This window comes from Bos indicus, chromosome 15 (assembly GCF_029378745.1).
Source record: "Bos indicus isolate NIAB-ARS_2022 breed Sahiwal x Tharparkar chromosome 15, NIAB-ARS_B.indTharparkar_mat_pri_1.0, whole genome shotgun sequence".
Classification (NCBI taxonomy): domain Eukaryota; kingdom Metazoa; phylum Chordata; class Mammalia; order Artiodactyla; family Bovidae; genus Bos; species Bos indicus.
Genome location: NC_091774.1, coordinates 15,759,324 through 15,903,502, shown reverse-complemented (window position 1 = coordinate 15,903,502; position 144,179 = coordinate 15,759,324). Strand labels below are relative to the sequence as shown.

The 144,179-nt window shown below is 42.5% G+C and overlaps 3 protein-coding genes and 1 pseudogene across 5 annotated transcripts; 3 read left to right on the top strand and 1 right to left on the bottom strand.

Moving 5' to 3' along the window:
* Window positions 1-64,073: 64,073 nt before the first annotated feature.
* CWC15 (CWC15 spliceosome associated protein homolog) lies at window positions 64,074-73,084 on the bottom strand. 3 transcript variants are annotated; one of them, XM_019975538.2, is made up of 7 exons: window positions 72,949-73,084; window positions 71,496-71,634; window positions 70,778-70,890; window positions 70,091-70,179; window positions 68,569-68,682; window positions 65,567-65,685; window positions 64,074-64,535 (listed from the first exon to the last, which is right to left on the bottom strand). In XM_019975538.2, exons 2-7 carry the CDS (start codon window positions 71,624-71,626, stop codon window positions 64,406-64,408), a joined length of 696 nt encoding a protein of 231 aa, XP_019831097.1. In that variant the 5' UTR covers window positions 71,627-71,634; window positions 72,949-73,084; the 3' UTR covers window positions 64,074-64,405. The 3 variants fall into 3 exon arrangements, with proteins under 3 accessions (XP_019831097.1, XP_019831099.1, XP_019831098.1); XM_019975540.2 differs by having other exon boundaries at window positions 72,924-73,043; XM_019975539.2 differs by lacking the exon at window positions 72,949-73,084 and adding an exon at window positions 72,421-72,598.
* Window positions 73,085-73,499: 415 nt separating this feature from the next.
* Window positions 73,500-104,989, top strand: LOC109569819 (lysine-specific demethylase 4D-like). The gene is made up of 4 exons (XM_070803351.1): window positions 73,500-73,517; window positions 75,096-75,189; window positions 101,209-103,067; window positions 103,785-104,989. The coding sequence occupies exon 3, from the start codon at window positions 101,545-101,547 to the stop codon at window positions 103,045-103,047; it is 1,503 nt and encodes a 500-aa protein (XP_070659452.1). The 5' UTR covers window positions 73,500-73,517; window positions 75,096-75,189; window positions 101,209-101,544; the 3' UTR covers window positions 103,048-103,067; window positions 103,785-104,989.
* LOC109568776 (lysine-specific demethylase 4D-like) lies at window positions 75,091-113,163 on the top strand. Its single transcript, XM_070803352.1, has 3 exons — window positions 75,091-75,189; window positions 109,613-109,730; window positions 111,164-113,163. The coding sequence occupies exon 3, from the start codon at window positions 111,459-111,461 to the stop codon at window positions 112,740-112,742; it is 1,284 nt and encodes a 427-aa protein (XP_070659453.1). The 5' UTR covers window positions 75,091-75,189; window positions 109,613-109,730; window positions 111,164-111,458; the 3' UTR covers window positions 112,743-113,163.
* Window positions 105,075-106,210, top strand: LOC109569211 (FUN14 domain-containing protein 1-like; annotated as a pseudogene).
* Window positions 113,164-144,179: the final 31,016 nt, after the last annotated feature.

Below are 144,179 nucleotides of genomic sequence, written 5' to 3'. Positions count from 1 at the left end.
AAGCATCAATTCTTCGGTGCTCAGCCTTCTTCACAGTCCAACTCTCACATCCACACATGACCACAGGAAAAACCATAGCCTTGACTAGACGGACCTTTGTTGGCAAAGTAATGTCTCTGCCTTTGAATATGCTATCTAGGTTTGCTTCTTGTAATAAGATGGAAATACTCAAAATCAGAGGCTGGGGCCTTGTCCCAGGAGGACGCAGCCTCCCCACCAGCCACAGGGGGATAATGGAATCCTTTTAACTCCTCACGTGTTTTCTTTTCACTTGGGAAGATGGCTGGGCTAGTAATTGAGGTTTGCCATCAGTTTCCTCTGCTCCTACTGTCTCAGTGACCAATTCCTCCCCTAAATCCTACCCCACTCATTGCTTTTCTATTCTTTCTCCTATTCAATCTATTTTCAGAAAATGATTGGTAAGCCTCAATGATTCTCAATGGACATGAGTTTGAGCAAACTCTGGGAGATGGTGAAGGACAGGAAAGCCTGGTGTGCTGAAGTTCATGGGGTCACAAAGAGTCGGGCGTGACTTAGCGACTGAACAACAACAATGATTCTTTGAAAAAGTGAAGTGAAGTTGCTCAGTCCTGTCTGACTCTTTGCGACCCCATGGACTGTAGCCTACCAGGCTCCTCCATCCACGGGATTTTCCAAGCAAGAGTACTGGAGTGGGTTGCCATTTCCTTCTCCAGGGGAATCTTCCCAACCCAGGGGTCGAACCCGGGTACCCAGGTCTCCCGCATGGCGGGCAGACACTTTACCCTCTAAGCTACCAGGGAAGTTGCCTCTAAATAACTTCAGACCAAAAAGAAAAAACACCTGAATCTAATCAATGCATTTGGATCTCAGGAAAAGATATTTGGGAGCCAGTTCCTACATATGACATGGAAATATCACCAAGAAGTTGACCATCTGTTCTACTTTTGAAAAGTCTAGAATAAAGGAGATGACCCGGTGTCAAAATTTGCTGCTCTGAACCCCTCTAGTGGTTCACCATGGAAATGGCCACCATTCTCCTAGGATGGGGACTTGAAAGTTCTGCTAGTCCAGTGCTGGCTTCCAGCACCTGCCTCACTCTTTAAACAGTCATAGCAATGAGGTGAGACATTATTTGGGATTTCTGGTCATCTTTTGATGTCTAGAGAGCAAGAACCTCACTCCCTCAGATTGTTCAAGAGACCAGGTCTCTAGGCCAAGCTCAGTCTTTAGCAGGGGCAACTCTAGTCTCAGTTTAGCCTCAGTTTTCTTATCTGTGAAATGAGATTAATGACATCTGGTGTCTGCCTCTCATAAAATTGTTGTGAGGATCAAAAGAGACAGTAAAGGAAAAAGGAGGTGAAAACTGCATCCATAAATAAATGTTAAGGTAGTTCTGTATGCTGTCTAGCCACATGCAACTATTTAAACTTAAATTGATTAAAATTAAATAAAAATTCAGTGCTTTAGCCACACTGGCTACATCTCAAGTGATCCGTAGCTACGTGTGGCTAGTGGCTACCGTATTACAGAACACAGATCTAGAACATTTCTATCATCACAAAAAGTTCTGTGGGACAGTCCTGCAGCCTAGAGAACTGAAGGACAAACTTCATATTCCCCACTTCTGCTCGGCCCTTGAAGGAGAAAGTTTTCATACAGCAGTCAAGTCTAGGAAGACACCGGGATCACAGTCACCCTGGGGAATACAGTTCACTTTGGCATGGACTCGTTCGTTTTGTGTGTGCATGTGTCCCATAAGATACACAGTGCACACACAGAGAGAAGCTGCATGTCTCGGCCAAGCACTGTACTAAGCTCATCGTCCTACCAGGAGGAGGGCCTGGGTTGTGCAAATATGTTTCTGCATCAGGGTCTCTGGATAAGAGGCTGTGAACAGTGCAAGGAAGTTTTATTCGCATGTCAACCTCCTGCCTCACAAACACACAACTGAAGTGGCTCCTGTTGCCTCTGGGAAGATTTTCCTGCCCTCTCCACACTCAGTCTGAGTCCTCCTGTTTCCTGCCACATTCCCCTGTTCTTCCCTTTTCATTGCACTTATCAAATTGTGTTGGAGCTTGCTGGTTTGTTTTCTGTTAAAATGTAAGTGCTCTGAGGTAGAAGCCAGATTTGTCTCATACTCTCTTGCATCTTCAGCCTCTCATACAGTGCTTGGACCGTACATAGTAGATGCTCAGAACTATTAATTAATGAGTGGTATTTATGGATGGGCGGATTTCCTGCATTCCCCCGCATAAAGCCCTCAGTTACGGCTGCTGGAGATTCTCTTCATGCTGGGACACCAAATGCTTTTTAGGGCGAGGGCTAAAAAGGCATCACAAGCTGAGTGGGAAAAAGCACAACTTGATTTCTGTTTCTGGCAGTTCGGTTGACAAAAACAGAGTCCTGGATGAAATTTTTAAATTGTATTAAAAAAAAAAACATTGCTAACTCACACAAAAACTTGTACACAAATGTTTATAACTGCATTACTCATGGTAGCTCAAAGTGGAAATGACCCACATGTCTCACATTCGACAGTGAACAAAATTTAGTTTGTCTCTACAGCAATGTTATTCAGTAATTAAAATGAATGAAGTATTAATATAAGGATGGTGAAACTTGACAGCAATATGCTCAGCAAAGGAAACTGGTCATAAATGCCATATTTTTGCATGATTTCATTTGTATAAAATATTCAGAATAGGTAAATCTATAGGGACAAAAAGTAGGGCACTCGTTGCCTCGGGCTGGCAGAAAGGAAGAGTTACCGCTAATGGGCACAGGGCTTCTCTTTGGGATGACAGAAATGCTCTAAAATTAGAATGCAATGATTGCACAACTCTGTGAATATACTGAAAACCTGGTTTCTCTGATGAATTCTATCAAAAGCTTAAAAAAGTAATTAATGCCAATTTTCCACAAACTCTTTCCATCACCCCCCCCCCCAAAAAAATAGAACAGGAGGGAACACTTTCCAACTCATTCCATGAGGCCAATATTATTCTGATACCACAACCAGACAATGACATTACAAAAAAGAAAACTACAGACTAATATTCACTGTGAATATAGAGCCAAAATCCTCAACAAAATAATAAAAAGCTAATCCCAGCAACATATAAAAGGGATTATATATCATAACTAATTTATCCCAGGATGTAGTGAAGTGAAAGTCACTCACTTGTATCTGACTCTTTGCAACCCTATGGACTGTAGTCTGCCTCTTTCCATGGAATTCTCCAAGCAAGTATATGGGAGTGTTTAGCCATTCCCTTCTCCAGGATATAAGGTTGGTTAAAGCAATTAGTGTAATAAACCATATTAATAGAATAAAAGACAAAAAAAATAATCATCTTAATATATGGAGAAAAAGCATTTGACACAATGCAACACTCTTTCATGATAAAAACACACAATAAAATAGGAATAGAAAAGAAACTTTCTCAACCTGATAAGGGCAATTACCAAAAACCCACAGCTAACATCATACTTAATGGTGAAAGATTAAATACTTTTCCTTCAAGTTCAGGAACAAAACAAGGATGTCTGCTCTCATCTCATCACTTCTATTTAATGTTGTATGGGAAGTTCTAGCCAGGGCAATCAGACAAGAAAAAGAAATAAAAGGCATCCAGGTTGAAAAGGAAAAAGTAAAACTATTTTTATTCACAGATAACATAATCATGTATATTGAACATCCTGAAGAGTTCACAGTAATAGCAGGAAAAAGAAAAAAAATTAGAACCAATAAATAAGTTTACTAATATGCAGGATAGAAAATAAACATATGAAAAATCAGTCATATTTCTATACACTAGCAATGAATAGTCTGAAAGTGAAATTAACAATGCAATTCCATTTATAATAGCATCCAAAAGATGAAAATATTTTGGAATACATATAACAAGATTATTATAAGATTTGTACACTGAAAACTATAAAACAGTCCTGAAAAAAATGAAAGCAAACCTATGGAAAAACATGCATGTTCAGGGAGCAGAATATTTAATCTTGTTAGGATGGCAATTGTTCCCCCAAATACTTACAGATTCAATATAATCCTTATCAAAATCCCAGCTTCTGTGGTTTTTTTTTTTTTTTTTTGCAGACATAGGCATAAAATTCACATAGAATGCAAAAGATGTAGAATATATCTAAAAAACTTGAAAAGAACAAATTGGGAGGACTCACACTTCTCAGTTTCAAAACTTAGTCAAAACTGAGTTTCAAAACTTAGTCAAAACTGAGTTTCAAAACTCAAAGCTACACTTATCAAGACAGTATAGAACTGACATAAATTTAGATGTGTGGATCCATGGAATGGAATTGAGAGCCTAGCAATAAACCCTTACATTTATGATCTCTTGTCCTCAGTTCTTGAAATGAGAGCCTTAAAGGCTAAATGGGTGTCTTGTTATTTGTTAATAACAAGCCACTTTCCACCATAACTTGGTTTATGTTAATAAGGTGAGTTTTGGAAAGCAGGAAGGATGGAGACTGGTGGCCAAGGGAACCAACCCTGAATAGAAGTTTCCAACTTTCAGTCCTAATCCTGAGCACTCCAAGGGAGGGAGAGGGACTAGAGGTTAAAGCGATCACCAGCAGTCAGTGATTTAATCAATCCTGCCTGTGTAAGGAAACATCCATAAAGACCCAAAAGGAGGAGGTGCAGAGAGGTTCCAGACTGGGGGAACAGGACCCTTCCTATGCCCCATGCCAGGCTCCAAACTCCATGAAGATAGAAGCTCCTTTGTTCAGGACTTCACCCTATGTATCTTTTAATCTGGCTATTGATTTGTATCCTTTAATATCCTTTGAGATAAATTGGTAATATAGTAAGTAAACTGATTTCCTGAGTTCTAAGAACTTCTCTAGGCTTCCCAGCTGATGCTAGTGGTAAAGAATTTGAATGCTAATGCACGAGACATAAGAGACGCAGGTTCGATCCCTGGGTCAGGAAGATCCCTTGCAGGAGGAAATGGCAACCCACTCTGGTATTCTTGCCCATGAACAAGGAGATTGGTGGGCTACAGACCTTGAGGTCACTGAGAGTCAGACATAATTGAAGCAAACACGCATGCATGAACTGCTCTACCCAACTAGTAGAACTCAAAAAGAGAGTTGTGTCAACTTCCAGTTTATAGCCAGTTGATCAGAAGCATAGATAACAATCTGGACTTGTGACTGGCATCTAAAGTTCATACTGGCAGATTAAACAAGCCTATGAAAGCTCCAGTCTGTAGTCGGTTGCTTTGGGCTTGACATGGGCGCCTTCAGTAGGTGGAGAGTGGGTGGCAGTCTCGTAGGAGATGCAGCCTTTAGACTGGAATCTGAAAGTGTCAGAATTGGGTTAAATTGTAGGACACCCAGCTGGTGTTTGGAGAATTGCTTGGTGGTGTATGAAAACCACCCTCACCGCCATCCCTCTGCCCTTCCACCCCCATGCTGGAACTGGTCCCAGAACTTTTCATACATTTAGCATATTTCAGAAAGTCAGTTACAAGGCAGGCTCTGGGCCTGTATAAACCGGGTCTTTGCCGACACAGCAGAACATAAGCCCAGTGAAGCGGCTGTCCCTCTGCCCTCAGGGGCCTCCTCTTGCCCTGAGAGCCGCCACGGTCAGTCCCTATGACAGGCACCGTCTTGGTGAGGCGATGTCATTTGTGGCTCAGGTGACGGGTTATGGAGTCAAAGAGCCCTGGATTCAAACCTTGGTTTGGATGTTCCCACAAACTTTGGGCATCTTCATCTCTCAGTTTCAGCTTCTGCATCTGGTTGGGGATAACATTTGTCTCCCAGGTTTGCTGCTGGCAACCTGCAGCCTGTTTACGCAGATAACCAACATCGAGCTCACAGCACAAGCCTGGTGCGTATGAAGCAGTCAGCACACACCAGATATTCTTATTACTCATTTTGTTCTGTGGAGACTCAGCTCACCTGCTTGTAGGGCACAGGAAGGACAGAAGAGGGTTTTTTTTCCCTCTGTGTCCTGATGACCATACAGCTACTTAGAAAGAGAATCCAGGCAGCCTCTTTCTGACTGCAGATTCCTTATGAAAAATGGGTCTAAAATGGGCCCCAGAGAGCCCTGTCAATGTTAAGGAAGACTTAGCATAGCTGCACCGCTCCTCAGGCCCTCCACATCCCAGAGGAGGTCAGTTACCATTCACTGCTCAGCCTTTATGAGTATTTTTAAAACTTTTCTTTGAACCTACCTATAGGATGGTGTCTTCAAATGTCTTGCCCAGGTGACAAAGTTCTTTATTAATAGATCCAAAGGATAGCTATGTCCATTGCATAACTCATCTTTCATGGTTCTCTTAATAATCCACCTATTTTTAAAAAACGGTGCTTCTTCTCTAAAGTTTCTCATGACTCTGAAATGTTGATGCTTTCATTTCATTAACATTAATGGCTTCCTAGACCAAATGGTGCAAAATATCAAAAAAAGTGGGGAAGTCATATATGCATTCCATGAACAGTCAGATTGTCATGCTGATTTCCAATTCTCTCTTCTCTGGGGTTTCTGTGAGTTGACTGAAGGTCAGTTAAGTACTGAGAATTGTATTAGGTCTGGAGTGCAGCAAGGTGAGCCTGGAAGATGGAACTTCTGATCCAGCGGGGGGCTAAAGACTCTTACATGGACAATCATGATGCAGGGGGGTGGTGACCTGAAAGAATGGGATGAGTGTGGGTGTTGTTGGATGAGCTAGAAGAGGCATTTACCCAGAGTCGGAATCAGCAGAGGTGTGGGCTAGGGGCAGGATGGTAGGCTGGATTCTTGGGAAGAGAATGCTGAAATGGAGTTTGGGGTGTGGGATGTTGCATGGGGTGAACTCCTGGGAAAGGAAGGTGAGGAGGCAGGATGGGGCCAGGGAAGGAACTGAACTACGGTGGTGTCGCCCCAGCAAGCTGCGGCTGGCTGGGTGGGGGGCTCCGGAGAGCAGGCAGCCTGTCACGGGGTCCCTGGTGGGGCTGACACTGCCCCGCGGGAGCCCCGCACAGCGTTTGGATGTGGAGGCCTGCGGCCGGCAGCCGGGGCTGCTCGCTCACGCGTCCCTCATGAGAGGAGCCTCCCCGAAGGCGGATCCGGGTCTGCCGGCCTCGTGGCTGCCTGGGAGGAGGCTTCCTGAAACAGGTGACATCCAAACCAAGACGTGAAGGACAAACACGAGGTACAGATGTGAACTGGGCGAGGGGTGGGAGCAGGTGGAGGGAATGGCATATGTGGCCAGGAGGGCGGGAGCGGGCCAAGCCGGGCCAGGTGGGGCGGGAGGGGCGGCGTGCCGACAGGAGACAGCAAAGTGCGCAGGGCCTCGAGGGCCCCTCCCTGGGGTCTGGACTGCATCCTAAGGGCCGTGGAGGTGCGCTTACAGGGGAGTTGGCCCTGACCTCTGTTCCCGAGGGTGGGCTGGCAGATGGGGGTGCGTGGGGCTCGAGGCGTGAGGCATGAGCTCCTGCTGCGAGAGGGAGGGGCTCCAGGGAAGGCCCCTGGAGAAGGGCGCTCCTGAGAAGGATGGCTCACTCCAGCCGGTGCGTGGACCGGCCCGTGGCTCCCTCTGAGGAGGAGACAGAGGCCTCCCGAGCCTTAGGAAGGCCTGGCACCTTCCACCATTGCAGTTTTGAGAGCGGTCCAGCTACTCCACGTGGCTCCACTCACAGCCTGTATCCTCATCAATTTCCCCTTTCTCATATCCTGGTGGGCTGCCGTCTATGGGGTCGCACAGAGTCGGACAGGACTGAAGCGACTTAGCAGCAGCAGCAGCAGCATATCATTTTGCAGCAAATTCCAAGCATTATGTAATTTAATCTCTAAAAGATAAGGATATTTAAAAAAAGAAAACCATGGAAAACAGAATGGAGGTTCATCAAAAAGTTAAAAATAGAGTTGCCATATGATCCAGAAATCCCACTCCTGGGATTATACCCAAGCAAAACTATGATTGGAAAAGATAGATGCACCCCTGTGTTCATAGCAGCACTATTTACAAGACATGGAAGCAACCTAAATATCCATCAACAGAGGAATGGATAAAGAAGATGTGGTGCAGATTAAAATGGAATATCACTTGGCCATAAAAAATGAAATACTGCCATTCGCAGTAACATGGATGGACCTAGAGGTTATCATACTAAGCGAAGCAAAGTGAAGTCGCTCAGTCATGTCCGACTCTTTGCAATTCCATGACCATGGGATTCTCCAGGCAAGAATACTGGAGTGGGTTGCCATTTCCTTCTCCAAAGCGAAGTGAGTCATAAAGAGAAAGATAAATACTATATGATATCTCTTATATGTGGAACCTAAAATCCAACATAAATGAACATATGTAAGAAACAAACAAACTCACAGAGAACACGCGGTTGCCAAAGAGAAGGGCAGTGGGGGAGGGAAGGATTGGGAGCTTGGGATTAACAGAAGCAAACTATTATATATAGGATGGATAAACAAGATCCTACTGTATAACACAAGGAACTACATTCAATATCCTGTGTTAAAGATCATAGTGGAAAAGAATATGAAAAAGAATATTTATGTATAACTGATACATATGTATATATATATTTCTTGCTGTATAGCAGAAATTAATACAACATTGTAAATCAACTATACTTTAATAAAAATTTCAAAAGAATAAAAAAATAAACCACAGTACTAATGTAACCTGAAGAAACTTCAAGGTTTCTTGATATCAAATGAAATATCAAACTTTGATTTGTCTCAGAATGTAATAGATGTTAATTTTCTACCATTGGTGTAAATCAGGACCCAAGCAAGGTCTACTCACTGTGTTTGGGTGGTATGTTTTTAAGTCTCTTTTAATCTACACGTTTCTCTGCCATCACTCCTCCCCTTCACAAAAGCCACCCTCACCCCCATATGTGAACCGTGAACTTCCAGATGTTTAAGCTGGTTTTAGAAAAGGCAGAGGAACCAGAGATCAAATTGCCAACATCCGCTGGATCGTAGAAAAAGCAAGAGAGTTCCAGAAAAACATCTATTTCTGCTTTATTGACTATGCCAAAGCCTTTGACTGTGTGGATCACAATAAACTGTGGAAAATTCTGAAAGAGATGGGAATACCAGACCACCTGACCTGCCTCTTGAGAAACCTATATGCAGGTCAAGAAGCAGCAGTTAGAACTGGACATGGAACAACAGACTGGTTCCAAATAGGAAAAGGAGTACGTCAAGGCTGTATATTGCCACTCTGTTTATTTAACTACTATGCAGAGTACATCATGAGAAACGCTGGGCTGGAAGAAGCACAAGCTGGAATCAAGATTGCTGGGAGAAATATCAATAACCTCAGATATGCAGATGACACCACCCTAATGGCAGAAAGTGAAGAGGAACTAAAGAGCCTCTTGATGAAAGTGAAAGAGGAGAGTGAAAAGTTGGTGTAAAACTCAACATTCAGAAAATGAAGATCATGGCATCTGGTCCCATCACTTCATGGGAAATAGATGGGGAAACAATGTACAGTGACAGACTTTATTTTTTTAGGCTCCAAAATCACTGCATATGGTGAATGCAGCCATGAAATTAAAAGATGCTTCCTTCTTGGAAGAAAATCTATGACCAACCTCGACAGCCTGTTTAAAAGCAGAGACATTACTTTGCTGACAAAGGTCCATCTAGTCAAGGCTATGGTTTTTCCAGTAGTCATGTCTGGATGTGAGAGTTGGACCATAAAGAAAGCTGAGTGCCGAAGAATTGATGCTTTTGAACTGTGGTGTTGGAGAAGACTCTTGAGAGTCCCTTGGACTGCAAGGAGATCCAAACAGTCCATTCTAAAGATCAGTCCTGTGTGTTCATTGGAAGGACTGATGTTGAAGCTGAAACTCCAGTACTTTGGCCACCTCATGCGAAGAGTTGACTCATTGGAAAAGACTCTGATGCTGGGAGGGATTGGGGGCAAGAGGAGAAGGGGATGACAGAGGATGAGATGGCTGGATGGCATCACTGACTCGATGGACGTGAGTCTGAGTGAACTCGGGGAGTTGGTGATGGACAGGGAGGCCTGGCGTGCTGCGATTCATGGGGTCGCAAAGAGTCGTACACGACTGAGTGACTGAACTGAACTGATGATATATATGTGTGTGTGTGTATATATATATATATATATATACACACATACATACACACAGCACATCTTCTTTATCCATTCCTTCTTCAGTGGACAGTTAGGTTGCTTCCATGTTCTGGCTATGGTTAATAGTGCCACAATGAACATGGGGTACATGGATCTTTTTGAATTATGGTTTCTCCAGTATTTTTAATTTTTCTAAGAAACTCTCATACTGTTCTCCATAGTGATGGTGCCAATTTACATTTCCACCAGCAGTGTAAGAGGGTTCCCTTTTCTTCACACCCTCTCCAGCATTTATTGTTTGTAGATTTTTTGATGATGCCCATTCTGACTTGTGTGAGGTGATCTCATTGTAGTTTTAATTTGCATTTCTCTATTAATTAGCAATGTTGAACGTCTCTTCATGGGCCTATTCTGCCCTATTCTTGCCCCCTCTAGCATACTCTGAGCAGCTGTTTCCTTGTAACAGAGTGCTTCTTACTAAAATGTTGAAAAGTGTTGCATTTGTTACTGATTAGAGTTCACTTTTCATGGAAAATATGATCTATGTTCTAAGGAGATTTACTTCTTTCTACTCCCTTTGCATAAAGCTCTTGATTTCTGCTCACGGTAGGATAATGGCTCCCTCTTAATGTGTGATTGTTCTCTTTGCTTTGGGTCAGGGAGTATAACTGTTCTAGACCAGATGAGCTTTGAGCCTAAACCAGATTCCCTCTGTGGGGAACCTGGCCAGGCCTGGGCCCTGGTGGAGCTTTGTTGGGCAACCTTTCCACATGCAGCAGCCCCAGGCTGGTGCCATGTAACCATTCCTCTTCAGCTGACATTAATGATAAGGATAATTGTTGTTCAGAAACACTGGAAGGACTGCCATGCAGTGAGGAACGTCTACTCACCCTGGGCCACTCCAGAGGCAGTGGCCCAAGCATGGCCTAACAAAGAAACAGTCTTGGCTATGCTATGCCCTAAGGAGGAGTTTTTAGATAACCAGAACACCCCGAAAGAGAAGGGGCTCTCCATCAGGAGAGGTGCTCCCAGGGGCCACCTGTCAGGATGCCTGGATACATGACTCTGCCCTGGGTGGGGGTGGCTTGGAGGACTTGAAAGTGAGGCCCTGACCATCTCTAAGGTTCCTGGGTTTCTACCGTGCTTGTTTATGACTGAAATCCCATTTGTGGGGGAAGTTAACTGGCTCCTGAGACGATCACACCCACGACCTCAAGCTCATTTATGTCTTTCATGTCATCCTCAGAATTGGCCGTCCCTGATCCTTTCTTCCCAGAGCCTCACTTCCTGGTCAGAGAGGTAGCACGCAGGAAATTTAGTCTAAGGGAGCACAGAGAAGGACAAGGAATACACATTAATAATCCAGCCCCTACTGACAGTGTACAAAGTGCTTTCAGACACATTGATTCACTGCATCCTTATTACAAACCCCGTGAAGTTGAGTGAGCAGGAATCACTATTCCCACATTACAGAGAAGGAAACTCAAATGGAGCAATGACTTGTCGAGTGTCACTTAGGTTGTACTTGGCAGGACCAAGCTTCCTTCTGCAAGTAAAAAGATGAGACAGAGCACAGCCCATGCTGGTCAAAGGTTGAAGTGTAGAGGTGATGCTCCCTGAGTGTCTGCTAGGAGCTGGGTGCTGTGAGAGAGGGTGAGTGCAGACACGAATAGGATTTTCTCCACTGGGAAATGCTGACGATCAAATAAATGCTCTTGCAATGAGAGGCACACATGTTCCCTTCGGCATCCTTGAATCTTAGAGCTAGAAAAGCATTTTGTCCAGCCCATCCACCTCGCCAATGTGAAGCACACTAAGCTTGATTTCACAATGTTTGATTTATGTGGTTCATAGCTGTATGTTCTCAAGAACTTGTTTCACTGTTTTTCTTTTCCCAAGATTGCTTAAAAACTAATGTGCCAAGCATTCTGCTAAGCACTTTACTCATTTTAGTAGAATTTGTCATTGATAATTATAAACAGAAGTTAATATTGAGAGGCTGAATAAACAAATGGGCAATCACTTGACCCTATATGAAGATAGAACTCTACAGCAACCAGCCCCAGAGGCCAAACCACAACCCCAGTAGCAAAAGAGCCCCAAATAGTTAGAACTTAGGACTGACAGCTTCCATAATTGTTGCCTCCACCTCCAACTCTGATCCAATCAGAGAAAGGCAAATGTTCCTCCCTAACCAATCACAGAAGAGGGTCTACTTCCTTAGCCCGCCTCCAGCTTCCCAGTGCCAACAGCCTCCAGTCAGGGCTCACCTGAAGTCTTCTCTTCTACCCGTGACAGACCTTCTAACTCCCCTGCCTGCATTTGATTTTTTACCAAGCCCAACTGATGGTGGCTGGCCCTTGTTATAGAAAACTCTGAACAATGGCCTCTGTATGTTCCAATCTGAGTGGTCTTTATTTCCACAGTATTTAGTATATACTAATATTATTTCCATTATATTTTTTTTTTAAAAAACCTGAGGCACAGTCCATCCATATCCCTTCAGGCATTTGAGTGCAGGTCTGAAAGAGTCTAAGGCTCACACTCTGAACCCCTTTATCTCATAGACCTTCACTGACCCCTGGACTTCTGCTTAACCTGGGTCTCCTCTTCCTCTTGGCCACTCCAGGGTCTCATCTTTCTCCTTTAGTCCTCTGGCCACCTTCTCTGCTCCCCACACTCTTTGCCCCTAAACAAGGTAGACACTGTGGAGTCTCAGTGGACCCCAGCATGGTGCAATAACAGGAATAATGAACTCTTAACTCTTCATCTGGGCTAGTCACTGTTTCACATGTTCTGAGTATAACACGGTTATGGCAACCCACTCCAGTGTTCTTGCCTGGAGAAGCCCAAGGACGGCAGAGCCTGGTGGGCTGCCATCTATGGGGTCGCACAGAGTCGGACACGACTGAAGCGACTTAGCAGAAGCAGCAGCTCTTAATCTGGGCTAGTCACTGTTTCATATGTTCTGAGTATAACACAGTTACTCTTCACAACAACTCTGTGGTATATGCACCAATGTCCCCATTTTATAGATAAGGAAATGGAGGTGTAGAAGAGTTAAGTAACTTACGTGACATCACCCTGCTAGTAAGTGGCTGAGCTGAGAAGTCAGACCCAGGTGGTCTGAATCCCAGGCCTAATCCCACATTATACACTATGCTAGACATTAGAAGGAGCAAAGACAGGGAAGGTACAAAGATGCCAGAATCTCTCCAACTCTTACAGGCAGTACAGGTTGTCTTCTTCCTGCATAAATCCTTCTGCCCCCAGGACCAGTCCCATCTTACCATCTTCTTTTCACCTGGGGGAAGCCATTTCCTTGGGCTCCATCCCAACAACCTGCCTGGTGGCTCAGATGGTAAAGAATCTGTCTGCAATGCAGGAGACCCGGGTTCAGTCCCTGGGTTGGGAAGATCCCCTGGAGAAGGGAATGGCTTCCCACTACAGTATTCTTACCTAGAAAATTCCATGGACAGAGGAGCCTGGTGGGCTACAGTTCATGGGGTCAAAAAGAGTTACTAACACTTTCACTTTCATATCCCAACAGAGAGGTGGTCTCTTAAGGTATTTCCTCACCCAGCCAGTACCCAAAAGGGAAAAAAGCTCTACAGAGCTCTCTTTAAAAAAAAAAGTTACTCTGGCCCCTCGATCAGGAAGGCAAGGAGAGAGGCATCTGAACTGAACGCTCTGAGCCATAAAGAAAGGGTGATGGAGCTGAGGGGGGAGCAGTAGGGGAAAAGATACTGCCCTAGTTGGTGGCAAGGTCATCTCTACATCGGTCAGCTCTGTATTTCATACAGGAGAGTGAGGGCAGAAGGACAAGCTCTCTGGAGAGTCCTAGAAACCTGGAGAAGTCTGGTTCAGTTGTATCCTGGGTGCTGACTTCTGCTCCCACCCCCAGCCCCAGAAGGAATAAATATGTTCAGTTTTGAAGGCCTGGTAGACGTGAAAGGTGGCATTAAAGAAGGGAAGGAGAGAATGTATGGGGCATTTAAAATTTTTCCCAATGATAAGAATCACTGGAATTGTTGTTTAGTAACCAGATTACTAGACATCTCTTCTGGAAATTCTAATTCAATAGCTCTGTATTGGGCCCCTGAAAATTGTTTTCAAAGATTTTCCAGGTGATCTTTATCTTCAGGAGAGTTTGGGACTCCTGGGAAAAGCCATTGACTTTTTAAAGTTGTTGGGAGTGGGGAGCTAGTTAGATCTGCAATTCAGTGGACTGGAATTACTTGGAAGAACCGAAAGGTCCACAGAAATCTGTGGAAAGGCTGTTGTAATAATCGAGGTGACATGTTGTGGTCACTTGTTCCTACGTAGTAATGATGGAGATGGAAGGAAAACTCGGTGATAGACATGGGGCTGGAGGAGGAGGACTGTGTTGGAGAGGACAGCTGAATCTGGCTTGTGCAGCCAGACAGCTGGCAGGGCCATTGGCCAACACAGTGACAGTGCAAAAAAGCAAAGATCACGTGTTCATGTTGAACTGAGTTTGAAACGCCACTGAAATGGCGTTTAAGATATCAAGGAAGCAATCGAATGAATTCATCTGGAAGTCAGAGGAGATACCTGCACTAGAGAAGTAAATATCCCGGTCATAGGTCTGTAGGTGGGAATTAAACCTGCAAATATGTTTGAGGTTGTCGGGGGAGATCACACAGAGTCAGTACTGAGAGGACTTATGCTGAAGCCTTGAGGAGCTCCATGGGAGGATAGGATGAGGAAGGTCAGCCTTCAGTGGAGACAGAGAAGGGAAAACCAAAAAGATCAGAGGAAAACCAGAAGAGAGTGGTGTTCCAGGAACAAAGCTGGATCTTTTAGAGGGACCCCTGTGGCCCCTGTATCATAGGGTGATGAGTCAGGCAGATGGGGCAGGTGTGCTTTTTTTTATTCTGAATAATTTTTTTTCCTGATGATCTTTAGCCACACCAAAAAAAAAAAAAAAAAAAAGCCTGAAACCTGAGCACTTCTTTCTGTCTCACTGTTTAACTGATGTAACTGAGGTTTGCTGCCTGTAGGAATAAGAGACTCCTAGCAATCAAACTGTTTCAGTGAGCCTCTCAAAAGAATTTTTGATCTTATGTTTCTCTGTTTCTTTCGAATGCAATTTTGCTACACTGAACCCATTTAAATATAGTTATATCTTCAGAACATTAGGACCAGGGAGTCAGGTCAGGTTCTTTTTGTTTTAAACCTTGAATAACTTATTACTCCACATGAAACAGTAGCAATTCTGCTTTTATGAGTCTTCCCAGTTTTCAAGCCTCATTTGAAATCTTCATGCAGCGAAGATAAAACAGTTAAATTGAAAAGAGGGGACAAAGCTACATTTTATTGAAAGGAACAAGTGTGGTGTTTTGGTTTTTTTGGCTTCAGCTACTGCATTAAGAATAGTTTTGATGCCCACGAAAGAAAAAAGGCTCTTGGAAAATGGGGCAGTGGCAACTTCTCCCACTGGCGCTGCAGCAGACACTTTGGGTGAGCATATTTGTAGGCATTTAGTAAGAGGCGGTTTTCAGAAGCATTATTCATGCATTCCATAAATGTTTATGGAGCATTTACTTTGATCCAAGCATGGGACAAGGCACTAGGATGGTTACAGCCATCTCCAACTTTCCCTTTTAACGTGTGACTCTGCACAGTTGCAAAGAGGAATAACAAGAACCAGAACAGTTGAAGTCTGGGCAGCTGACAGCATCGGCAATTGCAAAGACAGCGACTCTGTGAGTGTCCCGAGCCTAAAACTTCTACGGCAGCAGATCCACCATGACTCAAGGAAGTCATCCCTGCAGTGTCCCTGAATAGAGTCTGGATGATGAGGGTGATCCAGAAACAGACAATGGAGGGAGGGAGTGCAGATCCAGACATGCACAACCTGGTCACTTGCCCCACCAATAGTAGGAAGTCCTGTTTTTAAGGTACCTATTAGTGCCTGCTGTGGCCCAGGTACTTTGCTAAACATCAGAAATGCCAAAGTCATCAAGAAAGTCATAGACCCTACTTTCATAGAGCAGAGGCTCTCAACGTGGGGCGATTTCCCTCCCACCCAGGGGATATTTGGCAATGTCTGCAGACATTTTTGGAGAAGGCAATGGCACCCCACTCCAGTACTCTTGCCTGGAAAATCCCATGAACAGAGGAGCCTGGTGGGCTGCAGTCCATGGGGTCACTAAGAGTGACTGAGTGACTTCACTTTCACTTTTCACTTTCATTCATTGGAGAAAGAAACGGCAACCCACTCCAGTGTTCTTGCCTGGAGAATCCCAGGGACGGGGGAGCCTGGTGGGCTGCCATCTATGGGATCACACAGAGTCGGACACGACTGAAGTGACTTAGCAGCAGCAGCAGACATTTTTTATTATCATGATTTGGGAGGGGGTTGCTATCAACATCCTACAATACATAGGGAGCACCCATAGCAAAGAATTATCAGGCTAAAAATATCAACAGTGCTGAGGTTGAGAAGACTTGTCGTTAAGTATAAAGTCTATGATCATCAAACAAGTAAAGTGTAATTAGTGTCAAGGTAGAGGAAGCTCAAGATATTGCAAGAATCTGTACTATGAGGACTTAACCTAGAGAGCAGGGCAGGTCTCTGAGAACTGGGGATGTTTAAACTAAATCCCCAAGAATGAGCCCCAAGAATGAGTAGGACATTGCAACACAAGGGAGTAGGGATGGGAGACCCAGGAAATGGGGAAGAGTATATACAAAGACCTGGAGGAGAAATAGATCTCTCAAGGAATTGAGAGATGTAGTACGGCTGGAGTAGTCTGAAAAAGGAAGTCAAAAAGATGAGTCACAGAAGTTTTTACAAGGCCCCCTATTGATACGTGTGTGTGTGCGCTAAGTCACTTCAGTCATGTCCAACTCTTTGCAACCATATGGACTGGAGCTTGCCAGGCTCCTCTGTCCATGGGGTTCTCCAGGCAAGAAGACTGGAGTGGGTTGCCATGCTCTCCTCCAGGGGATCCTCCCAACCTAGGGATTGAACCTGTGTCTCTTGCAGCTCCGGCCTTGCAGGTGGATTCTTTACCTTTATCACTGAGCCACTGGAGAAGCCCCCTATTGATACCCACTAGGTGTCTACCAGGCTCTGTGCCTTGTTACCATGCTGGCAAGTCCTACCTGAACCCACTAGCTTTTAGTCTTGAGAAGTGAAGGATTTGGGCTTTTATCCTAAGGGCAGCCATGTAACAGCTTTATTCAGGAGGTGATAGAGTATGACTGGCGTTGTGGAAAGCACGCAGAGGCTGGATTTGAGAGCAGAAAGAGAGGAGGCAGGAGGACCAGTAGAGGTTGTTATGGTAACCCAGATGGCAGATAGTGATGGCCTGAACCAGGAGAGACCTGTGCATGTGGAAGAAAGAGAGAGTCCAGAGATACGAAGTAGATACATATATGTGCATAAACAGTTTCAAATCACATTAAAATACAAGAATGTAACTCTACTCATCGACTGGATTTGCTGATGAGTACTGACCACAGTTACCTCCTTACTTGTTCTGTTTTCCTTCTCCAATTGTTTGCATGAGCTAGGAAAGTTATAATACTTGACACTCCTGACCATGGCTGATGTTCTCAAAAACCTGAAGTTCATGTTTCCCTTCCCCGCCTCCTCCCTGTCCAATCCCCACGATTATGTGGAAAAGAAGGGTGGGCCCTGTGCTGTGGTGCTTCTCAACGCTGCCTGCTTCTCTTGAGGGCCAGGCCCCTGTCTCTACTCTTTGGTGTCCTTCTTTCCCTGATCCTATATACCTTACCCATTCCAAGGGGCCTGCCCTGTTTTCAGATGCCTGGCACACGGAGGTTTGGAGAATCTGTTCATTCACTGATGGGCCCTTGTTTTCTGGCCCTTTTCCTTTGGTGACAATGGTTGCTGCCCTTATTGATCAGTCCTTCAAGATTTCCCTAATTCTGCTGTAGCAAATGACCACAAGCTTAGTGGCTTAAATCATCACACATTCATCCTCTTATCGTTCTGGAGGTTGGAAGTCTAAAATCAAGGCGTTGAAAGAGCTGCCTCCTTCTGGAGACTCTAGCAAAGAGTCTGTTTTTCTTGCCTTTTCCAGTTTCTAGATGTTGTTTGCATACCTTGGCTTGTGGTCCCTGCTTCTGTTGTCATATTTCTGTATTTTCCTCCACTTCCACTGTCACATCAGCTTCTCTGACTCTTATCCTCCTGTGAAAGCGAAAGTGTAAGTCTTCAGTTGTGTCCAGCTCTTTGCAACCCCATGGACTGTAGCCCGCCAGGCTCCTCTGTCCATGGGATTCTCCAGGCAAGAATATTGGAGTGGGTTGCCACTCCCTTCTCCAGGGGACCTTCCTGACCCAAGGGTCAGAGCCAGGGTCTACCTGCATTCATCTTCTCTAACGCATATCCTCCTAATTCCTCTTAAAATGATCCTGTAACTCTACTGGGTCACCAGGACAGTGATAATCTCTCCTATTTTAAGATTCTGAACTTCTATCTGTTTAGTGCTTTTTGTGAAGGTAATATATGAATAAATTCCAGGGATTAGGACGTGGACATACTTAGGGGGTCATCACTCAGCCTCCTACAGGTCTCTCATAGCTGCTGCATCCTTGCTCATTACTGTGAAGAGTACCCATCTTCCTTGCTGGAGGGTAAGCCCCATTGGTTCTTCTGAAAAAAGCCATTGCCTGTCCCCCTTCCATAATCACTCCAAGCATGTTCTTTTGGTTCCCACCAACAGGCTCAGCTATTTTCAAAAGGATGTTCTGAGTCAGGGTGACTAAATTAGGGACTTCCAGGCTCAGATCCACATTTGTCCCCAGTACTTTATGCCTAGATGAGATGCAGACTCACCTTTCCCTTCATTTATTCCAGCATTAAGGAAGAAGTTAAAACAAGGCAAACAAACAAAAACCCCTTCTGCTTACAACGATCTGTTATGCTTCTTTTAGGATGCTGTCATTGTCATGGTGACCAGAAGCTAGAGATTCTCTCACCTCTTTCCCATTTCCCACCCCTCTGTACCCACCCTTCAGCAAATCTCCGTTGCATTCATCTATGGATATTTCAGGGCCATTCTTCTACCTAAAAAAAAAAAGTCCTCTTTCTGCTTTCTGCAAGTGGGCATCTCTGTGACCAGTGAATCCAGCCCTGGGATATATAAGGCATTAATTGGCACCTCTTGACCTGCTTCCTCCAGGCAAATGGAGGAGGGACAGCTGATGTACTTCCAATGAATAAATAATAAGCATTCTGCTGCCAGCACTCTGCGTGCTGTGAATGTCAATGCCTGCAACAGAGAAAGATATGGGGAGGGACTGAGGGAGGAAAGAGCTGGTCCAGGGCCCGGAAAGAGCAAGGGCCACTGAGTGTACTTGTCAGAACCCCCTCTTCCACACTGCTGTCCACAGTGACACATCAATTCCTGTAGTTACACACCCCATCCCCCCCGACCACTGTGGTCCAAGGTCCATCAAGGCCCAGGAGGCTGGACTGGAGGAACTAAGGTATAAGCTTTAGGATAAAAAGATGTGATGCTGTTTCCAGCTGTGTGACTCAGGCAGGGCAAGCTGCCAAGCACAGCTTCCCCATCTGCACACTGTGCTCAGGACCTCTGCCCCGCCTGCTCTGAGATCCCTGTGGTGAGGGTCACTTCAGACCCCTGATGTGAAGGTGCTTTCTGGACGTGGTGGGGGGCTGCCACACGGTGATGATGGCAGTGGTGGTGACAGTGCCCTAACACTGGAATCAGACAATGTATCGACTTTTCAGATTGGTTTCTGTCACTTAGCACTTAAGGTTCCTCCATGGATTTTCATGGCTTGATAACACATTTCTTTTTATTGGCTGTGTTATATTCCATTATATGGATATGCCACACTATTCACCTATTGAAGGACATCTTGGTTGCTTCCAAGTTTAAAGCTGCTATAAATATTCATGTGCAGTTCTTGTGTGGACATAAGTTTTCAACTCACTTGGATAAATATTTGAGCCTGATGATTTCTGGATCATATGAGGCACTTATGTTTAGCTTTGTAAGAAACTGCCAAATTGTCTTCCAAAATGGCTGAACCATTTTGCATTTCCATCAGCAATGAAGGAAAGTTTCTGTTGTACCCACATTCTTACAAGCATCTGCTGTTGCCATTGCTTTGGATTTAAGCCATTCTAATAGGTCTGCAGTAGTATCTTGTTTTAATTTGCAATCCACTGACAACATATAATGTTGAGCAGTTATTCATGTTTATTTGCCGTATGTATGTCTTCACTGGCAAGCTGTCCACTTAAAATTTTGGACCATTTTAAAATTAAGTTGTTTTCTCATTGTTAAGTTTTAAGAGTTCTTTGTGTATTTTGTTGACAGTCCTTTATCAGATATGTGTTTTGCTGAGATTTTCTCTCCGTCTGTGCTTGTCTTTTCATTCCCTCAATCGGGTCATTTTTCATTCCCTTGATAGTGTCATTTGCAGAGAAGTTTTTAAAAATTTAATGAAGTCCAGCTTACCAGGTTTTTCTTTCATGGATTGTGCATTTGGTGTTGCATCCAAAAAGCTATTGCCAGATGCAAGATCATTTAGATTTTCTCTTATATCATCTTCTAGAGGTTTTATAGTTCTGTGTTTTATAAGTGTTTTATAAGTCTATGGTCTGTTTTGAGTTAATTTTTAGCATATTGAAAAGCAGAGACATTACTTTGCCAACAAAGGTCCAGCTAGTCAAGGCTATGGTTTTTCCTGTGGTCATGTATGGATGTGAGAGTTGGACTGTGAAGAAAGCTGAGCGCCGAAGAATTGATGCTTTTGAACTGTGGTGTTGGAGAAGACTCTCGAGAGTCCCTTGGACTGCAAGGAGATCCAACCAGTCTATTCTAAAGGAGATCAGCCCTGGGTGTTCATTGGAAGGAATGATGCTAAAGCTGAAACTCCAATAGTTTGGCCACCTCATGCGAAGAGTTGACTCATTGGAAAAGACTCTGATGCTGGGAGGAATTGGGGGCAGGAGGAGAAGGGGACGACAGAGGATGAGATGGCTGGATGGCATCACTAACTCGATGGACGTGAGTTTGAGTGAACTATGGGAGTTGGCGATGGACAGGGAGGCCTGGTGTGCTGCGATTCATGGGGTCACAAAGAGTCGGACACGACTGAGCGACTGAACTGAACTGAACTGAACTGAAAAGTCTATGTATCACTGTTTTGCATGTGGATATCTAGTTTGTCCACTATCGTTTGATCAAAAGACTATCTTTCCCCCATTGAGGTTGCTTTGCTCTTTATTCGACAGCAGTTGACTATATTTGTGTGGTCTTTATCTGGACTCTGTTCCATTCCGTTGATCTATTTGTCTGTTCTTTCACCAATACTGCACTGTCTTGATTACTGTAGCTGAGCCTTAAAATCAAGTAGTATCAGTCCTCCTGTTTTGTTCTTCCTCAGTGCTGTGTTAGTTATTCTCAATGTTTAGCCTGTTAGTAATAACTTTAGAATTGTTCACCGAAGGCTTCCCTGGTGGCTCAGTAGTACAGAATCCACTTGCTAATGCAGGAGTCCTGAGTATGATCCCTGGGTTGGGAAGATCTCCTGGAGAAGGGAGTGGCTACCCACTCCAGTATTCCTGCCTGGAGACTCCCTTGGACAGAGGAGCCTGGCGGTCTGCAGTCCATGGGGTCCCAAAAGAGTTGGACAAGACTGAGCCACTAAACAACAAACCACAAATAACTTGCTGAGATTCTGATTTCAATTCCACTGAACCTATAGATTAAGCTGGGAAGAACTGACATTGTAACATATTTGAGTCTTCCTATTCATAAATATGGAATATGTGTCCATTTATTTAGTTCTTTTACTTCTATCATCAGTGTTTCATAGTCTTCCTTGTATAGACCTTATAGAAATTTTGTTTATCACTAAGTATTTCTATTTTGAGGAACCTAATGTAAATGGCGTTGTGTTTTTTATTTTAAATTCCAATTGTTCACTAGCAGGTATATAGGAAAGCAGTTAACTTTATGTCCTGCATGCTTGCTATAGTCATTTTATTAGTTTTAGGAGTGTTTTGGTTGATTCCAGGACTTCCAGGATGATGTTGAAAGAAGTGGTGGGAGGGCGCAACCTTGTCCTGTTCTTGGTCGTGGAGAGAAAGCATCTAGTTTCTCACCATCAGGTATGATATTAGCTATAGATTTTTGGTGTGTGCGTGCTCAGTCATGCCTGACTTTGTGACTCCATGGACTGTAGCCTGTCAGCCTCCTCTATCCATGGAATTCTCCAGGCAAGACTAGTGGATCAGCTTGCCATTCCCTTCTCCAGAGCATCTTCCTAACCCAGGGATCAAACCTGCATCTCCTGCATTGGCAGGCAGATTCTTTGCCAACTGAGAAGCCCAAATTTTGGTAGATATTCTTTTTATTAAATTTTAAAAATAGAATTGTTGATTTACAATATAGCAGATATTCCTTGTCAAGTTGAAGAGGCTTCCCTCTATACCTACTCTTCTGAAACTTTTTATCATGAATGAGTATCGGATTTTGCCAAATGCTTTTCCTGCTTATACTGATATGATTATATTAGTTGATTTTAAAATGTTCAACCAGTTTTTTAATACATTGTTTGATTTGATCGGCTAATATTTTGTTGAGGATTTTTGCAACTATATTCATTTTTTAAAAGATCCCCAGGTGAGCCCTATAGAGTTTGGTTGAGAGCTACTGACATAGAGAAATACTCAATCATGTATTCTGAGAGGTAAGTCCTGGGATATTCATTGTAGCAAATCTTGGAAAACATATAAATGTCCACTAATAAAGAACTAGCTAAATCAAGTGTGGTACACTTATATTGCAAAATACCGGCAGTTAAAACAAAATGGATAGATTAATACATACCGAATTGTTAAGATGTCTGGAATATATTTTTACTTATTTATTTTTATAAATTTATTTATTTTTAAGTTACTTTTGGCTATGCACGGGCTTTCTCTAGTTGTTGGGATCAGGGACTACTCTCTGGTTGCATGGTGAGTGGGCTCCTCATTGCAGTGGCTTCTCTTGTTGCAGAGCATGGGCTCTAGAGTGAAGGCTCAGTAGCTGTGGCGCGGTGCCCATGGTTAGTTGCTCCATGGCACATGGAACCTTCCTGGACCAGGGATTGAACTAGTGTCCCCTGCATTGGCAGGCAGATTCTTAACCACTGGACCATGAGGGAAGCCCTGGAATATGTTTTTAAATGAATATATATATATATATATGTTGTAAAATAATTGCTGGTAAAATCTTATTTTTATTTACCTTCTCAAAATTGTATATTTCTCCATGTTTGCAGATATGTAAGGGCATTGAAAAAGGCCTGAAAGGATGCATTAATACATTGATTATTCTTGGAAGAGCAGAGAGATTGACCTGGGGTCAAGGAGGACTCTCATGATTTTTATTGCTCATGATCTTTATTGCTTAGAATGTTTACAATGGCAACATATTAGTACAGTATTTGTGCACTAACACTTGTTTTAAAATTAAAACAGCATTTACTAAGTCCCAGGCACTATGAAAAGTTTTGAAAAGTCCAAAATGAATAGATGGTCCCTGTTCTAAAGGGCTTGTAATCTGATGGGGGTGGGGGGGTGGAATAGACCTGTTAAAAAAAAGGACACTAAAATATTATTCATACTGTGGTGGAAATCTGTACACATCACAGTAGGAGCTCAAAGGAGGAAGATTAATGCCACCTTTGGAAGGATGGTTGGGATAAAGAAAGGCATCAAGGAGGTAGCAACACTTGAGCTTTGTCTTAAAAGATGAGTCATGTTAAATTAATTAACCCTTGAGGCTATAGACTAAAGTGGCTCTAATGTCATGGTCACCTACATAAGCAAGCCAAAATCTAAGCTTGCAGAGGCTTCAAGGTTACAAAATCAAAACCCAAGGACCGCTAATCAGAGATAACTGGGCTTTATGCTATAACTAATCAATGATGTTCTTGCTGGACTTCTCGGGTGGTCCCTTGGTTAGGAATCTGCCTGCCAGTGCAGAAGACGTGGGTTCCCTCCAGGAAGACTCCACACGCTGTGGAGCAACTAAGCCATTGGGCCCCGACTACTGAGTCTGTGGTCTGCAGCCCTTGAACCACAACTATCAAACTGAGCCCACACGCCTAGAGCCCAGCCTCAGCAGCAAGAGAAGCCTATGCACTGCAACTAGGAAAAGCCTGCAGGCAGCACAGAAGACCCAGTGCAGCCAAAAATAAGTAAATAAAATAAAAGGAATTTTTTTTAAATGTCCTTGTTTTGCTTCCACCTTTTCTCTGTAAAAGTCTCTACCCTGCTGTTGTTGGAGCACTCCTAACCACTGCTGGTTTGGTGCTGCCAGACTCAAATCAATAAATGTTCAAATAAACCCTTCTGATGTTTTAATATGCCTCAGTTTATCTTTTAACAGTCAGGAGTTGACAGGCCCTTGGCATGTGGTCCAGGGAACAGTGGGGAACCCTGGGAGCCAGGCTGGAGGGGAGCTGCAGACTGAGGGGACCTTGACACAAAGACGAGGAGGCATGTTTGGGGTGTCTGGGGATTTTGTGGCTGTGCCAGATATTCAAAACAGGGAAGACAGAGGGTAAGACTGAAGAGGTACAATAAATCCCCTACATATGAATGAGTTCCTCATCAAGAACACCCATGTAAGTCCAGTTTGTTCATAAAGCCAACGAAGTTAGGGGCTTCCCAGAAGGCACGGTAAAGAATCCGCCTGCCAATGCAGAAGATGCAAGAGATGTCATGGGAAAATGTCCTGGAGTAGGAAAGGGCAACCCACTCCTCTGTTCTTGCCTGAACACACACACACACACACTCACACACCCCGACAAAGTTAGCCTAGATACTCCACTAACTCAGCTATGTAGTACTGCATTGTAACAGGTTTATAATTCTTTTCACATGAATAATAGACTGAAAAAAAAAAAAACCATTTTTAATCTTATAGTACAGGACCTTGAAAAGTAGCACAGCACAACAGCTGGCATCCAGGGGCTGGCATAGAGTGAACAATCTAGAGTTACACCCTAGAGGAGGGAGGAGGGGTGGGAGGTGGTAGAGCCAAAGGATCTTCAGCAAAAGGAGATGGAGGAAAAGCTATAGTTTCACTCACGCCTGACGTTGATGCCACAGCTGGAGTCGATTCTATCTACCCTCTTAAATAAAGGATCCAGTGATGTCTGGGCGGTGGCTCCTTTATTTCTCATCATAGATGACACGGTTGCACTGGACTGCATTCTGGATGGCTGCTGCAACCTTCATGTACAGCTCTACATTCCGGTCCTGTGTCTCCAAAGCTAACAGTGCCTCCTCAAACAGAACTGACTTCCATGACTGAAACTGTGAGCACGTGTTCTCAAAGTCTGCAACTTGGATTCACAGGTAAGGGACTTACTGCGTAGGGACCTATGTTCAACATCCTGCGGTGAAGCGCAATGGAAAAGAATATGAAAGAGAATGGATATATACATACATCTAATCACTGTGCTGTACAGCAGAAAGGGACACAACATTGTAAATCAACTATAACGCAATTAGGAAAATGACTGAAGAGGTAAGCACAGGGCTTGGAGCGCGGAGCATGCGCCTTCACGGTCAGCGAGTTACCCTCCACGCCACGTGCAGAGCTGGGTTTGCACATCCGTGAAATGAACACGCAGAAGGTGCCTCGGGAGAAAGCAGTGGCTATAACTGTGACTTGTGTTCTAAATCCAGCCCCTCCACTTCAGAGCTGTGGGATCGTTCTCAAATGACACTCAACCCTCCGTCTCCTCATTTCTCAAACGGAAACTGGCATATCTCCCGTCTACGGCCTTTGTGTATAACATATGACATAAGATAAAGGGAGCACGGTGGAATGATACAGGGGAAGATCATTGGCAAAGAGAGTCCCTCTCTCCCCTCTCCCACGCCCCCTCCCCGCAGGCCGGCACTCCTCACACAGACCCTCCAGCTTCCTCCCCACACTCAGGCTAGGATGGAGGGGCAGAGGAAAGCCCCTGCCCCCGCAGGAGGAAGTGGAAATTCAGTGTGGGAAACAGCCTCCAGAGTAGCAAGGGTCTCCGGATCCGAGGATGAGAAACTGGTGGCAGAGCAGATCTGGGCCTGCTTCCTGACCCCCAGCCCCACACCCCATGGGAGCTCTGGTTTCTCTTCTCTATTTCTGGGAACGGCGCCTGCAAATATTTCTCTCTGGAATCATCTGCACTTTCCAAACCTCTGAATTTAAATGTTCTAAACTACCGTGAACTAAGAACCACTGGCTCCTTTAAAGGTCACCTTAAAATCTTTACAAGCAAAGGAATTCGGTGTTCCTCGGAACGCTGTGTCCCTAATAATAACACTCCTGGGCACTTGTCTCTCTTTCGAAATGCTTTCCCTGACCTCATCTCTTCTGATGTTCTCAAAACACCACAAAGTAGCCAGGCAGGGCAGGTATTACCAGCCCCAGTTTGCAGATGAAGAAACACAAGCTCAGAGAGTTTGCATTTCATAGAGCTCCTCAGTAACAGAAATAAAATCATCCCAGGGTTCTTTCTTCTATATAGGAAGCCATGTGGGTCAGCACAGCCATGTGGTTTTGGGGGACAAGCACCCTCTGGGCAGCTACCTCGCAAAAAAAATCCCAAACTTGGGATGCAGACAGCACAGGGAGGTGCATATCAGACTCTACCATCTGTGTGAGCCCAGATGAGATGCTGTCTAGGGCTCAGTTTTTCTCTTTACCAAACAGGAACAAGGCTCTGTGCCGAGATGATGGCATTTTGTAAAAGTCAAACAAGATGATGCCAAGGAGAGTTGCTTTCAGAAATGGCACACCAGCTGTATAGAGGGTTGGGGATGGTTTGAATTGTTAGGCATGCCATTGCTATTAGGAACAGCTGCTTTGCTGGCTGGATTTCCCAGGTGGTGCAAATGGTAAAGAACCCACCTGCCAATGCAGGAGATGTAAGAGACTCACGTTTGCTCCCTGGGTCAGGAAAATCCCACGGACAGAGGAGCCTCACGGGCTGCAGTCCATAGCGTCGCAAAGAGTGTTGGACATGACTGAAGCGACTACGCGTATAAGCTCACTTTGCTGACTAGTTGGAGGATTGAGCAGAGAGCCTGTTTCATGGCCTGGCATGTATTAGGTATTCAATAAGTAGAACTATTTTTATTATGTGCTGTGAATCAGTAATTCCCCATTTGGTCCCCAGTTTTATATCCCCCAGGATGATCAGGTATCCCTAACATCAAATGGAGGTAGCAGAGATCTGGAGGGAAAAAAAATGCCAATTTAACAGGTCGGTGGAATGATGATCCACACCCCCTGGCCTTATAGAGACCAGCTGACCTGAGACCAGGTCCATGGGGCTCAAAGGGACTTCTCCTAGTCTCAAAATTCATACCATGAAATAACAATACCATTCAGCTCCTGGGGGTTTGTGGAAAATCTCTGTCTTCACTGCTTCCTCTTCCTCCCTGCCTGTAGGTCTTAGTGTAGCTCAGTGAACAGGGACAGCAGAAATGTCTGGATCACAAATCCATACTTCTGGCATGCATGGCTTTTACTATTTTCAGAGGCTTTGCAATCCTGGGCTTAAATGAGGCTTTGGGAACTCTCTGGAATTTTCCCTATTCATGCCCCAATTAGCAGGGATAATTGAGGGTTGTTTCTGTGTGCTCCTCATAGCCAAGCTGGGGCCATCTGTAAACAAGAACCGGGGAAGTGATTTGGGGGTGGTCACGGGCCTGTTATATGACATTGGTGTTCCAGGGTTGGAGAACATTCATGCAACACATTTTTATTGGGCCCTACTTTGAACTCAGAACTAAGCTGGGTTCTGGGAATACATCAATAAAAATAGGGTGCCTGACCTTAAGAAATTAGAGAATGCTAATAATTGGCTAGGAAAGTGCAATTCAATGGGATAGGAGCTCTAGAAACAAGAGAAAGAGGTTTTTAAAACAATTTTTGGATGTTTGTCAGGAAAGGCTCAAGTGAAGAGTGAGAAAGAAGAAGCTAAAGATAGGTTCCAGCAGCACCACAATTACATGTTTGACCCTGGGATCTCTCCATCTCTGTGAACTCCCATTTCTTTACATAAAAGTGCAAAGGAATGGTTGCATTTTGCTATCTCTGAAATAACATAACACAAAAATTCTATGAAATTTTTAATTTAAACTTTTCAGAATATTAGTTACATGCCCAAATAAGGCCATCGTTATTGGTAAAGAATCTGCCTTCTGTGCAGGAGACCTGGGTTCGATTCCTGAGTTGGGATGATCCCCTGGAGAAGGAAATGGCAAGCTACTCCAATATTCTTGCATGGAAAATCCCATGGAGAGAGGAGCCTGGTAGGATACAGTCCAAAGGGTAGCAAGAGTCAGACACAGCTTAGCAACTAAACCACCAGCAACCACCATCGAAATCTAAAAAAAAAAAAAAAAAAATCCCCCAAAATGTGTTTTCAAAAACCAAAAAGATTGGGGGCAGGGATAAATTAGGAGTTTGGGATTAACATATACACACTGTGTGTGTGTTAGTTGCTTAGTCGTGTCCGACTCTTTGACCCCATAGACTAGCTCACCAGGCCCCTCTGTCCATGGGATTCTTCAGGCAAGAACACTGGAGTGGGTTGCCATTTCCTTCTCCAAAAGGAACTATAGAAAGAAAGAAAGTGAAGTCGCTCAGTCGTGTCCGACTCTTTGCGATCCCATGGACTATAGCCTACCAGGCTCCTCCATCCATGGAATTTTCCAGGCAAGAGTACTGGAGTGGGGTGCCATCGCCTTCTCCAATATACACACTACTATGTATAAAACAGATGAACAACAAGGACAGTAGGCATGGAGAACTAGACTCAATATCTTATAATAACTTATGAGGGAAAACAATTTGAAAAAGACTATATATGTATATTCTTTTTTCCCATATATATACAAGAATATATATTCTTTTTCCCATGTGGTAGAATACTGTTGCTATTATTGCAGTAGCTCAGTCATGTCTGACTCTTCGTGACCCCATGGGCTGCAGCACACCAGGCTTCCCTGTCCTTCACCAACTTCTGGAGCTTTCTCAAACTCATGTCCATTGAGTCAGTGAACCATCTAGTCCTCTGTCATCCCCTTCTCCTCCCACCTTCAATCTTTCCCAGCATCAGAGTCTTTTCAAATGAGTCAGTTCTTCGCATCAGGTGGCCAAAGTATTGGAGTTTCAGCTTCAGCATCAGTCCGTCCAATGAATATTCAGGACTGATGTCCTTTAGGATGGACTGGTTGGATCTCCTTGCATTCCAAGGGACTCTCAGGAGTCTTCTCCAACACCACAGTTCAAAAGCATCAATTCTTTGGCACTCAGCTTTCTTTACAGTCCAACTCTCACATCTATCCATGACTACTGGAAAAACCATAGCTTTGACTAGACAGACCTTTGTTGGCAAAGTAATGTCTCTGCCTTTTAATATGCTGACTAGGTTGGCCATAACTTTTCTTCCAAGGAGCAAGCATCTTTTAATTTCATGGCTGCAATCACCATCTGCAGTGATTTTGGAGCCCAGAAAAATAAAGTCAGCCACTGTTTCCACTGTTTCCCCATCTATTTGCCATGAAGTGATGGGACCAGATGCCATGATCTTAGTTTTCTGAATGTTGAGCTTTAAGCCAAGTTTTTCACTCTCCTCTTTCACTTTCATCAAGTCTTTAGTTCCTCTTCACTTTCTGCCATAAGGGTGGTGTCATCTGCATATCTGAGGTTATTGATATTTCTCCCAGCAATCTTGATTCGTGCTTGTGCTTCCTCCAGCCCAGCATTTCTCATGATGTACTCTGCATATAAGTTAAATAAGCAGGGTGACAATATACAGCCTTGACATACTCCTTTCCCAATTTGGAACCAGTCCATGTCCATGTCCAGTTCTAACTGTTGCTTCTTGACCTGCATATAGATTTCTCAGGAGGCAGGTAAGGTGGTCTGGTATTCCCATGTCTTTAAGATCTTTACCACCTTTAAGATCTCTTTACCATCTGAGCCATAAATATAGAATCATCAAAGTGATTCAGTTATGTGTTATATATATATATATATACACACATCTGCAACCAGCACAATATTATAAATCAACTAAAAAAAAGGTTATTTTGTTGAAGCAAATCAGGGAAGCAAAACAAACAATCCCCCCCCCCTTAAGAATGCAAACGAGAAAAAATCCAGTGGTATATTTAAGGGACAGGAGAAAATAGAACATGTAAGCAAGTAAGAAGGATAAAACCAAAGGGCAGAGTGATCAGTAGGAAGCTACAAACCGAAAAGTGTTTGCTATATTTGACCATCAGATCAATGGAAATACTTCAGAGAAATTTCACTGGGTGGTGAGAGAGAAACCCAGACCTCAGGGATTGTAAGTGGAGTGTGATGTAAACATCAACCACTCTTTCAAGAAATCTAGCTGGAAATATGACAAAATCTTGAATCTGGGTGACTAGGATCCACAGGTGAACTCTGTACTATTCTCTACCTGTCTGAAAAGATTCGTACTACAACTTGTACCAGCTGAAGAAAAAAAGAGCAAGAGAGCAGTGGGTAGGTTGAATATACGACTGGCAGAGGATTTGTTTGTTTTAATGAGAGGGCTTGAACATATTTAAATCCTGGTAAAAAGATAGGGATGGAAATTGAAAGGGTGAGAAGGATGATTAAAGGAGAAGAAAGGAGGAGTGGAATAAAACACAAAGTGAAGGAATTGTCTTAATGAGTAGAAGTACATTTTTGAGAAGGATGAGGACCATAAAAATTGTGGTGATCCCTCTTGATTGACTTTACTTTGTCAGGTAAAGGCAAAATCTTGCAGTAGGAATCATGGCCGGAGGAAAGTTCTAGAGCAGCTATAGAAAGAAACAAGAAAGGCAGAGGAAGTGGAGGTTGCAAAGATGGTCCTCCAAAGCTCAAAAAACCCTGCACCCAGCCCTAAGTTCTGCCTAGCCCAGAATAAGGGATGACCTTGTTCATTTGCCCCAATGTCTCAGGTGTAATGGCTGTGGATTGGGACTGGGCTGCTGACTAGGGACCTGCAAAAGGCTTGAGTGCTGAGTGCTCAGTCATTCAGTCATGTCTGACTCTTTGTGGCCCCATGGACTGTAGCCTGCCAGAATCTTCTATCCATGGGATTTTCCAGGCAAGAATACTGGAGCAGGTTGCCAATTTCTTCTCCAGGCGATCTTCCTGAGCCAGGGGTCAAACCCATGTCTCTTGTCTTTTGCACTGGCAGGTGAATTCTTTACCACCAGAGCCACTGACCTTGTATTCACCAGCAATGACTTCAGTCTGCAGATGAGTATGATGGCTTTTTGCCATGCTCTGAAGTTTGAGAAGAAGACAGGAGAAATCAGGTGGGCTGAAATCAGCTAGCGTTGCAATTGTGCCAGGTGAGTGCAAAAATAATGTCAACGAGATAAAAGGGTTGGGAGTGTAACAAGAAATTTAGTGATGGTCCATGGGATCAGTGCAGAGGGGAGGATGTGAAGACAGGCTGACAGATGAGCAGTGAGGAGAATAAAGGAATAGTGGACAGGGAGATCTGATAAGGCCCAAGAACAGATCCCTGGGTTGTGAAGATCCTGGGGAGAAGGAAATGGCAACCCAACCCAGTATTCTTACCTGGATACTCCCGTGGACAGAGGAGTAGCAGGCTACAGTCCATGGTGTTGCAAAGAGACATGACTGAGCAACTCACAGTTTCACTTTCAAGAACAGGTAAGATGTATACAAGAAAGGGAAAGTTCAGGGAGGATGGAGGTTGGGATGAGAACTCACTGTGTGGTTTTAATAGCTAGGGGCTGTCATGTTTCTTTTGTAGAAGAGTTCCAGGTAGTGACCAGGTCTAGGTGCAGCCACAGGAAAGGACTAAGGTAGGGTACAGCTCAATGGTGATGAGGCAGAGAAGGGAGCTGGAGGTTGGGTGGCCTGCCCACTGTGTCATGGGGTGTCTCTGGTGATGGCAGGATGAGAGCAATGAAGACCCAGGATCAGTGGTGAAGTCCTCTAGGAGTGTGTGTGTATGTGTATGTATGTGTTTCTGAAGACCATACTATGTCACTTGATGTCAACTGGTATTTCAGAAAACTGAAAAATAGGAAAAGCTCATCTTTGGAGCACTCTGCCATTTTTTATGCAGGCTTGGTTTTGACTACAGTCCTGTATCTATGACCTTTATGTTTTGGGGGGTCAACCTTTAACCCCCTATAGGAGGCTAAGTCAGGAAATCAAGCATGTGTGGATGGGGGAGGGGTGAAAGAGCTTGATGTGAACCCCCGGAGGGGAGCCCACAAGTCAACAAGACAGGGAAGAGCCTCTAAAGAAATACTTCTCCAGGCTCAAGAACTGCCCTCTGCCGAAGCTGGACACACTGCTGCGGGAATCACTGATGCCCTTTGTGCTGGGTCTGTTACCACCCAGGACGCAGTAGGAGGACCCCAGAGGTCCCTTCCCATTCTGAGATTCTGTAAGAGATCCTTCCACATGCTGGCACTTCTAAGGCTGATGACTGTTTTGAATAGATCGTGAAATCGGGTGAGTAAGGAACTGAGTGAAAGCTGGCAAATAATTGTCTAGAAACATAGTTCAGTTCAGTCGCTCAGCCATGTCTGACTCTTTGCGACCCCATGGACTGCAGCATGCCAGGCCTCCCTGTCCATCACCAACTCCCAGAGTTTACTCAGACTCATGCCCATTGAGTCGGTGATGCCATCCAACCATCTCATCCTGTCCCCTTCTCCTCCCACCTTCAATCTTTCCCAGCATCAGGGTCTTTTATTGTCAGCTCTTCGCATCAGGTGGCCAAAGTATAGGAGTTTCAGCTTCAGCATCAGTCCTTCCAGTGAATATTCAGGACTGATCTCCTTTAGGATGGACTGGTTGGATCTCCTTGCTGTCCAAGGGACTCTCAAGAGTCTTCTCCAACACCACAGTTCAAAAGCATTAATTCTTTGGGGCTTCTGTCTACAAACATAAGAGGCCCAGTGTTTGCAGTGGCTAGCTTAGGAGAGGCACCCGAATGCGGAAACTCCCTTCTAGGAAGGGTATGAAGGACAGGCGGGTCCTGGCGGCAGCCCGTACACTCAGATGGGTTTCCTTCACTTGCCTGGCCCCAGGCAGGCTACAGGTCTCCCAGCTGTATGAGAGACGGCCGGTAAAGCGCACAGTTCTCTCCCGCTGCTCCCTGGCACCAGCAGTGGCACCTGGGGACCTGTTAGAAATACAGATCCTTAGAAATCTCAGATCCTCTCTGGACCTCCTGAGTCCGACACTTCTGATATGGGGCCAGAATCCCATGTGTCAACCGGACTTACAGCTTAAACTGAGGCCCACTGCAGAGCGGCACATGGTTAAGAGCTTAGTCTTAGGTATCTTAGGTATACCTTCATGTGAATTTCAGCTCTTTTCCTGTGTGACTTTGGACAAGTTACTTAACCTCTCTGAGCTCCGGTTTTCTCATAGGTGAAATGACAATAGCTACTTTATAAGGGTTCAGGGAACTGAAGAAGGTAGTGTTTGTAAAGAACTTTGTATAGCAAATACCAAAAATAACAATAGCTATTGTTCTTGGGCCAGTAGTGGCCAGCGGTCTTTTCCACACCCTGTACTTTTGGAATAATCGCTCTTCTATCTGTGGCTTCACCTACCAGATGCCTGACTTTCAGCCCAGGGCTGTCAGCTGAGACTTCTTGGCCGACACAGAACCTTTCCATTCAATTCTGCCCCAAATCCAGCTCTACCGATAGTGTCCATAGTATGAAGAGCTATAGACTTGACTTGGCCCAATAAATTAGCTCCCATGAGGAGACTGATGCATATTCCCTGTGGAGCTGCAAGTCAGTGACTCCAGACCGGGGGACCAGCATGAGCAGAACAGGGCTTCCGTGATGGCCCAGCAGTAAAAAAAAAAAAAAAATCTGCCTGAAATCCAGGACACTCAGGAGTTTCGGGTTAAATCTCTGGGTTGGGAAGATCCCCTGGAGGAGGGCATGACAACCCAGTCCAGTATTCTTGCCTGGGGAATCCCATGGACAGGGGAGCCTGGCGGGCTATAGTCCATGGGTTCACAGAGAGTCAGACATGACTGAACTGACTGAGCACAAACCCATGAACAGAACAGTGAGGCCAGACCAATGCCTGGGCGATACGACCAGTGACTGCCCGGGGAGTGGCCCTCACTTCCTGCTATGGACTTACTACTGTCTGTTTTTCACAACATGTTTTCTTTGAGGGATTCCCAAAGTGCTTGAAAAGTCCGTTTTGTTCATGACTCATGTGCACAAGGAGCCCCTGCACAGGTTTTTTTCTCTCATTTGATCATATTCTGACTGCTATGTGAAATAGGCAGAACAGCGCGTGTTGCTTTTTCATAGATGGGGAGGCTGTGTCCTTGGGGGTGAAGTGACTTGTCCAATCTAGGGTTGCACAGCGAGAGGTGTAATAGCAGAACCACAGCTCACTCTCCTGGGTCTTGGTCTAGTTCTTTTGTGTGTGTGTGTGTGTGTGTGTGTGTAATAAAGTTTTATTAAAGTATAAAGGAGATAGAGAAAGCTTCTGACATAGGCATCAGAAGGGGGCAGAAAGAGTACCTCTAATTCTTTTTCAAACAGAACACAGGACTTCCTCAAGTGGACCCAGAAGTTCTCCAAACCAGGTGACCTGAGCTCTAGAAAGAGCATATTTGTGTCTGAATTTCCCTTTTCTCTACTGAAAATTGTCTTTCTTGCTGCTATTTGACCTAGTATCTCTGACCCAGGTCTCAGCGGGGAAGAGAAAGCCCTTTGGGACAAGAAAACAAGAAATTCCTTGCCTGCACCTCAAGTCTGGGTCACCATCTGCTCCCCTGACCCCAGGATCTTTGACTCCCTGGAGAGCTCAGCATGGATCAGTCCAGCTCCAGGAGATGGGGTAAAAATCTGCTACTTGTTTTGCAAGGAGCATCTGACACAAGGGACTGTCTCTGACAGTTTTTGCATGAACTCAATGTCTACTATGGATAAGAATTCTTATTTAATAAACTGAGCTTGTTATTGTTCAGTTGCTAAGTCATATCCAACTCTTTGTGAGCCCACGGACTGCAGCACACCAGGCTTCTCTGTCCTTCACTGTCTCCTGGAGTTTGCTCAAACTCATGTCCATTGAGTCGGTGATGCCATCCAACCATCTCATCCTCCGTTGCCCCCTTCTCCTCCCTCCCTCAAACTTTCCCAGCATCAGGGTCTTTTCCAATGAGTTGTCTCTTCTCAACAGGTGGTCAAAGTATTGGAGCTTCAGCTTCAGCATCAGTCCTTCCAGTGAATAATCAGGGTTGATCTTGCAGTCCAAGGGACTCTCAAGAGTCTTCTCCAGCATCACAGTTTGAAAGCAACAATTCTTCAGCACTCAGCCTTCTTTATGGTCTATCTCTCACATCCATACATGACTCTGAAAAAAATCATACCTTTGACTATGGTTATGGGCTTGCATAAACCTTTTCTCTTTAAAGTAAATAAGGTCATAACCTTTCTAGCCCACCCTCCTCTCTACCTTGATGTGGGGATCTGGCCAGGTGGCGGGGTTGAAGTGCAGGATATGGCCTTTTGGTGACAGAGAGGGACATTTGTCTTTCCCTTGGAACAGCTGTTGGCTTCCAGCAACATGCCAAACCCACATTCAAGGTTATCAGCCTCCCTACAAACCACTGGCCAGCCTCACTGTGGGGAGCAAAGGCAGGAGTTGAAAGTTGCCAATTTCATGTGCAATCTCTTTGACCTCCTACTTCTCCCAAACACACATGCTATTTGCTCCTTGGCTTGAAAAGCCCCGAGAGAGCATGGCTCTGGGTGGTTCCACCGTGGGGGTATGGAGTGGGTTGCTGGTGAGGGGTGGACTGTCGGGACACTTGAGGTTGGGTGTAGGCCTGAATGCCACAGTGTGCCTAGCACGTGACAATCCTGGTTAGCAGGCGGTCCTGTGGCAGAGATGAGGGAGTCTGTGCCCAGGCATCACCCCAGCTACAGCCTTGTTGCCGTAGCAACCAGCTGGTACATCTGCTAAGGGAGCCTGGTTTCACACAAGCCCTGGGGGAAGATAGCGTCAGAGCTGGGACCTGGCTCCAGCCTTCTCTGTTTTCTTCCATCTTTGTCCTTTTCTCATTCAGCTTGAGCTCTGCCTGCAATGCGTGAGACATGAGTTTGATCCCTGGGTCAGGAAGGTCCCCTGTAGAAGGGAATGGCACCCCACTCCAGTATTCTTGCCCAGAGAATTCCATGGATAGAGGAACCTGGCGGACTACAATCCATGGGGTCGCAAAGAGTCAGACAGGACTGAGCAACTAACACTTTTGCTTTTTGGGGACTGCAGAACAAGTTACCGTAGTCTGGTGGCTTAAACAAAAATGTATTTCCTCATGGTTTTAGAGGCTGGGAAAAGGAAGATCAAGGTGCTGGCTGACTTAGTTCCCGGTGAGGAGCCCGCTCCCGGCTTGTAGAGGCTTCTCGCTGTGTCCTCACATGGTCTTTCCTTGGTGCTTGCCATTGGGAAGACTGAGAAATTCAGTTCAATTTGGTAGGATACAAAGAGTCAGTCCATAATAGTCCTTGACTGCCCTGCTCCTTCCTGGGTGAGGAGACTTGTCTTCTTTCATCCAAAGTTTACAATTACTTGGACTGTACTGAGAACATTTTAGTTAATATTAAAAATGCCAGCTTTAAAAACAGAACCCCATTATGGACATTAATTCATTTTTGAATGCAGAGCAAAGCCCCCATAATATATATCCAGATAAAAGAGAAAGCACTTCGTCTCAGCTCAGGCAAGCATCCATCCCACGAATGGAAACTGTCTCTCCTGGGATAGGAAGGAAAAAAGGCAAAGAGCCCACTTGGTCAAATTAATTAATAGCATCTGATTTTCACCAACCTTCCTTCTTAACAGCCTGGGCAGTAAGAAGGAGCTTCAAATTAGCCACAACAAAAAGCAACTGGGCAGAAAACTCAAGTCACCAGCAAATCTGTAGGCAAAAGGATTCGCTCTTCTGAGTCTGGGGGCCAATGAAACTGACTTCAGTCCCATGGTGTTAGCAGTGATGTTTACCACCAACGGGATGCTGAGCTTTCCTGGGCTCTGGATCTGTGCCTTCCCTGTCTCACCAGCTGCTCTCTCGGAGCAGGAAATAGGGAAACCAGAGGCTCCCTGTGGATGTGAAGGCTGCCCCAGCAGGTATGATGTCCCGCTGCCCCGCCACCCTGAGCCCAGGCCACTGCGCTGACCTCCACCGTCAGCTGGGCTTGGAGATGACTGAGGCAGTCATTCCGTGGGGATTTTACAAGTGTCTGTTATGCAGTAGGGTGGGGCTGGCTTTCACTGAATGCACAGAGCCTGTCCTCAAGGGTTCTCAGACTAAAGCAATAAGTCCACAAGCAATTTAATACAGCAGAAATACATGCAGCAGGAATGGAAGGTAGGGGAGGGCAATCAGGAGGACTTCCAGGAAGAGGAAATACCTGATCGGAATCTTCAGGGAGGGAAAGGCTTTCCGGAAAGAGCAAAGGTGGAAGGGTAAATAACATTATGGTGTGTAACTGTGATGCATCTCATAACTGCAACAAAATGCCTTGGTGAGAGGGACTGAACTCTCTGAGGATCAAGAATCATGGCTAGTTTTCTAAACTCTGTGTGTGTGTGTGTGTGTGTGTGTGTGTGCGTGTGCGTGCGTGCTTCATTGCTCAGTCACGTCTGACTCTTTGTGACCCTGTGGACTGTAGCCCACCAGGCTCCTCTGTCCATGGGGATTCTCCAGGCAAGAATACTGGAGTGGGTTGTGATGCCTTCCTCCAGGGGATCTTCCCAACTCAGGGATCAAACCCAGGTCTCCGGTATTGCAGATGGATTCTTTACCATCTGAGCCACCAGGGAAGCCCAATATGATGTTCCACCGAAATACCCTCCCACTGGAAGGCTGTCTGGAGAAACTGTCCCAGCTGACCCAGCACCTATGGTTATTCTGGAGTCTGTGTCCTGGTCAGCTCCTGCCTCCTGGGGGAGACTGACCCTTGGTTTCTGTCTTCCCGCTCCCCTCTCCGGCCTGGGCCTCGCAGTCAGGTGGGCTGGCCTGGTATCCGACCCCCACACGGCTTCCACGTGGGACCAGGCCTCCAGGGCCCTGTGCGCTGGCGCCCCCTGCAGGCACACAGGGGTTTAGCAGCAGTCCGCCCCTGTCAACACTCCCCCACGCGCTCCTGACAAGTTTAGTGGCTTCCCCTGAGCTCAGCCCTAAGGCATGACCAAGCGCCCTGTTCACAGCTTTAGAGAACCACAGCTACAAGGAAGCTGAATGTGTGGTTTCTGCAAGTAGCTCAAGGGATACCACAGGGACGGAGGCAGAGGCCCTGGGCAACCCGGCCCCTCGGCCTGAGCTGCTCCGTCTGCCCTCTTGAACACAACTCCACATGCTGTTTCGTTGGAAAATCAGGATTGCTGTGGAGTCGGAGGGACTTTACAAGTCTCGCTGAAGTGAGCCCGCAGAGTGGCCACGTCCGAGCTGAGGGCTCCTCAAAAGCTTTACAGTCCGCTCCAGCCCGGCCCCTCCAGGCCTTCCCTTCCTCCTGCAGCCCTCAGCCCCTGCACTCCTCATGGTCCCCCAGGGCTTTACTTCGGGATCACCAGAGAACCTCATGGCCTCACTTTCCACGCCCCTCCTCGCCGTTTCCCTGTCACTCTTTAATACCTCCTTATGTGTGGTCTGGATCAGCCGTTCCCAAGCTTGAACAAGCATCAGAGTCACCGGAGGCCTTGCTCAAATACAGACTGCGGGGTCCACTCCTAGAGTTCCCGATTCCCAAGGTCTGAATCACAGAAGGGCATGAATCCTAAGGGACATCAGCTAAAGGACATCAAAATGGAAAAAGACTCTCTAGAGCTGATCATACTAAGTGAAGTAAGTCAGAGAGTGGAAGACAAATACCATATAATATCACTTGCGTGTAGAATTTAAAATGTGGCACAAATGACTATACCTTCGAAGCACTTGTAAACAGAGAAAAGACGTGGTTGCCAAGGGAGTAGGGGGTGGGGCTGGGGAGGGATGGAGTAGGAGCTTGGGATTAGCAGATGCAGACGATTATACATAGGATGGATAAACAACATGGCCCTACTGTATAGCACAGGGAACTATATTCAATATCCTGTGATAAACCGTAATGGAAAAGAATATTAAAAAAGGATGTATATATATATGTACAGCTGAAGCACTTTGCTGTACAAAAATTAATACAACCTTGTAAATCAACTGTCCTTCATTTTTTTTTAATTCTAAAAAAAAAAGATTCCAGAGCGAAAGCATTTTTCTAAAAGGTGTATTCCTCAGGTGGATTTGCTAAAGCACTTCCATATTTATAAATGGAAACTCAGTTACTGAGGCAGACTAAGAAATCATTCCAACTTAGTGACATAAAGCAACTGTGCTCACAGAATCTGAGGGTCAGGAATTTAAACAAGGCACAGCAGGAACGGCTGGTCGTTGCTCCTTGATGGCCTCAGCTGGATGACTCAAGGCTCAGGGCTTAAGTCATTTGAAGGTTTGTTCTCCTACTTGTTGGGTGGTTGATGCCTGTTCACTTCTGGAAATGAGACCTCTGCTAGGTTGGTCTGGGCTTTTACTCACAGCCTGAGGGCTTGGTTCCCAGGGTGAGCATCCTGGGAGAGAGGAGAGACCCACGTGGAAACCATATTGCTTTGCATGATTCGGTCGTGGAAGTCATACATCCAAGTGTCTGCTGTGGAGCCAGCTACAAAGACCAGCCTGGGTTCCAGGTTCACTTAATACAACTGGCAATATCCTGGAAACTGTGTGGGACTGGAAATACAACTTTGGTAATTTTTGGAAAACACAATCTGTCACAATGAACAGAAGAAGTAGACTCTACACCCAAACTCATCTATAAACATAATTTAATTCTCTCTCGGACATGCCCCAGCTTCTATAGACCATATATTCCAGTTTATTTAGACTGCATAGGAATCAAGTCTACAGATTATCTTGAAAAATCAAGATATTTTCCATTATCTTGAAAAATTTCAGCAATATGAGCTGAAATTCTTGTATGTCAACATTTGCCAGAAGAGTATCATCTTTTTATTTATTTATTTTTTTGGCTGTTCTGGGTCTCAGTTTGCAGCCTGTGGGATATTTGATCTTCTTTGCGGCACATGGGATCTTTGGCATGTGGGATCTAATTCCCTGAGCAGGGATGGAACCTGGGTCCCCTGCATTGGGAGCATGGTGTCTTAACCACTGGACCACCAGGGAAGCCCTCAGCTTCTCTTTTTTAAACCTACCATGTAGACCCCACTTTCCCTGTTCACCATTGACCCTGTCACTTGGGTGTTTCCCATGCATTTCAGCTTACGTCATTATGTGCCCATTTCTCACAGATGTTGAGTTTATGATCCTTAATGTAGAGAATGTGGCTGTCCCTAGCGGAACCACCTACGGAAACTACCAGAAGAAATCAGATCTAAAGCAGAGCTAAGATGCTATGAATATAGGTGAAATCATACCATTCAATACCTGCTTGAATTGGTTACCATGTCTACTCGTGTTTGTCCTAAATTTGCCTCCCCAAGAGCTTGTAATAAAAACATTTGTTCTTAGCTCTCATTGTCTCCGATTTTAATAAAGATCTAAAGAAGGGTGTGGGCCTGGGATGGACAAATGGGTTTCAAGACCTCTGTGTGGCCAGAGCTAAAGGAAACTCATTGAAAAAAAGTGAACATGAAAATCACTTGGTCATGTCCAACTCTTTGCAACCCTGTGGACTGTAGCCTACCAGGCTCCTCTGTTCTTGGGATTTTCCAGGCAAGAATATTGGAGTGGGTTGCCATGCCCTTCTCCAGGGGATCTTCCTGATCCAGGGATTGAACCTGGTCTCCCACATTGTGGGCAGATTCTTTATCATCTGAGCCACCAGGGAAGTCCCAAAGGAAACTCATTAGAGTAACCTATCTTAAGTTGTTCTTACCCTGCAATCAGGGATTAGGGAGTCTGTGAACCCCTGAAATTATAATACATGATTATATGTGTATGTGGAAGAAGATCACATATTTAAATAGGTTTTTCACTGAGTTCCTGACCCTAAAAGGTGAAGAATCTCTGCGATGTCTGAAGACAGATCAGGGCAGGGGCAAAGGACTTCGCAGACACTTGAGGCTGAGAGTGAGGCTCAGGGAGAGAAAGCAGAGGAAAAATGGGCCCAGAAGTCAGAGCAAACTTGCCTGAAACTGCTCTTGTCAAGGTCACCAATAACTTCTAAATCCAACGATCAGTTCTCAGTATTCCCCTAACTTGACTTATCAGCCAGCTGGCCTGACTGATCATTCCTTTCGCTTGAAATGCTTCCTTTAGTGGTTTTCAGGACAAATTCTCCTAGATGGTTCCTGCCTCATTGGACTGCTCCTTCTTAAGCCTGCGCTGCTGGGTTCTCATCTTCGCCCTGACTTCTAACCATTGGAAGTTTCTAGAGCTCTTCTTCTATTCTCTATAAACATTTACTTCCTTGGTGACAGTATTCAGTCCCACAGATTTAAATAACACCTACATCGTAAAGGTTCTCACATTTCTCTCTATATATACCTCTAAGCCCAACAGTGTTTCAGAATTCCACATTCAAATACAAACCTGCCTACCCTACAACTCCCCTTGGATGACTTAAAAGGGATCTCGGACTTTCCAAAACTGAAGTTTTCTTTCCCCTGCCTTCCCGTTTCCCCATCAACTCCTCCCCTAGACTCCCCATCTCAATGAAAGGGACCTCCGGGCAAGAGTTGCCAGAAATCCAGAACCTTCTCTTGCCTCATGTGACACCACATGCTTCCCTGCATTTCTGCTGCTTTATTTTTTGTTTCTTTTGTTAACTTTTCATTTTATATTGAAGTATAGTTGATTTACAATGTTGTGCTCGTTTCAGGGGTACCACAGAGTGATTCACTTACACATACACACGGATCTATTCTTTTTCAAATTCTTCTCCCAATTACAGAATATTGAGCAGAGTTCCCTGTGCTGTCTTTGTTGTTTATCCATTTTAAATCAGAAGACATACAGATGGCAGAGTAGCATATGAAATGATGTTCGACTAATTATCAGAGAACTGAAAATCACAACTACAGTGAGATATCGCCTCACAGCAGTCAGAATGGCCATCATCAAAAAATTCACAATGAATAAAATTCTGGGGAGAAGGGAACCTTCTGTTGGTGGGAATGTAAACTGGTACAGTCACTACAGAGACTTTATGGAGGTTCCTTAGGAAACCAAAAATAGAGCTACCATATGATCCTGCAACCCCACTCCTGGGCATATACCTGGAGGGAAACAGAGTCCGAAAGGATGCATGCACCTCAGTGTTCACTGCAACACTGTTTACAAAAGCCAAGACACAGGGGCAATCTAAAAGTCCATCTACAGAAGAATGTGGTCCATGTAGATATATATGTACATATATATGCTGGTGGTAAGTCGCTTCAGTCGTGTCCAACTCTGTGCGACCCCATAGACGGTGGCCCACCAGGCTCCCATGTCCCTGGGATTCTCCAGGCAAGAACACTGGAGTGGGTTGCCATTTCCTTCTCCAATGCATGAAAGTGAAAAGTGAAAGTGAAGTCGCTCAGTCGTGTCCGACTCTTCGAGACCCCATGGTCTGCAGCCTACCAGGCTCCTCTGTCCATGGGATTTTCCAGGCAAGAGTACTGGAGTGGGGTGCCATATGTAAATATATATGATAGAATATTACCCAACCACTAAAAAAGAATGAAATAATGCCATTTGCAGCAACATGGATGGATCTAGAGATTGTCATGCTGAGTGAAGTAAGTCAGACAGAGAAAGAGAAGTATCATATGATATTGCTTATGTGCAGAATCTTAAGAAAATGATACAAATGAACTTACTTACAAAACAGAAATAGACACACACACTTAGGGAGTTTGGGGTTTTGTGTGTTTTTTTGTTTTGGTCTCCCTATGCAGCTTGCTGCATCTTGGTTCCCCGATCCGGGATCAAACCTGTGCCCTTGGCAGGGGAAGCACAGAGTCCTAACCACTGGATTGCCAAGGAATTCTTTCTCTTACTTTAGAATCAGAATGGCCACTATCAATTTGGGAGCCTAAGTGAGATCACCTGGCTAGTCCCATGTCTTTCGTGGTTATTAAAGGTGGGGTGGAGAAACCAACCTGGAGTTGCCCACCATTCCACAAAATGGACCCCAAATTGGGGCAGTTGAAATGTGACCAGCGACCAGCTCGTCTTACTGGAAATCTCAACCATGGCGGTCTCCCAGAGGAGGCCTGGAGGAACAGAAACCCAAGTGATGTGAGACGATGGGTTGCGTTTATCTTAGGAGAAGCTGAGTGGGGGACATTCGTGAGATGGAGGTTGTGATGGTAGAATGTGAACCAATCAAAAGAGTAACGTGGGAGACTTCCCTGGCAGTCCAGTGGTTAAGACTCTGTGCTCCCAATGTGGGGGACGGGGGTTCATTCCCTGGTCAAGCAACTAAAATTCTACATGCCACAAAACACAGGCAAAATAATAATAATAATTTTTTTAGAAAAGAGTAACATGAAATTCAGGCTGAACCGGAGACAGGTGACAATTCCCCTGCAGGGTGCCGTCACCATCCTCAACAGGGTGCTGGCACCTGAGCCAATGACTCTGCTAAGGACCTGGAACAAAAGAAAGGAAAGGGCCTGGATGTGTCTTCCCAGAATCCCAGAAAGGCACTGGGATGAGCACTCATCATAGAACACTTAAAAGGAGCAGGTGACAGGCTTGAAGCTCTCATTGCTGTTATTTCTGCTCCGCTGTATAGCTCTGCCATTTATATTTCTGATACGATTTGAGAGGCAGCTGGTCCCTGTAAAGCGATATCTCCCTGAAAACATATATGGTCTCCCTAAGGATAGGCTACAGCAGACAAAAAGTACAAAGTTCATCATTTTCCTGCTCTTCAGCACATCTCCAGGCCCTGAGGGTCTAGGTCTTGGCATTTACAAACCAGGTGAAGGATCTACTTTTCCAGAATGTTTTTTCTGTGCCCAGGTAGAAGCAGTGTCTCTCTCTTTCTGCTCTTTATCCAGCTGTCTGCTAAAATTCTTTTTAGTAGAAAATTCTTTTCTATCCTTTATTCTAGTTACTTTTGGTGCCTCTAACTTCTCTTCACTTAGAATTTGGTTTTGTGGAGGGCAAGATCTGTCTGGCTAATCTCTGATTCCCTGGTATTTGTCACCATGCCTGACACCCACAGATACTCAATAATTGCTGGGTAAAAGAAAAGAAAACTTAAGGCAAAGACTACCTTTAATGGTGCTCATGGTAGAAATAGCTCCCATTTCCAGTGCTTATTATGTGGTGAGCTTTAAGCTAACCACTTTATGTCTGATTCCAAAGTCAGACAGATAGATAGCAGCCTACATGGAATGATGTGAAGGGTTCCTGAAAGCCTTCTGCCAGTCTGTTTGAAATGCCTATGAGGAACTTTCAAATAGGACAAACTGAAAGACAAAACTGTTCATGAGACATAGGCCATGTTAATGTTAATATATTAATTTTGATTGAGAATGTATTCGTTTTTAATTAATGAGTGGTCTTAGTCCATTCGGATTGCTATAACAAAATACCACAGACTAAGTGGCTTATGGAGAAGGCAATGGCACCCCACTCCAGTACTCTTGCCTGGAAAATCCCATGGACGGAGGAGCCTGGTAGGCTGCAGTCCATGGGGTTGCTAAGAGTCGGGCACGACTGAGCGATTTCACTTTCACTTTTCACTTTCATGCATTGGAGAAGGAAATGGCAACCCACTCCAGTGTTCTTGCCTGGAGAATCCCAGGGACAGAGGAGCCTAGTGGGCTGCTGTCTATGGGGTCGCACAGAGTCGGACACGACTGAAGTGACTTAGCAGCAGCAGCAGCGGCAAGTGGCTTATAGATAAGAGGAATTTACTTCTCCCAGTTCTAGAGGCTAAACGCCCCAAGATCAGGGTGCCTGCATGATCAAGTGAGGGCCCTCATCATGGTTGCAGACTTCTGGTTGTGTCCTCACATAACAAAAGGAAATCAACCCTGAATATTCATCAGAAGGACTGATGCTGAAGCTGAAGCTCCAGTACTTTAGCCACCTGATACGAAGAGCCATTGGAAAAGACCCTGATGGTGGGAAAGAGAAGGGGGCAACAGAGGATGACATGGTTGGGTAGCATCACCAATTCAATGGACATGAGTTTGAGCAAACTCCAGGAGACAGTGAAGGACAGGGAAGCTTGGTGTGCTGCAGTCCATGGGGTAACAAAGAGTTGGATATGACTTAGCAACTGAACAACAACCACCTCATGAGCTAATGGCTTCCCAAAGGCCTCTCCTTCTAATACTGTCACTTTGCGGATTAGATTTCAACATAAGAATTTGGGGGGACACGTTTATATACTATTCACATTCATATGCAAATCATATTCTTGGTTGTTAATTAATATTGTTTGAGAACTTATTATTTCCAAAGCTCTGTTTTAAGTGCTTCACAGGTAGCATTTTTCGCAACCCCATGAGACAGGTATTATTCCTGTCATAATTCAGTAAATGAGGAAATTGAGGTAAAAAGTTTAGTCGTTTGTGCCAGTTCCCACAGCTAGTAGGTGATGGGTTCCCAGGCTATGGACCCAGGCAATCTGGCGCCAGAACACACACCCCTGACCACTCTCCTGTGACAGTCATTTCCTGGAGAGGACATCAAAGTCCTAAGAAAATGGGACATGATTTCTTAGAGAGGAGTATGCAAAACAGCTGTGTATTGATGTGGAAAAGGAGCCGGAAGGTGTGAAACATGACCACAGCTCTAAGAAACTTCTGAGTTAGCACACTGAGCTCCTGGTGTGAGTCAGCTGGACACTGTGGGTGAGGCGGCCACTCAGCGGTGCAGCTCAGATCTCCTTTCAAGAGAACCCCCTTGGAACAGGGGAACAGCCTCCAGCTGCTACATAATTAGATCTGCCCAAGCATTCAGGCTGAGGCCGTGCTCTCCCCAGGCTGTGGACAGCCAGTGACTAAGCACAATACCGCAGCCTGACATCCCTGGTCCATTCCGATGCCCCTGGTGGAGAACATTTCAGTGGGGCTCCCCGTCAGCCTGGACAAGACTCTCTGCTCTTACCCAGTGCTCCTGCCTTCCTGCTATCCTTCCCCAGGTGTCAGACCAGCATCAGGGCTGACGGCCCACCCCTCTTACTCCTCCGCCTTTGCCCCTTTATCCTTCACAGGTGCTCCCCCCAATAAATCTGTCTGATTTATTTATACCTGTCTGATTCTGTCTTGGCATTTACTTCTAAGAGGATCCAAGCAGACACAATGAGAGAAGTAAAAGAAGTTTGGGGAAAATGACTCTTTTAGTCTGCTTGGGTGGCTATAACAAAATACTCTAAATTATATGGCTTAAACAGCACAGATTTATTTCTCAAAGGCCTGGAAGCTGGGACGTCCACGATCAAGATGCTGGCAGATTCAGTGAGAACCGTCATCCTGGTTTGCAACAACAGCTGGCAAGAACCCTGTTCCTCATTTGCCACAGCGACCTTCTTGGTACACCCTCACATGGCCCTGAGATCATCTCTCTCATTCCTCTTCCTTTTTGTAAGAGTTGAGAATTTTACCTAGAAGATACAAAGTATATACAAAATTATGATGAATATATGCTGGAGAGGGTATGGAGAGAAGGGAACGATCCTACGCTGTTGGTAGAAATGTAAATTGGTGCAGTCACTGTGGAGAACAATACAGAGGCCCCTTAAGAAACAAAAAAATAGAGTTACCTTATGATCCTGCAATCCCACTCCTGGGCATATACCTGGAGAAAAATGCGTGGTCCGAAAGGATGCATGCACCCCCAATGTTCAGTGCTTCAGCACTGTTTACGATAACCAAGACATGGAAGCAATCTAAATGTCCACTGATAGACGAATGGATAAAGAAGATGTGGTACATATATGCAACGGAATATTACTCAGCCGTTAAAAACAATGAAATAAGGCCATTTGCAGCAACATGGATAGACGTAGAGATTGTCACTCAGTGAAGACCGGCAAAGAAGGAGAAGTAGCATATGCGATCCCTTACATGTGGAACTTGAAAAGAAATGATACTAATGAACTTAATTACAAAACTCACAGACTTAGAGAATGAACTTACGGTTGCCATATGGAAAGAATAGGGGGAAGGGATAGTTATTGAGTTTGGTGTTGACATGTACACACTTCTATATTTAAAATGGATAACCCTATGGCTATTTCATGTTGATATATGACAGAAACCCACACAATATTGTAAAGCAATTATCCTCCAATTAAAAATAAATTTAGAAAATCAGTTCTGCCAAATAAATAAATAAATGTTTAAAAAAATAAAAATAAAATAGATAACCAACAAGGTCCTATTGTACAGCATAGGGAACCCTGTTCAATGTTATGTGGCAGCCTGGATGGGAGGGGAATTTTGAAGAGAATGGATACATTTATGTGTAACGGTGAGTCCCTTTGCTATAAACCTGAAATTATTAACATTGTTAACTATACTGTAATATAAAATAAAAAGTTTTAAAAAAGAATTGAGATTTTATTTAAGGGAGCCAAAGTATATACAAAATTATAATGAATATTGTAATAATCATGACAACAATACAAATAATGTTTTGAAAAACTTTTTTCATGCTTACTTTTTTAAAAAACTTTTAAATTTAGATTGAAGGATAGACAATTAACAATGTTGTGATAGTTTCAGATGGACAGCAAAGGGACTCAACCAATCATATGTGTATTCATTCTCACTCCTCTTCTTATAAGGGTGCTAATCCCATTCACGAAGGCTCTATGCTCATGATTTAATTACCTTCCAAAGGCCCCACCCCTAATACATCACATGTCACATTAAGACATGTTGACAGTTGTTTTGAAGGACCACGAATATTCAATCCATACCACCTTTCTCTTGTTTTGACTATAATCTACTTGTGTTTTTTTGTTTGTTTGTTTGTTTGTTTGTTTTTTCTTACAGGTCCCGGGCCAGGGGTGGCTGGTCTCAACCTGCGCTCGTGCGGCTCCCCGGGATCTCAGTGCGCCGGGCCACCGGCACCGGCTTCGGGGCGGAGTTTGCTCTACTTGTGTTTAAATGGACATACCAGAAACCATTAAGAAACATCCCAAGACATCCTATGATTTCTGAAATGTAAATATATATTTTGTTTGTTTTTATTTTTATTTTATTTTTTTAACTTTACAATATTGTATTGGTTTTGCCATATATCAACATGAATACACCACAGGTATACACATGTTCCCCATCCTGAACCCTCCTCCCTCCTCCCTCCCCATACCATCCCTCTGGGTTGTCCCAGTATACCAGGCCCAAGCATCCAGTATCGTGCGTCGAACCCGGACTGGCGACTCATTTCATATATGATATTATACATGTTTCAATGCCATTCTCCCAAATTATCCCACCCTGTCCCTCTCCCACGGAGTCCAAAAGACTGTTCTATACATCAGTGTCTCTTTTGCTGTCTCGTATACAGGGTTATTGTTACCATCTTTCTAAATTCCATATATATGGGTTAGTATACTGTATTGGTGTTTTTCTTTCTGGCTTACTTCACTCTGTATAATAGGCTCCAGTTTCATCCACCTCATTAGAACTGATACAAATGTATTCTTTTTAATGGCTGCATAATACTCCATTGTGTATATGTACCACAGCTTTCTTATCCATTCATCTGCTGATGGACATCTAGGTGAAATGTAAATATATTTAGAATTTCCTCTTTTTCCTAGAAAAGCTGGATAGTGCTTACAAAAATACATATGACCCCCAAGGGGGGAAAAAAGGGTAGAGGAACTCAGGCAAAGGAAAATAGGGCTGGTGAGTGCCCAGCAGATGACAGGTGGAAGCAGGTGGGGCACAGATCGGCCTCGGAGCTCTCTAGTGACCCAGCAAAGAGCGGCTCCTGGCCTCTGCAGGACTCACGAAGTCTGTCAGGTAAAACCAACCCATTTCTTTCAGAAGAGGCACTGCTTCTTCAGCTGCCAAGACCTACCTATGCCAAGGACTAGACAACCAAAGTCTCATTGCTACTCCCTGGTTCTAGGGGATGTCCCAGCATCACCTGGTGCCTTGCCTGGGCTCACCCAGCCAGGAAGGGGCAGAGACAATATCTAAGCCATTAATTCAAATAAGATCAGGCGTACGGAAAGGTATGGATGTGCTGTGGGCTCAAATTTCAGGACTGGCTTAGTCATCACTAAAAATGTGGCTTAAGAAAAGCAAATTTGTGAGGGGCACCACTGTCCGAAACCACCCACCCTCACCAGGCATCGTAGTAACCATCTGTATGAGTCGTCTTACAACAGGAGGTCCTGGTAAGAAACGCAGAGCTGACTAGCTACTGCCAACTGGAAGAATTCGGAAAGGTCAAAAGGAGACACCAGACACCTCATATCCTAGCAGCCTCCCAGAACCCTTCTCTCTGGAATCCGTCTTGGATGAGGGATGCATGCTACCAGGAAGAACCCTGAGAGTGATTGGTTAGCGACAATCCTGAAACTGACACCGTCACCATAAAACCCGAGACTGCAAGTCACATGGCCGCGCAGTCCTCCTGGGCTCCCTGACCCTGCTGCCCTCTGCCCAGGCTCCCCTTCCTAACAAAGTCTCCCACTTTGTCAGTACATGTCTCCTCAGATCATTCATTTCTAAGTGTTAGACAAGAGCCCACTCTCAGGCCCTGGAAGAGATTCCCCTTCCTGCAACAAACAGTTTGATGGAGAACTCAAGGAAGCAAAGTGACAGGAATCTGGGGCCATTGAGTTATTTCTGTATCTCTCCAAGAATGCCATCGTCATATCCATTTCACTGCCTCTAAAATGCCTCTCAGGCCCCATCTCTCTGAACTGAAAGAATTAGAACGGAGGGGTATTTTTCACGGAGCATTAGCTCCACATGAACTATTATTGTTATTAATCTCCCTTCAGGCTTCCGCAGTGGGGAACGGACAGTTCCTTCTTTTTGGTAAGATCTAAAGTAGATGAAAGAGGGAGTTTAAATGATGCTTTGGCTTTGCAGGACACAAGGCTTTTCTCTCTTTTTTCAGAACAAGACATCCCAGGAGAGGAAGTGAACTTCGCAGAAATAGCAGGCATAGGGTGTGGGGAGGGGGAGCAGCCCCAACGTTCCTTTCTGAGCTCCTGTTTAGGTGTCAAGGCCCATGGGCTGGGTAGACCCCTGCCCTTTTCCAAGCATATGCTTGGCATGATGTGTTTGACACTAAAGCAAATCTGTACCCGAATTAAATCTCTGAGACAGAGTTTTGGGTGAAGTAGAAAAGAATAGCTTCATTGCTTTGCCAGGCAAAGGGGGTCACAGAGAGCTAAGGCCCTCCAAACTGTCTGTCCCCACCCCCGCCTTGGAGAAGTTTTATAGTAATGGTTCAAAGGAGGCTTGATCAGCTCAGGGACTTTCTTCTGATGGGTGGGTGGGGGTCTGGGGTCTCTTGTGCTTGAGGGCAGCAAGCCCTTTTTAACCGATAAGTTCTCCCACCTGCTGGGGTTTCCGTATCTGCAGAAAAGCTGAAAGATACTGTCCTGTGTATCCCTTGATGGGAAACCAGGACTTTGCCCCAAGGCAGCACCACTGTTTCCCTTGATTGTTTGTTTCTCCCTGGTCTTGCAGCCCCTCCCTTCCCTAATTAACAACTGCCTGACTCTGCCAGTTGGAACTTGGAACCCTGGGGTGGTCAGAGAGGCTGAAAGAAGCCTGTTTCCTGTAATCAAAGAAATGGGGGACACAGAAAGGCTTTTGTGCCCAGGAGCCCCAGAGGGCTCTGCTTGATATCAACACTGAAGGGATGATTGCACCAAATACTAACGACACTAGCTCCCAACACTTATAAAGCACTTGGCATTTTATTGGATTCTCACCTCATCCTGAGAGCAAGTTTGTCATCTGCTCTGTGTGACAGCGGGGGAAACCTGGGCACAGTCCCTTCGGTCTATTCTCTTACTGAAGGTCACCCTGTTAGAATGTGCTGGGGCCAGAACTTGAACCCAAATACATAAAACTGTGTTCCTCACCGCTGGAGATTTGTCAGGGTTACAGTGAACAAATGAGTAAAGGTGGTATTTGGGAACGTGAGACTAGGGAGTAATCGCGGTCTGGCAGTCAATCTAAGCAGTTAACAGTTGCATAGTGTGGGCAAAGGCTGTCACCTGCCATTTCAGAAAATACAAGATGTCTGGCCATCAGCCATCCGCCACTGCCGTGCCTGCCTCCACCCCAAGGTGCGCCCTGAGGGATGGAATGTAACAGGATACTGGCCCTAGCTAGTTATGACGCATATCAAAAGAATGATTTTTAAATGCCCAGACTCTTGCACCTTCCCATACACAGAAGAGTACTAGATTCATTACCTTGAGACGTCTGTCTTTTTGAGTATGTGTCATTAGCAGAAACCTTTTCTCGTTTTTACTACCTGGGGTTTTGTTGTTGCTTTTTACTTTTGCAAAAGCTCCTATATATTCTTGCTCCTCCCTTACCTCTTTGGAACAGTCCCTCAGAGTGATCTGAGAGGCTGACATGCCAGGCTACAGTCATCAGTAAGGCCACTGAACAAATTTTAATTTCCAGCTTTTAGTCCGTACTTTTTTTTTTTTGGTCAGTAATAGCTCCTTCTCATAGACCCAGAATTTGAAGAGGCTATGAAGTAGACACACAGAAAGTCACGCAAGCCAGATTTTTGGTTTTGCTTTCTCATTTTCTTTTGTTTGATTGTATTTAAAGGGGAGAGGATAATGTGTAGTTACTTGCCCTGCAGGCAAGTAAAAGTCAAATATTGAGCATCCATTAACTTTGAAGGGGTCAAGAAGTGAGAATTAGTAACACTAGGCTTCTGTGAGAGGCCCGAAGCTCCTAATCTAGGGTGGGAGGGAGTTATCCCTGGAGAGCTCTACTGCACCTAAAAAGATAATGCTGTGGACAGAGGGTCAGGAACATGCCGATTGCCCCTGTGGGGCTCTGGAAAGCTTCCTGATAGACATAAGCTGGACCACGAGGGACGGGCATGACTTGGAAAGACAGTTTGGGAGGAGGGAAGTGGCCCTCGAGGGAGGGGGGACAGTGTGAGTGAGGGCTGGAAGCAGGGAGCCTGCTGGAACCTTTGAGCAGACCAACACGGGCCGAGTTAAACGGTGGTTATCATCTTCGTGAATGACAAAGTTGCACTGGTGGCTCTAGTGGTAAAGAACCTGTCTGCCCCTGCAGGAGACACATGAGACACAGGTTTGATCCTTGGGTGGGGAAGATCCCCTGGAGGAGGGCCTGGCCACTTCTTGCCTGGAGAAGCGCATCCCAAAGTAGTTTACAGGGTCGCAAAGAATCGGACACGATTGAAGCAACTTAGCACACACTACACTCTTTTAGATTGTTTTACATTATAGGTTATTACAAGATATTGAGTAAGTGTTTCTAATAGAGTAGGATTTTCAGACTCGGAGTCTTCAGTGCTGAAAGGGGTAAAAGTTAAAGGTCGTTTCTCCTCTTTGCCAGCCTGCAGTACCTATGGCCCCCCTCCTTATAACTCCACCCGCCACCCTCCAGCTCACCCCTTACCCCACTGGAGGGAGCATCGCTGCACCTTGACGGCTCTGGCACGATGCTGAAATCTGTGCCTGGGTCTGCAACCATTAAGGCTCCCTTCCCAGGCACACAACAGCCATCTACACGAATGAACACAGGATTCCTGCCCTTCTAACCAAGCCCTACGCCTTCCCTTCTCTTGACTGTGGAATTCTTCCACCAGTTCCCGTTCCCCATTTTTCTACTTTTCTCTTGTTCTCCTCTGAACATGTTCATTTATTTCTCCCAAAGTGCAGCTTTGGACAACCCACCATGCCCACCTTCTCTGAGTGCCAGTAAGTACTCCTCTGGGTACTGGGAACACAGCAGTGAGGTAAGTAGACAATTTGTTGATGGAAAGGGAAGGGGAACTTGGGGCGGGGCAGGGGAAAACTGAGGTGTGTTGGTCATTTACCAAGTAGGGCAGGATGCAAAGAGATTTACACACGTTATGTCTTATTCTTCCCAAATGGGACCATTACTCCCACTTTGCAGATCAGCAAACTGAGACTCGGGGAAATGAAATTGCTCAACCAAAGTCAAGTAAGTAGTGAAACTCTAATTGGAGCCTGCCTCTGTCTGACTCCAGACAGACAGACAGCTGTGTCAGAAGGCCAGCCCTAGTCTTGAACACCTTTGAATCTCCAAATTTAGAACAGCGTCTTACATACAGTAGGTGCTCAGTTTTAAGCAGTTTTTAGACATACTCTCTAAAAGCACTGCCTCACTATTTATTATAAGCAAAACATATTCTAGCTCTATTTCCCGCATATCTTTTTTTGTTTCTCTTCCACTTCAAAACCACAAACATCCCTCCTCCCACCTCCTCCCTCTCCCAGCCTTCCTTGAGTGATCTTCCAGCTTTCCTGCCGGGCCCTGGTGCTCTAGGGCTTCTGACAGCCTATTAAATAGTTCTGTTCTGTCCTCACATGTTTTATGAGATTTTTCCCAATGACCCAGCTCAGGAGATAATGGAAGGACAGATGTGGTTCTTCAGGGGCTGACAGATGGGCCTGCAGCCTTTGGTGATTTTCAAGTGGAAGAAAACTGAAGCTCAAGAGGAGTTTGACTTTTTTTTCTCCCCTCTGATTTCGACGGCCTCAAACAACTCCGCCTTCTGCAGCCTGACCAGCGTCCTGAGGGGCAGCATCAGTTCCAGCGGACTCTGGACTGGAGCCCCCTTGTAGCTAGTGACAGGACAGCCAGGATGAACCCAGTTCCTTCCTTCCTCACACCCAGTTCATCGCTCCTCTTTCTTGAGTCTTGGTCAATAAAAGGGCAGTAAAATGTATCAACTCTGAGTGTCACTTTCCTCTTGAGACTCTGGAGCTTGGCTTTTCTGTCTACTTTTAAGGGCAAGTACATTGTCTTTGGCAACTTTGTGAGAGTGTTCCCCCTAAACTGAAACTTCTCTTCCTCCAAAAAGAGAGAAGAAATCAAGGAAAGGAAGGAGGGAGAGAGAACTAATATTTAGCGAACATTTAGGCTTTTTACATGTATGTCATTTAAATGCCACAGAAATTAATGAAGAAGTGGCAGCACTGCCCAAAGCCATGATGTTGGCAAAAGGCAGGGTGCTGGGTTGGATATGTCTGTTGAATGTGAGATTCTGATTGACTGCTCAGCAGATGACTGGAAACAAAGAACAGAAGCTTGGGAAATAGATGTAGATGAGGGGAAGTAGAAATACATAAGCCAGAGATGGAGTTGTGGGGATCAGCCACATAAAGCCGTACTGTGGCTTCCTAAAAGAGTGTAACCCAGTGGAGCAACTCTGTTCTTTCTGTACCCAGCTCCACACCACCATGATCCATCAGCTGCAGAACTCTCAAAACACAGGGGACTGTGCCTTAGCTATTCTGTGTGAGTCTTCCTCAGAATGTTAAGGGTGGAGGAGGCTGCTAAAGGCAATAGGCAGGAGAGGCTTAAATAGAGGTGACTATGGAATGGAAGGAAGGATAAGCGGTCAACCCTCTGGGAGGCCATACAAGAAGCATCCAAGTAGGGCATTCTCAAAAATGCAGGCAGCCAGGGGACAATAAGGCAGCTTCAGTCAGGGTCTGATGCCCATACTCCCATTATCCTGCCCTGTGTGGACTCATCATAACTTTGGAGCAACTGCCCAAATGTCTTCAGTAGAGCCCTGCTCAACTTCCCTGAATTTATTACAGCATTGTTCATAGAGGGAGCAGTTGATGCCGTCATAACAGCATGCCCCCTCCTGGACCATGGAGCAGCAATTGGGATATTATTGTTGTTGTTTAGTCTCTCAGCTGTGACTGATTCTTGTGACCCCTTGGACTGCAGCCCGCCAGGCTCTTCTGTCCATGGGATTTCCCAGGCACGAATACTGGAGTGGGTTGCCATTTCCTTCTTCAGGGGATCTTCCCGACCCAGGGATGGAACCTGAGTCTACTGCTTGGTAGGTGTGTTCTTTACCACTGAGCCACCTGCGAAGCTTGTAGAAGCATCATGCACTAAGTTTGGAATTGGTTGGGGAAAAAAGATGTGTGTGTGTGTGTGTGTGTGTGTGTGTGTGTGTGTCTAAGAGAAAGTGTGTCTATGGGTGTGTGTGCTTGACTTTAAAAGCATTTTATTATAGCTACTTTGAGCACAGACTAGCTTATGAACATCCACACTGATACCTACACCAAATGTTACTGACCAGTGTTCTTTGCCTCCTTAATCAGTAGAAAGTAATCAGAGACCAGACAGGACATTCAGGCAAGGCTTTACTGGGACCTCTGCTGCAGGAGGAGGGGAACAAGAACATCTGACAGGTTCCTTGTTATCTTGCTCCCTGAGGAGGGCTGAGTTGGTTCCTTATTTGGGATGAAGGTAGGGATGTGCCCACGGGTCAGACTGGAGAGGTGGCTTAAGGGGTCTGCCCGCCACTTTAGGTGGTGTGTATGCAGGGGGCATGCACAGTATCCTGCTTTTGCTCCCTACTCTTCTGAAGTGGCAGCTGGACTTTTTGGTCTCCTTATACCTTATTTTCCAGATTCACCCCAACTGTGCATGCACACAATTAGGTTTTGTCCCTTACAGTTTCTTTATATTTTGTTGCCCGAGGAGACATTTGTCCAGATTCAAGCATTGCAGCACTTCAACAGAGGGTCCCAGGTCCTAGCCTGTCACAAAGACAGTATTCAATGTAGAAAAAAATGATTGTTACATGTAACATACTGGAGACTTTAAATGCATAACATGAAGTTCCTCCTTTTTAGAGGAAAAAATCCAGTCTACCGAAGGGATAAGACAAAGGCACAAACGAACTTTTAAAAAAGACAGGATATGTGTATTGATATATGTGTGTTATCTGAACCAACGACATCTGTTTCTTAGCATAAAGAAGGCTGAGAGGAAAGGCAAAATTTGCTGACATCACTTCATTTTGACATCTAGTAATTTATTCAAGAGGTACCTTGGTTTAAAAACAGTGACCAGACGCATTTCTTTCCTTTCCTTTATAAGTAACCCAAAGGAGATTCAATAGATACTACATGTCTAAACCTGGAACTGAAATAAATTTAGTTCATTCAGTTTGAGTTTCTTCAACCTGCCCAAGAGGCTGGAAATAGAAATTAAATTGAATTATGGCTATTTATATATTTGTATGCCTGAGACTATTGCCTGAGAGTTATACTTGTTAAATATAGGGCAAGGATTATCTATGAGTAGACAGTATAGAATAAATAGATAAATAGGTAATTAACTATGTAACATTTAATATTAATATGATATTGGTGAAAAAGATAGTTTAGGTCAAGACAGAAACAAGATAATGCAATGTTTCCCAAACTAAGACAAAAATCGATATCTACTGGAGAGCTTTGAAAAGTATGGCTGCCTGGGAGTTAGCCCCTAAGATTTTGATTTAACTGGATTGGGCATGGCCTCATCAGTGGTGTTCAAAGGTCCCAGGTAGTTCTAATGTGCAGCCAAGGATGAGAATCATGAGGATACAGAAGGGAAGTTCAGAGAATAAAAAGACACCTTGAAAATCTAGGACATGATTTCCAAAATTAAGCAAAAAAATAAAATTGTCAGTGAAATAATTGAAACAGAAATAGTAGAAAATGACCTAGAAGGTATAACAAAAAGACAGAGACCAAATTATGAGAAAAAATGAAGGACAGAAGTGTTGGTTTACCAAGGAGTTGGAATTCTGAACAAGATGAACAGAGGAAGTGGAGAAAACAGATTTTCAGAGGGATGAGAAATTTTCCTAGAGCTGTAGGCTGTGAATCGCCAAAGGACTCACTGAGAATCAAACATAATAAGTGGTGATGGACACACAACTAGATATATCACTGGGGGATTTTGGAACAGAAAAGAAAGACAGAATATCCCAAGAGACTGCAGAGATTCAAAACAAAACTCAAACTAGGACATATATAAAAGAACACAAAAATAATTGGCATCAGCATTTTCAAGAAGGCTGAAATTTAGAAGAAAATGGAACAAAGCATTTAAATTCTAAGAGAAGTTTGTTTCAAACCACACTTCTCAATACTTTGGCTACCTGATGAAAAAAACCGACTCATTGGAAAAGACCCAGATGCTGGGAAAGATTGAAGGCAGGAGAAGGGAGCAACAGAGGATAAGATGGTTGGATGGCATCACCAACTCAATGGACATGAGTTTAAGCAAACTCTGGGAGATAGTGAAGGACAGGGAAGCCTGACATGCTGCAGTCCATGGGGTCGAAAAGAATCGGATATAATTTAGTGACTGAACAGCAACAGGAAAACTATCAATTGAGGGTTTGTGTGTGTGTGTGGCGGGGGGAGAGGGTGAGGTGGGTAGAATAAAGCTAGCTGTCTACATAAGGGACTCAAGATATGTTACCCCTCATTCATCCTTTCCTAGGAAGTTATTTCAGGATGTACTCCATGAAAAAAAAAAAGGGGGCACAAATTAAGAAGGAAGTAGACATGGGACACTGAAAATAGGGGACTCTATCTGGGAAAGAATGAAAAGCTGACTCATGGTGGGACTACTACTCCATCTGGAAGACTCTGGGAAAGAGAGAGAGAATTTGACCGCTTATCTTATATAATGAAATATTTTGTTTAAATGAAGACAATAGAGAAGAAAAGAAAGTCACTATGAAACTCTAAGAAAACAAAAATGCTAAGTAAGAAAATTCAATACTGGCATTTTAAGTTCTTTGAGCTATCAAATCTTTTAAAGTAATTAATTCAGCTTTTTACAAAATATTTCCTGCTTTCAATGTCATTCATAGAAAGTCCATCTCAACTCAAACACATATTTTAGCCATATTTTTCACCCGTACATTTATTTAGTTTTTTCCTTTAAGTCTTTAAACTGCATGAAATTTATCCTGGAGGACTGTGAAGCAGCTATTAGGGGAACAGCTCTGTGCTGGCCCCCAGGACAGCACACGTCTTCCCTCCATTAAGATGCCTGCTACTGCTAAGTCACTTCAGTCATGTCCGACTCTGTGCGACCCCATAGACGGCAGCCCACCAGGCTCCACCATCCCTGGGATTCTCCAGGCAAGAACACTGGAGTGGGTTGCATTTCCTTCTCCAATTCGTGAAAGTGAAGTCGCTCAGTTGTGTCCAACTCTTAAAGACCCCATGGACTGCAGCCTACTAGGCTCCTCCGCCCATGGGATTGTCCAGGCAAGAGTACTGGAGTGGGGTGCCATTGCCTTCTCCGGCCTGAGTTGCTACAGGGTTATTTATCACCTGATTCTCTGTCTTTTAAGGGGTGCTTCCCAGTTCTGATGAGGCCAGAGGCTTTCTGCCTCACCTCCCTAGAGCACAGCTGGAAGCTCTGGAACAAAATGTGACTGACGTTGGCCTCTCTGCACCAGGCTGTCTGGCTTTAGTGCTGCCATCACCTGGTCCCTTTTGTTTCAGGGTTTCCCTGCACAAGGGGCCCAGAGGGCTTGCACCCTTGGCTACTTCCTTCCCCTGTGAAAGTACTAAACTCTCAATCTAAAAAGGGCTTCTTTCTCTACTGGCTGAATGTATCTGTCTTCCTCTGGCCTTGTGTTTGACACTAGTGTGTATTTTCTACCTAATTTATTCATTAACTCTACTGACACCGTTTACTGAATAGTTCATTCTTTCTTCATTGATTTTTTTTTGAAATATAGTTGATTTACAATGTTGTGTTAGTTTTAGGTATATAGCAAAGTGATTCAGTTATATTAATACATATACATATATCTGTTATTTTTCAAATTCTTATCTATTACAGGTTATTGAATATGGCTCCCTGTGCTATACAGCAGGTCTTTGTTGGTTATCTATTTTATATATTGTAGTGTGTATATGTTAATCCCAAACTCCTAATTTATCCCTCCCCTACTCTTTCCCCTTTAGTAATCCTAAACTTTTCTATGTCTGTGAGTCTTTCTGTTTTGTAAATAAGTTCATTTGTATTTTTTTTTTTAGATTCCACATATGTGATATCATGTTATATGATATTTTATTTCTCTGAATTATTTCACTTAGTACTGATGATCTCTACGTCCGTCCATATTGCTGCAAATGACTCCACTGATTTTCTTGTTAAAATTTTTTTTATCTACAAAATTATTTTAGGTACCTCATTTGTGTTTGGGCTTTTTATTATGTTCAATTTTTTTCCATCTCTCTATTCTGTTGCCAGCACCACACTAATTTTCGTAAATTTCCAATACATTAAAAAAAAATTTATCTATTTTTAATTAATTGATGATTGCTTTACAATATTGGTTTGATTTCTGTCGTACATCAACATGAATTAGCCGTAAGTGTACATATGTCCCCTCCCTCTTGAATCTTCCTCCCAACTCCCACCCATCCCCACCCCTCTAGGTTATCACAGGGCCCCAGTTTGAGTTCCCCGAGTCATACAGCAAATCCCCATTGGCTGTGTGTTTACATATGTTAGTGTATGTGCCTCCATGCTGCTCTCTCCGTTCATCTCTCCCTCTCCCTTTTCTCCCCCACCCGTGTCTATAAGTCTCTTCTCTGTCTACACCTCCGTTGCTGCTCTGCAAACATGTTCATCAGTACCATCCTTCTAGATCCCACATATATGCATTAACATATGGTATTTGTTTTTCTCTTTCTGACTTACTTCACTCTGTATTATAGGCTCTAGCTTCATTCACCTCATTAGAACTGACTCAAATGTGTTCCTTTTTATGACTGAGTAGTATTTCATTGTGTGTATGTACCACAGCTTCTTTATCCATTCCTCTGTTGATGGACCTCTAGGTTGCTTCCATGTCCTAGTTATTGTAAATAGTGCTGCAATGAACATTGGGGTACATGTGTCTTTTTCTGTTTTGGTTTCTTTGTACATTTTTTTTTTTCTTATTAGTGGGGAAAATCCCTCTCACTATATTTCTTTGCCAGGTTTTTTCCTGGCTATTCTTACAAACTTATTTTAACAGAAAAATGTTAAGAATTTAGTCAAAATATAAATTAAAAATATCCCAACCTCCTGAAATTTCATAAAATTTTTAAGGGTTGGAGAACTTGTATCTTCCATTATTGAATCATCCCATCCAGGAATATATATTTTGCTACATTTATTGTATTTTATTAATGCCCTGCAGTGGAATATACCCACATTTCCTATTAGGTTTATGACTATATGTTTTACATTTTCTGTAGCTATCTTGACAGAGATGATTTTCCATCATTTTCCTCATTGTTTGTCGAAGGCTTTAAACAGTAAAGTGGCAAGGGAGCAGCTCTTCCGGGGCTGGAGGGAGGCAGGGAGCCTGGTCTGTAGGGCCCACCACCCAGGGCTCGCACGTCGATGCTCTGTGAGCTTTGCCACTTCTGTTATCTCAGTTTTTCCCTCATCCACAGCTTTTTCTTCCACTGGGGCTTGTTTGAAGTCAAGGCTTCCAGAGAGTGACTCAACGCCCAGTGCTGATTTAACCTACACTCTGGAAATAGGCCTCTGAGGCCAAGAGTTAGACTTTCAAGGAGGTGTGAGCCTTGAGGAAATTTCAGGAAGACATGAGAACCCTTCCCTGTGACAAAGTCAGAAGGTTGTAACTGATTCACTTTGCTATACACCTGAAACTAACACAACTTTGTAAATCATGTATATTTCAATTCCAAAAAATAAAAAAGATAAACCTTTATTTCACTTGAGTTTCTATTACTTTATTAAAAAAAAAATTTATTTATTTGGCTATCCTGGGTCTTAGTTGCAGCATGTAGGCTCTAGTTCCTTGACCAGGGATTGAACCTGGACCCCTTGCTTTGGGAGCACATAGTGTTACAACTGGACCACCGGGGAAGTCCCTAGTGGGTTTTTAACCCTAGTAACCAAGCAAAACCAATCAATCCCTGTTGAGGCCATACTTATAACCCAAGGTAAACTCTGAAGGGTAGAGAGGGTGCTCAGTTACATCCGACACTTTGTGACCCCATGGACTGTAGCCTGACAGGCTCCTCTGTCCATGGGATTATTCCTGCAGGAATACTGGAGTAGGTTGCCATTTCCTTCTCTGGAGGATCTTGTTGACCCAGAGACCAAACCCACATCTTCTGAGTCTCCTGCACTAGCAGGTGGATTCTTTACCACAGTGCTGCTGCTGCTGCTGCTAAGTCGAGTCAGTCGTGTCCGACTCTGTGTGACCCCATAGACGGCAGCCCACCAGGCTCCCCCGTCCCTGGGATTCTCCAGGCAAGAACACTGGAGTGGGTTGCCATTTCCTTCTTCAGTGCATGAAAGGAAAAGTGAAAGTGAAGTCGTGCAGTTGTGTCCGACTCTTCATGACCCCATGGACTGCAGCCTACCAGGCTCCTCCGTCCATGGTATTTTCCAGGCGAGAGCACTGGAGTGGGTTGCCATTGCTTTCTCCACTGAAGGAATTGGGAACCTCTTAATTCAAAACTGTAGGAGAAGGAAATGGCAACCCATTCCAGTATTCTTGCCTGGAGAATCCCATGGACAAAGGAGCCTGGTGGGCTACAGTACATGGGGTCGCATCGGACACAAATGAGTGACTAACACACACACACACACACACACACACACATTTTTATGATAGAACAAACAACAGGCATTCAAACTTTTCGGCAGCCCATGCTACATGCTAGAAGAGGCAGGTAGAAAGAAAACATGGGTGAAATCCCTACTATATATCTGCCAGGTACTCAACCTTAAATTGATTCCCATCAAATCGCCTTACTCATCACCCTGGTTACTGCTTTTTCATAGGTGAGAAATGTCAGAAGGGCTATTTCACACGAAGAGTAAGTCAAGTGTAGCAGTTAAGAGGTGGTGGTGGTAGTTTAGTTGCTAAGTTGTGTCCAACTCTTGCATCCCCATGGACTGTAGCCTGCCAGGCTCCTCTGTCCATGGGATTCTCCAGGCAAGAGCACAAGAGTGGGTTGCCATTTCCTTCTCCAAGCAGTAAAGAGGATGGGCTGCAAATAGACACTGCAAGGTTTGAATCTTGGCTTTATTCTCTTAAAGATTTATGACTTGGTTTGTTTTTAAATTTCTCTTATAAACTTCAATTTCCTTGTTTATAAAACCCAGAAAATAATGACACCTGCCTTACAGGGAGCAGTGTTGATTACATGCATGTAGCACATTTGCCAATATTAGCTAGTTCACTTTAGTGGAACCCGAGGTGACAGAGCTGGGCTTCACATTCAGGTCCATCTTGCTTCCAAGTCCCGGCTCTTGGCAGGATTAGACGGTTTCCTCAGCCACACCTATGCAAGATGTGTTGCAAGAACGTTAGGCATTTTTGCTAGGAAGGCTGATACTGCCTTTATAAATCTGAGAGCTGAAACTACCATTTATGTGTGCCCTTGATCTATGACCAGTTACATAATGTCTCACATTGGAAAATATTGGGAAAATGGATAAAGAAATCATTGAAATTAGTTTTACTTTGATTCTTCCTGAATCTATTGGGCTCCAATAGGTTACCTGAAGTAACTGGATCTCAGAATAAGGGTGTATGCACCTAGATTGGGCCCTTGGGTATGAGTTATAAGCCCTTTATATATTAAAAAGTTTTATTATGATTAATTGCTACTTCTTTTCCTCAAGACTTTACCCATTACCCCAAGAACTAGTTTTGGAAATCTAAATAATGCTTCTCACCTCTGTAAGCACATTTTCACGTAGTTTTAGCACTCAAATGTGTCCCACCACGTATTATTACTGATCCAATCACTCACAGCCTGAATTTCCTTAGCTTTGAATAACCCAGTATTTCCTTCCTATATAAACATTGCTATGAAGAAAATTGAAAATGAATGTGAAGGCATTTTAGAAATTCAAAGTTGGAGATAAAAACATTTCAGTATTATGAGAGGCTTTTAAAAAACACTAGTCAAGGGGCTTCCCTGGTGGTTCAGTGGTTAAGACGCCATGTTCCCAATGCAGGGGGCCCAGGTTTGATCTCCAGTCAGGGAACTAGATCCCACAACTAGGACCCAGCACAGCCAAATTAAAAAAAACAAACAAAAAACACTTGTCAAAGTATTCAAACATCAATGTAAATTGCTCAGTTGGGAAAAACCCAAAAACACAGGGCATAAACTTGGTCTAGACCTGGGCTGTAATTCCAGTTCTCCTCTGGACTCAGGTTAACCTGTGTCCAAGCTTCCACTGAGGATCCTAGAGAAGGGAGTTTAAATAAATGCCAGTGATAAATAAGTTATTTTTGCTTTAAAGGTTTTACCTCTAACCCTACCAAGCTCAACATCATTTACAATAGAGGAATCCTATGAATGGGTCTCTATCTGTAAAGATTCAATTTCCAGTCTTACATTTTCTATCAAAATGATAACCTTAAAAATCCTAGCCAAGGTTTAGGAAAACTTCATTTCCCAGCTGTGTAAACACTCCCACTTCCTGTATCCATATCCTCGTATTTCCAAAAGTTTTATTCCATATATTGTTTGATGTTAAACTCTCCCAGGCTTTGCATCTAGTGAGTATCAGTGTGCAAACTCGCTCTCCCTCAAGAGAAACATGGCAGCTGCGAATCCACAACACAGGTGAATGCCACATGCTTCCTGGGCACACTTAAGAAGCTCTTTCTTACCTGGGGCTGAGAGAAAAGAAGGGGCAATCCCAAAGTGAGAGGGGCCCCATGCTCCCTCACACACGCACTCAGGGTGCTTTCCGCTTGACAACACTCCTCTGTACCAACACAGTGGTCCAAAATGGAATCCCTTTAATCTTTCATCACACTTTTCAAAAGATAGGAGATATCATGAATTAACTGACTTGAGATAGGGGAGAAAAAGTTTACAAAGAAATACCACACACAGAAGAAAATATGCAATGTTTTACTAGCTGCATACATTTCAACAAACAAGTTGGGGACACAGATTTGGCTATTTGGATTATTAAAAATATTTATTACAAGGTTTCTTTTCCTATATTTAAGAGAAAACACATGACTGGAAATATTGAGATGGAAACTGGGTTAAACCAATTCCCAAGTCCTTATCAAGTAATTAATCAATAAAGGAAAAGATACTTTGGAACTAAAAATTAGGGAAGCCTATACACAATTTAGATAGGGGTGGGAGAGAAAAATAAATCAAAATGAAGTCAGATCGTTTACATTTTATAGCCTTCAATTCAGCACATAAAACTGTACTATTTAATGTATTTCTCCATGAACTTTTTGTGAAATTCAGATCGAAGCGTATCATTTACAAATCTTTTGTCTTTCTTCTGATCATCTACACCTTTTGCACAGTTCTTGAAAACAACGTCATCATCCCACCTGAAAGAAAAAAATAGAACAATACCTGTATCAAGAGCTAAAAACATTATGTGAACTGCAAAGCTTCCTCATGCTCAACATGCACATCATTTGATGCTGCAATTATACCCAAAAGAATAAGTAATTTTTAAGAGGCGGTTGGCTTGCTTTTTTAACAGGAAGAGTAATCCCTATTTTAGAATACACACAACATTCTTATTCTTCCAGTATAAGAAACTTTGAGTTAAAAAAGCAGAAGTTGCATAAATATTTAATGTTTTCAGGTCTAAAACAAAGACGCAGCAACCTGGCATTACCCTGATTAGTATGAACAGGTCTCAAGGATAACTGGGCAAGTCACTATAGTTAGATTATGTGGTTTTAAGGATTTTATATATACTCTGTAACCATTTAACAATGTAGGGACAAAAGAAGAAATTATTAGGGTATAATAATTAAGGCTCATATGTTGGCCCACATCTACATTAACCACAAGGAAAGAGCAGCTGAAGAGCTTAGGGCAGAACTCTAGTTAAGATTCTCTTGGTTGGCTTTCATAATGTATAAACTTAAAGAAAAAAAAAACAAACAGGCAGCCCGGGATGGGCTTAAACACATATTTTAGAGAAAATAAAGACTATTATTTCAAAATATCATCTAGCATATACAACACAAACTCATACATGCAATATATGAGTTCTCATAAGTATGTATCAAATGAAAGGCTACACAATGTGTGTGAGTGTGGATGTACGCACGTCAGAGGAAACTGCACATGGAAAATCAGCAAAGAACATGGGCATCTTTGAAAAGTGTTTTAAGTCATCACTGGTGCAGTGCAGAGAAATGTGAAAAGCTGAGCAGAGCTAGGTCAAACATGATCTGCATATTAAGAGATGTTTCAACCTCCAAACATTTCTGTCTGTACCAAACAAGGTAGAACCACCATATAGTTTAATACAACCAGAAAACTACACATACAACTTGTATTTATATATAATCTGTACTGTATACATATATATAAAATCCCAAACTTATTTACTGTACAATACCTTCTTTTAACTTTGAAGTTGGCCTGAGGCTGGGATGGGCCAGTGAGATTAAGAAGAGGGTTTCCACTCAGAATGTTTTCCATACGAATCCTTTCTTCTTCAGCCTTTTGTTCTTGTTCCTATCAATAATATGGGAAGATTTATAAGGAAAAGATTCATTTACTTATATTAACTCTAGCGTCAATCTTATTATCATAACTCATATTTTAAAAGACTGTTAGGATTTTTAGAGGGAGATGGGATACGCATCAAGATAGCATTGCTTTTGTTTTTAAAGATATACCAAAAAAGTCCTACTGAAATAATTTGGGACTTTCATTATAAATATTTCATGTTTGTTATCACTCATTAGTTTCTTTCTGACTCTGAAATTCTTGGGTTGCATATTTATTTAAACATATTTTCTTTCTTGAATTACATACAAAATTACATAATTGCTTAGAGAGTATATCACTAAACATTCTAATCATTTAAGAACATGTTTAAACATCAAAAAGACACATTAGGCAAAGCAATTTATCTCAATTTCTAAAGAAGGGTTAATACAGCAGATTATAAATAATCTTTTGACTCAATAACAATGTAAACTAGCATCTCTAGGACTGGTGACAAGTTATTATTAACCAAGAGCAGTTTCCTATTATTTCCTTTAGAGTTACTGGTTGACTGCCACACATAGCACTGGGGAAAAAAGGTGCCGACTCTTTCCAGACTCAAGTACCAGGTGCATGGTTTCATGACCACAGGTATACAGGATGGACAGCCTGTGGTTTACTCAAATCCAACCGTCTTGTTTTGTAAATAAATTTTACTGGAACAGTCTCATTCATTTATTTATGTTTCCTATGGCTGCTTATCCTACAATCAGCTGAGTTGAAAAGTTGCGACAGAGGCTATGTGGTCTGCAAGCCTAATATAGTTATTATCTAGTCTCTTGCCTGGAAAATCCCATGGACGGAGGAGCCTGGTAGGCTGCAGTTCATGGGGTCACTAAGGGTCGGATACGACTGAGCGACTTCACCTTCACTTTTCACTTTCATGCATCGGAGGAGGAAATGGCAACCCACTCCAGTGTTCTTGCCTGGAGAATCCCAGGGACGGGGGAGCCTGGTGGGCTGCCGTCTATGGGGTCGCACAGAGTCGGACATGTAAGCGGTAGCAGCAGCAGTCCTTTATAGGAAGTTTCCCAGCCCCTAACATAGGCTGACTGGTTTGAAAATGTTTTCAAACACCTCAGCCACTAGAGGTGCCACTAGAAAGCGAGACAAGGAAATAGGTACAAAACTGTCATTCTGACTCTAAAAAACACCAACACATGTTTGTACAAAGAAATCAGATGGATCTTGCAAAATTGCCAAGAATTTCTGTCTGATATGTTTATGCTCCAAATGCATTTAATTGTCTCTTTCTATATCCACAGCTGTTAGGAAGGCCAAAAGAATTTGGAATAGAATAACTGCCCTCTTGTGGTGCGCAGATGTAAGAATGGTCTGATAGTTCTCCTGGAGTTTTGCTATCCTATACCAAATTTTGACACGAATTGTATCTTTAATGTTTTTATTCTTCCAATCTGAATTCTAGCTGTCTTCAAAGCCTATCCCCAATTCTACCTCTTTCCTCAATTCTTCCCTGGCCCTTCTGACCCACATGAATTCTACCTCCCTAGGTTCCAAGCATTAACCTACATCAGTCTTTTTCCTTTTTTTAAACAGAACAATTCTTGGTTCAAATAAAATCTTACACAGAAGCCCACTTAATAAAAAAAAAAATGTGCTCTATTCTGGTTCAAAGTGGAGGCACATAGATCTACTTGAGGGTCTCAGAGTGTGCGAAATTCAACATGTTCAAAATATAACTCATCATTTCTTTTCTCTCCACTGAAACATGCCCATCCTTCTGTGTTCCCTGAATTAGTGCATGGCACTCACACAGACCCAGGAACTGTCATAGCTAATTGGTCACTCTTCTTTGGTCAATTTTATCTCCCTGATAGTTAATGTCTCTCAAATTCAACTCCTAGCATGCAAGAATCTCGGAACAGGATATGAGGATTATTGATACAGCCCTCTAATGAGTTCTTTCTTGCATCCTCCACACTTTGGCCAGAGTAATCTTTCTAAAGATTTGTTACTACTATGGGTAATACTACTATTGTTACTACTATGGGTAATTATGCAATAAAGGTACATACCATGGATCCTATTTAATTATCTGTTTTTGAGTTAGACATTCTTTCCTTCCAAATGGAGTGGGGACTCAGAAAAGCTAGGTTACATAAAATTTATTGACAGATAGCCTCAGCAAGTACCTGGAAAGAAGGCTGGGGCAGAAGACAAGGACAGAGGTAAAGATGGCTTCATTATATCTGTGGGTTCTTCCTAGGTTAATGACTACATCTAGTCATCTTTGATTCTTCTGACACTTAACAGACATTGACTAAATAAATAACTCATTTATTTTTCACAAATAAATGAGTGAAGAATAATTTAATGATTAGGCCTAAAGCATGTCTGAACCATTTCAAAAGAATTTTTAACAGAACTAGGAGACTTAGGGGAGAAGGTGATGGCACCCCACTCCAGTACTCTTGCCTGGAAAATCCCATGGACGGAGGAGCCTGGTAGGCTTCAGTCCATGGGGTCCGCGAGGAGTCGTACATGACTGAGCAACTTCACTTTCACTTTTCACCTTCATGCATTGGAGAGGAAATGGCAACCTACTCCAGTGTTCTTGCCTGGAGAATCCCAGGGACGGGGGAGCCTGGTGGGCTGCTGTCTCTGGGGTCGCACAGAGTCGGACACGACTGAAGTGACTTAGCAGCAGCAGCAGGAGACTTAGGATGTCACTGAATTTACCAGATTTATAGACCTACAGGTGCTGTAATATCTAGACCTGGCAAGGATGATTTCTAATATAAGGTGCTACTACTTAAATTAAAAAACATTTCTGCTATAGTTTATGTAGTAAAGAAGATGCAAAAACATTTAATATGTTGGTTTTACCTTCCTGGCCTGCTCTTCAGCTCTTTCTTTTTTAATTTTTTCCAGCTCGGCAAGAAGAGCTGCAGTATCGTCATCATCACTCTCCTCTTCAAAATCTTCATCTTCATCTTCCTCCTAAAAAAGAATGGTGATGGCCCAGGAGGTTAGACATAAGGCATAAGTCATATGTTTTCCATAAAAATGGCACTTATCCAATCTTTGGAGCAGGAATTTTCCCTGGGAAAGATAAATGTAGCTAAATACAATTAGAATCAGCAACCAAACAAAAAGTAAAATAAAACCTCACAAGTAGCTTGTGACTACTTACTAAAATGTATTTTTAAATATATTTTAAACATTATAGCAGCAAATAGTATCTTTCAAATTTACATGAACAAGAATTTACATACGAAAATATTTGTAAAACTAGAAAAAGAACACTTTTTACTGACACACACTAACTACATACTTTGAGGATCAAAATAGTCTTATATTGCTCAAAACAACTAGGAAATCAGGATAATTTAAAGTACAAAAAAGGGTGTTAAATTCTCAGAGTAAAATAATTTCAAATGAATAACCATTAAATCTCACTTAAAACTGAGTTCCTTATATGAATTACTATGTTAATTTTTAATTTAGTCAATCAATTCTAGAATTACTAACATATAGTTCATTCTGAAGGAGATCATCCCTGGGATTTCTTTGGAAGGAATGATGCTAAAGCTGCAACTCCAGTACTTTGGCCACCTCATGCGAAGAGTTGACTCACTGGAAAAGACTGATGCTGGGAGGGATTGGGGGCAGGAAGAGAAGGGGACGACAGAGGATGAGATGGCTGGATGGCATCACTGACTCGATGGACGTGAGTCTGAGTGATCTCTGGGAGTTGGTGATGGACAGGGAGGCCTGGCGTGCTTCGATTCATGGGGTCGAAAAGAGTTGGACACAACTGAACGACTGATCTGATCTGATCAGTCACTTGCTAGCTTGCTATGCTGTGCTATGCTATGCTTAATTAGATGCTACCCTTGAAGACTTTTCCCTGTACATAGAAAACTGCAAACTTAGTGGGACCTAAATTTGAATGTTAATGAAAGTGCCAATCCTTAAAAGCCTTCCACTTAGATCACATGTCTCCCTAAACACAGAGGGAGCCATTATGCTCACTGAACATGTGGAAGGGGCATCACTGGTTGGGAATACGGAAAGGTCCCTACGTTCACTGGAGGGGATGCTATTGATGAAGAGCCCAGTCTGAAGAGGTAAAGCTAGCCAATTTCCATGGTTTAATACCAGGAATTATTTTTTAGGGAAGCACACCTTTTTGGCTCTCCAGAGATCAAACTTGAAATGTGATTAACAAGATAATGCCTTCTTTGTTTTAAAATAGACTATAAAGTTTAGCACTGAAGTCAGAGTTGTAACTGAATAACAGTACGTAAATACAAATTGCTTCTTAAAACTAAAAGAATAAAAAAAGTATTTCAGAAAAATGGTAAGTAAATTACTACATGGAGATAAGAGGAAGAAATAAACATACATCTGTTAGTGGATCATCTGCATCAAGGTTGGCAGCAGGAATCTGGTCCAGTCGAGGCTTCTTTGACACTGAAGAGGAGGTTGTATGTTCTGGGAGAAAACAAACATTAGTTAACTCACTGAATCAAATCCTGCATTTCCTGTAACATTTTAGGGACTTGGGGGCACAAAGAGCTTTTAGGTCTTAAACATGACAGTAAGGATTATAACAACAGTGGCAGGCAAATAAGTCCTTGACAAATATTTGCTGAATGAGTTAACAAAAGTATTGATTTTAGTATGGGAACTGTAGCCTCAGGAAATTTAGGATATAGTTTACACATGCTAGAAATAAAAATGGAAGAATTTCAAAGACAGAAACCATGGGGCCTTAAAAAGTCTGGCTGCTGTAAATAGTCAAAACCTCCTTAATCTGAATTGAAATAACAGTTGCTAAATATCCCCTAGCTCTTTCTAAAACAGAAACATAAAAAGATGAAATTGGTATCAATTTCATTATCATCTCTAATCCAATCCAATGTAATCTAATCCAATCAATCCAATCCAATCTTTAAAGAAACTGCTATAGCTTTCACCCCACATTTAAAAGCAAACAAACAAAAATGATAATCCATTCCTATTACCACATGAAAGAAAAACTACTGTCAACACAATGTTACGAGAGAGATGTCTAAGATAGTATTGGTACCTCGGGTTGGCCGATCTCTGTTTTTTTCTCTTGCAGCAGCTCTCTCTCTCTCCTCCAACTCTCTCCTGAAGTCACGGTTTCGAACCTCTTCAGGGGCATCCTGAGTGGTCTGTCTAAAGTAGAAACAAGACAAGGCAAAGTCACTTCTAAAAAACACACAGCTGTAGTAATGGAAGACAATTCAAGAAACGCAACTTCATCCTCAGTCCCTAAAGCAGAAAACTCCACTAGGGGAATCAACAAAATCATTATCCGAAGGTTACTAAGAGGCATCCTGTGATGTCAAAAACCTCAAACTAAATCAACAACCTTTAAGAACCTCAAACTAAATCAACATACTTTCCCATAGTAAGGCAGCAGGTTGATCAAAACGCCTTTACTTTTTGTTAGTATGCTAACTCAGGGCTTGTTACAGCAACACTTTTAATCTCATACTGATCAGTATTGATAGTGCTTGTTCCTCCTGAGAGAATATATTATTAGTCATTGTTCAATCAACATATAGAAATTCCTGGTTAACTGGAATTTCTGCTTAAGGAATATCTGGTAGCATCTTAAAATCATGAAGCATAATTTTGGGTGTCAGAAACACTACTACATTCTACTCCTATGAAAACAGATAACTTGAGTGATAATAACCCAAACACGCTATCTCATGACCACATCATTTAACAGATTTGGTCTTGTTTGTGAAACAAAAAATAAAAGGCTTCATTACCTATATTTTATCTTTGTATGAGAGGGTAGGTCTCTGCTTGAATACTGCTTTGAGAGCTGGCTCAAATCACCCTCACCTTTTCCTCTTCCACCTCTTGCAGGTTCAAAAGTTGGCCGAGCTGCTGTTGTCATCTTTTATGCTTTGAAGAAAAACAGTGCCAAGTTATTTTCAATATGACAAACTCTCATTTTGAAAAGCATTAATCTATATCCATCCTTGTGAAATAATGTCCCTAGCTCATTCCCTCAAACATCAGTGACCCCTGGCAATCCACCAAGTTTAAGTTTCTGTCATCTGTGAAATGGGGATATTCCTCAAAAGGTTATTAAATCAGGAGACTTGACACATCAAAACCCTTGTAAAATACAGTACAGCCATGTCTGAGTTTTAAACATCTCCACTCAACCTCATGCCACCAGACTCCTTACTCTCATTTCATCTAAACCTCACACAGCAGAACAGGCTAACAACTACAAAAGCAGAGACATCTTAAAAAAAAAAAATCACCGACAAAGTTACTGAGTGTTCTAGGAAAAAAGTGTGTTAAACTTCAGTGACAGTTACATAGGCCTATATCTCCAACAATCTTTTGTTGATCAAATTTCCTCCAGCAGCAGCCAACATAATATAAATCAGATCTTTTCCAAGTTACAATTTAAGAAATGCTGGAAACACAAGAGCCCACCCTCAAAGGACGCTAATAACCAAAAATTAGCGACCCGTTTGTGGTTACTGAAACATCCTCAAGCGTCAGAAAAGCAAGTGTCGGGGAAACTGGGGGAAATGATATACTTCTCTAGATTTTCCGGGGAAAAAAAAAAGGGAGAGCGATGTATCCAGAGAGACACAGAAACAGCGTTGCAGGCCGCTGGGGAGCACCGCCACCTCCCTCCAAAGATAGTCATCCCTGGGGCGGGGAATTCACCTCCGGGCTGTCACAAGGAACTCGCTGACTCTTCACCCCTATCCCAGGGGGCGAGGGGTGGCCCTCTGCAAAGATGCCTTGGCGCTGCGCTCTCGGCGGCCGGCCGGAGACCACGGACACGATCTTTAGGCGCGGAGCCCCACCACTAGTGCGCAGCTCCGCCTCCTCCGCCTTTACGGGCTCTCTGACTCCGCCCCCAGCTGCCCCTTCCGGCCCCACTGACAGCCGGCTCTCCCCACCGGCAGTCCCGGGCCTCCGCGGCCTAAACCGGGTTAGCTGACTCCGCCCCTAGCTGCCCTTTCCGGCACCGCCCACAGGCCGCTTTCCCCGTCCGGCCCCTCTGGGGCCTGCTCGGTCCGCACTGGATTCTCTGCCTCCGCCCCCAACTGCCCCTTTCCGGTCCCACCCACACTCGACTTTCCTCGTCTGAAACTCTGGCGCCTCCAGGGCCCACACCGGGTTCTCTGCCTCCGCCGCCAACTGCCCCTTACGGTCCAACCCACAGTGTGCTTTCCTCTTGCCGCTCACTTTGGCCGAACTCCGACGCCGCTACCCCCGGAGATCATACAGACGCCATCATGACTCTCCGCTCCCAGAAACCTCTGCACCCGCGGCCAAAAAAAGAGCCCAAGACCCGGAAGCAAACCCCAAGCTCTTCAGCCGCCCGCGGACACAAGGACCAATCAGTGGAGACCAAGATGGAAGTCGAAGTGACGACGCAAGGGGCGGGGCTGAAACAGCCCAGGGGGCGGGCGTTTGAAATCAGTGCTTTAGAGTAGACCCTGAACGTCGTTTTGTAGCTTCGGGAGCCAATTAATGTCTCTTCCGTCTTTTCCTTTTCCGACCCCCTCCCAGATTCCTTCATTCCGGTACTGCGTGAACGGAGAGCCCCGGGTAGCCGACACCAAGTCCCCGGCTAGCGAGAGAGCATAGAAAAGGATTACACCAAACTGTTTAAATCCAACGGCTCCTGCTTCCTTTCTCCTGAGCTAGACCCAACAAACCTAGAGAGTTGGGCTACGGAAAGTAGTATTTGCATTTAATTGGATATGAAGAAAGAACAAATATGTACGGGGGCAACCACGATCTTTATAAAGGTACCATTCCTGCAAAAATATTAGTCTTCACAACGAAGGTTGTATTCGTAATGTTCGTTAAAACTTTTACTTTTAAAAAAAGCCTAAGTTCTAGTGGGAGGGGAGGTGTCACTATTTATCGAGATTCATTTATATACTAACCGACATTGAACGTTTAGAACGGTGGCCCAACTGCCAGGAGCCCTAGACGCAGTTACTATTGTAAGATGGCTACTCATGAGTTAGGTGAAGTTTTCATAAGGTAACGAACAGGAAAATTAAAAAATCACCAATCGTCCTAACTCCTTCCCCCACCAAAAGCCCTCTGGGAGTATGGATTTTGTTTGCCTTTTTAGTTCAACTTGGTATCTAATCACATAATCCTTGGCCACAGTAGGTGCTCAGTAAATATTTGTTAAACAAATGAAAATTCAACTCCCCCGACCTTAGTTTCAAATGTAAAGAGCTCATAACATCGAACAGAAAAAAGCTTCCCCCACCCACGCCCCCAGAACTCTTTCTTTGAACTTTAAATGAAACAAAGCATTAGAAAAAGTCCCTTCCCTCATAAAATTCAAGTTGCTAATCTTGATTTTTCTTACCAAAGGTATTAATTACTCTCCTAACCTGCCACATCTCGGTAAAGGACACTACTACCATCAGGCTAGTTACTCAAACCGGAATCCGAGGGCTCCTGCTTAAATTCCTTTTCCTTCACTTTTCTCATCTCATTTACTTGCAAGTCTTCCCAATTCTACTTTCAGCATATACCCCCAATTTCATTCCACTGCCTTAGTCCAAGCCACCGTCATTTTCTACCTGGAGTGTAATTGTCCCCTAATGATCTTCCTGCTCCCACTTTTCTCCTACAGTTAACTTTGCATATAAAAGTGAGAGTGATCTTTTAAAATCGTGAACCAGGTAATGTTACTGTTCTGCATAAAAATTCACTGCACTTAGAATGAAAATCAAATTTCTTAATGTGACCTGACCTGAGAGTTCTTAGGGTTTGGTTCCTACCTACCTCCCTGGCTTCACTTCTGATCATCGTCCTACAGCTCTAGCCGCAGGCAACACTGCGTGTCTGTTTCACAAACTAGATTTCTTTGCACTAGCTTTTCTCTGTCCTATGTGCCTCAGTATTACCGTTCTTCAAGTTTCAACTCAAAGACGACCTCCTCAGGTTTCCCCTGACATCTACACCCCCATCCTGCCAGTACACAAATAGCATCACATCACCCTATGTTAACTAAACACTTATGAATTTATTGTTTCATTGTTTATTTCCTTGTTTCTTGTCTGAGAGGCAGCATAGCAAAGTCATTAAGAGAAAGGAACCTAATAGCCAGCCTGTTTTGGTTCTGAAATCTAGATCTGCCCTTTCCTAACTAACTTCAGGCAAGATATTTACCCTTTCTGTGCCCTCAGTTTCCTCATGTATTAAATGGGAATAATTCTAGTTTCCACCTCATAATGTTATAAGAATTAAGTGAATTAATACTAGTGCTTAAAATTCTCAGCAAACAATATTTGCTAAACAAATGTTAATTATTATTATTAATAATATTTTTATTATTATTGTCTATCTTCCTGTATTAGAACATAAGTTCCAGGAAAGCAGAAACCTTGTCTCTCTTGTTCACTGGTGTACCCTCTGCATATAGAACAGTGCTTGGCATATAATAGGTTCTGAGTAAGTATCTGTTGAATGAATGAATGAAGTGGAGGAATGACATAAATGGCAAGGTGGTGACACAAATATAGAAAACACTCCTGGTTTTTTATTAATATATTCCAACTTATCAGCCCCAAGTCAGTCACCTGGATTCGTTTGTCTCCCATTCAACCACATAATCTTTTGGTCGCCAACCATGATTGTATAACCACCCCTGTAGTTTCATTAACACCAACTTAAATATAATTAGCCCACAAAATTAAAAGCTTTAGCCTAAATGGTCTGAAAGTATTAATAAGGAAAAGAAACTAAAAAGTTTGCTTAAATAATTTTAAAATATTAATGAAAAGCCAAAACTCTAAAATTTTTTTATTTAAATGACTTGAAAATATTAGATAAAGTAAGATTAACTTAAAAACTTAATTCGCCTATTCAGCTGGCAAAAAGCATACATAACCAAGAATCCTCATTTTAAACCCATTTACACAAAAATTTAGGTGAGCCCTTTATTCTACCCAGCAATCCTCTTACACTCTCCTAATTGCTTGTTTTCCCACTCTGCATTATTATAATTTGCAACATTCCCCTTTCTTCAAATCTACACACCTATTCCATCCTTCTTTCCTTCATTTTGTTTCCCAGGAATGGATAATCATCTGACTTCCCTGAGAATATAGAAGCTCTTTTTCTCAGAGGACTCCTCATCTCTCCCCAGCAGATGTATTGAGCTGCTTTTGACTGTGTCCTTACATTGAGCTTTCCGTGTATTGGAAGAGGTGAACACACTGTTGAAAGTGAAAGTGAAGTTGCTCAGTCGTGTCGGGACTCTTTGCGACCCCATGGACTGTAGCCTGCCAGGCTCCTCTGTCCATGGGATTTTCCAGGCAATAGTCCTGGAGTGGATTGCCATTTCCTTCTCCAGGGGATCTTCCCAACCCAGGGTCTCCCACACTGTAGACAGACGCTTTTACTGTCTGAGCCACCAGGGAATTCACTGTTAGGGAACCCTAATCCTCTCCCTTGTGCTCTGGGTCCAGATCCCTGCAGCCTTCCCTAAAACAGAGCCTGGCACCAATAGGTGCACATAAATGTTTTCCAAATGAATGAATGAGTGAATCCATGAGAGAGTGAGTGAACGAGTTTTAACAGGAAAAAAAAATCACATTTGCTGCAGAAAGTTATTACCTTAATCTTTATATGTCCTTATACTTTATTCTGCTAGTCTGAAATCCAGATTTAAAGTGAAGATACACCAAGACCCAGAAAGACGTCGTTTTTAGGAAATAATCTCTAAATGAAAAATCAAGTGATTAACAGGCTCTATAAGTACTATCAGAATTTTAATTCAATCAGCCCACCCCTAATTGGATCACAGATCTAATTCAATCAAACTTCCCTTCTCTTCCTCAATTCTAGTAAACCCTCTCATTTACAAAGTTACCAGCCCACAAAGTGTGAAACTTTTGCTTGAAAATGAAGGAAAAAACCTAGTGGTCAGAAGTTAGAAATCACATTTCAAAAATAAAAATATCAATGTAATAATATCAAAAATGTAAAAAATCACATTTAAAAAATAAAGTAATATAAAAAATCTGAAAATGACTGATTTTTATAAAAAGTTATTGCTCTAACCTGTTTTGAAAAGTGAAAGGAATAGAAAAATAAGCTTACTTTCTATCAACAAAATCCTGTTTTTAAATGCAGATGCTTTGGATACCAGAGAGATGCTTTCCCAGCAGTAACCTCAAGATGAAATTTGCTGAGGATCCAGACTAGATTACTGGACCATATTATAGTTGAATCACCTCTTACTTAATCTGAGCACTTTGCTGCTTCACTAGCTAGCCAGTCGGTTATTAATTAAACAATTAAAAACAAACATTAAGAAACAGTCAAACAACTAAAATATAGAAAATAAAGGCTAGAAAAAGATATGCCAGGCAAATTCTAAGCAACAACAATAAAGAACTTTATGTAGCAATATTAATTATAAAAAGTATTCTTTAGTGTAGCATTAACAAGGACACTTACATGGACATCATATTGCATCACAGATATCTAAGATATTAACAAATTAACATTGATACACAGAAGATTGTGTGTAGAATATATGCTTATTGCATTTATATATGCATCTGTATTTATATATTGCATTTATATTTATCTAAGATATTAACAACAAATTAACATTGATACACAGAAGATTGTGTGTAGAATATATGCTTATTGCATTTATATATGCATATATATTTATATATTGCATTTATATTTATATGTAAAATCATTTAACCAAAAAAGAGAATACACATTCTTTTTGATAAACAATGAATATGTACAAAATTTAATCAAGTATAAAGTCCCTGAATAAATTTCAATAAATGCCTATGTATTATCTTTAAATGATAGTATTTAATCTTGCCAGTTTTTTAACTATATAAATGAATCATATATGTTCTTTGGTGTTTTTTTCCTTAATGTCTATTATGTGTAGCTGTGATATATAGAATTTCACTGCATAAAAATGCATCCTATAACTTATTTTAATGGTTATGTTTTCAGTGTATTATAAATAATGCCACCTTGAACATTCTTGGAAATGTGCAGAGCTGTATGTGTATACTTTTCATATATATATAATCCCGTCATCAGGATAAGAATTCTCCTTGTCCCATAATCCCACTTGATACTGTACACTTGATATTGTCCAACTTTTCAATTTTAGCTCATCTGGTGAGTGCATAGTGATATCTTAGTGGGGTCTTAATTTGCATTTCCTTGAGTACTAATTACCTTTCATATGTTTATTGTTCATTTGGATTTCTTTTATGAGGTGTCTGTTCAGTCTGTTGAAATGTTTTTTTCTTATTGATCTCTGTGAGTTCTTAATACTTTGGGCAACAGTTCTCTGTCACTTATTTTACATAAATTGTAAAATAAGCAATGTAAAAATTTATGTAAAATTTATGTAAAAATTTACATAAATTTTTTCATTCTTTTTCACAAGGAGCTTTATGTAGCAATATTATCAAAAGCATTCTGTAAGTAGTGTAGCATTAACAAGGACACAAAGATAGGCATCTTACTGCATCACAGAAATCCACTAGGAAATTAACTCCAAATTAACAACATTGATACACAGAAACAATATGTGTATAGACATTTATGCTTATTGCATTTGGCTTTTTGGTATATTTTAACATAAAAATTAATACCAGGGAATTTCAATTTATTAATTTTTTTTTCCTTTTTGCTTAGTGCATGGTATTTCTTGGTTAAAAAATTCTTCCCTACTTTGAGATTACATTGATATTCTCGGATATTATCTTCTGAAAATTTTATACTTGGGCCTTTCACAGTTCTACCAGGAATTCATTTTTGTATATGGTATAATAGAAGAGTCTTAGAATCTGATAAAGCAAGTCTTCTCACCTTGTCCTTCTTTTATGAGTGCTTTGCTATTCTCTGCCTTTTGCACTTTAAAATTTAAGTTGTCTTATTCTATGAAAATACTTCTGGGATTTTGATTGGGATAATGTTGAATCTGTAGGTAAGTTTAAAACCCGATGTTTACAAAATGGAGTCTTCAAATCTATTATCAGGTTATGTCTTTTCCATTTATTTAAGTCTTCTTTAAGTTCCCTTAAGTAAAATTTATATTATCTTCATAGAAGTCTTGCAAATTTTTGTTAGCTTTAGCCTTAGATACTGTTTAATTTTTAATGCTATTGTAAATGCCATCTTTCTTAAATTTTAGTTGTCTAATTGTTAGTTGCTGGTATATATAAAGATAATTGTTTTTATATATTGCTGTTTAAGTTGAGACTGTTCTAAGCTCTTTTATTAACTAAGATAGTTCATTCATAGATCTTTTGGATTTTTTACATAAGTCATTTCTAGGAATAACAACAGCTTTGGTTCTCTCCCTCCTCCCTTCCCTTTTTTTCCTGCTTTCTTACATTGCATAAGACATCCAGGATATACTGAATAAAAGGTCACAGGCATCCTTGTCTTTTTTCTTGCTTTGAAAGAGAAAACTTTGAACTTTTAATTACTAAGTGTGATGTTTACTGAAGGTTTGGGGTAGATGCACTTTATTCAATTAGAAATTTCCCTACAATTTATAGTTTGCTAAATGAATGGCAGATTTTATCAAATACTTCTTTGCATCTAATAAGATTATTTTTTAATCTTAGTGTGTGTTATTATATTTATTTATTTAAGTATCAACTAACCTTTCATTCCTGGAATCAACCCGTCTTGGTCATGATGAATATACTGTAGGGATCAGTTTACTCAGTTTGTATTTAGGACTTTTGCATCTATGCTCATCAGTGAGATTAGCCTTTTATTTTCCTTTCTCATAATGTCCTTGTTGGAGACATGTACGTACAGTTTGTATCATAAGATTTGTTGGGAAATAGTCTTTCTTTTTCTGTTCTTCAGGAAAATTTGTCTAAGATTGGAATTACTTCTTTGAATATTTGGTAAAAGTTGCTGGTGTAGCCATTTAAGAGTATAGAGTTTTCTTTGGGAAAAGAGTTTTGATTACTGCTTCAGTTTCCTTGCTGGTTATGGATATACTCACCATTCTGTTGCTTTTTGTGTCAATTTTGCTATTTATATTTTTCTAGGAATTTTTTCATCTGAATTTTAAAATATGTTGTCTTAAAGTTGTTTTTACTGTCTTTATTTTCTTTTTTATGTCTGCAGCATCTATAGCGATGACTTCTTTGTCTTTCCTAATATTGATTATTTGTGCCTTCTGTTTCTGGTCTTTACCGTTTTCACCAGGGGTTTGTTGTTTTTATTAGACTTTTCACAAAAAAACTAGCATTGGTTTTGTTCATCTTCTTTATATTGGTTTTCTCTTTCATCAGTTTCTGGTCTTATTTTTACTATTTCCTTTATTCTACTTTCTTTGCTATACTTCTGACTTTCTGCAGTGGATGCTGAGTTCATTTAATTTTCCAGTCTTTTTTCTTTTCTTATAGTGAAGTCGCTCAGTCGTGTCCGACTCTTTGTGACCCCATGGACTGTAGCCTACCAGGCTCCTCTGTCCATGGGATTTTCCAGGCAATAGTCCTGGAATGGATTGCCATTTCCTTCTGCAGGGGATCTTCCCAACCCAGGGATCGAATCCTGGTCTCCCGCATTGTAGACAGACGCTTTACCGTCTGAGCCACCAAGCCTATACATCTTCCTTTTAATACTGATCACTAGTATCCCCCTAGATTTGAAATGTAGGATATTCATTTCTTTAGGATTTCATTTACTTTAAAGTATTTTATTTCTTTATGATTACAAATTTTATTTAGAAATGTATTTTTAATTTTACAAAATATAGAGCTTTCGCTATCATTTTAATATTAATTTTTAACTTTATTGTTTTGTGGTTAGAGGACATGTTCTGCCTACTTTGACATTTGTTAAAACTTGTTTTATGGCCAGAGTTTTATAGTCAATTTTGCAAAATTTCCATAGTACTCAAAAAAATCATATTCTGCAATTTGGGAGACAATATAGATCCCTACCTCCGACAAAAATGTTCTAAATGGTTGAAACAAATAAATATGAAAAAGAGAAACTAAAATAAAATCTTTGTTACTCCAAAATAGTGAATACTTTAACAAGATATAAGGGAACAAACCATAATGGAAAATAGGAATAAATTAGGCTACATTTAAATTTTGAAAACACCTGAAAAATAAACAATAAACAGATTGAAACGGAGGTGGTGCCTAGGATAAGATATTTCAAATCATACAATAGACATAGAATTAGTATCTCAAACATTTAAAACATTTAAAGAACTTTTACAAAGGAAAACACTGAAAAAATGGGCAAAGGATATAATGTAATTGTCAAAACCCACAAAAAGCCAATAAATCAATGAAAAAGCATGAGTCACACAACATTAATATTAACAAAAATATAAAGGTGATAAATTACTTTGTCAATCCAATCACCAACAACTAAAAATTTGACATTATCAAATATATCTGGGGATACAGAGAAATAAACTCGCCTACTCTGCTAGTGACTGTGTTAATTAGGATAATCCACAGGTAAGCAGCTTGACATTGCCTAATAAACTACAAAGTACAGTTTCTATATCATTAATAAATAAGACCAAAATATCTAAACAATAAATTCTCACATATATTCTCACAAATAAGATTTTTAATGCAGCATTGTTTATAATAAAAAAACAGTAATCTGAATATTCATCAATAGAGAAATGCATTAAAAATTTTTTTATGGCAGACTATATATGTACATAGATGAATGCATCTTGAAGCTGTTAATGTTGAATTTAAAAATTACAAAAATTAGTATATTTGGTATAAAATCATTTATCCAAAATAAAAATAGCAAACACACAAAACAATACTGTATATGTGGATACACAGCAGACACACACATGTGCATGTGTGCTCAGTTGCTCAGTCACGTCCAACTCTTTGTGATCCCATGGACTGTAGCCTGTCAGTCCATGGATTGTCCATGGACAATCTCCCTTGTCCGTGGGATTATTCCAGCAGGAATACTGAAGTGGGTAGCCATTTCCTACTTCAGGGAATCTTCTTGACCGAGGGATCATTACTGCATCTCCTGCATTGGCAGGTGGATTCTTTACCACTGAACCACCTGGACACACACACACAAAAGACATCCACAGATAGAAAATGCACCAAATTCATGATAGCTGTTGTTTTGGGGTTGGGTAGGAGAAGGAGATTAGGATTTTGGATTTAAATCTGAAAGGGATTTCCTTCATCTGAAATATTTATTCTATTTAAAAATACTTGAACCAGGAAGAAGACCCTTTAGGATGTCTGTTCAACCTTACACTGGAGATTCTAGTCAAGGCAGTTAGGTAAGAAAAATAAATAGGTATCCAAGTTGAAAAGAAAGAAAGAAAACTATTGACAGATAGCTTGATTTTATATAGAGAAAATCTTAGGGAATGACTAAACTACTACAACAAATAAATTCAACAAGATTGCACAATACACAAGATGCTCTGGTACTGCTGGTGCTGCTGCTAAGTCGCTCCAGTCGTGTCCGACTCTGTGCGACCCCATAGACGGCAGCCCACCAGGCTCCGCCATTGCTGGGATTCTCCAGGCAAGAACACTGGAGTGGGTTGCATTTCCTTCTCCAATGCATGAAGGTGAAAAGTGAAAGTGAAGTCGCTCAGTTGTGTCCATGACTCTTAGCGACCCCAAGGACTGCAGCCCACCAGGCTGCTCCATCCATGGGATTTTCCAGGCAAGAGTACTGGACTGGGGTGCCATTGCCTTCTCTGGATACACAAGATAAGTATACATAAATCAGTTGATTTCTGTACACCAGCAAGATCTGAAAATTTAAGAAAACATTCCATTAACAATATCATCAAAATAAAATGTTTAAGAATAAATTCAACAAAAAAGATATGAGACTTCTACACTGGAAACTACAAAACATTGTTAAAGAAGATCTAAATAAATGGAAAAACATTCCATATTCATTGATCAGAAAATGCTGTTGTTAAGATGTCAATACTCCCCCAATTGTTCTATGGGTCCAGTGCATTCCCTATTGAAATTCCTGCTGGCTTTTTTCCCCAGGAAAAAAAGTTTATCCTGAAAAAGGTGTATAAATACTAAAGACCCAAAATAGTCAAAACAGTCTTGAAAAATAATAAAAAATTTGGAGAACTCATACTTCCCCATTTCAAAACTTCACTGCAAAGTTTCAATTATCAAGGCATTGGTATAGGGACAGCTATATATAGTTTAATGACTAACTGTAAACTTTAATAGAATCAACAAAACTTTCAAGACATTTTCAACAGTGAAAGAACAATCTTTTCAATGCATTTTGCTGGAATAATGGATATCCTTAAAAGTCTGAATCTGGATCCCTACCTCACACCATATTTGGAGAAGGAAATGGCGATCCTCTCCAGTATTCTTGGCTGGAAAATCCCATGGATGGAGGAACCTGGTGGGCTGCAGTCCATGGGGTCGCAAAGAGTCAGAAACGACTAAGCAAGTTCACTTTCACTTTCTTCACCTCACACCATACACAAACACTAAGTCAAAGTTAATCATAGACCTAAATGTAAGCTAAAACTGTAAAACTCTTAAAACAGAAATGTATCTCCATGATCTTGAGCTAGGCAATAATTTCTTAGCTTAAACACCAGCGGCACAAGTGATAAAGAAAACTGATGACTTGGGTTCATCAAAATTAAAACCTTACGCACTTCAAAAGATGCAGTTAAGAAAGTGAAAAGATAACCCCAGACTGGGAGAAAATATTTGCAAATCGTATATTTAAAAAAGAACTTATAATTAGGACATATAAAGATCTCTTGCAACTCAATTAATTATGCAAATATGAGCAAGGGATTTGAATAGAAATTTCTTCAAAAAAGATATGAGTGGCCAATAAGCATAGTGACAAATGCTCAGCATCATACATTGTTAAGGAAATGCAAATCAAAATGAGATACAATGTCATACTAAAGTGCTATTAAAAAAAAAAGAGGACAATTAGAGATGTTGGTGAGGATTCTGAAGAATTGGAACTGTCACATATGGTTGATGGAAACTGAAAATGTTGCAGGCACTTTGGGAAAATGGTATAGCAGTTTCTCAAAATGTTAAACATAGGGTTAGTATTGTTCAGTTGCTCAGTCGTGTCTCACTCTTTGTGACCCCATGGACTGCAGCACACCAGGCTTCCCTGTCCTTCATCATCCCCCAGAGCTTGCTCAAACTCATGTTCATTGAGTTGGTGATGCCATCCAACCATCTCATCTTCTGTCATCCCCTTCTCTTCCTGCCTTCAATCTTTCCCAGCATTAGAGTCTTTTCCAATGAGTTGGCTCTTTGCATCAGGTGGCCAAAGTATTGGAGATTCAGCATCAGTCCTTCCAATGAATATTCAGGATTGATGTCCTTTAGGATTGACTGGTTTGATCTCCTTGCTGTCCAAGGGACACTCAAGAGGGAGGGGAGGGGAGGGAGGAGGGTGGAGGGTATACCTGTGGCGGATTCATTTCGATATTTGGCAGAACTAATACAATATTGTAAAGTTTAAAAGTAAAATAAAATTTAAAAAAAAAAAAAGAGTCTTCTCCAATACCACAGTTCAAAAGCATCAATTCTTCGGCGCTCAGCTTTATGGTGCAACTCTTACATCCATATATGACTACTGGAAAAACAATAGCTTTGACTATACAGACCTTTGTTGGCAAAGTAATGTCTCTGCATTTTAATATGCTGTCTGTGTTTTGTCATAGCTTTCCTTCCAAGGGGCAAATGTCTTTTAATTTCATGGCTGTATTCACCATCTTCTGTGATTTTGGAGCCCAAGAAAATTAAGTCTGTCACTGTTTCTATTGTTTCCCCATCTGTTTGCCATGAAGTGATGGGACCAGATGCCATGATCTTCATTTTTTCAGTGTTGAGTTTTAAGCCAGCTTTTTTACTCTCTTTCACTTTCATCAAGAGGCTCTTTAGTTCCTCTTCACTTTCCGCCATGAGGGTGGTATTGTCTGCATATCTAAGATTATTGATATTTCTCCTGGCAATCTTGATTCCAGCTTGTGCTCCATCCAGCCTGGAATTTTGTGTGATGGACTCTGCGTATAAGTTCAATAAGCTGGGTGACAATATACAGCATTGACATACTCTTTTCCCAATTTGTAACCAGTCCGTTGTTCCATGTCCGGTTCTAACTGCTGCTTTTTGACCTGCATACAGGTTTCTCAGGAGACAGGTAAAGTGATCTGGTATTCCCATCTCTTGAAGAATTTTCCACAGTTTGTTGTGATTCATACCATCAAAGGCTTTAGTATAATCAATGAAGCAAAAGTAGATGTTTTTCTGGAATTCTCACTTTTTCTATGATTCAGTGGATGTTGGCAATTTGATCTCTGGATCCTCTGCCTTTTCTAAACCCAGCTTGAACATCCAAATTCAGCTTGAATTGGAAGTTCTCAGTTCACATACTTTTGAAGCCTAGCTTGGAGAATTTTGAGCATTACTTTGCTAGCGTGTGCAATGAGTGCAATTTTATGGTAGTTTGAACATTCTTTGGAGTTGGAATGAGAACTGACCTTTTCCAGTCCTGTGGCCACTGCTGAGTTTTCCAAATTTGCTGACATATTGAGTGCAGCACTTTGACAGCATCATGTTTTAGGATTTGAAAGAGCTCATCTGGAATTCCACCACCTCCACTAGCTTTGTTACTGTATGACCCAGCAATTCCACTTCTAGGTATCTATACAAAGAAAAAATAAAAACATGTCTACTCAATATGAATGTTCATAATTGCATTATTCATAAGAGCCAAAAGAGTACAACCCAAATGTTATCAACTGATGGATGGATAAACAAAATATGGTATATTCATAACAATGGAATATTATTCAACCATAAAAAGAAGAAACACGCCTACAACATGAATGAACCTCAAAAACATGCTGAATGAAACAAGCCAGACAAAATATCACATGTTCCATTTATGTGAAATGTCCAGAATAGGTTAATCTACAAAGACAGAACGTCGATTAGTGGTTGCCTGGAGCTGAGAGTGGAAATAGGCTGTGACTGCAAATGCGCATGAGGTTTATATGCGGAATGGTGGGAATGTTCTAAAAGTACATTGTGATGATGGCTGCACAGCTCTGTAAATATCCCCCAAAAATCATTCAATTGTACACTTAAAATGGGTGAAATATTTGTTATGTAAATTACATCACAATAAAGCTGTTTAAAAAAACCACTTGAAGCAAATATGGTAAAATATTAAGATGTCAATTCTGGCTGGTTGGAATGCAGGGTTTTGCTATATATTCTATTTTATCTATTTTTACTGTTTCTCAGAAGCAAAAAATTAAGACACCATAAATTCCTAGGCCCCAATTTCAAATGAGATAGATGCATTAATTTACAGTCTTTTGATTATACTCTCACCTTCAGACACTGTCAGTTGCCCCCATTCCCAGAGGAAATTACTTAGAACATTCTCAGCAAATCTTACCAGTCATATATAGCAAACCCAACTCTCTAGTGCCTAACTCTTATTTAAATATAAGCCAAGGGTAATTAGATTTATGAGGAAAGCATTTAACCTGAAAAAATAGAAACCAAGGAAAGCATCCTGGAAGGGTGAATTCAGAGGGAAGCTGACATAATGTAGAGAATAAATGAAACTTAAAAAAAAAAAAAACCCTATTAATATTTCAAAAGAGACAGAAAAATCTGCAGCCATGAAAAATATTGGATATATAAAAGGAATTCAGAGAACCAAAAGAATTTCTGAAAATTAAAAATAATTGCTAGAAGGCTTGGAAAATAAAAGAACAAAGATGGAAAACAAGAGAAAAATAAGAAAATTAGAGGATCAGCCCAGGAGGTCTCATATCCAACAAATTATATTTCCAGAGAGATAAAACTGAAAATATAGTGGAAAGAAATAAAGATGGAATAAGAAAATTCTCAGCAATGAAGAATTTACATCAGAAGATCTAACACAATAACTGGCAAAAAAAAAAAAAGAACCATATTTTGATGAAATCTCAGAAAACAAGGAGCAAAGAAATAATCATCAAAGTGTTCAAGGAAGATAGGTTACACAAAAAGCATCAGAAAGTAGATTGGTTTTGGATTTCTAGAAGCTGCAATTCAATGGAACATTGTCTCCAGAATCTTGAAAGAAAAAGGTAGAGCACAGACATTTTCAGACATGCAGATTCTGGTAGACAGTTGTTATATTTGTGGCCAGTAACGTTAGAATTCTGTTTTGTATCTGAGGAAATTCGTACATTATAACCCCCGCCTTGCCAAGTGGTAAGTCACATATCCAGTATCTGTTATAGCAAAGACATAAGCACATGACCTTAGCTCTTCCAATCAGACATTTCCGTGGAAGCGCTCAATTTGAAGAAATGTGTGGAAGTCAGTTTTGCACAAGATGTGTCCCTGGAGGAGGATGGTGAAGACTGAGCTTTCAGAGGCAGCAGTGGCATAGGTTTTAGCCGGTGATGTCCCTTGCTCAGGGTCTTTGACCAGAGAAGGTATAGAATATATAGATGGTTGGATAATTTGGGTGTTGTTCCTGGGTACACAGTCACCAAACCCTATTCTCTGGTCCTCCTGGAGATTCTGTGAGCTACTTCATAATGTCTAATGATGCTTCCAAGGACACTCCTGATGGATACTCCACCAACCCAAGAAAATAAACCAGGAAAGAAGATTGAGATGTGTGTTGGGGCGGGGGGGGGGGGGGTGCTGGCTAGATTAGAGGATCTAACATAATAGAGAAAAAGAACACCCAGAATTTCAGTGACTAGAAACCCCAGGATATAGTCTGTGCAACAGCCTAAAGACTAACCAGTCCAGATTCAAGTAAGCATATGGAGGGCTCCAGGAAGAATATTTCTGAAAAGAGAAATTAGATTTGGTACCTGAAGTGTTTTATGTATTTAGAAGAGATTTACACTACTGGGAATTAATTTGGGGATGATTTAATATGTATAAAACTAGGCAAATGAAATAAAGCATTAATTAACTATAGGATAACGTTTCGTACATGAAAGGCAGTGCAATCATGGTACACTACATGATTCGGCTGTATCTAAGATTGTGTGGCAAAACTTCAGATTAGACTTAACCAAAATATTGGTTAATAGTTATAACCAATTATATATGGGAGGATGGAGTAGGGGAAGTCTGTGTGTGGTGGGATGGAGCAAAAGAGAACTAGATCCATGTTTTTTATAGTTTATGTCTACAGTATCTAAAATTGCAAAGTCTAGAAATACTGGATATACAAAATACCAGAAGCAGCTAAAATATGTAAGAGTAAGCCTTTGAGGAGTGGGAATGAGGGATAGGAAGTGTATTTGTCAGGGTTCTTTATTGCCTAGAGAATTTACCTTTAGGCAAAAGAGGTTGGTTCTGTTTTGGGTTTAGTTTGTTTTTCAGTGTTTTTATGGAATCTCTGGGAGAATTGCAAGAATTAGGATTATATACTGCTCAAGAAATATATTAAAAATTTATTGACAATTCAAAGAGGCCTGTGTTAGAATTAAAATTTGAGTGGCTGTGTCATGAAGATACGAGTTCAAGAAGACTTCTGCCTGACTGCCAGATACTGCTGTGATTGCCACAGCATCCATGTAAGAGCAAAGTAAAGAGAGAAGTTTCTGAGGTTAATATTCCCATGCTCAATTTATCACATGTCACAATGAAATCATTACAAGACATTTAAGTTGCTGATTTAAAGGCCAAGTCATTGTCTTTGTCATGATTTAATTTCTGCTGTTTGACTGGATCAGTATTTGAGCCACGCTGTTCATGCCTGACTTCCCATCATGTGTCATTCTCCTTTATGTCCACACTCCTGGATGTTCCTTACTAGGGAGCCCACATCAAATATTGGCATTTGAGATTAAAAGGGTCCAGTAAAAGGTACCTTTTCATCTTTTCTTTTCCACACAACTTCTCAAGAACAGAATGTTGAAGCTTGTGGAGCAGAAACATGCAGGTATCTCAGAGAAAGAAGCAAGCACATCTCATAGAAGGGATTTATTACTTACGTGCCCATTGAAGGTACAAGCTAGCTTCAAGTAAAACAGTCTGGAGAGTTCCCACGACAACAGTTTAAGCACCAAATAAATGGTGCAGGCAAACAGTGCTCATGGAGTGTAGAGGACAGCCTTTACCAACACCTAGGGTTTGCAGGTTTGGAGCATCCCAGGTGGCACTGGTGGTTAAAGAACCCACCTGCCAATGCAGGAGACAAAAGACACCGGTTCAATCCCTGGGTCAGGAAGATCCCCTGGAGAAGGACATGGCAACCCACTCCAGTATTCTTGTTTGGAGAATCCCATGGACAGAGGAGCCTGGCAGTTGAAGTTATGAGCACACACTCAGAAGGATCCTTCAAGGAGGAGACTTGTCTGGAAGGCAGAGATCATAATTTAGATAACAGTGAGAGAAGAAAGTGGGGCTTCCCTGGTGGCTCAGACAGAATCCACTTACAATGTGGGAGACTTGGGTTTGATCCCTGGGTTGGGAAGATCCGCTGAAGGAAGGAATGGCAACCCCCTCCAGTATTCTTGCCTGGAGAATCCCATGGACAGAGGAGTCTGATGGGCCACAGTCCATAGGTTCGCAAAGAGTAAGACACAACTGAGTGACTTAAGCATTGCATTGAGAGAAGAAAGGCGAGAGCCAAAGTGCGTATATTTGAAGCTAGGAGTTAGTTTTAGGAACTATTGGGAGAGACAGTTGGGAAAACGAGATAAAGATGGTGCTTTAAAAACATTTACTTTGTTCCCTCCAAAACTCCACTGGAGTGACAACATGATCTTTGTTTTAAGAAGTAATAAACAGGGCTTACCTGGTGGCTCAGTGGTAAGGAATCTGCCTGCCAATGCAGGAGACATGGGTTTATCCCTGGTCTGGGAAGATCCCGTATGGCCTCGGAGCAACTATAAGGCCTTACGCCACAATTACTGATGCCTGCTTACCCGGGAACCCACAACAAGAGAAGCCGCTGCAATGACTAGCCTGCACACCGCAACCAGGAAGCAAGCCCTGCTTTCCACAGTGAACGAGCCCATGCAGCACGGAAGGCCTGGCACAGCCGAAACTAAAAACTAAAATTATATATGTTTGTATACATATATAAATAATATACAAAGAAAATGGTAAAGGAGATAATACAGAAGCAAAATTTGAAAACAGAAGGACAGGTAGAAACTGATTTGTCAAACCCTGGAAAGCTGAATCCTAAATTGGCAGTGAAAGTCCAGAAGCAGCTCAGTTGCCTCTAAGAACCTCAAAGGCACCAGGTACCTCTGGATGTGACAGTTAAAACGGGGCTAAGGAGGATCTGTTGGAAGTCTGTCTCAGAAGCAGTTAAGATTTTGCAATTAACATTCCGCCCCTCCCACTCTGGGCAGCAGAGTAAACTGCCATCTCACCCTGACAGAACACTAAGCTTCATTGTCTAGAGTGGCTGAAAAGGATGTTCTCTGGACTGGGGATTTGGGGGAACCACTGGGAGTATGGCTGTCAAAGGGGAAACAGGTTGATTTACTGAACCTCTGCAGTTGAATATTAGAAAATTCAGGACCCATTTTCTGTGTGGTGGGGAAACCAGGCCTGTCCCCTCAGGAGGAAGACCAGAAGATTCTTTACTGTTGAATATCACCAGTTGTAGAGATACCAGCATCAGAGCTTCAGTCAGGAAACAGCCCAGCCAGATCACCATAAGGGGAAGTATAAGTCACCAAAACCATCCACACACCCAGAGCTTCTAATAAGTTCCCTGTGCCATACATACCCTTATATTTGAGCCTATTACTAAGGATCACTAGACATTTGAGGAAAGCCTTGAACCTGAAAGAAGCCAAAACAAACAGAAAAAGAAGTTTCAAAGAACCAGACTATGCAGGAGGGGAAAGTACCTCCAAAAGCCAATGACATTTTAGTATTTTCTGAGAGACGAAGTAATGCTCAAAATTCTCCAAGTCAGGCTTCAACAGTACATGAACTGAAAACTTCCAGATGTTCAAGCTGGATTTAGAAAGGGAGAGGAAGCAGAGATCAAATTGCCAACATCCATTGGATCATAGAAAAAACAACAGAATTCCAGAAAAACATGTACTTCTGCTTCATTCACTATGCTATAAAGCCTTTGATGGTATGGATCACAATGGGAATATCAAACTACCTTACCTGCCTCCTGAGAAACCTGTATGCAGGTCAAGAAGCAACAGAATGGGAGATGGAACAACAGACTGGTTCAAAATTGGGAAAGCAGTATGTCAAGACTGTATATTGTCACCCTGCTTATTAAGCTTATATGCAGAGTACATGATGCGAAATGCCGGGCTGGATGAAGCACAAGCCAGAATCAAGATTACCAGGAGAAATATCAATCACTTCAGATATGCAGATGATACCACCATTATGGCAGAAAGAGAAGAGGAAATAAAGATCCTCTTGATGAAAGTGAAAGAGTAGAGTGAAAAAGCTGGCTTAAACTCAACATTCAAAAAATGAAGATCATGGCATCTGGTCCCATCACTTCATGGCAAATAGTTGGGGTAAAAATGGAAACAGTGACAGATTTAATTTTCTTGGGCTCAAAAATCACAGCAGATGGTGAATGCAGTCATGAAATTAAAAGATGCTTGTTCCTTGGAAGAAAAGCTATGATAAACCTAGACAGCATATTAAAAAGTAGAGACATTGCTTTGCCAGCAAAGGTCTGTCAAGTCAAAGCTATGGTTTTTTCCAATAGTCTTGTATGGATATGAGAGCTGGACCATAAAGAAAGCTGAGTGCCGAAGAATTGATCCTTTGAACTGTGGTATTAGAGAAGAATCTCGAGAGTCCCTTGGAAAGCAAGGAGATCAAACCAGTCAATCCTAAAGAAAATCAATCCTGAATATTCATTGGAAAGACTAGTACTGAAGCTGAAACTCCAATATTTTGGCCAACTGATGCAAAGAACTGACTCATTTGAAATGACCCTGATGCTGGGAAAGATTGAGGGCAGGAGGAGAAGGGGATGACAGAGGATGAAATGGTTGGATGGCATCACCGACACAATGGATATGAGTCTGGGCAAACTCCAGGAGATGGTGAAGTACAGGGAAGCCTGGCATGCTGTGGTCCATGGGGTCACAAAGAGTTGTTCATGACTGAGCGACTGAACTGAACTGAGAGATTAAATAAGTGTACCCATGAAACAAGAACAGGATCATGGGAGAGTGGGGGTAAGGAAGCTATATACACAGAAAAGAGCTAAGGGAGCAGAGACGAACTGTTGAAAATTAAAAAATTGATAAAAGATATGAAAAAGACAGTAGAAGTAGGTTTGGAAGATAAAGATGAGAAAAAATTTCAGAATATAGTGATAAAGAGAAAATTGAAAGAAGAAAAGACATAAGAATTAGAGGTTGAATCCATGAGGTCTGGTATCCAAATACAGGTGTTAATGTACAGAGGGAATAACTACAGGAAATTGTCAAAGAGGCAACTAAAAAGTTTTTCTAAAACTAAAGAACCTGAATTTTGAGATGGAAAAGATTTTAGAACACTGGAACAAGTAAAAGCTTCTGTAAACTAAGAGGGAAAAAGGAAAATACAGTGAACTAAGACAAGGAATCATATTTGCAACTCCCTTACTCCTCATGTCATACTCACAAAACAATAAAAAGTTAAAAAGAAAGAAACAAAAGCCGTTAGTATTAAAGGCATAGTTAAAATCAGAAATGGAGTAGCCCTCATAGTCAACGAAAGAGTCCGAAATGCAGTACTTGGATGCAATCTCAAAAATGACAGAATGATCTCTGTTGGTTTCCAAGGCAAACCAATCAATATCACAGTAATCCAAGTCTATGCCCTGACCAGTTATGCTGAAGAAGCTGAAGTTGAATCATTCTATGAAGACCTACAAGACCTTCTAGAACTAACACCCAAAAAAGATGTCCTTTTCATTATAGGGGACTGGAATGCAAAAGTAGGAACTCAAGAGATACCTGGCGCAACAGGCAAATTTGGCCTTGGAGTACAGAATGAAGCAGGGCAAAGGCTAATAGAGTTCTGCCAAGAGAACGCACTGGTCATAGCAAACACCCTCTTCCAACAACACAAGAGAACACTCTACACATGGACATTACCAGATGGTCAATACCGAAATCAGACTAATTATATTCTTTGCAGCCAAAGATGGAGAAGTTCTATACAATCAGCAAAAACAAGACTGGGAGCTGACTGTGGCACAGACTGGACTATTTATTGCCAAATTCAGACTTAAATTGAAGAAAGTAGGGAAAACCATTAGACCATGCAAATATGACCTAAATCAAATCCCTTATGATTATACAGTGGAAGTGGGAAATAGATTTAAGGGATGAGATCTGATAGAGTGCCTGAAGAACTATGGATAGGGGTTCGTGACATTTTACAGGAGACAGGGATCAAGACTATCCCCGAGGAAAAGAAGTGCAAAAAGGCAAAATGGTTGTCTGAAGAGGCCTTGAAAATAGCTGTAAATAGAAGAGAAGTGAAAGGCAAAGGAGAAAAGGAAAGATATACCCATTTGAATGCAGAGTTCCAAAGAATAGCAAGAAGAGATGAGAAAGCCTTCCTCAGTGATCAGTGCAAAGAAATAGAGGAAAACAACAGAATGAGAAAGTCTAGAGATCTCTTCAAGAAAATTAGAGATACTAAGGGAACATTTCATGCAAAGATGAACACAATAAAGAACAGAAATGGTATGGACCTAACCGAAGCAGAAGATATTAAGAAGAGGTGGCAAGAATACACAGAAGAACTATACAAAAAAGATCTTCATGACCCAGATAACCATGATGGTGTGATCACCAGCCTAGAACAAGACATCCTGGAATGTGAAGTCAAGTGGGCCTTAGAAAGCATCACTACGAACAAAGCTAGTGGAGGTGATGGCATTCAAGTTGAGCTATTTCAAATCCTAAAAGATGATGCTGTGAAAGTGCTGCACTCAATATGCCAGCAAATCTGAAAAACTCAGCAGTGGCCACAGGACTGGAAAAGGTCAGTTTTAATTCCAAGCCCAAAGAAAGGCAATGCCAAAGAATGTTCAAACTATTGCACTCATCTCACACAATAGTAAAGAAATGCTCAAAATTCTCCAAGCGAGGCTTCAACAGTACGTGAATCATGAACTTCCAGATGTTTCAAGCTGGTTTTAGAAAAGGCAGAGCAACCAAAGATCAAATTGCCAACATCTGCTGGATTATCAAAAAAGCAACAGAGTCCCAGAAAAACATCTACTTCAGCTTTATTGACTATGCCAAAGCCTCTGACTGTGTGGATCACAACAAACTCTAGAAAATTCTTTGAGATAGGAATACCATACCACCTGACCTGCCTCTTGAGAAACCTGTATGCAGGTCAGAAAGCAAAAGTTAGAACTGGACATGGAACAACAGACTGGTTCCAAATAGGAAAAGGAGTATATTGTCACCCTGCTTATTTAACTTATATGCAGAGTACATCATGAGAAACGCTGGGCTGGAGGAAGCACAAGCTAGAATCAAGATTGCCAGGAGAAATAGCAATAACATGATGACACCACCCTTATGGCAGAAAGTGAAGAGGAACTAAAAAGCCTCTTGATGAAAGTGAAAGAGGAGAGTGAAAAAGTTGGCTTAGAGCTCAACATTCAGAAAACGAAGATCATGGCATCTGGTCCCATCACTTCATGGGAAATAGATGGGGAAACAGTGGAAACAGTGTCAGACTTTATTTTTGGGGAGCTCCAAAATCACTTCAGATGGTGACTGCAGCCATGAAATTCAAAGATGTTTGCTTTTTGGAAAAGTTATGACCAACTTAGACAGTATATTAAAAAGCAGAGACATTACTTTGCCAACAAAGGTCCATCTAGTCAAAGCTATGGTTTTTCCTGTAGTCATGTATGGATCTGACAGTTGGACTATAAAGAAAGCTGAGCACTGAAGAATTGATGCTTTTGAACTGAGGTGTTGGAGAAGACTCTTGAGAGTCCCTTGGACTGCAAGGAAATCCAACCAGTCTATCCTAAAGGAAATCAGTCCTGAAAATTCATTGGAAGGACTAATGCTGAAGCTGAAACTCCAATAGTTTGGCCACCTGATGTGAAGAACTGACTCATTGGAAAAGACCTGATGCTGGGAAAGATTGAAGGTGAGAGTAGGGGTCGACAGAGGATGAGACAGTTGGATGGCATCACCGACTCAATGGACCTGAGTTTGAGCAAGCACCAGGAGTTGATGTTGGACAGGGAGGCCTGGCATGCTGCAGTCCATGGGATTGCAAAGCGTTGGACGTGACTGAGTGACTGAACTGAACTGAACTAACATACAAAAGGGAAAAAACTCATAAGGCAATATTTATCTGCCTCTGGATGGGGAAATAACTTTTTAAACTTAAAAGCCATGAAAGGCATTACATAGGAAAAACAGACTCAACTTTTTAATAAGACTGAAATGAATGTCAAAAATCATTTAAAACAATATAAATTTCAGAAATGGCAAACTGGGAAAAAACTATAACTAGATTCAACAAGAGGTTTAATATGTAAAATATTCATATGAGCAGTTTGTAAAATATTCATATGAGCAGTTTGTAAAATATTCATATACTATGTAAAATATGTGAAATGTTCACATAATATGTAAAATGTTCACATAAGTAGATGAGACAAAACACTAGAAGCATATTAGAGAAAAATGGGCGAAGGATATGAACCAGTGCATATGATAAAATCCAAATGGCTAACATTCATTGAAGAAAAAAAAATCAATCTTAGTAGTAATCCAAGAAGTATAATTTACAACTTGAGCTACTCTTTTTCACTTACAAATTATTAAAAGATTTTTTTCAGAACAAAGTTAACAGTAAGGATGTAAAGTGATATCTTTCTGGAAAATTTTGGCAATATGAGTTAAGGATCTTAAAATATTTAAACTTTGCAATGTGGTAATTCCATTTCTAAATATCTAATCCAAGGAATATTGTTTAACTGATATTTTACTTTATATATTGATCTAAGTGCTTAAATATAGGATATTTATAAATGAGTAATAATTATGGAAAAGTAAAAAAATTACTGTACAACAATAGGAGGAAAGTTGAGTCACTTATCTCCATCAAATAGAATTTACTGAGCTGTCAAATATTATGGTTATAATTATTTTCAATAAATGGTTAGCAGACATTATAACTTGAGAAGAAATTTATTAAATACATCATTTAGATATTGATTGTCAGCAGAAACAGTGGCTAATGCCTGAGGCATTTTGTCAACAGTCCCCATCTGGAATAATAACTTTGAAAATATGCATGCAACATGAAAGACAAGAAGGCTTTCCTGCTGTCCTTAAATTATTGTGAGCAATCTAGACAGTGGCCACAGTGAGAGGGATTTTTAAATTTCATTTCTCACCTTCTCAGTTTAAAACACACACACACCCCGCCCCGCCCCCCACCCCCTGGAAATCTTGGAGAAATTATTTTTTAAAGACTTCCTAATTTCCAGAAATCCATTAAGTCTAATTATTCTGATAAAAATATTCTTCTTCAATTGTCAGAATTGACAAGTTTCCTTAGATGAAGAATTTCTGTGTTACTTGGGAATACCATGAATAAGGGTAAAATGGAAGAGTATCTGAAATGAAAAGGTCTATATTCACCTAGTACTTATGACTCCAACTCAAAGAAACATGGAGGCAGTCTCACAGTAAAAGCAGCCATCTGAGACCCATAGAGAAAGCATATGTCTGGAGCACGGAAGGATCACTGTCATTGTACCTGCAAATTCTGAGTTTTGATTTGAGCACAGTTACACTTACAAAATCAGAGTGTTTCCTTTGGATGCTCAATATCTGAAGACTAATGCTTACATCAGTTCAGTTCAGTTCATTTCAGTTCAGTCGCTCAGTCGTGTCCGACTCTTTGTGACCCCATGAATCGCAGCATGCCAGGCCTCCCTGTCCATCACCAACTCCCATAGTTCACTCAGACTCACATCCATCAAGTCAGTGATGCCATCCAGCCATCTCATCCTCTGTCGTCCCCTTCTCCTCTTGCCCCCAATCCCTCCCAGCATCAGAGTCTTTTCCAATGAGTCAACTCTTCGCATGAGGTGGCCAAAGTATTGGAGTTGCAGCTTTAGCATCATTCCTTCCAAAGAAATCCCAGGGCTGATCTCCTGGGAGAAAGGGGTAAGGTCAGGAGGTGATGATGGGCCAGATCATGTAGGGACTTTTAGGACATTCCAAGGATTCTAAGTGGAGTGGAGTAGGTATGCCTGAAGTTTGAGGACAGGGAAGGTGACATAGAATATTTAGAGGGTGGAAATTAGGGGAGTATAAGAGGATTAGGCATATTAAAAAGCAGAGACATTACTTTGCCAAAAAAGGTCCATCTAGTCAAGGCTATGGTTTTTCCAGTAGTCATGTATGGATGTGAGAGTTGGACTATAATGAAAGCTGAGCACCGAAGAATTGATGCTTTTGAAGTGTGGGTGTTGGAGAAGACTCTTGAGAGTCCTTTGGACTACAAGGAGATCCAACCAGTCCATCCTAAAGGAGATCAGTCCTGAGTGTTCATTGGAAGGACTGATGTTGAAGCTGAAAGTCCAAGACTTTGGCCACCTTATGTGAAGAACTGATTCATTTGAAAAGACCCTGATGCTGGGAGATATTGAGGGCAGGAGGAGAAGGGGACAACAGAAGATGAGATAGTTGGATGGCATCACCAACTCAATGGAGATGAGTTTGGGTAAACTCCAGGAGTTGGTGATGGACAGGGAGGCCTGGTGTGCTGCAGTCCATGGGGTCACAAACAGTTGGATACCACTGAGCGACTGAACTGAACTGAAGAGAATTAGGAAACAGAGAGAGCACTTGAAATTGAGTTAATGAATAGTTTGCTGATTCTTTTTATTTTCTTCTAAATTTAATGAGACTGTTACTTTTGTTTCACTGTGAAGAATGGTCCTTGCTATTTTTTTACATTAAAATTCTTACAAAAGAAGTTTCCCTTGATGCTTTGCAAGTAAGAATTTTAAAATCATGAATGGATGTTGCATTTCATCAAATGCCTTTTTTTGGATACCTACAATATGATGATATGTTTAATTCCCTTTGTTAATATTCTGAATTATACCGTTAGATTTTCCAATGCTGAATCATTCTTGCATTCTATTTAGTCATGATGTATTATTATTTTACTGTATTGCTACAGCATTTCATTGAATAATATTCCATTTTATGCTTTTATCAGTGCTTAAACAAAGATAGCCCATAGCTTTATTTTCTATTGTCCTTTATTTAATTTTGCTCTCAGAGATGAGAATAGTCTCATCTGAATAGCTTTCCACCTTTTTCTATACTCTGAAACAACTTGAATAATAAGAGTTAACTGTTTTTTGAAAATTTTCTAGATTCACATATAAAATGATGTGTCTCCTGGACTTTGAAGGGTCATACTTTGAACCAGATCTTTATACTGGGATATTGAAGCTTTCTTGTTTTCCTTGGATCCATTTTGGATATGTTTCCTCCCTAGAAAATTATTTTTCTCTCTTATCTTTGGAAAGTTTTGCTGTCATGTTGCTCCTAATATTCTCTTTTGAGATTTAAAAAATTCTTTGCTGTTACTAGCTTTGGCCCCTATTTCATTCCTAGTAACTTATTTTTCCCTTCTTACTTTTTAAAAAAATTATTTATTTTCTTTTTGGTGGCTCTGGGTCTTCGTTGCTCTGCGTGCAGGCTTTCTCTAGGCTTGGAGAGCTGGGGCTCCACTCCAGCTGCGGCACGCCGGCTTCTCCTTGCAGTGGCTGCTCCTGTCGTGGAGAGCCAGCTCGAGGCATGTGGGCTTCGCTTGTTGAAGTGGGCAGGCTCACTAGCTGTGGGGCATGGGCTTAGTCGTTCTGAGGCATGTGCAGTCTTCCCAGACCAGGGATTGAACCTGTGTCCCCTGCATTTACAGGTGGATTCTTATCCATTGTACCACCAGGGAAGTCCCCTTCTTCCTTTTCTCGTGCTCAGTTATTCCCATGGTTTTTTGCTCTTATTAATTTCTTCAAAGAATATTTTTGGTCATCAGTTTTCTGTTTTGTATGTGTTATCGCTGATTAATGTCATCTTTATTCTTTATTTTTATTCTTCTTTCCCTTTTTAAAAATTTTTAAATATACTTTTTTAGTTTTTTCTCCTTTTTAGCTTCTTCAATTGAATGTTTAGTTCATTTACTTTCAATCACTCTTCCTTTTCCTTTTGTTATAATAATATATCTCTGACTCCTTTAATGCTTTTCACCCTAAACTCTATTTTTAAATATATGTATTTAACTAACTTAAGTAAATTTTTGAAAATTTAGTTCACAGAAATCTGTGAAAATTATGACAATGAACCATTCTGATGGCTGTGTTTACCTATGTTCCAAAGAGAATATTTATATTACTCTAGAAACTTCCTTATAACTCCACTCATAACCTCTCTTTCACAAAGGTAGCCGCTATTATGACTTCTAACATAGATTACTTTGCCTCCTTTCTATCTTCGTATAAATGGAAGCATAGAATAGATATTCTTTTAAGCCTAGATAATTAGTTTTATGTTTATAGAATTATCCCTATATTTTCAAGTAATTCTTGTCTTATCTTCATTGCTGTATTGTATCACACTGTATGGATATACTACCACGTGTTTATCCATTCTACTGTTGATTGACATTTGGGATGTTTCCAGTTCAGTTCAGTTCAGTCGCTCAGTCATGTCCGACTTTTTGTGACCCCATGAATTGCAGCACACCAGGCCTCCCTGTCCATCACCAACTCCTGGAGTTCACTCAAACTCATGTCCATCGAGTTGGTGATGCTGTCCAGCCATCTCATCCTCTGTCATCCCCTTCTCCTCCTGCCCCCAATCCCTCCCAGCATCAGAGTCTTTTCCAATGAGTCAACTCTTCCCATGAGGTGGCCAAAGTACTGGAGTTTCAGCTTTAGCATCATTCCTTCCAATGAACACCCAGGACTGATCTCCTTTAGAATGGACTGGTTGGACCTCCTTGCAGTCCAAGGGACTCTCAAGAGTCTTCTCAAGCACCACAGCTCAAAAGCATCAATTCTTCAGCGCTCAGCTTTCTTCAGTCCAACTCTCACATCCATACATGACCACTGGAAAAACCATAGCCTTGACTAGATGGATCTTTGTTGGCAAAGTAATGTCTCTGCTTTTGAATATGCTGTCTAGGTTGGTCATAACTTTCCTTCCAAGGAGTAAGCGTCTTTTAATTTCATGGCTGCAGTCACCATCTGCAGTGATTTTGGAGCCCCCCAAAATAAAGTCTGACACTGTTTCCACTGTTTCCCCATCTATTTCCCATGAAGTGATGGGACCAGATGCCATGATCTTCGTTTTCTGAATGTTGAGTTTTAAGCCAACTTTTTCACTCTCCACTTTCACTTTCATCAAGAGGCTTTTTAGTTCCTCTTCACTTTCTGCCATAAGGGTGGTGTCATCTGCATATCTGAGCTTATTGATATTTCTCCTGGCAATCTTGATTCCAGCTTGTGCTTCTTCCAGCCCAGCATTTCTCATGATGTACTCTGCATATAAGTTAAATAAGCAGGGTGACAATATACAGCCTTGATGTACTCCTTTTCCTATTTAGAACCAGTCTGTTGTTCCATGTCCAGTTCTAACTGTTGCTTCCTGACCTGCATATAGGTTTCTCAAGAGGCAGGTCAGGTGGTCTGGTATCCCCATCTCTTTCAGAATTTTCCACAGTTTACTGTGATCCACACAGTCAAAGGCTTTGGCATAGTCAATAAAGCAGAAATAGATGTTTTTCTGGAACTCTCTTGCTTTTTCGATGATCCAGCTGATGTTGGCAATTTGGTTTCTGGTTCCTCTGCCGTTTCTAAAACCAGCTTGAACGTCTAGAAGTTCATGGTTCACATATTGCTGAAGCCTGGCTTGGAGAATTTTGAGCATTAGTTTACTAGCGTGTGAGATGAGTGCAATTGTGTGGTAGTTTGAGCATTCTTTGGCATTGCCTTTCTTTGGGATTGGAATGAAAACTGACCTTTTCCAGTGTTTAGTTACTAGAAATAATGTTGTTTTGAACATTCTTGGACTTGACTTTCAGTGCATAGGCATACACATATCCTAGGCACGTGGTAACAGTTGAATCATAGCAAAAGGGTAAACTCAGTAATATAGTACTGTCCAAATTGTTTTTCAAAGTGAGTGTAATGATTTACATTCTCCTTACTAGAATATAAGAATTTCCATTGTTCCACATCAATACCATTTCTTGTATTGCCAGTTTTGTGAAATTTTAGCCTTTATTTGAGCATGCAATTATATTCCATGATACAGTTTATTTGTAGTTCTCTATTAACATTTTCCAAACATTAGTTTTCAACCTTTCTGTATTATATATATATATATATATATATATATATATATATATTTAGGTTTTGTTTTCAATACCACCCTGAAGACACTACATTTGAGATATCTGTCCAAGACTGGGTAATTCAATATACCTCAAGAGGACAGAGCCAAAGGTCAACTGAGGAACATCATAGACTTGCAGGCTCAGCCATTAGTCCTGATCAAAGCTTCTGTCCAGACTGGATTCCCCTGGAGAAGCAGCAGGCCTGAGCAGTACCATCAGCTCGTTGTATTAAAGTCCACTGGGCATTCCTTCTGACTCACAGATCTTCAAACCGTTTTTGAAAAAGTAACATTTTCCAGCATCCTCACATATCCAGAATATACAGAAAAACTTGGCAGTTTGTTTCTTATTAATGGAAGCTATGAAGCCCAGTTGTGCTCAGAACCCAAGTTGTAGCATAATGATATTTCATCCAACCAAAGAAGAGTTTACTGATTTTGATAAATACATTGCTTACATAGAATCGCAAGGGGCCCACCGAGCAGGCTTGGCTAAGATAGTTCCACCCAAGGAATGGAAAGCCAGACACACCTACGACGATATCAATGACATCTTAATAACCGCTCCGCTCCAGCAGGTGGTCTCTGGGCGGGCAGGTGTGTTTACTCAATACCACAAAAAGAAGAAAGCCATGACCGTGGCAGAGTACCGCCACTTAGCAAATACTGAAAAATACCAGACTCCATCACACTTAGATTTTGAAGAATTGGAGCGAAAATATTGGAAAACCCGCCTCTTCGAGTCCCCAATATACGGCGCGGACATCAGTGGCTCTTTATTTGATGAAAACACGAAGCAGTGGAACCTGGGACGCCTGGGGACCATCCAGGACCTGCTGGAGCAGGAGTGCGGGGTGGTCATCGAGGGCGTCAACACCCCCTACCTGTACTTCGGCATGTGGAAGACCGCCTTCGCCTGGCACACGGAGGACATGGACCTTTATAGCATCAACTTCCTGCACTTCGGGGAGCCTAAGACCTGGTACGCGGTGCCGCCTGAGCACGGCCGGCGCCTGGAACGCCTGGCCGGCGCGCTCTTCCCGGGCAGCTCGAGGGGCTGCGAGGCCTTCCTGCGCCACAAGGCGGCGCTCATCTCGCCCACGGTGCTCCGGGACAATGGCATCCCCTTCGGTCGGGTCACGCAGGAAGCGGGCGAGTTCATGGTGACCTTCCCCTACGGCTACCACTCGGGCTTCAACCACGGCTTCAACTGCGCCGAGGCCATCAATTTCGCCACCCCGCGCTGGATCGATTATGGCAAAGTGGCCTCGCAGTGCAGCTGCGGCGAGGCGCAGGTGGCCTTCTCCATGGACGCCTTCGTGCGCATCCTGCAGCCCGAGCGCTATGAGCTGTGGAAGCGCGGGCAGGACCGGGCGGTGGTGAACCACGCCGAGCCCGCGGCGCCGGGCGGCCAGGAGCTGAGAGCCTGGAAGGAGGTGCAGACGCTGGGCCCCAAGTACTTCCCGCCTCGCCGCTCCGCCCGCCTGCGTCAGCCCGTGTCCTCAAGCGAGGGCACTGACCCCAGAGCCCCTGTGCGGGCCGTGTCCCTGCGACCCTTGCCTGCCCGGGGTTCCTGCTCGGCTTCCCAGTTCGACGCTGTCGCCGGCAGCAGCTCACGGAAGCCCAGCCAGACCCCTCCGCTGTTGCCAGGTCCGTCGGTGGCGTCGTGCCTCCACCCAGTTGGCAGATGTGGTTCTCGTCGTCGCCCTCAGGAAAAAGGCACTCAAGAGCTGACTGCCCCCATCGGAGCTAAGAGGGCCCTTGCCTTAGACCGCAAGGCTCAGGACCCCAAGGCTCAACCCCTGTCTGCAGAGGGACGGATGGACAATCCTGCCCCAACGAGCCCTGGACTCTAGCCTCCTGCTAAGGCCTGCAGGTATGACTGTGGCCCTGTCCCATAACCCAGCCTTTGTACCCCACTGCTCTTGGGTGTGGAGGATCCTCAAGAGTGGTCACATTGACATTTCAGAGGCTTGGGTATTTTCAGGTCATTAATCTTGCATGGGGGCTTTCCAGGTGGCTGGTGAAGAAGGCAATGGCACCCCACTCCAGTACTCTTGCCTGGAAAATCCCATGGACTGAGGAGCCTGGTAGGCGGCAGTCCATGGGGTCACTAAGAGTAGGGCACGACTGAGAGACTTCACTTTCACTTTTCCTTTCATGCATTGGAGAAGGAAATGGCAACCCACTCCAGTGTTCTTGCCTGGAGAATCCCAGGGACGGGGGAGCCTGGTGGGCTGCCATCCGTGGGATTGCACAGAGTCGGACACGACTGAAGCAACTTAGCAGCAGCAGCAACAGTGACACAGAACCCACTTACCAACATAGGAGACCCTGGAGACATGGGTTCGATTCCTAGGTAGGGAAGATGCCTGGGGGAGGGCGTAGCAATCCACTCCACTATTCTTGCCTGAAAAATCCCATGCATGGAGGAGCCTGGTGGGCTAGGATCCATAGGGTTGCAAAGAGTTGGACATGACCAAAGCAACTGAGCACATGTGCAGTCTTGCATGAGGGTCCCTCCTGTGTTGCCCCTGGAAGTGCTGGGTCCATGGTGCTTACCCAATTCTCCAGTGTTTGTTCTTTCTCCCAGAACCTGGAATCTTCAGACACTGCTAACTCCTGTGTCACCAGCTGAAGCTTCATCCACTGGACACTCTAGTGACCCGTGAACTAGGTCCTGCTGAGGTCACCAGAGCCGATCTACCTCAGATCCCATCCTGTGGGCCAACTCTGGATACTGCATAGCTTCTGAAGAATCCTGAGTTTTGAATACTCTCCAACTTTTCTCCTGTTCTTCTTCCTACTTCCTTTTCACCCATCCCTTGGTTCTGCCACACAAAGCTCTTTTGACCAATTAGGTCACTAGAGGCTCAGATAACAATATATAATATTTCTGAGTCTTTAATGTATTGAAAAAGTGTTATTTTCCAGTATTTGTTTGCAACTATATTAAAGGCAACCAGAAAGTTAACATCTGACTTGATTTCTGGGATTGTTCATTCAGTCATTTGAGAGGTGGTAATGCTGGATGGCATCGCTGACTTGATGGACGTGAGTCTGAGTGAACTCCGGGAGTTGGTGATGGACAGGGAAGCCTGGCATGCTGCGATTCATGGGGTCACAGAGTCGGACACAACTGAGTGACTGAACTGAACTGAACTGAGCTGAATGCTTTTATGCACTTTTCTGAATAGTTATATAAAAACATTTAAAGCAAAACTTATTTTTATGAGCTTATTGCATTGTGTGGTGTTGATGAATGAGTTGGGGGTTGATTGTTGGGTTCTGGCTGACTGGCTGGGTTGGGGGATTTGGTCTGCAGCCATATGTTAAGGATGACTTGGTGGAAATCACCTGGGAGATATGAGCCAACATGGGACGAAGAGTGCCTGCTCTCCACTGTCTTCTCGATGTTGTGAGTCTATTTCACATGGTTAAGTCATGATACATCCCAACAAATGAATCCACACATAAATGAACAAGAATTTCAAGTGGGCATATGTTCTATGAAGCAATGAAAGGGGGTGGGATGAGACAGCAGAATTCGTAGTCTGGTTCCAGTGGTCAGGAAATACTTCCTAGAGCAGGAGATCTTTCCCTGTCCCAAATGACAAGGAGGGATGTCCAGAGCTGATTTCTCCTTGGAAGAAACAGCAAGTGTAACAGATGTAACATAGAGCTTGGGGTTGTTGTTTTTACAGAGATAGAAAGGAAGCTCCTTTGTGTCTGGGGCATAGAAAGGGGAGAGACAGGGTGCAAGGTATATAGGACCTTGTAGCTCATGATGAGTATTTGAGTTTATTCAACTTGAAATGAGAAGGCTTTGGAAGTTTAAAACAGCACTTGAGGGCTAGAGCAGTTTTTAAAGGAGGGGCGAGAGGCGGGCGGGTTGGGACGGCCTCAGTACAGGCCACCAGCGGTATCATGGTGACCCGGAACCCCCCTCCCCAAGAATATGAAAGTGATGATGATTCTTATGAAGTGTTGGATTTAACTGAGTATGCCAGAAGACATCACTGGTGGAATCGAGTGTTTGGCCACAGTTCGGACCTATGGTAGAAAAATACTCGGTAGCCACCCAGATTGTAATGGGTGGAGTGAGTGGCTGGTGTGTGGGATTTTTGTTCCAGAAAGTTGGAAAACTTGCAGCAACTGCAGTAGGTGGTGGCTTTCTTCTCCTTCAGATTGCCAGTCACAGTGGCTATGTGCAGATCGACTGGAAGAGAGTGGGAAAAGATGTAAACAAAGCAAAACGACAGGTTAAAAACCGAGCAAATAAGGCAGCACCTGAAGTCAATGACATAATAGAAGAAGCAACAGAATTTGTCAAGCAGAACATTGTGATATGCAGTGGATTTGTGGGAGGCTCTTTGCTAGGCCTTGCATCTTAAGAATATAAATGTTGTGTCACAGTGAAGTCACCTCTGAGAAGAGAAGTGGTGGTGACAAGATGGTCTCATCATTACACATTGACAGATTCTCCAGGATGACAAGAAACCACTAGCTGGACAATACCCAACTCACTGCTTAGCATTTTGCCATCTGAAATTTAGCAGACTAGTATCTGCTATAAAATAACCTGTATGGTATGTGGATAATAGTATCCCTGAGCAAAATATGGCTTTCATTATTTTTTAAGAATTTGTATTTGTTTAAAATTTGCCTATAAAACACTACTATTGGATGTAGATATGGAGGGAAAATGAATTGTTGGATGTATTCCCCAGTAAAATATTATCCTCATTTTATTTAAATAAAATGTTTTCCATTGTGCTTTTTTAGTATAGTGCCAATAATTAAAACTTTGCATTATAGCTTCAACTGTAGGGCTGACATTTTTTTAAAGATATGTTTGCAGTAAACTGAAGAACTGTAACACATTTTGTGGAAGGATTTACAGATAATAGAAAGTGCTGGTTTTTTTTTGCTTAATATCTTTAATAAGAATTATTAAAGATATTAAGCAAAAAACACCAGCACTTGACATGATACAATTTGCATATTTAAATAACCACATCCGTTGTTCTGTGCACCACATGGGGACAAGAGAAATAGTTAAAACAGGTGAGAGTTAGTCGCTCAGTCGTGTCCAACTCTTTGCAACTGCATGGACTGGAGCCCAGGAGGTTCCTCTGTCTATGGAATTCTCCAGGCAAGAATACTGGAGTGGGTTGCCATTCCCTTCTCCAGGGGATCTTCCTGACCCAGGGATCGAACTCATGTCTCCTGCATTGCAGGTGGATTCTTTACTGTCTGAGCCACCAGAGAAGTCCCCAAACAGGTGAGAGTTGATGGTTATTGACTCAGGCCTTAGTGTTGAAAATGCACAGAAGTGGCCAAACAGAATAAATTTTGAAAACTGGATGCAGAAGGAAACATTTCAGAGATACAAAGCACATCTCTCTTCCCTCCAGCTCTGCCCCCACAGAATTTCCAGAAGACTTTGGAATCTGAAGCACCATGTAAAACAAAAGGGGACAGTCATGAACAAGTAAGGCTTCTTTGAATTTCTGATTGAGGAATGGCAAAAGCTCACGTCTCATTCCTGTCACCATGCAGCGAGGCAAATTTGTGGTAGCGTATTCTGTGGAAAATTGAGATTGAGCAACTGAACTTGGGGATTCCAGGCACAGTGGAGGATGGCAGTGAAATGCTTGGCTGAAAAGATGATTAGGTCCTGTACTGAGATGGTGGGACCACAGGATGGAAGCTGACGGGAATTACTGGGCAGGTAGCAGCCCTAGAGTTCCCTTGGACCATAACAGTAGATCTTATTCGAGCAGGGGGTAACTTTTAGTGCCTGAGATGTTGGGGGGTTTGGTCCTGTAATATAGGTCAGTTGTGGGTATGGTAGTGCAGAGAAATAAAAGAACTCTGAAAAGTCTCTATGAAGACAGTAGCCTGGCTCATATTGCTCTTTTCCATTTTACAAACAGAACTTCTCCTTGTTATAGTTCAGGAATATCCCAGTCTCCTCTCTGGCATACAGATGTCCTGGAGAGCCTAGGATAACAAAATTGAGGGATTGGAAGAAAAAGAAACAAAAGCAGTTTTCAGCAAATATTGCTCCCATTGTACTCCTTATGTTTTCACTCGGTTACTTGCATACTTAAAATATTTCCCAGGCTTCCCTGATGACTCAGTGGTAAAGAGTCTGCCTGATAATGCAGGAGACTTGGGTTCAATTTCTGATCCCGGAAGATCCCACATGCCTTGGAGCAACCGAACCCGTGTGCCACAACTATTGAGTCTATGCTCTAGAGCCATGGAATGTCAACGACTGAAGCCCGTGAGCCCTAGATCCTGTACTTAGCAACAAGAGAAGTCAACCCGATGAGAAGCCTGGGCACCACAGCTAGAGATTAGCCCCCATTTGCCGCAACTACCAGAAAAGCTTGTGCAGCAATGAAGACCCAGCACATGCAAAAATAAATAAGTAAAATCAATAAATTTTTAAAAAAAGTGTTATGCTTTTTTAAAGAAAATGAAAAATTTTCCTTACCCAATCAGGACAAGCAGTGTTAAGTATACAGGTTAGCGGTACCAATAAACTGGTTTCTAAATTAGTCTTCTTGTCCTAAGTAGGCATTTCTCCAAAGAAAATATACAAATAGCCAATAGGCACATGAAGATTCTCAACACTGCTAATTATTAGAGAAATGCAAATCAAAACCACAATGACATCACCTCACACCTGTCAGAATGGCCATCTCAAAAAGTATACAAATAAATGCTGCAGAGGGTATGGATAAAAGGGAACCTTTTTACACCTTGAGGGGAAATGTAAATTGGTGCAGCCACTATGGAGAACAGTATGGAGGTATTTTTAAAAAACCAAAATAATAGAGCTACCATATGATCCAATATAAAATGGATGGGAATGTGCTAATTTAATTCAGATGACCATTATATCTACCACTGTGGGCAAGAATCCCTTAGAAAAAAATGGAGTAGTTCTCATAGTCAACAGAAGAGTCCAAAATGCAGTACTTGGGTGCAATCTCAAAAACGACAGAATGATCTCTGTTTGTTTCCAAGGCAAACCATTCAATATCATGGTAATCCAAATCTATGTCCCAACCACTAATGCTAAAGAAGCTTCAGTTGACCAGATCTATGAAGACCTACAAGACCTTCTAGAACTAACACCAAAAATAGATGTCCTTTTTATCATAAGAGATTGGAATGCAGAAGCGGGAAGTTAAGAGATAGCTGGAATAATAGGCAACTTTGGCCTTGGAGTACAAAATGAAGCAGGGCATTGGCTAACAGTTTTGTCAAGAGCACATGCTGGTCATAGCAAACATCCTTTTCTAACAATCCAAGAGATGACTGTACACACGGATATCATCAGATGGTCAATACCGAAATGACATAATATTCTTTGCAGCCAAAGATGAAGAAGCCCTATATCATTAGTAAAAACAAGACCTGGATCTGACTGTAGCTCATATCATGAGCTCCTATTGCAAAATTCAGGGTTAAATTGAAGTAGGGAAAACCACTAGGCCATACACCTAAATATGACCTAAATCAATTTCCTTATGATTATACAGTGGAGGTGACAAATAGTTTTGAGGGATTAGATCTGGTAGACAGAGTACTTGAGGAACTATGGAAGAAGGTTCATAACACTGTACAAAAGGCAATGACCAAAACCATCCCAAAGAAAAAGAAATGCAAGAAGGCATAGTGGTTGTCTGAGGAGGCTGTACATATAGCTAGGAAAGAGAAGTGAAAGGCAAGGGAGAAAGGGGAAGATATACCTATCTGAATGCAGAGTTCCAGAGAATAGCATGGAGAGAGATAGAGGAAGGTCTTCCTAAATAAACAATGTAAAGAAACAGAGGAAAGTAATAGAATCAGAAAAACTAGAGATCTCTTTAAGAAAATTGGAGATAGAGAGGAAACATTCATTAATTTCTAGGATGGGCACAATAAAGGACAGAAACGGTAAGGACCTAATAGAAGCAGAAGAGATTAAGAAGTGGAAAGAATACACAGAAGAACATACAAGAAAAGTCTTAAAGGCCTGGATAACCATGATGGTATGGTGAGCTGATATGAATTTGTCGTGTTCACTCAGTCATGTCCAGCTCTTTGCGACCCTATGGACTGTAGCCCCCCAGGCTCCTCTGTCCATGGGATTTCCCAGGTAAGAATACTGGAGTGGGTTGCCATTGCCTTCTCCAAGGGATCTTCCCAACCCAGGGATCAAACCCCAGTCTCCCGCACTGCAGGCAGATTCTTTACCATCCAAGCCACCAGGGAAGTGCCACTCTTATAATTTTCAACCTCTCAGTTATCTGTTGATTGGTTTAAAAATCAAAAGGGCACAGACTACCTGGGTTGACCAATCAGAGCCCTCATCCCATGATTACTGTTGATTGGTCCTGATCAAATTATACCTTTGCCTAGGTATAAAGCCAGAGCCATCAGGACATTGGTCTGCATTTGGAGACCAGCTACTGAAAGAACACTGTCTCTCTGAATCCTTGAATAGCTCCAATTGGAATCAGGATTTTGTTGATCAGAGGTATGTCATTTTATTTCTATTTGTGCTTGTAAGCAAAAGAGGTATTTTTTCTATTACAAGTTTTTTAAAGTCACTATATATGTATATATACTGTATACATATATAGAGAGAGAGAGTGAGAGAGAGAGATACATTGGGATATCATTTCCTTGTGTTTTTATTATTAAACTATTTTCTGACAAAAGGAGCTAATTTTTTTCTTAATTTTTTTTTTTGGTAAAAATCACAAAGATTTTCAGGAAAAAGCACCTCATTTAGTTAACTGGGATCCAATGGAAATAAGATGGTTTCTAGAATTGGGTAAGGAGCAAGTCGATTAGAAGGAACTTGAAAAATGTGTAGGATCAAATTAAAGACTTTGATTGGATTTGAGGGTATTAGAATTAGGGTGGTGCTGACTGAGCTGAGACCGAGGTGGGACAGACAGAGCCAGACTCTGAGCACAACCATTTTTATTTAGAGGCTGAATTCTTCAAGGAAACCATTTTCTGGGCTGTAGTGTTTCCTCATTTGGAATTAAGGTTTTAGATTAGCAGAAGGCAAGCACTTTTTTTTGATGTTTGTCCTTTCAAATACAAAGATGAAAAAGACATTTTATATTAGAAAGCAACTTTTTCCCCTTGGTAAAATTCTCATTTTATGCATTTTAAGTACAAGTATTAAATGCATATGATTTTGACTTCTTCTTTGGAGGCATCTATTTGTTATTAAAGGAATTGAAACCTTTTTACTATTTCACTTCATAATTGATGTTAATTTGTATATGGGATCTATAGATATTGTATGCTAATCAGTGTTCAGAAACTTAGTTGATCCATATATTTCTAATAATCTGTTTGTGAATGCAATTTAATAATTGTACTTTAGTTGGAATGTTTCAGATGTATCTGTTAAGGATAATGCTTGTTATTATCCTTATTATATGTGCACATTGGTATCTGTACTTTATTTCTTTCTCTGCCTTATTTCATTTGGAATAATACCCTCCATGTCAACCAATGTTATTGCGAATGGAAAAATTTCATTCTTGTTTATCACTGAGTAGTATTCCACCAAATATCTATATCACATCTTCTGTATTCATTTAACCATGGATGGACACTATGGTTGTTTGCATATCTTGGCTATTGTGAGTAATGCCTCAAGGAACCTAGAAGGGCAGATATTATTTTGATATTCTGTTTTTATTTCATTTGGATATATACCCAGAAATGAGATTGCTGGATTATATAATAGTTCTATATAAAATTTTAAAGAACCTCTCTACAGTTTTCCATAGTATGTACCATAACTGCACCAATTTACATTCCTGTTTACAAAGTATATTTTTGCCCTTAAATTCAGATTTCGAAATTAAGATTGCTATAAAATTTTGCTTTAAATCAGTTCCTTTTGTCATCTACTCATCTTCAGATATTCTGTATTTTCTTTAGGTTTGGCTTTGAAACTTCCATGAAGACACTTTTTGCCACAGTGAGCTGAGAAACTGCCAGGCACTCAAGCCTGTGAATCCAGGGAGGCCTCCCAAGCACTTACATCTCCAACCAAAGAAAGTCACAGAGCTGCAGACTGAGGCAGGACTTGGTTCAGGGAGCCTTCCCCTCTGGGAAACACCCTCTTTCCTTTGGCTACAGAATAAAGCATAGGGAAGAGGTTACTCCCTAATACTCTCAGGTACCCACAGCATACCTAAGACCCTGAGAAGCCACTGCTGATTATACTGCAGCCATGCAGGCTAAGCACTTTGGTTCCCAGAACCCAAGTTGTAAGATCATGACCTTCCACCCAACCATGGAAGAATATGCGGATTTCAACAAATACATTGCTTACATAGAATCGCAAGGGGCCCACCGAGCAGGCTTGGCTAAGATAGTGCCACCCAAGGAATGGAAAGCCAGACAGACCTACGACGATATCGATGACATCTTAATAGCCGCTCCGCTCCAGCAGGTGGTCTCTGGGCGGGCAGGTGTGTTTACTCAATACCACAAAAAGAAGAAAGCCATGACCGTGGCAGAGTACCGCCACTTAGCAAATACTGAAAAATACCAGACTCCATTCTACTCCGATTTTGAGGAATTGGAGCGAAAATATTGGAAAACCCGCCTCTTTGAGTCCCCAATATACGGCGCGGACATCAGTGGCTCTTTATTTGATGAAAACACGAAGCAGTGGAACCTGGGACGCCTGGGGACCATCCAGGACCTGCTGGAGCAGGAGTGCGGGGTGGTCATCGAGGGCGTCAACACCCCCTACCTGTACTTCGGCATGTGGAAGACCGCCTTCGCCTGGCACACGGAGGACATGGACCTTTATAGCATCAACTTCCTGCACTTCGGGGAGCCCAAGACCTGGTACGCGGTGCCACCCGAGCACGGCCGGCGCCTGGAACGCCTGGCCAGCGCTCTCTTCCCGGAGAGCTCGCGGAGCTGCGAGGCCTTCCTGCGCCACAAGGCGGCGCTCATCTCGCCCACGGTGCTCCGGGACAACGGCATCCCCTTCGGTCGGGTCACGCAGGAGGCGGGCGAGTTCATGGTGACCTTCCCCTACGGCTACCACTCGGGCTTCAACCACGGCTTCAACTGCGCCGAGGCCATCAATTTCGCCACCCCGCGCTGGATCGATTATGGCAAAGTGGCCTCGCAGTGCAGCTGCGGCGAGGCGCAGGTGGCCTTCTCCATGGACGCCTTCGTGCGCATCCTGCAGCCCGAGCGCTATGAGCTGTGGAAGCGCGGGCAGGACCGGGCGGTGGTGAACCACGCCGAGCCCGCGGCGCCGGGCGGCCAGGAGCTGAGTGCCTGGAGGGAGGTGCACTCGCCCTGGGGAACCCGGCTCGCCTGCAACTCCCAGGAGCCGCGCCAGACCCCGCCGCGGACGCCAGGTCCATCTCCTCCAGATCACCACCCAACTGGCAGATGTGTTTCTCGTCGTCGTCGTCCTCGGAAAAGGGGTACTCCAGAGCTGAATGTCCGACCCGGGCGAAGAGGAGCCTCTCCAAAGACTCAGATATGAGACGCAGCCCTGCCCTGCAGAGGAACCCTGGATGGAACAACCCAGCCGGTGGGCTCCAACTTCTTGCTAAGGCCTCCGAGTATGACTGCTCTTAGGAGAAGCCTTTGTACCCCACTGTTCTTGGGTGTGGACGATCCTCAAGACTGGTCAACACTTACATTTCAGAGCTTTGGGTATTAGCAGGTCATTAGTCTTGCAGGAGGGTCCCTCCTGTGTTGCTCCTGGAAGTATACTGGGTATTTTGAGTCTTTGATATATCGGAAAAGTGTTGTCTGCCAGTATTTGTTCGCAACTATATTAAAGGTAACTAGGATGTTAACATCTGACTTGATTTCTGGTGTTGTTCAATCATTTGGGAGGTGTTTAGGCACTTTTCTGAATTACTGTATCAAAACATTTTAAGTAAAAGTTATTTTTATGAGCTTGTTGCATTGTGTGGTGTTGATGAATGAGTTTGGGGTTGATTGTTGGGTTCAGGCTGACTGGATGGGTTGGGGGATTTGATTTGCAGCCATATATTAAGGATGAGGACTTGATGGAAATCACCTGGTACTTGTCTGACCCAAGTTGCTAGGAGAGATGAGCCAACATAGGATAAAAAAGCCATCATCTGAAAATCTTCTAACTCTCCCCTGCCTTTTCAATGCTGTGTGTCTATTTCACGTGGTTAAGTCATGGATACATCCCAGTAAATGAATCCACACGTAAATGAACAGGACAGTTTCAAGTGGGCATACATTCTGTGCAGCAATGAAAGTCTAGTTCGAGTGGTAAGGAAATACTTCCTAGAGCAGGAGACATTTCCCAGTCCCAAATGACAAGAAGGGAGATCCAGAGCTGATTTCCACTTGGAAGAAACAGCCGTGTAACAGACTTACCATAGAGCTTGGTATTGTTTTTGCAGGATAGAAAATTATCGGACACTCTTTGTATCTGGGGCAGACAAAGCAGGAGGCAGGATCTGGGGTATGTAGGACCTTGTAGCTTATGTCAAGTATTTGAGTTTGTTTAACTTGAAATGAGAAGTCATTGGAAGTTTAAAACAGCACTTGACATGATACCATTTCTCCATTTAAATAATCACCTTCATTGTTCTGTGGACCATGTTAGGGGCAGGAAAATGTAGTTGTGGGTGTATGAATGCTCAGTCATGTCCAACTCTTTGCCACTCTGTGGGTTGGAGTCTTCCAGGATTTTCTGTCCATGGGATTTTCCAAGCAAGAATACTGGAGCAGGTCTCCTGCATTGGTGAGTGGATGCTTTACCACTGAGACACCTGGGAAGTCCAGAATGTAGTTAGAACATCTAAATAGTACAGGTGGTAGTTGATGTTTACTCAGTTAGGCCCTAATTACGAAAATGTACAGAAGTGGTCAGAATCATTCCTGGAAATTGAAAATGGTAGTTTGGATGCAGAAGGAAACATTTCAGAGATACAAACCACAGCTCTCTTCCCTCCCACTCTGCCCCAGAGAATTTCAGTAAGACTTTGGAATTTGAAGCACCATATAAAACTAAAGGGGAGTCATGAAAAAGTAAGGCTTGTTTGAAACTCTGAGGAGTAGCAAAAGCCCATAGGGCTTCCTCAGTGGCTCAGTGGTAAAGAATAAGCCTGCAATGCAGGAGACGCGGGTTTGATTCCCAGAGGAGGGCATGGTGACCCACTCTAGTATTCTTGCCTGGAGAATCCCATGGACAGAGAAGGCTGGTGGGCTATAGTCCACGGGGTTGCAAAGAGTTGGGCATGACTGAAGTGACTGAGCATGCATGCACAAAAGCCCATGTTTCATTCTTATCAACATGCAGCTAGGCAACTTTGTGGTTGCTTGTTCTGTGAAAGTTGAGAGAGTGAATTCATGGACCCGGGCACAGTGAAGGATGGTAGTAAGATGCTTGGCTGACAAGATGATTAAGGCTTGTTTTGAGATGGTGGAACCACAGGATGGATGCAGACTGGGATTACTTGGAAGACAGCAGCCCTAGAAAGCAGCAGGACCAGAGTAGATCTTTATGAGCAGGGAGTAAACTTTCATGTGATAAGTAACTGCAATATTGAGGGATTTTGGTCCTTTAATGTAGGAAAGTTTTGGATACAGTACTGCAGAGTAATAAGGGATTCTGAAAAGTCTCTATGAGCCTGGTTCATATTGCTATTTTAAACTTTAGAAGCTGAAATTCTCTTGCTATATTTCAGGAATATTATGATCTCTTCCCCTGTAGATGCATATCCTGGAAAACCTAAGCTAACAGAATTGGGAGTTTTGAAGGAAAAGAAACAAAAGCGATTTTCAGAAAATATTGCTCCCGTTGTACTCCTTATGTTTTTCACTCTCATACTTAAAAGACAATTTTCCTTGCCCAATGAAGACAAGAAATATAAAAAATACAGTTTAGCTTTACCAATATACTGGTTCCTAAATTAGTCTTCCTGACCTAAGTAGGCATTTCTCCAAAGAAGACATACAAATGGCCAACAGGCACAAGAAAAGATGCTCGACATTTCTGTTTATTAGAGAAATGCAAATCAAAACTACAATGAGATCACTTCACACCTGTCAGAATGGCCATCATCAAAATATCTACAAATAATAAAAGCTGGAGAGACTGTAACCCTCTTACACGTTTGGTGGGAATGTAAAGTGCTTCAGCCGCTATGGAGAACAGTATGGAAGTTCCTTAAAAAAACAAGACTAGAACTACCATATGATCCAGCAATCACACTCTTAAACATACATCCAGAAAAGAGAAAAACTAATTGGAAAAGATGCATGCCCCCCAGTGTTTATAGTAGCACTATTTACAATAGCCAAGATAGGGCTTCCCTCATGGCTCAGCTGGTAAAGAATCTGCCTGCAATGCGGGAGACCTGGGTTCGATCCCTAGGTTGGGAAGATCCCCTGGAGGAGGGCATGGCAACCCACTCCAGTATTCTGGCCTGGAAAATTTCCATGGACAGAGGAACCTTTCAGGCTGCAGTCGTGGGGTTGCAAAGAGTCTGACACAACTGAGCGACTAAGCACAGAAGACAGGGAAACAATCCAGTTCCCATCAACAGATGAAAGGTTAAAGAAGTAGTGTGTGTATAGACACATATATACACACAATGGAATATCACTCAGCCACAAAAGAATGAAGTATTGTCACTTGCAATAACATGGATGGACCTCGAGAATATCATATTAAGTGAACACACAGAGAAAGACAAATATATCACATGTGTAATATAAAAACAATACAAGTGAATCTATATACAAAACAGAAAACAAACTTGTCGCTAGTAAAGTGGAAAAGAAGCAGGAGAGGGATGGATTAGGGGTACGGGGTCAAAGATACACACAACTGTACATAAAATAGATAAGCAACAAGGATTTGCTGCATAGTACCTGGAACTGTACTGCAGAATCCGCCTGCAATGCAGGACACTCAGAGCTGTGCGTTCGACCCCTGGATTGGGAAGATGCCCTGGAGAAAGGCATGACAACCCCCTCCAGTATTCTTGCCTGGAGAATCCCATGGACAGAGGAGCCTGACAGGCTACAGTCCATAGCGTCACAAAAAGTTGGGCACGACTGAAGCAACTGAGCACTCACACACAGGGAACAATATTCAATATCTTGAAATAACATGAAGACAAATAATCTGAAAAAAACATGTATAACATTCACTTTGCTGTACATGTGAGTCTAACACAACATTGCATATCAACCATTACATTTAAATTTAAAAAATTAATCTTGAAAGGATCAGGAGCTGGGAGTGGTAATGAATGGGACTCATCAAGTGATTCTATTCAAAATTCTGTTTTACTTCATGTGGATGGACACATTCAATTTGGACACTCTCAATCTGGACTGCTCTTCTCAGGACAAGATGCCCATAGCCAGCTGTTTCTCCATGTCCAAGAGGTTTTTGCTAAACTTAATCTTGGAAAAACAAGACCACTGAAAATGAAATTATATACAAGCAAGAATAGAGCCACCTTTGTTCTTATTGCCATGATCTTTTAGGCTCCTTTCCATTCCTGCAGAAGGCAATGACCCCACTCCAGTACTCTTGCCTGGAAAATCCCATGGACAGAGGAGCCTGGTGGGCTGCGGTCCATGGGGTCGTGAAGAGTCGGACACAGCTGAGCGACTTCCCTTTCACTTTTCACTTTCATGCATTGGAGAAGGAAATGGCAACCCACTCCAATGTTCTTGCCTGGAGAATCCCAGGGACGGGGGAGCCTGGTGGGCTGCTGTCTATGGGGGTCGCACAGAGTCAGACACGGCTGAAGTGACTCAGCAGCAGCAGCAGCAGCAGCCACTTCTGAGAAATAACCACGAATTCAGTGTATATTTATCAGATGTTTAACAGATGTCTAGGACATCAAAAGCAGTATGTTTCACATGGTTTTGTCAATGTATCCTCACCATCACCTCTTTAAACTGTCAGTGTTGCAGGGACTTCTCCGGTTGTTCAGGGGTTAAGAATCTGCCTTGTAATGCAGGGAACACAGGATCAGTTCCTGGTCTGGGAAGATCCCACATGCCACCGGGCAACTAAGCCCATGCGCCCCAACTGCTGAAACCTGCCCATTGAGAAGCCTGCACGGGGCAGTGAAGAGTAGCAACTAGAGAAAGCCCATGCGGCAATGAAGACCCCGTGCAGCCAAAAATACTAAACAAATATTTTTAAAAGTCAATATTACAGTTACAAGGCCTAAATTATTATATATAGATCCTAGTCAGTTCAATAGAGTCAACTAGATTGCTTTAATTTTTTAAATTTTATTCACGGTGCTGTTGATAGACAGGATGATTATTTCTAAAGCTTTTGAATTCAGACAATGCTTTTTACACAACAGCTTTGTACCTAGGATTACTGGTTTGTATTCATGCTCATCTTGAACTTTCTAGGAAAAGCCAGATTACCCTCCAGTTTCCGTCACTGTTGGCAGTACAGGAGGGTTCTGGTTTCTCCATCTCTTGACCCACATTCTACACTGTCAGACCTAATCTAAATGGGCAACGGATAGCATTTCATTGCTTTCCCCTGACTACTAGAGATACTGCACACCTTGTGTTGATTGGCCATTTGGATTTCCTCTGTTGTGAATGACCTAAGGCTCTGCCCAATTTTTTCTTGGTTTGACTATATTTTGTTGTTGCTATGTAAGACATATGTGATATTTAGGATACTAATTCACTGTCAGTTTCATGTATGATGAAAAACTTCTAGAATGTAATTTCTTTTAATTTTTTTACGTCGTTTTGTCAGGGTTCTTCAGATTAGTAAAACTGATATGAGATGCATACAGCTCTTATTAGAGGAATGTGTTTACCCAGTACGAGACATCCGCTGATCTGTCAGATGGATCATCTGCAACAGGCCGTACCAGGAATATGACCTGGGTCTGGGTTCAAAAGCTTGGGGACCAGGAGTGCCCATGTCAAGTGCCCCACAGCAGGTAAATGGATGTGTCTGCTCAGCAGAGAGAGCAAACTTGCCTTTCTTCTGCTCTGTTCTATTCAGGCTCTCTGTGGTTCTATTCAGGCTCTCTGTGGTTTCAGGCTCTCATGGTCCCATCTGTTGGTGAAGGCAATCTTTACTCAGTCTACTGCTGCGAATGGTAACCTCTTCCTGGGACAGCCAGGTGGACACAGCAGAAATGATGCTTTACGAGCAATCTGGGCATCTGGGTTGACGTCCTTTAGGGTTGACTGGTTTGATCTCTTTGCTGTCCAAAGGGACTCTCAGGAGTCTTCTCCAGCACCACAATTTGAAAGCATCAATTCTTTGGTGCTCAGCCTTGTTTATGGCCCAACTCTCACATCTGTACATGACTACTGGAAGAGTCATAACTTTGACTATATGGACCTTTGTTCACAAAGTAATATCTCTGCTATTTAGTACACTGTCTAGCCCCTACCCTGGTGCTTCCCTGGTAGCTCAGACAGTAAAGAATCTGCCTGCAATATGGAAGACCCAGGTTTGATTCCTGGGTAAGGAAGATCCCCTGAAGAAGGGAATGGCTACCCACTCCAGTATTCTTGCCTGGAGAATTCCACAGACAGAGGAGCCTGACAGGCTACAGTCTATGGGGTCACAAAGAGATGGACAAGACTGAGTGACTAACACTTTCACTTTTTTCTTCTAGATTTGTCAAAGCTTTTCTTCCAAGGAGCAAGTATCTTTTAATTTCATGGCTGCAGTCACCATCTGCAGTGATTTTGAAGCCCAAGAAAATTAAATCTGTCACTGCTTCCATTTTTCCCTCATCTATTTGCCATGAAGTGATGGGACAGGATGCCAAGATCTTAGTTTTTAGAATGTTGAGTTTCAAGTCAGCTTTTTCCCTTTCCCTTTTCATCCTTATCAAGGGGCCCTTTTATTCCTCTTTGCTTTCTTGCATTAGAGTAGTATTATCTACATATATGAGGTTGTTGATACATCTCCCAGCAATCTGGATTCCAGCTTGTGATGAGTCATCAGGTAAGACTAACTATAAGGTACTCTTCAATTGCTGCTAGACAAATTGCTAATTTCTTTTTTGCTATTTCTTAGGATATTTGCTTGGTTTGACTTTTAACCAAGTTTCTTTGTTCCTGGCAAGATTGGTTTAAAAATCAAAAAGGGACAGAAAAAAGTGTTGACCAATCAGAGCCCTAATCACATAATTACTGTTGATTGCTGCTGATCAAATTATACTGTTTCCCAGGTATAAAGCTAGAGCCATCAGGACATGGGCCTGCATTTGGAGTCCAGTTGCCAGGAGAAGAGTCTCTCTGGGTCCTTGTATAGCTGCAGTTGGAATCAGGATTTTGTTGATAGAAGGTAGGTCCCTTTACTTGTGTTATTTGTGCTTCTGAGGGAAGGAGTTATTTTCTTACCACAAGTTTTAAAAAGCAACTTTAGTTATGCACATACACGCACATAGACGGAAAGAGAAAATTATACACTGGGATATTGTTTCCTTGAGTTTTATTTTTAAACAATTTTCCAACTTGTGGAGTTAATTTTCTTCTTAATATTTTCCTAGTAAATTGCAAAGATTTTCAGGAAAAAAAAAAAACACCTGATTTGTTGATCCAATGGGAATAAGAGGGTTTCTAGAACTGGGCAAGGGGTGAGTCAATTGGAAGAGACTTGAAAAGCATGTGGCTTCCCTGGTTCAGAGGGTAAAGAACCCGCCTGCACTGAAGGAGACCTGGGTTCGATCCCTGTGTCAGGAAGATCCCCTGGAGAAGGGAATGGCAACCCACTCCAGTATCCTTGCCTGGAGAATTCCTTGGACAGAGGAGCCTGGAAGGCTACTGTCTATGGTTTTGCAAAGAGTCAGACACAACTGAATTGACTAACACTTTCTGAAAAACATGTGTGATCAAATTAGAGATTGGCTATAAGGGTATTAGAATTAGGGTGGTGCTGATTGAATTGAAATTGGAGTGAGGCATATAGAATTCAGCATGTTTCATTTAAAGGTCGAATCCTTCAAGGAAAACATTTTCTGCGTTGTAGTGTAACATCATTTGGAATTAAGATTTTAGACTAGACGAAAGCAAGAACTTTTTGACTATCTTTTTTTCCTTTGAAGAATAAAGATGGAAAAGATGACATTTTATATCAGAAAGCAACTTTTTCCCTGATAAAATTCGCATCTATTTATGCATTTAAAGTACAAGTATTAAATGCATGTAATTTTTAGATTTCTTCATTGGAATTATGCATTTCTATTATTAAAGGGATTGAAATCTTTTTACTGTTTCACTTTATAATTGATTATTAACTGGAGTATATGATCTATAGATTTTGAATGCTAATCAGTATCTAGAAACTTGGTTGAACTTTTTATTTCTAGTAATTTGTCTAACAAAGCAAATTACTGATTAGATTTTAATTAGAATGTTTCAAATGTGTACCCATTAAGGATAATGCTAGTTAGGAATGTATAAATTTGTGTTCTGTACTGTTTTGCCTGCTTTTGTTGACATAGGCACTCTTTCTGTTCATGGTAGATTGTTGCTGCATCCCTTAGTTTACCATAATACGATTTGCGATTTGCTTGTACTTTTCTATTTATTCTTCACCTTCATGGTTTTACACTTTTAATGGTCTATGAATTGCTTTTTGGTTTCAGTCATCTATTTCTATTGGGTGTATGTTTTCTTTTGCAAATGTTTCAGCTTATATCTTTGTTTTCTTTTCCCTCATTTCTTTCAGGTTAAACCATCCAATTTCTTGAATTGAGGGTTTAACTCATTTATTTTCAGACTTGCTTAATTTCCTTTTAGTTCAGTTAGATATTTCTCTTTTTCTGTCTTATGATTTGCCCTAATTCATTATTTTTAATTTTCAGCTTTATTACTCTATAATTGACATATAAAATTGTAAAATATCAAGATTTGATTGTGGTGATTTGATATACATTGTGAAAGGATTACCCCCTGCATCTAGTTAACACAATTACCTCATATATTTCCTTTTTGTTTTTTGGCTGAGCCACACAGCCTGTGGGATCTCAGTACTCTGACCCAGGTGTGGGTCTCATCAGTGTCCTCGGGAAGAGGGACCCAGGGAAGCGACTGTCTGGGCCCGGGTTAGGAGGAGCCTCTCATCAGACACGGCGCACGCATCTCTGGAGCTCGAAGCTCAGTTCCCGTTTGCTGACGGCCCTTCGATGGACAGCCCTGCCCTGCTGAGCCCTTGGCTCCAGCATCCTGCTAAAGCTTCCGGATGCTGCTGTGCTCCTGATCTTCAACCCTTGGGTCCCCCTTTGGATCCTGGAAATCCAATGCACCCCGGCCCGTGCCTGCAATCGCTGGAGGGTATTGCGGCCGGTGACCTTTACGGCGCCCCCTTGATTCCTCCCAACGTCAGTGAGACTCTGACCGCATTCCCCAGAGACGCTGGTAGGACCTGCAGGGCCCCCATAAACCTGGGTGAGGTGGTAAGGTTGGACCACTCTTATGCCTCTAGGAGTCTGGCACCAGCTGCAGAGACCAGAGTCTCCAGCACCCTTGACTGTGATCCCCTGGGGCTAAAGCTGGAGGCACTTGCATCTCTTGAGTCCTGGGACGAGTTCTCCACCAATGGATGGTCTTCAATCTGTGAGCCCATGACTACTGAAGAATTTGCCAAATGTGACTCTCGGGGATTTTTTTTTAACTCTGTGTCTGTCTGCTTAGTTTCTCAGTCCTGTCCATCTCTTTGTGACCTCATGGACTGTAGCCCACCAGGCTCCTCTGTCCATGGAATTCTCCAGGCAAGGATATTGGAGTGAGTTGCTGTTCCTTTCTCCAACGGATCTTCCTGACCCAGGAATTGAACCCAGGTCTCCTGCATTACAGACAGATTCTTTACTGTCTGAACCACCAGGGAAGCCCTTTGTAACTATATTGATATTTGTTAAAGCTGTTATCCCGATGTATATCCACAAAACAAAGGTACAATCCTTAAAATATATTTTTAAATTCAGCATTATCTCCTAAAGGAAAGTGACCTTTCAATAACTAGTCCCCTCTTTTGCCTAGTATAACTTCCCTATTTACACTCCCTTCTGCCCACATTTTTTATTTTGTACAGCTTCTTGGTGCTTTCTGCTAGACTGAATGCTGCCAAGTTTGAACTGTATTTTGCATAAGTAAACTCTTCAATTTTTTAATATGCCTCAGTTTATCTTTCAACAATCTAAAGCAGAGTAATCCAGAAAAGTTAAAAGTAAACGAATGAACAAAATTATACCAAGAAAAATACAAACAGAAAGCAGAAGTCATGAATCTTAGTGTCAGAGAAAATAGAATTGAATCTCAAAGGTATATGAAAGGGCTCTAAAGGCTACATCTTACCATAAATGTATAACAGTCATGAATGCCCAGGCAACTTTGATAAAGTTTAAATTATAGAAAATCAAACAAGTTGGAAGAAACATTAAAAATAGAATTTAAATTACTTAATGTGATATTTTGATTTATAATATGAAATATATGTTTGGTCCTCATCTCAGTTTCTGATTGATAGCTCCTAAAACCCTTGGAATTTCCGAAGTAAATAAAGTTACGTTTTATGATTTTGTTACCTTACTGTGGTAGCTATTAAACTGCCCTTAAGTCACTTAAGCATGTTTCCCCTAGCTGGTTGCTAGGGGGACCAACCCTACAATTAGAGGATTGGAATTTTCAGCCCCACCCTAGACTTTCAAGGAGGAGGAGGGGCTGGAAATTGAGCCAATCACCAATGGCCAATCATTTAATCAATCATGCATATGTAATAAAACCTCCATAACCCCCCACCCCCACCAAAAAAGGACAAAGTTTGGGGAGCTGCTGGGTCAGTAAATCCAGCAATTCTCTAAAGAGAACTGGGGACAGTATTGCACCTAGAGAGGGCCTGGAACCCCATTTCACCTTATGTTGTGCAAGAGAGGAAAAAAATGGACAGACTTAGGTGGCTTAGAGGGTAAAGCATCTGCCTGTGATGCAGGTTCCATCCCTGGGTCGGGAAGATCCCCTGGAGAAGGAAATGACAACCCACTCCAATATTCTTGCCTGGAAAATCCCATAGACAGAGCAGCCTGGCGGGCTACAGCCCATGGGGTGGCAAAGAGTTGGACACAACTGAGCGACTTCACTTCAAGGATGTAGAAAACTTCAACAGCATTAACCATAAGGTAGAATTTATGTATCTAGTAATAGAGGACTCCCTTTTGTCAATGCAAAAGGATCAATCACAAAAATTGACAATAAATACATGTAGGTGAATAGAAAACATTAATAAATTCTTAAGTAAGAAAGAAGGTCAAACTCTAATTATCACGCAATAAAACTAGAAATTAACTGTAAAAATCAGGAAATACAGAAGTCTTTCCTGGAAAGTAAAAAATTCTCAACTAAAAGACCTGTAGGTTAGAGGGATATAAACCACAATAGTTAAATTCTGTGGAGACAAGGGCATAGGATAAATATTTGTTAACTGTATAAACGGGCTTCCCTGGTAGCTCAGCTGGTAAAGATTGGGGCTTCCCTGGTAGCCCAGCCAGTAAAGAATCTGCCTGCAACGTGGGACACATGGGTTCAGTCTCTAGGTTGGGAAGATTCCCTGGAGGAGGGCATGGCAACCCACTCCAGTATTCTTGCCTGAAGAATCCCCATGGACAGAGGAGCCTGGCGGGCTACAGTCCATGGGGTTGCAGAGTCACATGGCTGGGCAACTAAGCACAGCTCATAGCAACTATATAAACTCTGGAACCAGACTGCCTGATTTTGAATCCCGGCTTCCCTCTTCCCAGTTTGTTTGACTGACCTTCCTAAATTATTTAACTTCATGCTGAATCAGTTTCCTCACTTGTGAAATGAGATAGTAATAGTACCTGATACGATTCTATGAATCAGTATTTGTAAGTTCTGTGAAGGATGCCTGGGACATAATAAGCATGACTGGAATGTTTTTAGATATAAAAATGAATGAAATACATAAGAATATATGAGATTCAATTGAAATAGTAATGGGGAAAATTTACAGGATTAATTTTTTTAATCCATAAAATTAAAAGAATGCAATTCAATTGACTTTGCTCCTGTCTCAAAGTTAGGGAAAAACAAACAGAAAGTAAGTAGCAGGAAGGAATAAATAAATATATATGCAGAAATAAATGAATTAGAAAAATTGTAATATAATATAACTAAATCAACAAAAAGCTCAACTGGATACTTTTTAAGGAAAAATTAATTAACTAAAACAGATTTCAGAAGAGATAGAAAACCTAAGATATAAATTTCCAAGTAAGACATGCAGAAAGATGTCAAAAGGTATGTCTCTTCAAAAATCACTAGTATTAGGTAGTTTCATGGGGAAAGTGTGTGAAACCTTTAACCCACGGATCTTTTCAAATTGATTTAGGCATTCAAAAAGAAGAAAAAATTCAAAGTTTTAGAGTAAGCATAATATTGATAGAAAAACCTGACAAATTATGTAATAGTCAAAAGTTATTTGTGAATATTGATGTTAAAGTTTTAAATTAAAACTAGCTGTACTGTGCTTAATTGCTGCAGTCATTTCCAACTCTTTGTGGCCCCATGGACCATAGCCCGCCAGGCTCCTCTGTCCATGGGGATTCTCCAGGCAAGAATAATGGAGTGGGTCTCCATGCCGTCCTCCAGGGGATCTTCCTGACCCAGGGATCGAACCAGCCTCTCCTGCCTTGCAGGCAGATTCTTTACCACTGAGCCACCACCAAAGCTCTAAAATTAGATGAAAGTGAAAGTCACGAAGTAGTGTCTGACTCTTTGTGACCCCATAGATTGTAGCCCACCAGGCTCCTCTGTCCAGGGAATTCTCCAGGCCAGAATACTGGGGTGGGTAGCCTTTCCCTTCTCCAAGGGATCTTCCCAACCCAGCGATTGAACTCAGATCTCCTGCATTGCAGGTGGATTCTTTACCATCTGAGCTACCAGGTTTTAAATTAAAATTAGCTCAGTTGTGTCCAGCTCTTCGAAACCCAATGGACATTAGCCCACCAAGTTCCTTTGTCCATGGGATTTTTCAGGTAGGAACACTAGAGTGGGTTGCCATTTCCTCCTCCAGGGGATCTTCTTGACCCCACGTTGAACCCACGTCTCCTGTGAGGCCTGCATTGGCAGGCTCATTCTTTACCACTTCAACACCCAAGAAGCCCCTATTTAGAGAATAACAATGATTAAATGTTTATTGCAGGGAAACAATGATGGTTTAAAATAAGGAAACCTGATAATATGACTAATAGATCCAAGAAGGAAAGTTATATGATCGCTTTCATAAATTCAGATGGACATACGACAGAATTCAACAGTTATGTTTAAGACATGGCCCCACTGAATATTTCCTTAAACTGAAAACATTTCCTCTATTTATCTAGCTAAATATTTTATCCCCAAAGCCAGCATTTTGGTTAAGTGGGAAATAATTGAGACATTTCTGCCAGTAATTAGAATTAGAGGTATTAACCAATGCTAAATACTAGAGTTATAAGTGATGGAAAGGAAGAAACAATATTTCCTTTTATTAAAATTGGTATGAAAACCTTGGTTCCTGGAAAACTCAAGAAAGCGGCTATTTACACCTATCTTTTTTTCTCCTTCTCTTGACCCTGCTGCTGCTGCTGCTAAGTCGCTTCAGTCGTGTCCGACTCTGTGCGACCCCAAAGACGGCAGCCTGCCAGGCTCCCCCATCCCCGGGATTCTCCAGGCAAGAACACTGGAGTGGGTTGCCATTTCCTTTCCCAATGTAGGAAAGTGAAAGTGAAGTCGCTCAGTCGTGCCTGACTCACAGCAGCCCCATGGACCGCAGCCCACCAGGCTCCTCCGCCCATGGGATTTTCCAGGCAAGAGTACTGGAGTGGGGTGCCATTGCCTTCTCCACTCTTGACCCTAGCAGGGCTCATTGCTGCCTAGATTTTACTTCTTGGGACTTTTTACCAATGGTGAAGGGCACTTCTTCATGGAAGAGGCAGACATTAATCTTAAATCAGGAGGGTGGGATTGAATCAGAACTTTTTTGTCCATCTAAAATGAGTAAAAATAAAAGGAAAGAAGGGCCAGACATTCAGAAAGTCTCATCTGGGTAAATTGTTGGGCACTGCTGTGTGCAGAAGGGTAGTCAGAGTTGGTTCATGAGGAGGGTTCCTAAAAATCAAGATTTCAGAAAAGGTCAGAGGACAAGGGTGACTTAGTTGGGGTGAGGAGGATAATCATTTAAGGAAGGAGAGGAGGTAAAGAAACAGAGGTCACCTTGCTGAACAATGTAAGAACTGTCTAGAGAGACCTTTCACATTTTTCTTGCTTATGTCAACCGTCACCCATACATAGTCACTACTTCTACCTTTCCTGGAACTTCCATTTTATCACTTCTTTCTCTTTTGGCAGGTGATAATGACTCCTACTGATCGGGCAAGATTCCCTCATTGTCCCACCCTCTCTAATCTTGTGTGGTGCACTATGGATATTATATTACTCCACTGAGCACAGACAATATGCCGGGCACCACACCAAGCCTCAAGATCAGCACAATACACAAACTCACTCTATGAAGCAGAAACTACTAATATTCTCTTTAAAGAGATGAAGATATAGAATATAGAAAAATTGAATAAAATACTTAAGGTCTCCATGTAGTAAATGTTGGGCTGAATATTCAAATCCAGATTATTGATTAAGGCTAATTCTGCATTTGAATTATCATCCCTATGGAAATAAACCTCTTTTCAGGACGGTCTAAGTCTTGATTGATTTTTATATTCCCCATTGAGCCTGTTGTGTTACCTTAAGCATAGTGGTCACTCGATTCATATTTATTTGAATAAATGATTAAGTTAAATCATCTAGCTAACATTTCTTATCTTTTTCTCTCCTTACTAAACATTTTTCTGAGTCCTCACCTTTCAATCTTTCTGTGGCTTTCAATTTTAGGATTAATTCTATTTTGAATTTTAGTGAGAAGTCATGGAAATGGATTAGGATATGTCCGATTGAATTAAAATATTTTGGCCTATCAGATCATTCTCTTTTATTTTGAGAATAGCTCCAATGTGGCTCAGTGGTAAAGAACCTGCCTGCCAAGCAGGAGACTCAGGTCCAATCCCTGGGTCGGGAAGATCCCCTGGAGAAGGAAATGGCATCCCACTCTAGTATTCTTGCCTGGGGAATTCCTTGGACTGGTAGGCTACAGTCCACAGGGTCACCAAGAGTTGGACACGACTTAGTTACTGAGCATGAACGAAACACTACCGAGAAAGCATTTTACGGGACTGGGAGAAAACATTTTATGGAGCTGGGAGTGTCTCATTTGAAATTAGGATTTGAGCTTCGTGGAAGATTTGCTGCCTAATTATATTCTTATTTTCTTGCTAAATGTGTGAAATTGATAGGGAGAAGCTTTTCTGTTAAAAGATTAAAGCATTTGTTTTTCAGTTGTGGGAATATCTTTTATGATTTCTACATCAGAAGCTGTGATAAATGGAATTCTTATTTCTCCTAGATTGAAAAAAAGTATATATGTATAAATATACATGAAAACCCCAAATACATATTATTTACACATGAATATCCACAAATATGTATGTAATATACAGTGGTCTCATGAGTGATAGATAGTTTTGCTATGTTGTCAAGTTAAATGTTTTAAAAACAGATTTGTATCAGGCAAAAATATTTTCTTCTTACGGGAAACTGAAGGAGTGGGCCAGAGCTAGAGTTGAATGATTTTGGAAGATGCTGAGGAATTGGAAAGGAACGGTGCTGAGAGAATCCAATTTTTGGTGGGACACAGATGCAGACCATCAGTCCATGCTTCTTCATTTTGAGGTGGAGTCCAAAGCGGAAAGCATACTTCTGGCTCTTGAAAAATGTTCGTGTGAAGTTAGGATTTCACATTTATTGAACAATTGCCTGTTTAGTCCTCCACTCTTGTTTCTTATTTAAATAAAAAGTATGTAAAAGAAATTAAGGCAAGAACTATTTACTTTTGAGATGGAGTTGTTGTTGTTGGGCTTCCCTGGTGTTTCAGACTGTAAAGAATCTACCTGCAAAGCAGGAGACCCAGCAGACATGGGCTCAATCCCTGGGTCGGGAAGATCCCCTGGAGAAGGAAATGGCAACCAACTCCAGTATTCTTGCCTGGAGAATTCCAGGGACAGAGAAGCCTGGTGGGCTACAGTCCACGGGGTCACAAAGAGTTGGACACGACTAACACTTTCACTGTTGTTGTTACTCAGTCACTAAGTCAAGTCCGACTCTTTGCAACCCTCTGGAGTTTGCTTAAACTCATGTCTATTGAGTCCATGGTGCCATTAAATTTTTTTAAAATCTTTCCTTTTTATTTTGGTGATTAAATTTTTTAAAGTTTTATCAAGCGATCTTTTCATGTTCCAGTTTCAAAGAAATATTTTCAATCAAAATATTTTCTTTTAGTGAAATGATAACAAACTGAGGTTTGCTAGCAGTGGAAAGTGTTGCATTCAATATGTCAGCAAATTTGGAAAACTCAGCAGTGGCCACAGGACTGGAAAAGGTCAGTTTTCATTTCAATCCCAAAGAAAGGCAATGCCAGAGAAAGCTCAAACTACCACAAAATTGCACTCATCTCACACACTAGTAAAGTAATGCTCAAAATTCTCCAAGCCAGACTTCAATGGTATGTGAATCGTGAACTTCCAGATGTTCAAGCTGGCAGAGGAACCAGAGATCAAACTGTCAATATCCGTTGGATCATAGAAAAAGCACAAGAATTACAAAATTCTGCTTGATCAACTATGCCAAAGCCTTTCACTGTGTGGACCACAACAAACTCTGGAAAATTCTTCGAGAGATGGGCATACCAGACCACCTTAGCTGCCTCTTGAGAAATCTGTATGCAGGTCAAGAAGCAACAGTTAGAACTGGACATGGGACAACAGACTGGTTCCAAATTGGGAAAGGAGTACGTCAAGGCTGTATATATTGTCACCCTGCTTATTTAACTTCTATGCAGAGTACATCATGAGAAATGCTGGACTGGATGAAGCACAAGCTGGAATCAAAATTTCTGGGAGAAATATCAACAACCTCAGATATGCAGATGACACCATCCTCATGGCAGAAAGTGAAGAAGAACTAAAGAGCCTCTTGATGAGAGTGAAAGAGGAGAGTGAAAAAGTTGGCTTAAAACTCAACATTAAGAAACCTAAGATCATGGCATCTGGTCCCATCACTTCATGGCAAATAGATGGGGAAACAGTGGAAACAGTAACAGACTTTATTTTTTTTGGCTTCCAAATCACTGCAGATGGTGACTGAAGCCATGAAATTAAAAGATGTTTGCTCTTTGAAAGAAAAGTTATGACCAACCTAGACAGCATATTAAAAAGCAGAGACATAACTTTGCCAACAAAGGTCCCTCTAGTCAAGGCTGTGGTTTTTCCTGTGGTCATGTATGGATGTGAGAGTTGGACTATTAAGAATGCTGAGCGCCAAAGAACTGATGCTTTTGAAGTGTGCTGTTGGAGAAGACTCTTGGGAGTCCCTTGGACTGTAAGGAGATCCAACCAGTCCATCCTAAAGGAAATCAATTCTGAAGGACTGATGCTGAAGCTGAAACTCCAATATTTGGTTGCTGCTGCTGCTGCTGCTAAGTCGCTTCAGTCGTGTCTGACTCTGTGCGACCCCATGGACTACAGCCTACCAGGCTTCTCCATCCATGGGATTCTCCAGGCAAGAACACTGGAGCGGGTTGCCATTTCCTTCTCCAATATTTGGCTACCTGATGCAAAGAGCTGACTCATTTGAAAAGAGTTATGCTAGTGACGTTAACAGCGGAACTTTGTAAGGTACTGAAAGCCCCTGATGGGGAACCAGTGGAAACAGTGGCAGCCTTTATTTTGGGGGGCTCCAAAATCACTGCAGATGGTGACTGCACCCATGAAATTAAAAGACGCTAACAAGGAAAGTTACGACCAACCTAGACAGCATATTAAAAAGCAGAGACATAACTTTGCCAACAAAGGTCCGTCTAGTCAAGGCTATGGTTTTTCCAGTGGTCATGTATGGATGTGAGAGTTGGACTATAAAGAAAGTTGAGCGCTAAAGAATTGCTGCTTTTGAACTGTGATGTTGGAGAAGACTCTTGAGAGTCCCTTGGACAGCAAGGAGATCCAACCAGTCCATCCTAAAGGGGATCAATCCTAAGTGTTCCTTGGAAGGACTGATGTTGAAGCTGAAACTCCAATACTTTGGCCACCTGATGTGAAGAGCTGACTCATTTGAAAAGACCCTGATACTGGGAAAGATTGAAGACGGGAGGAGAAGGGGACAACAGAGGATGAGACGGGGGGCTAGCATCACCAACTTGATGGACATGAGTTTGAGTAAACTCCAGGCATTGGTGATGGACAGGGAGGCCTGGTGTGCTGCAGTCCATGGGGTCTCAAAGAATTGGACAGAAGTGAGCGACTGAACTGACTAAACTGAAAAGAACAGTTTTGAGTCTGTGATTGCTCTGCTGGCAATGGAATTATATCAGAGCTGACTAAATGAAATTATTCCCTCAGTCATATCCATAATATAAAATCTTCACTAATTTTTTTTTTTAATTGAAATCCTGTTTCCTTTGTGAGAGAAACTGCTGACTCTAGGATTCAGTTCCTGAATGAACTGGAAAGTTGGGAGATATTTTTATAATTTTAGTTCCTTGGAGTTCAGGTGAGAACTATTGGTGAGTGACATATTGGGAGGTTTTGCTGTTATTGTAGGGTTTCCCTGGTGGCTCAGCGATAAAGAATCTGCCTGCCAATACAGAAGACAAGAGTTCCATCTCTGGGTTGGGAAGATGCGCTAGAGAAGGAAACGGCAATCCACTCCAGTAATCTCGCCTGGGAAATCCCATGGAAGCAGGAGCCTGCTGGGTTATAGTCCTTGGAGCCCCCAAAGAGATAGACACGGCTTAGCAACTAAGCAAAACAACAACTGTTGTAGTACTTAATGCTTATGTTTTCTATGATGATTCACAAGGATCTCTAGCAACTTCAGCTATATGCAGAATCAGTTCAGTTCAGTCGCTCAGTTGGGTCTGACTCTTTGCAACCCCATGGACTGCAGCACACCAGGCCTCCCTATCCATCACCAACTCCCAGAGTTTACTCAAACTCACATCGATCAAGTCTGTGATGACATCCAACCATCTCATCCTCTGTTGTCCCCTTCTCCTCCCACCTTCAATCTTTGCCAGCATCAGGGTCTTTTCAAATGAGTCAGAATATATGCAGAATAGAATTTAGGATTTCGGAGTTTATGAGGCTTATTAATTTAAATTCATAGCATGTGAGGAACATGACATCTAGAATCTAAATTTTCAAATAACGACATATCGTCCAGTCTTGGGGGGCGGTGGGGGAAAGTATTTCACAAATATATTGCTTACAAGGAATCCTAAGACAGGCACAGGACAGGCCCGGGGAAGAAAGGGAAAAATCAGTGTCTGATACGAATTGTAATTGCCGGTCCGTCCAGCAGAGGGTGAGAGGGAGGCAGGTGTGTCTACTAAAAGGGAGAAAAGCAGAGCCCTGGCAGTGAGCGAGCATCGCCAGGTTTAGGGAAGAGCTGAAAGCATCCGACTCGGGCAGACGTGGATTTTGAAAATTTGGATGGAAAACATTCGAAGAAACACACGCATATGCCTCTGTTATCGTGTTAAAACCGATGAGTCCGTCTATGAGAACAAGCGCTGTGGACCTGCTGGAGCAGGATTGCGGGGTGGTCATCGAGGGCGTCAACACCCCCTACCTGTACTTCGGCATGTGGAAGATCGCTTTCGCCTGGCACACGGAGGACATGGACCTTTACAGCATCAACTTCCTGCACTTCGGGGAGCCCAAGACCTGACCTGGTACGCGGTGCCACCCGAGCACCGCCGGCGCCTGGAACGCCTGGCCGGCGCGCTCTTCCCGGGCAGCTCGAGGGGCTGCGAGGCCTTCCTGCGCCACAAGGCGGCGCTCATCTCGCCCACGGTGCTCCGGGACAACGGCATCCCCTTCGGTCGGGTCACGCAGGAGGCGGGCGAGTTCATGATGACCTTCCCCTACGGCTACCACTCGGGCTTCAACCACGGCTTCAACTGCGCCGAGGCCATCAATTTCGCCACCCCGCGCTGGATCGATTATGGCAAAGCGGCCTGGGAATGGGACTCTGCATGACTTTGGGGGGAAATCTGGGTCAGAATAAGGGCGATTTCAGGCCAGCACCTTTAAGAGATTAAAAATCGAGGGGAAAGTCAGATGGAGACCTGCAATTACCAGCTGGGAAGGGAATCCGACGTTATGCTAGTGACGTTAACAGCGGAACTTTGTAAGGTACTGAAAGCCCCTGATGGGGAAACAGTGGAAACAGTGGCAGCCTTTATTTTGGGGGGCTCCAAAATCACTGCAGATGGTGACTGCGCCCATGAAATTAAAAGACGCTAACAAGGAAAGTTACGACCAACCTAGACAGCATATTAAAAAGCAGAGACATAACTTTGCCAACAAAGGTCCGTCTAGTCAAGGCTATGGTTTTTCCAGTGGTCATTTATGGATGTGAGAGTTGGACTATAAAGAAAGTTGAGCGCTAAAGAATTGCTGCTTTTGAACTGTGATGTTGGAGAAGACTCTTGAGAGTCCCTTGGACAGCAAGGAGATCCAACCAGTCCATCCTAAAGGGGATCAATCCTAAGTGTTCCTTGGAAGGACTGATGTTGAAGCTGAAACTCCAATACTTTGGCCACCTGATGTGAAGAGCTGACTCATTTGAAAAGACCCTGATACTGGGAAAGATTGAAGATGGGAGGAGAAGGGGACAACAGAGGATGAGATGGGGGGCTAGCATCACCAACTTGATGGATATGAGTTTGAGTAAACTCCGGGAGTTGGTGATGGACAGGGAGGCCTGGTGTGCTGCAGTCCATGGGGTCACAAAGAGTCAGACACAACTGAGCGACTGAACTGAACTGAAAACGCCTGGCCAGGATGGAGGGGGGTTAGGGGGTGTGGTGGGGGGGAGAGTGCCTTCTGTTTTCCAGCAGCAATAAGGGATAAAGACTTTATTTTCTTGGAGCAGCAAGGAAGTAGGGAGATGGGAGGGTTTGTCTTCCTTTCCAGCCAGACCTGGCGGTACAAGCATAAGATGAGCGTGTCCATGAAGAGGTGAGAGAGGTGGATAGGGCGTCAGGGACGCAGTGTAGAGAGCAAGGAAACTTGGGGAGGCCTGCCTTGTCACCAGGCTGCGTGGCCACCTCCCCTGGCTCCGTACCAGAGCTGCTGAAGCTTTTCTTTCTTCCTCACCAAGGCAGAGAGGGTGACTCCCGAGAGAGCCTGACTCTGTACTTTAGGAATTTTTGTCCTTGGTGTGGGAAATTCCAGAAAAGCTGTTACTCTGGAGAGTAATAATGGTTCTCCATTCATTATTCCTTCCCTATCTCCTCCCCCACAGCCTCTTCTTTCCTTTTAATGGTGAAGTCAATAAACGCGATGCTGTTGGTGTTGTGTGTTCCCTGTATCTTCAGACTCAGTCCATCGACGACTTGCTCTGTATGCATATGTGCAAAGTTGATTCTGAAACATAACATGTTTAGTAAAGAAAACCTTTCTGTAGTCACTGCTTTGACCTTTCCAGCAGTTCCTTAGAGGGGAGAGCTGGACTAGAGCCAGCAGAAGGGCATTCAGACTGGCACTTTGCTGCTTTGTAGTTGTGGGATCTTCAGCAAGAAATCATTGATTTTCTCTGAGGCCAAATTACAGTGCAAGAGTTTGTGAAGATACTGGGGCATGTGAATGTGACGGGCGTGGAGGCTTGTGTATCCTCACGCACTCTCCCGACCTCAAGCAAGCCAGAGGCCAAGGACATATGCTCATATTCTTTCTCTGATGCTCAGTTCTACTGTTGTTTTCCTCACCATCCACACAGGCTGACCTATTGCTTTTCTTTTCATTAATAGACTTCTTTTTTCAGAGTCGTTCACAGCAAAATTAGTGGAAACTACAGAGAATTTCCATGTGCTCCTCCCCAGACTCCTCTACCTGCATCCACAATTGTTACAACCGAAAAAGCCGTGCTGACACCTCATTATCACCCAGAGTCGTAGGTTAATTTATGGTTCAACTCTTGGTGTCCATTCTGTGGATCTGACAATTGTACAATGACATTTATAGTATCTAGACTTAGAGTACCGTACAGAATAGTTTCATTACCTGAAAATCCTCTGTGTTCTATGTGTTCATCTCGCCCTCCTCTCAAGCCCCTGACCATCTCTGATCTTTTTTTACATCACCATAGTTTGTTTTTTTCCAGAATGTCATTAGCTGGACTCCTGCAGTCTGTGGCCTTTTCTGAATGACTTCTTTCAGTTAGTCATACGCCTTTAAGTTTCCTCCATGTCTTTGTGGTTTTCTTTTTACTGCTGAATAATATTCCACTGCATGATGTACCACAGTTTGCTCTCCTAGTTGCTTCCAAGCTTTTTTTTTTTTTTTTTTCCAGTTATGAATAAAACTGCTACAAACATTTGTGTACAGGTTTTGGTGTGAATATAAGTTTCAACTCATCTGAGTAAATACCACAGAGGACAATTGCTGGATTGTATGGTAAGACTATCAGAGAAGGCAATGGCATCCCACTCCAGTACTCTTGCCTGGAAAATCCCATGGATGGAGGAGCCAGGAAGGCTGGAGTCCTTGGGGTCGCTGAGGGTCGGACACGACTGAGCGACTTCACTTTAACTTTTCACTTTCATGCATTGGAGAAGGAAATGGCAACCCACTCCAGTGTTCTTGCCTGGAGAATCCCAGGGATGGCGGAGCCCGGTGGTCTGCCATCTATGGGGTCGCACAGAGTCAGAAACGACTGAAGCGACTTAGCAGCAGCAGCAGCATGGTAAGACTATATTTAGTTTTGTGAAAGTGAAAGTCACCCAGCTGTGTCTGACTCTTTGCAACCCCATGGACTATACAGTCCATGGAATTCACCAGGCCAGAATACTGGAGTGGGTAGCCTTTCCCTTCTCCACAGGATCTTCCAAACCCAGGGATCAAACCCAGGTCTCCCGCATTGCAAGTGGATTCTTAACCAGCTGAGCCACAATTGCAATGATTGTTACCAGTAGAAAACTGTTTTTTTTTTTCTTTCATGATCTACCACATATTTGGACAAAAGGTCACACATTCGTATTTGCAATTTCCACTCCTTGTCATGTTTGTCTTTGTTGTGGTCCCAAGGCAAGGTCAAGGTTTCACAGTCAGTCAACAGCCAGAGGAGCCAGGCTTTTTTCAGACTCCTACACTGATTTGTTGGGTAGTCTTTCAACAAATCAGGTCTTTTTGCTGGCTCTCCACTTCTCAGTTTAGGCAAAAAGAGCCCTTAACCACACTGCACCTGTGCTAAAGTTTGCATGTAACAGGTTCAGACCAGGGCAAACATAATTTGTGGTAAATAAATATTAGCTAGTATCATTGTTACTTAGAAGCTGAAACTTGTAAGACAGACATTAGAACCTGTACTTAAATGTAACTTACAGAGGCTGGTGTCAGTTCTTGGGACTCTAAGATTTATAAAAAGCTTTAGTCATGGATTTGTCTGACTATCTGGCTATGCTGAATTGTTCATAGAGATTGACTGTTATACCAATTCAGTTTCTGTGGGTGTAAGGAATCCTTTCCAGATATTTAGAAATAACTTCACCTTGATATTTGTGTCATGCGACTGTGGCCATATGTGGGTTTTGAAGTTGCCATTCCCCCCAGGGTGCTACCTTTTGCCACTTTAAATAGGAAACTGCAAAGCGTTGCTAGGAATTGGCTTCAGAGATAAGTGGAAAGGATACTAATCTGAACTGAACAAACTCTGGTGAGGACAGCCCTTTCCCATCGCTCTCTTTTCACCAGCCTCTCAAAGTGAAGTGTCTCACAAGCTCCTTGTCACCGACATGCAGGGACTACAGGGTGATAGACCCTTCTCACTGATCCTCAGTGAGTGGTGGGTGTTATGGGGAGGACAGAGGATGGCAGAGCTGAGCTCTGCTAGGCATGGGGAGCATGTTGGAGGTGCCACCCTACTAAAAAGGAGTATTTGTGTGGCTTGGTTTCTGGATTTGGTCCCTGGCATTCAGCATCCTTGAGCCCCCTCTGCCTATTAGAGGGCTTCCCTGATAACTCAGTTGGTAAAGAATCCACCTGCAATGCAGGAGACCCCAGTTTGATGCCTGGGTCGGGAAGATCTTCTGGAGAAGGGATAGGCTACCCACTCCAGTATTCTTGGGCTTCCCTGTTGGTTCAGCTGGTAAAGAATCTGCCTGCAATTCGGGAGACCTGGGTTCGATTCCTGGCTTGGGAAGATCCCCTGGAGAAGGGAAAGGCTACCCACTCCGGTATTCTGGCCTGGAGAATTCTGTGGACTGTATAGTCCATGGGGTTGCAAAGAGTTGGACATGATTGAGCAACTTTCACTGTCTGCCTATTCAGTTCAGTAGCTCAGTCGTGTCCGACTCTTTGCAACCCCATGAATCGCAGCATGCCAGGCCTCCCTGTCCATCACCAACTCCCGGAGTTCACTCAGACTCACGTCCATCAAGTCAGTGATGCCATCCAGCCATCTCATCCTGTGTCGTCCCCTTCTCCTCCTGCCCCCAATCCCTCCCAGCATCAGAGTCTTTTCCAGTGAGTCAACTCTTCACATGAGGTGGCCAAAGTACTGGAGTTTCAGCTTTAGCATCATTCCTTCCAAAGAAATCCCAGGGCTGATCTCCTTCAGAATGGACTGGTTGGATCTCCTTGCAGTCCAAGGGACTCTCAAGAGTCTTCTCCAACACCACAGTTCAAAAGCAGCAATTCTTCGGCGCTCAGCTTTCTTCACAGTCCAACTCTCACATCCATATATGACCACCAGAAAAACCATAGCCTTGACTAGATGGACCTTTGTAGGCAAAGTAATATCTCTGCTTTTCAATATGCTATCTAGGTTGGTCATAACTTTCTTTCCAAGGAGTAAGCATCTTTTAATTTCATGGCTGCAGTCACCATCTGCAGTGATTTTGGAGCCCAGAAAAATAAAGTCTGACACTGCTTCCACTGTTTACCCATCTATTTCCCATGAAGTGATGGGACCAGATGCCATGATCTTCGTTTTCTGAACGTTGAGCTTTAAGCCAACTTTTGCACTCTTCACTTTCACTTTCATCAAGAGGCTTTTTAGTTCCTCTTCACTTTCTGCCATAAGGGTGGTGTCATCTGCGTATCTGAGGTTATTGATATTTCTCCCGGCAGTCTTGATTCCAGCTTGTGTTTCTTCCAGTCCAGTGTTTCTCATGATGTACTCTGCATATAAGTTAAATAAACAGGGTGACAATATACAGCCTTGACGTACTCCTTTTCCTATTTGGAACCAGTCTGCTATTCCATGTCCTGTTCTAACTGTTGCTTCCTGACCTGCATACAGATTTCTCAAGAGGCAGGTCAGGTGGTCTGGTATTCCCATCTCTTTCAGAATTTTCCACAGTTTATTGTGATCCACACAGTCAAAGGCTTTGGCATAGTCAATAAAGAAGAAATAGATGTTTTTCTGGAACTCTCTTGCTTTTTCCACGATCCAGCGGATGTTGTCAATTTGGTCTCTGGTTCCTCTGCCTTGTCTAAAACCAGCTTGAACATCAGGAAGTTCACGGTTCACATATTGCTGAAGCCTGGCTTGGAGAATTTTGAGCATTACTTTACTAGCATGTGAGATGAGTGCAATTGTGCGGTAGTTTGAGCATTCTTTGGCACTGCTTTTCTTTGGGATTGGAATGAAAACTGACCTCTGTGGCCACTGCTGAGTTTTCCAAATTTGCTGACATATTGAGTGCAGCACTTTCACAGCATCATCTTTCAGGATTTGGAATAGCTCAACTGGAATTCCATCACCTCCACTAGCTTTGTTCATAGTGATGCTTTCTAAGGCCCACTTGACTTCACATTGCATGATGTCTGGCTCTAGGTCAGTGATCACACCATTGTGTTTATCTTGGTCGTGAAGGTCTTTTTTGTACAGTTCTTCTGTGTATTCTTGCCATCTCTTCTTAATATCTTCTGTTTCTGTTAGGTCCATACCATTTCTGTCCTTTATCAAGCCCATTTTGCATGAAATGTGCCCTTGGTATCTCTAATTTTCTTGAAGAGATCTCTAGTCTTTCCCATTCTGTTGTTTTCTTCTATTTCTTTGCATTGATTGCTGAGGAAGACTTTCTTATCTCTTCTTGCTATTCTTTGGAACTCTGCACTCAGATGTTTATATCTTTCCTTTTCTCCTTTGCTTTTCGCTTCTCTTCTTTTCACAGCTATTTGTAAGGCCTCCCCAGACAGCCATTTGGTATTTTTGCATTTCTTTTCCATGGGGATGGTCTTGATCCCTGTCTCCTGTACAGTGTCACGAACCTCAGTCCATAGTTCATCAGGCACTCTATCAGATCTAGGCCCTTAAATCTATTTCTCACTTCCACTGTATAATCATAAGGGATTTGATTTAGGTCATACCTGAATGGTCTAGTGGTTTTCCCTACTTTCTTCAGTTTAAGTCTGAATTTGGCAATAAGGAGTTCATTTTCTGAGCCACAGTCAGCTCCTCATCTTGTTTTTGTTGACTGTATAGAGCTTCTCCATCTTTGGCTGAAAAGAATATAATCAGTCTGATTTTGATGTTGACCATCTGGTGATGTCCATGTGTAGAGTCTTCTCCTGTGTTGTTGGAAGAGGGTGTTTTGCTATGACCAGTGCATTTTCTTGGCAAAACTCTATTAGTCTTTGCCCTGCTTCATTCCATATTCCAAGGCCAAATTTGCCTGTTACTCCAGGTGTTTCTTGACTTCCTACTTTTGCATTTCAGTCTCCTATAATGAAAAGGACACCTTTTTTGGGTATCAGTTCTAAAAGGTCTTGTAGGTCTTCATAGAACCGTTCAACTTCAGCTTCTTCAGCATTACTGATTTAGGGAGAGCTAAAAAGAGCTACATCCAGGCTTGTAGACCTCAGGGAGCATCTTTTCTGTAGCCAATCTCTCAGTGCCTCTTCTCAAGGATTCATGTGGAGTCTTTGTATCTCAGGGCCCGTTCATTCATTCATTCATTCAGCATGTGCTTTACCGAGCACTAACCGTGTACCAGGCACTGTTCTTGGAGTTGGAGACACACTGTGAAAAGGGCAACATTCCAATTCTCCCAGAGCTTCTATTCTCATTATACAGAGAGACATAGCAAGTCAAGTAGTCATAAGAACTATGAGAAAAAAGTAAAACAGAGTTCAAGAGTGACAGGGCGGCTGTCCTGGGGACAGTGGGCTCTTGAAGGTGTGGTTTTCAAGTTTGGCCTGTGGACATGGGAGTGGGGGCATCATTCCAGTCCAAGGGGTGACACATGCAAACACCCTCGGCGGGGGCACCCTCAGATGCCCCCAGGTTAGCAGAGAGGCTGTGGGAGAGGCAGTGGGAGCTGAGACAGGGGTCTGATTGGTGGGGAAACCAAACGTCTTAACTCAGTTCATGAAAACTCCTGCCACTGAGTGACTGGGGCCGTTGGTGTTTTAGGTGAGCTGGGGCAGGAGGAGCTTGGGGCCCAGAGCCTTTGAAAGCACTCACCATTTACACCCATCTCTGAACACTGCTCTGTTTTTTCTCCCAGATGTGAATCCCGGAAGCAGGAGGTCTGGATACCCTGGTTTCCTGCTCTCTCAGATGGCCTGGCACATGTCTGACTCATATAGAATGGGATGGGAACTCAAACAGACCCAGCAGGTCTCTGACGTTCACTAAGTTGACAGCAGCCATTTGGGTTGTTTATGAAAGACCCCAAAGCAATGGCATGTGGTCAATATTTTAGAACTGTGCTGAGGCCCAAACATGGGTTATATGAAGATTAGGGCTATGAAAGAAGCTCCTCAGGAGACCTCAGAAGAAATTCTCTGGAAAAACAGCTGTCAGGTGAGAGATCAGGGGTGAGAGTTGAACAGGAAGTGGTAGATTTAGAGTTTGTGGATATGCATGGGAAATCCTGGTTTCAGGAAAGGATCATTTTTAGGAAAGCGCTAGGATTGAGAATGGAGAAGGCAATGGCACCCCACTCCAGTACTCTTGCCTGGAAAATCCCATGCACGGAGGAGCCTGGTAGGCTGCAGTCCAAGGGGTCGTGAAGAGTCAGACACGACTGAGCGAGTTCACTTTCACTTTTCACTTTCATGCATTGGAGAAGGAAATGGCAACCCATTCCAGTGTTCTTGCCTGGAGAATCCCAGGGATGGTGGAGCCCAGTGGTCTGCCGTCTATGGGGTTGCACAGAGTTGGACACGACTGAAGGGACTTAGCAGCAAGATTGAAAATGTGCAAGGAAAGAGCTCAGAGTCCACTCCCTGTGGATGTCAAGGGTTTACTGCTTAAGTGTCTTTTTCCTGAGAAACTCCTTAGTAACCAGGTGTCCTAATTTCACCTCTCTTGTGGTTTATCACCTTGACTACACTTATCACCATGACCTTCTGGGACCCTGAGTACTTTGTTGACTTGTGGTTAGCTCATGGATTGAACCAGGTTAGTACACTTGGTAATTATCTCTCTTGGCTTTCTCTGTATAGTGAGAATGCAATGAATATTGTCGATTGAGTGAATGACCTGGAACCAATAATAGAAACAAATAAAAGAATTTTCATCGTAAGAAACAGCTAAAATAAATGAATAGTTCCTGTTATAGCATTATTGCCTATATGTTAATTATCTTTTAAAATAAGACATCCAGTTCTAAGCTGTGGGTTGACATAACTTACAGACCCAAAGAATAACCTCTATTTCTCATATTCCATACAAGACTTTCATTCATTGACTCAACAAATGTTGTTAAGCTCCCTCACTGTGCCAGACTAGTACAACATACTAAAGAAACATAATACAAAGTTTATGATCCGCTTGGAGACAGACTAGCAATTAGGCAGCTTCACCATGCCACAATTTCTTCCCAGCAACCATAATCATAGCCAGGTTCTTCCCCAAACTGCAGGTTTTAGAAGCCCTGAAGAAATGTATCTTTTATTGGAAACAGTCAGCCTCAAATTCAGGGCCAAAGCCCAAAGAGGCTCTCAGAGCTGTTTCAGTCTGTTCTCGGGCTCATGGCAGGTCTTTAGATCACTTTTCTCAATCACATCTGACAAATGGACACAGGTCACCTTTTTGGGAGTATGATGGCTGCTCAGGCATTCCTTTCCTGCCAAGTCTGCAGGAGGTTGGGGCTGGCTTTGAATGTCCTCACTGCCTGCTTCACTCTAGGAAATGCGTGTGGCTTTTGTCAAATTCCTCCCTTCCTCCACCCATGACATTGACATTCGTTGGCTCGTTTAGGGAGTTGGGTCATTTAAATTCCATTTCCCGCGTTCTATTCTATCTTCCCACTCTCTCTCCCCATTGCTGTGCTGTGCTATGCTTAGTCACTCAGTTGTGACCCTGTGGACTGTAGCCTGCCAGGCTCCTATGTCCATGGGATTCTCCAGGCAAGAATACTGGAGTGGGTTGCCATTTTCTTATCCGACGGACTGAATATGTCTTCCTAAAATTTATATGTTGACACCATAATCTACAATTATGGAATTGCAGGTGGGGCCTTTGGGAAGTAATTAGATCACGAGGGTGGAGCCTTCATGAATGAGATTAATGCCCTTCACCTCTTCACCACACGAGAATGCGGCAAGAAGGTGGCTGTTTATAAACCAGGAAAAGAGCCGTAACCAAGGACTTGATAGTGCTGATACCCTAGTCTTGAACTTCCTGCCTCCACAGCTATGAAAAAAAGTACTGTTTAAGCCCCCCAGTTTTTAGTATTTTGTGATAGCAGCCCAAATGCACAAAGACACTGCCCTAACAGCTTGTCTATAGTTCACATTGGTTATTCTAGGAGTAAGGAGGAAACAAGGAGGCTAGAGACAGGAAACATGATTACCATGTCATGAGAGTCTACAATGTGCCAACAATCCTGACTTTGGTTTACATACATTTTCATTCCAACGGCTCAGTCTGCGGAGTCAGCCAGATGGAGATTGGAAGCCCAGCAATGCCTTTTGCTAGGGTGACTGGCAAATGACTCAGCACACAGAGGCCCCAGCTCCAGGGACAGCCAGCAGGGGCCAGCACACACCCTGAGTCACACACTAGCGTTGCGCTCATAAACCACGTGACCTCGTGAGCTGCTTCTGGGCATGATAACAACAGTACTCACAACAGCAGGGTGGTTGTGGAAGCTCAGCTCAATATAAATAAGAAACTCGGAGTAGTAACCAGTGTGAAGTGAAAATAAGCTCTTATTTCACATCTGGTTGAATATTTTTTAAAAAGGGTGATTTTAGCACAGTGGTGAGAAGCACATAACGAAATCTAGCTATTATTGGTACTATTATTATTACTTACTTTGCATTACTTTAATTACATTATTCATTACAGTTACTACTTTTGGACTTAGAGGTAATAGACCTGGGGTTGTCCCTGCTGAAGTACTTGAAAGGAGAATGACGAATGAAAAGCCTATACTGCCACTTCTTCTTCTTTTAAAATATTGGTTTATTTATTTGGCTGCACTGGATCCTAGTTGCGGCATGCAGAATCTTTGATCTTAGTTGCAACGTGTGAGATCTAGTTTCTTAACCAGGGATTGAACCCGGATCCTCTGCACTGGGAGTGCAGTCTTAGCCGTTGGACCACCAGGGAGGTCCCTTTAAAATTTTTTTTTAATTTATATTAGACTACAGGTGCTTTACAGCATTGTGTTAGTTTCATGTGTACAGCAAAGCGATTCAGTTATATATATATATATATATATATATATATATATATATATATATATAAACACATACTCAGGTATACGATGGTGTGATCACTGACCTAGAGCCAGACATCCTGGAATGTGAAGTCAAGTGGGCCTTAGAAAGCATCACTATGAACAAAGCTAGTGGAGGTGATGGAATTCCAGTTGAGTTATTCCAAATCCTGAAAGATGATGCTGTGAAAATGCTGCACTCAATATGCCAGCAAATTTGGAAAACTCAGCAGTGGCCACAGGACTGGAAAAGGTCAGTTTTCATTCCCATCCCAAAGAAAGGCAATGCCAAAGAATGCTCAAACTACCACACAATTGCACTCATCTCACACACTAGTAAGGTAATGCTCAAAATTCTCCAATCCAGGCTTCAGCAATATGTGAACTGTGAACTTCCAGATGTTCAAGCTGGTTTTAGACAAGGCAGAGGAACCAGAGATCAAATTGCCAACATCTGCTGGATCATCGAAAAAGCAAGAGAGTTCCAGAAAAACATCTATTTCTGCTTTATTGACTATGCTAAAGCCTTTGACTGTGTGGATCACAATAAACTGTGGAAAATTCTTCAAGAGATGGGCATACCAGACCACCTGATCTGCTTCTTGAGAAATTTGTATGCAGGTCAGGAAGCAACAGTTAGAACTGGACATGGAACAACAGACTGGTTCCAAATAGGAAAAGGAGTCCATCAAGGCTGTATATTGTCACCCTGCTTATTTAACTTATATGCTGAGAACGCTGGACTGGAAGAAACACAAGCTGGAATCAAGATTGCCGGGAGAAATATCAATAAGCTCAGATATGCAGATGACACCACTCTTATGGCAGAAAGTGAAGAGGAACTCAAAAGCCTCTTGATGAAAGTGAAAGTGGAGAGTGAAAAAGTTGGCTTTCCGTCTAGTCAAGGCTATGGTTTTTCCTGTGGTCATGTATGGATGTGAGAGTTGGCCTGTGAAGAAGGCTGAGCACCAAAAAATGGATGCTTTTGAACTGTGGTGTTGGAGAAGACTCTTGAGAGTCCCTTGGACTGCAAGGAGATCCAGCCAGTCCATTCTGAAGGAGATCAGCCCTGGGATTTCTTTGGAAGGAATGATGCTAAAGCTGAAACTCCAGTACTTT

What these genes read in the sequence shown, in the direction of transcription:
- LOC109569819 (XM_070803351.1), top strand. Translation starts at nt 101,545, where the DNA reads ATGGAAGCTATGAAGCCCAGTTGTGCTCAGAACCCAAGTTGTAGCATA.
- CWC15 (XM_019975538.2), bottom strand. Translation starts at nt 71,626, where the DNA reads ATGACAACAGCAGCTCGGCCAACTTTTGAACCTGCAAGAGGTGGAAGA. An exon ending in CAGAGATCGGCCAACCCGAG is followed by an intron (nt 70,180 to 70,777) that starts GTACCAATACTA and finishes GTTTTCTCCCAG; the next exon opens with AACATACAACCTCCTCTTCA. An exon ending in CAGATGATCCACTAACAGAT is followed by an intron (nt 68,683 to 70,090) that starts GTATGTTTATTT and finishes ATTCTTTTTTAG; the next exon opens with GAGGAAGATGAAGATGAAGA.
- LOC109568776 (XM_070803352.1), top strand. Translation starts at nt 111,459, where the DNA reads ATGCAGGCTAAGCACTTTGGTTCCCAGAACCCAAGTTGTAAGATCATG.